General features: G+C 37.1%; 2 protein-coding genes across 2 annotated transcripts in view; both read right to left on the reverse strand.

The window, feature by feature from the left end:
* Positions 1-5,530, reverse strand: part of arid3c (AT rich interactive domain 3C (BRIGHT-like)) — a 125,214-nt gene extending 119,684 nt beyond the window's left edge. Inside the window, exons 1-2 of the mRNA XM_030143221.1 lie at positions 5,293-5,530; positions 4,348-4,968 (exon numbers count right to left, since the gene is read on the reverse strand). Coding sequence (XP_029999081.1) covers positions 4,348-4,968; positions 5,293-5,331 — 660 coding nt within the window. The 5' untranslated portion in view covers positions 5,332-5,530. The remainder of the gene's footprint in view (positions 1-4,347; positions 4,969-5,292) is intronic.
* A 29,256-nt stretch (positions 5,531-34,786) lies between these two features.
* mamdc2a (MAM domain containing 2a) lies at positions 34,787-101,752 on the reverse strand. The gene is made up of 14 exons (XM_030142518.1): positions 101,617-101,752; positions 101,355-101,495; positions 68,913-69,163; positions 67,104-67,188; positions 66,882-67,013; positions 60,705-60,961; positions 56,841-56,934; positions 49,110-49,256; positions 45,138-45,403; positions 43,944-44,040; positions 40,846-40,989; positions 39,448-39,707; positions 36,429-36,513; positions 34,787-35,549 (listed from the first exon to the last, which is right to left on the reverse strand). Exons 1-14 carry the CDS (start codon positions 101,642-101,644, stop codon positions 35,488-35,490), a joined length of 2,049 nt encoding a protein of 682 aa, XP_029998378.1. The 5' UTR covers positions 101,645-101,752; the 3' UTR covers positions 34,787-35,487.
* Positions 101,753-112,500: the final 10,748 nt, after the last annotated feature.

Here is a 112,500-nt window from a genome sequence, read left to right on the forward strand (position 1 = left end):
TAAGTATTAAGGTGTAAATATTTAAATATTTTCAAAGACACATGAAATGAATTTGCAATTTTTTTAATGTAAATCTCTTCATCCTTGGTAATTTTTTAAGCTGTTGAACTTTTTTAACCTTTAAAACCTTCAAAAACACTGCTTTTCCTTTAATATAACGACTCAAACATCCACCACCAACCTAAACCATCTACTGATCTAAACTGTTTAATACCTGTTGAGCCACTAATCCTATCAATCCATGTAAATAATTGGTGTAAAATACAGTTTGTCATCTTTTCATGGTCATCAGATATGACCCATTTGGACGTTCAGAGGCTCTGTAGTTACCGTGGAAACACTGTCATCTTCTACAACATTGATTCACCAGTGAAACCCATGGAGTTGGATCAGTGACAGTGGATGGAAACACTTGGTTTATGTTCAGTTAATGATATATTTTAATGAAAAAGTCACTTTTCTGCAGTTTCTTCCGTTTTTGATGTAATAACCGTCAACTTTAATCAGAGCTTTAATGAAAATCTACATGATCAGCGAATTAAATACAGGAAAATATGTGATTTTACTGAAAAAACACAGAATATAATATTATAATAAATGGTGATTAATAAATTGTAATAAATCCCATTCCCATTACACAAGTTCACATTCAACTATTTTTTCACCTCTCCCATGAGTAAAGATTTAATGTTTCAGACAGTATATGGAGACACTTGGTTTATGTTAAGTTAATGATATATTTTGTTGAAAAAGTCATTTTTTCCAATTTTCTGTCTAATAACCTTTGAATTTACTCTGAGTTTTTATGAACATGTACATTTCCAGTGAATTAAATATAAGAAAATACTTGATTTTCACTTAAAAATGTAAAATACAGAGGATAATATTATTTTTTAAAAAATGGCGATAAATCACATTGGAAAGATTATTTGGAAGCTGTGACAAAAACAGTCGTGGGTCTTTAAGTATTAAACAAAGAAAACACCTTTAAATGTGCAAAATAAAGACGAAGAAATCAAAATATCTGCTATAAAACCATGTTACTTTGTGATTTTCAACAGTTTCAGTCTATTATTTTAAACATCATGAAACATCATCGTCTCCTTCACTTTAGTCACATGCTCTGATGCAGGCTCGTGTACGTACACTTGTAAATAATGTGTGTTTCACAGAGGAAACACGGCCAAGTGAGTAACAGCACGCAATTTTGTTTCTGTTTCGTAATAGCTTGGCACCAAGCCGACTCCCAGCAACAGCTACACACACATACGCACACATGTACACACATATACACACTGCCAGACAGGGAGATCCCAGCATTTTTGGGTGTGAGCCAGGCTGGAATACCACCACATCCAGTTTCCTGCTTTTCCTGATCCGCTGCCAAAATGACACGTAACACTCTCTCACCCTCTCTCTCTCACCCTCTCTCTCTCTCACTGTGTGTCAATGTCTCTCTGCCTCAGGTCTTTTGTTGTTTCTGCTCAGCATCTTTTTCTGTCACTGAAAAGAATTTCTTTCATGTTTTTATGATCTCGTTCTATTCAGCTGCACGTTAGCTCCAGCTGGGAAAAAAAATATGGGAAAAGCTAAAAAAAGACTTACCAGCTGCCGGTCACCATCCTTTGTGCTAAATATGTTGGGCTGTGGTTATGTTTTAATTCAATATGACTTTAAAAGGAGACGAAGCAGAATGCAAACAGAAGTGATGCTTATGACTCTATTGTTACATAAATAATCGGTTTGGAGTTCAGGTTAACTTGAAAACAAAAATTTGCATGTCCTTCAGCTACACAAAAAACATTAAAAATAAGACAAAACAAGTAATTGGTAAATTATGAACAGAATAATCAGTCTGTATTTGATGCATATACTGATGTTTTAAAAAGAACAAAAGAAAATGTCTGATTAAAGCTTCTTAAATGTGCATATTTTCTGGTTTCTTTCCTCATCTTTGACAGTAATCTGAATATTTCTGCATTGACAAACCTTTTTTTTTTATAACATTTCATGGATTAAACAATTAACAGATAAAATTAAACCAAATAAATGTCCAATTAACATGCATCTATAATGCAAAAATGAAGAACTGAAAGCCCCAGCTCCTTGTTCTTACTTGTTAAAAATGCGTTTCATGTTGTTACACAGCTGTTGGCCAATGTTGTCCTGACATCCCCAGGAGTGATTTAGGAGCTACTGTAAACAGCGGCTGCTCCCCTTTTGGTTCAGATCAGATTAAAACTTCTCCGCCTCAGTGGGGCCTTTTTTATATTTAGCCCACATCTTGTTCCTATTACCAAAGATGCATTTACTGCCTTCAAATGTGGTTTTGTTTTGCAGCTTTGAGCATGCTTAGTATGCTGGCTCCACTCTGTCTGCCTAGCAGCCATAAGCATCCTTTTATTGTCCCATGACCATTACACTGAATGACTACATACAAATGACCCCCACAATAACAATGCACATCCTGAGGAATCTTTTGAAGCATATAGGCTTGATTTTACACGGAGCATGCATGCACGGCTCTGGGAAACTTGTCTCAGTAAAAATAAAAGAAGCACAGGCAGTGGTAGTTGGAATCCATCAGCTGTAGAATGTGATGCTACATGTTCAAGCAGGCTCACACTCCAAATGTGACAACAATCATACAGATAAAGTGCAACAAGAATCCGTCTACATACACTATTAATAAGTCATGCACGCAGGAGAAAAAAACATGACGGACTAGCATTCTTTGCACCGACTCATCTCACCATCCTCCACATATAATTGTCTCTAAATTGAGCCTATTGGTTTCTGGCCCTATTTAAATTGCATTTCCATGCATTGGGTTGCTTTAGTGTGCAGCACTAATGCAGTCACTAATGCACACATCACATTTAGGGAAGTCTGTAAATGATCTGTCATAAATAAGAGATGACAAGGAGCGTCCACAATTGCTCCAACGTCGTACATGTGCATAAGGACTAATGACTATATGCATCAAATGACTGTTCTGTATAATAAACCCTCCACAGCTGTATTTTCTGATAAACCATCCTTCATGTATATGCTTTACAATACTTTATCAGTAGTTAATGTGATTTAAGCTCAGTTATCAATCATTACTAAAAACAGATTAGAGTTTGCAAATCACCTTTTACTGATTACACTGTGTGACAAAATAGAATCTATATATAATCTATGAAGTATATTGAAAAATGACTCATTTAAATGGATTTAATGACAATCTGGAAACCTTTTGTTCTTCTAAACTAACTTTTAAAACAATAGTAAATGTTCAGTGTTTTGCCAGTTACTAAAAGACACTTAAATTATTATTAACCCTTTCATGCATAGTGGTCACCACAGTGGACAGCTGTTCAAAGGTGTTCTCTTGTATATTCATGGATTTTGTTGTTTTAGTTCCAGATCAGCCAACACAGTGGACACTTATCCATCATTTCATACACTGCAATTCATACCCTTACTGCAACATTTCTGTTCTTGATAAACCTGATCTGCAGTACCATGTTAATTGTTATTAGACTGCAATTAACAGGTTTGGGTTGTTTTTTTTTTTTTTTTGCTTTGCTTTTTTAAACAAAAACTTGTTTGTTTGGTTTTTTTTGCATATTATCTCCATGAAGTGAGTAATAACTAGTATTAGAGTATGTTAAAATGTGAGAAAACATCAGATTGGCAGCATTAAGCATGTTTTTATTTCATAGTTTTCACACAGTATATCAGTAAATGCATGTTTTGTTTTTTTTGCTTCTAAAATTTAATGCATGGTGTCCAGGTGAGTGGACATTTTTGTAACTCCATGAAAAGTAGGTTCATAAAAAAATTCAGTTGCATTGTTTTTTTGTTTTTTTTTTAATGCCCAAAGAGGAATAAGAATTACTGGGGGGGGGTGTGTGTCTTGATTAAGGTTCTCATAATTCATGCATGAAAGGGTTAATACTACTAATAATTTAATTTTGGTTTAGTTCCTCAGTAGATATTCTGGTGTGTATCCAAACAATATGACAATAAAGCAACCTCAAACAATGTGTTCAGGTTTCTACTTGTTCTAAAGCTTTTAATTAACCTTTAATGAACACAAACCAGTTGAGCAGGTTTTACATATTTGCATTAGATGGACGGAAATGTCCCAAAGCGCATAAAGAATAAACATTCAGGTCCCCAGAAGAAAATGTGTCATTTGTAGTAAATTAAAAATGTGACACCAACAGAGCACTGACACATCCATTCCAGCCTCATTCCTCTCAGAAAATAAGTGAAAATCCCAACTAATGCACAGCTCTGTGCAGTGTGTGTGTGTGTGTGTGTGTGTGCGTAAAGCGGGTTCGGGTTCGGTCCTACCTGTTTGAACTGCTCCTCATAGGTCCACTCGTGGTGCTGGGACTGTGGGTTTCCCCCTGGGGATTCCGGGCGGCGGGCCGGGCCGAAGGACGGAGGGAGCCGGGACATGAGGTGCACCGGTGGCGCTGCGCCCTGGAGCTCCGTCCGCCGGTGCTGGTAGTGGTTTAACCCGTCTTCATCGTCCTCCTCTTCCTCTTCATCCATGATTTCCTGCTCCTCCATGTCATCCGCATCCTCGTCCTTGTCGTCGCTGCTCCGCCGGGAGAAAGTCTCGTCCTCCCCCCCTCTGCGGAGCGTCACCTCTGGGGGCGAGTGAGCGGCGACTCCGGCGGCCAGAGCACCGCGCACCGCCGCTTGGTAGTGCCGGAAAGCCAGCGCCTGTTGGTGGATCTGGGATTCGACCATGGAGCGGAGGTCCTTCTCCTTCTCCGCCTGTCGGAGCTTCTCCTCCAGGGCGAGCCGCGCCGCCTGTTGCCGCTGCAGGTTCTCCATGACCGCCTCCAGCTTCATGCCGCCGCCGCCGCCGGGCTGGTGCGTCTGGGAACCGGGGAACGAGCTGTGGGAGGAGGCGGAGGAGGGAGCCGGGAGGGAGAGGCTGCTGGCGGACGAGAAAGAGCCCGGCTGCGAGGGGACGAGAGCAGGACTGTGTAACGATTATCACTGGCACTTCATGAGATTAAAAGCCTCACACAAACAGCTTTTACGCACACACACCAGGATGTCTTATTGAAATGTATCCGAAAATAAAGAGGTTAAACTGTCAGATGAGGGAAAAAACAGAGAGAAAACTTAGTCAAAGTGGTGAAATCAGTGTTAAAGTGTGCCAAAGTTTCAAAGTAGCTCCATTTTTACGCATGGAGTGCATGCGTATGAGCTGACCCAGTCCGAAGTGGAGTGGTTTAGTTCAGTTTCAAATGCGATAGAAAATCAAGGCTGGACTCTTACCAAAGCAGATTTCGTTGCTATACTGGTGTTATCAACCATGCTTTCCTCCGTCAGATGCGCTGTTATCAAACCGGATCAGAGTCTTCCTTCAGTCCTGGTGATCTGCATTCAACATCCACACATGTAGCAGTGGATCAGCCGATCAGCTCAATCAATGTGCCTCAGATATGTGTGTGTGTGTATGTGTGTGTATGTGTGTGTGTTTGTGTTGAATGGCGGAGTCCGAGCTGCTTTTGGCAACAAGTGGCAACTGTAGTGAGAATGACCTCTGGAGGCAGAGATCAGCCCTCCTGCTCCATCTGCGAACAACACGTCAATACTGAGAGAAGAAATATGAAGAAGAGACAGACGCACAGCGGCGCAACCTGGAGCCAGTGCGCACATCTCCCACGGACACGGAGGACCAGGACATGTTCGCATCAAATGTCAGATTTACACAAGGGCATTCATTATTTTACCTGTATTTGAGTGAAAAAGTTGTAAATTGTGATAGAAAGTACCTGTGTTTTCTGCTTATGTTGTTACTTTAGTTTTAACCATAAATGGACTTAACCTTTTCTAATTTAATCACCATTTATTCTAATATTATCCTCTGCATTTTTTAGATTTTTCTATATTAGGAAATTAGAGCTGTTCATTAAACTCAGATTGATTTGTATTTTCCTCTTTTAAATCATGTATTTTTTCTATATTTCATTCACTGATCATGTTCATAAAAGCTCAGAGTGAATTCAGAGGTTATTGTATCAAATCAGAAAAAAAGAGGAAAAAAGTGACTTTTTCAACAAAATATGTCGTTAACTGAACATCAACCACCACTGTCATTTCACCTTTCTTCAGTGATTTATCACCATTTACTATATTATCCTTTGAATTATCCATTTTTTCCAGTGATAATTATGTATTTTCCTCTTTTCAATCATGTATTTTTTCTATTTTTTATTCACTGATCATGTAGATGTTCATAAAAGCTCAGAGTGAAATCAAAGGTTATTGTAGCAAATCAGAAAAAAGTGACTTTTTCAACAAAATATATCATTAATTGAATATAAACCAAGTGTCTCCATCCGCTGTCATTTCACTTTTCTTCACCATTTACTATATGATCTTTTGAATTATGCATTTTTTTCAGCGATAATTATGTATTTTTCTATATTAAATCATGTACCTGTTCATATAAACTCAGATTAAAGTTGATTTGTATTTTTCTGTTTAAATCATGTATTTTCCTGTATTTCATTCACTGATCATGTAAATGTTCATAAAGGTCAGAGTAAATTCAAAGGTTATTGTAGCAAATCAGAAAAAAAAGAGAAAAAAAGGAACTTTTTCAACATAATATATCATTAATTGAAAAAAAAAAAAAAAGTGTCTCCATCCACTGTCATTTCACTTTTCTTTAGTGATTGATCACCATTTACTATATTATCCTTTGAATTATCCGTGTTTTTCAGTGATAATCATGTATTTTCCTATTTTAAATCATGTATTTTCGTGTATTTCATTCACTGATCATGTAGATGTTCATAAAAGCTCAGAGTAAATTCAAAGGTTATTGTAGCAAATCAGAAGAAAATGAGAAAAAAGTGAGTTTTTCAACAAAATCTATCATTAACTGAATATAAACCACATATCTCCATCCACTGTCATTTCAGTTTTCTTCAGTGATTTATCACCATTTTCTATATTATCCTTTGAATTAAGCATGTTTTTCAGTGATAATTATGTATTTTTCTATTTAAATCCTGTATTTTTTTCTATATTTCATTCACTGATCATGTACAGGGTGGGGAAGCAAAAGTTACAATATTTTGAGGCAGGGATTGAAAGACAGTGTATGACCAATTAGTTTATTGAAAGTCATGAGAATTTATTTGCCACAAGAAAATTGACATAATAGAAAATGTTTTTATTCTATGTGTCCTCCTTCTTTCTCAATAACTGCCTTCACACGCTTCCTGAAACTTGCGCAAGTGTTCCTCAAATATTCAGGTGACAACTTCTCCCATTCTTCTTTAATAGTATCTTCCAGACTTTCTCGTAATAGTTTTGCTCATAGTCATTCTCTTCTTTCCATTATAAACAGTCTTTATGGACACTCCAACTATTTTTGAAATCTCCTTTGGTGTGACGAGTGCATTCAGCAAATCACACACTCTTTGACGTTTGCTTTCCTGATTACTCATATGGGCAAAAGTTTCTGAAAAGGTATGGATAATAGTGTTAGGTATGATTATGACATCAATATATGTTTGGTTTCAAAACAATTAACATAGTGCCTGCTGAGAAAAAACAACTAAATGTTCATTGTAAATTTTGCTTCCCCACCCTGTAGATGTTCATAAAAGTTCAGAGTAAATTCAAAGGTTATTGTAGCAAATCAGAAAAAAAGTGACTTTTTCAGCAAAATATATCATTAATTGAATATAAACCAAGTGTCTCCATCCACTATCATTTCAGTTTTCTTCACCATTTATTATATTATACTTTGAATTATGGATTTTTTTTCAGTGATAAGTATGTATTTTCCTGTATTTCATTCACTAATCATGTAGATGTTCATAAAAGCTCAGAGTGAATTCAAAAGTTATCAAATCAGGAAAAAAAGAGGAAAAAAAATGAGTTTTTCAACAAAATATATCATAAATTGGAAAAAAAAAAAACAACAAATGTCTCCATCCACTCATTTCACTTTTCTTCAGTGATTTATCACCATTTACTATATTATCCTTTGAATTATGCATTTTTTTCCCAGCGATAATCATGTATTTTCCTATATTAAATCATGTATTTCCCTGTATTTCATTCACTGATCATGTAGATGTTCATAAAAGCTCAGCGTAAATTCAAAAGTTATTGTATCAAATCAGAAGAAAATTAGAAAAGTGAGTTTTTCAACAAAATATATCATTAACTAATTGTAAACCAAGTGTCTTCATCCACTATCATTTCAGTTTTCTTCACCATTTATATTATCCTTTGAATTATGCGTTTTTTTCAGCGATAATTATGTATTTTTCTATATTAAATCATGTAACTGTTCATATAAACTCAGATTAAAGTTGATTTGTATTTTTCTGTTTAAATCATGTATTTTCCTGTATTTCATTCACTGATCATGTAGACGTTCATAAAAGCTCAGAGTAAATTCAAAGGTTATTGTAGCAAATCAGAAAAAAAGAGAAAAAAGTGACTTTTTCACCCCCCCCCCCCCCCCCAAAAAAAAAAAAAAAAAAATATATATATATATATATATATATATATATATATATATATATATACATATACATATACATATACATATACATATATACTGCTTATCATTAACTGAATATAAACCAAGTGTCTCCGTCCACTGTCATTTCAGTTTTCTTCAGTGATTTATCACCATTTACTATATTATCCTTTGAATTGTGCATTTTTTTTTCAGTGATAATCATGTATTTTCCTATATTTAATCATGTAGATGTTCTTATAAACTCAGATTAAAGTTGATTTGTATTTGCCATTTAAATCATGTTTTTTCTGTATTTCATTCACTGATCATGTAAATGTTCATAAAAACTTAGAGTAAATTCAAAGGTTATTGTATCAAATCAGAAAAAAAAGAGAAAAAAGTGACTTTTTCCAACAAACTATATCATTAACTGAATATAAAGCAACTATCTCCATCCACTGTCATTTCACTTTTCTTAATTGATTTATCACCATTTACTATATTATCCTTTGAATTTTGCATTTTCTCAGTGAAAATTACGTATTTTCCAATATTTAGTTCACTGATCACGTAGATGTTCATAAATTCCTCTCAAAAGCATTAACCCATAAAGACCCAGTGCTACTTTTTTCTGTTTTTTTTTTTTTTTTTAACCTTTCTTAAGTGATTTATCACCATTTACTCTAATATTATCCTCTGTATTCTGCATTTATAAGTGAAAATCAGATATTTCCTCTATTTAATTCATTGATCATGTAGATGCTCATTAAAACTAAGATTAAAGTTGAGGATTATTATTAAGAAAAAGTGACTTTTTCCTGCAAAATCTATCATTAACTGAACATAAACCCAGTGTCTCCATTCACTGTCATTGATCCAACCTCATGGGTTTTACTGGTGAATCAGTGCTGTAGAAGATGACAGCGTTTCCATAGCAACTACAGAGCCTCTGAACGTCCAAATGGGTCATATCTGATGAGCATGAAAAGATGACAAACTGTATTTTACACCAATTATTTACATGTATTGATAGGATTAGTGGTTCAGAAGTTATTAAACATTTCAGATCAGTAGATAGTTTTGGTCACCGATGGCTCTCTGGGTCTTTATGGGTTAAAGTTAAACTGAATTGTATGTATATAAGTATGTAGGGGTGTATATAGATAGTTACAATCTTACATTGTATATCATGTGATTCGGCACAAACAGTCTGAGGACTGGAAACAGGGGGTTGGACTGGACAAGCAGTGGCTTCTTCCTACTCCCTTTCTGTCACAACAACTGTTGCATTTTCTGTTTGTTTTTTTTTTCTTGTTTTTTATAATAATTTTTTTATTGGGAAGCAGGTGCAAATCAATATGTCTGTCACTGCAGACATGAAATTTAAATATAGACGCATACATGTGCCAAGCCATTAATGCCACCAATGCGGTTTTCTCACATTTGAACATGCTCTAATACTAGTTGTTACTCAATTCATGGAGATAATATGCAAAAAAAAAAAAAAAAAAAAAAAAAAACTTTTTGATTGAAAAACTGTTAATTACAGTATAATAACAATTAGCAATTGATTTACACTAAAACATATTACTGCAGATCTGGTTTTATCTGGAAAAGCAAAGTTCTAATAATGGTAAAAATGTAAGTGTATGGGATGGTGCATAAGCGTCCACTGTGTTGGCTGATATGAAACTAAAACAACAAAACCCATGAATATACAAGAGAACAGCTGCAGAATAACTGTCCACTGTGGTGACCAGTATGCATGAAAGGGTTAATCAAGATATAACTCACAAAAATAAATAATAATGGATATACGTATAACCACATGTACACATGTATACACATACATAAGTGCAATCATTACAACTGACAGTCATGCTTTAAACCAGGGGTGTCAAACTCATTTTAGTTCAGGGGCCACATTCAGCTAAATTTGATCTGAAGTGGGCTGGACCAGTAAAGTAATAACATAATTTATAAATAATGTCATCTCCAAACTTTTCTCTATGTTTTACAGTGAAAAAAGTAAAATTACATTATGAAAATGTTTATATCTACAAATTATCCCTTCAAACAATGTGAATAACATGAACAAACTGAAAAAAAATAATAATTTTAACACTATTATGCTTTACTTTATCATTTCCACATGTACATTATAACTTACAAATCACAGTGGATCTACAGATACACAAGCTATTTAGTAACAGGTGGAATACTGTTAAAATTGCACTTCTCTTAAGACATTTCAGGTTGTTCATATTTGTTCAGGTAATTCAGATTTTTTGCAAAATTATACTTTGTTTTAGTCTAAATACATGAAAACATTTATATTTACATGGAGAAAAATTTGGAGTTGATCTGTATGTGGAAACTGAATTAAAATAATTTGGACACCATTGATTGTTAAAATCTTCAGTGTTCAGGGGTCGGACTGGACCCTTTGGTGGGCCAGATTTGGCCCCCGGGCCGCATGTTTGACACCTGTGCTTTAAACAATAAATGATAAAAGAAAATTTACACAACAGTTGTTCCATTTTTAAAAATTTTTTTTTTGCTGTTGTTTTTTTGTCCCTATGTTTTGTATTACATTTGTGTCTGAAATATACAAAACTAAACTAAGAAATCGGAGTCTTAACTGATGTACTTGACAGGGACTGAAACAGAAAACAGAGCTAAAGGCACACATCTGTGCTCTGTGATGAACACAAACGCTCAGATCTCTGCCCTCGCTGGTATTTTCAGTATTACTGTTACAGGTAGGCTTACTGTTAATTGTATAATTACAGCTGAAGAAAGAAAAACACACCTGTGGTCACATACACACTGCTGTATGGCTGATCTCTGACAGGTCTGTACACACCCACTGCAGCTGCTTTAACACTTTACACCCACTCTTCTCATGGAAACTGTCAAGTTTATAACAGATCGAGTTAAAGCCAATATGCACGGATTAGAGTTCATTAGAAAGGAAACACCGCCAGGTTACTGTATTTAACATGAGAGCAGAGGAGGAAACACTGCACTAACACTTCAGTAGACACTCAGGCACAGTTCTCAGGCAGTGTTGGGGTTTTAGATCCACACTTTCTATTCTGTTCATTTCCAAAACAGGCTTTTTTTTTTTTTTTAATTCAAATTTTTATGCAGAACAGTCTCACAAGATACCACACAGGACATCAATGAAACACAGCACACTGTTGTCTTTTTTTTTGTTTGTTTGCAAAGACAAAAGGGAAGAAAAAAAGTAATATAAATAAATTAAATAAGTTGGGGAAAAAAAAAAAAAGATAATAACTCTCCGGTATCCCATCCAGCAAGGCCCTTACTAAGCAACAAGTGTGCCTTCTTGGCAAGCTTGTGGAATAATGTCAAAAAAAAAAATAAAAAAATGTTCATACAGTTTGTTTTTAATTCCATTACATTTTTTTCCATTTCATCAACTTGAACTGTAAATAAAAATACCAAATACTCAATAATTGTCACATTTTTTAACCCTTTAAATGCCATATTTGTAATGCAAACAAATTTTTTTTGGGGATGGAAAAACACAAAAAATATTTTTCTTCAATATAGTACATAAAAAGTGGATCACATATTATTTGATTTTTTCATCCTGGCATATGTCAATGATTAACTCCAACATTGGTTAATTTGCATTATTATTTTTGACGCTAGGTCAAATGTTCAAAAACACTAGCATCCGTCACCAAGTGTGTGTAAAATGCACACCTATAAATCAAACTATTAAATATTATATATTAATTATTTTTCTGCTCTAATTTGATTTTATTTTTGTAAATCCAGGTCAGCCCTAATCATACATATCAAATGGAAGAAATAGTGCATTTTAGGCACACCTGGGAGACAGATGCTATTCTTGTAATTTTCTTTTGTTTACAATGTGCAAATTTTAGTTGGTGGCCAGAATTTTAAAGATTGTGCAAAAATGAACAACTTTTGAATTCTAACCTTATTTAAATTGTGAAAAATAATATGAAGTTTTTTAAAATGACGTGCAAAGTGTGCCTAAAAGGCACGTCCGGATACCGGAGGGATAATAATAATAATAACAATAATAATAATAATAATAATAATAATAATAATAATAATAATAATGATGATGATGATAATAATAATAATAATAATAATAATAATAATAATGAGCTGGTACACATAGCCAATCACACCTCTGGGAAATAACACAAAAAAAACTATGCGCAAATACACATATGTATACACACAAAATAGTACTTGTAATCACAGTACAAAGGAAGAAAAAAAAAAAAAAAAAAAAAGAAGGTGCCTAACAGTGCACATGTACATTTAGTATTTGGATGTTCAAGTATAAAAGGTAACTATGAACATAAGAGTAGCACATAAAAAAACAGGCTTCTTAAGGTAGTTTTAACCCATAAAGAGTCAAACATCCACTGACAGCCATAACCATTCACTGATATAAACTGTTTAATACCTGTCAATCCACTAATCCTATCAATACATGTAAATAATTGGTGTAAAATGCAGTTTGTCGTCTTTTCATGGTCATCAATTATGACCCATTTGGACGTTCAGAGCTCCGTAGTTACCATGGAAACACCATCATCTTCTACAACATTGATTCACCAGTGAAACCAATGACTCATGACAAATGACAGTGGATGGAGACACATGGTTTATGGTCAGTTAATGATAGATTTTGCAGAAAAATAATCTTTTTCTTCAGTTTTCTCTGTTTTGGATATAATAACCCTCAACTATAATGAACATCTACATAATCAGTACATTAAATATAGGAAAATACCTGATTTTCACTTATAAATGAACCCATCTACCTTATATCCGCTGTTTAACCCTCTAGTTCTTCTCTATATGACGTACTGCATCGAGGTGTGGAGGAATACTTACAAAACTAATACAAATCCAATTACCATTATTCAGAAAAGGACAATAGGAATGATCAATAAACTGTCCTATAGAGAACCCACAAATCAGGGTTTTTTTTATCAAGTTAAAAGCTTTAAACTTTAGTGACTTAGTCCCCTTTAAAACAGCAAAACTTATGTTCAAAATAAAAAGTAATTTGTTGCCTGTTCATATTCAGTTTGTTTAAAATGTGGGAAAGTGTTTATAATTTCAGAGGAAGTCATGTGTTCAAAAAACCTCATGTTAGAACAAATATGAAGACATTTAGTCTGTGTGTTGTTGGAATAAATGTGTGGAACAAGTTCAATCCTGAGTTAAAAGACTGTACGTTATTTATGTTTAACCCTGTAAAGCCTGAACCATTCAATCATTGACAGAAAATTCCAGTTTTTTGAAGCTGGAGCCTTTATTGGTCCTTCTAAACCATTTCCATGTATGAGTTTCAATTTTGTAACATACCTTGGGCAGTAATGACATCACATTACCATTTGAGCGCTTATGTCTTTGTTTATTAATCCAATCCATTTGTCCCATTTTCTATCAAACTCTTTTTTTTTTTTTATCTTAATGTATAAGTCATTTTTTTCCATCACCCATATTTCTTGTACTATATCTAACCATTGTTTGTATAGTTAATGATATGTTTTGCAGAAAAAATAATCTTTTTCTTTAGTTTTTCTGTTTTGGATATAATAACCCTCAACTTTAATCTTAGTTTTAATGAACATCTACATCAGGGGTGTCAAGTTCATTTTAGTTCAGGGGCCAAATCCTCCCAATATGATCTGAAGTGGGCCGGACCAGTGAATTAATAACATAATAATATATAAATAATGCCAACTCCAAACATTTCAATGTGTTTTATAGTGAAAAAAGTAAAAGTACATTATGGGAACGTTTACATCTATAAACAGTCCTTTTAAAAATGTGAATAACATAAACAACCATGAAAAAACTGAAACTGATTAAGAAAAATTAGTGCAATTTTAACTCTATTCTGCCTCTGCTTATCATTTGTAAAAACAGATCACAATGGATCTGCAAATACACAAAATAATTTAGTAATTGGCAGAAAACTAGTACAATTGCATTTACTTCTCTTAACACATTTCTAGTTTTTCATATTTTTTGTGAGAGGCTAGCTTTTAAATTTACATATTTTCATGTAATTACACTTTTTTTACACTAAAACAGAGGAAAAATTTGGAATTGTCCTTATTTTTAGGTTTTTATGATAGTATTTTACTGATCTGACCTACTTCAGACTAAAGTAGGGCTTTATATGGGCCCTAAAGTAAAACGACCGACTGTTAATATCTTGAGTGTAATACTGCTCTACAATTTCTTAGAAAATATCTGCTTCAGACATTAAATGTGCAAAATCTTACATACTTTAATAAGATGAATCAGAAAACAAATTACAAAAGTGGTGGTTAGCTCATGTTTTCAGTATATATGATGGTGTGTTATTACACATATATGTTGGTTTATGTACATTTATACAATGGATTTAAAAATGTTCCACTACAAAGAACCAGAAAAGTGACTGTATTGTAATGTGCAGATGCTGTTTTGAGGTGGATGTGCTAACTCTGAGACAAACACTCCTTTTGAATAAAACCCATTCTCTCATTAATTCTCAGAATTTCACATTTTGGCCAAAGACTGTATCTTAGAAACTACAACCAACTAGTGCTTTTGATTTAATTTTTCTTTATTAGTGACTCAAATTTGGTAAAGTTTAACTACTTTTATTCTGGAAGCATTTTACTTGTAGACCAGTGTAATTTTTGGATTTCACAAATTCATCCTATGGGCCAGATTGGACCCTTTGGTGGGCCGGATGTTTGACACCTGTGATCTACATGATAAGTAGGGGTGTTAGAAAATATCGGCGCAATATATCACGATATTTCATTCCACAATACTGTATCAACATTAAAAAGTACTGTATCGATATTTTTAGGTATTTGTTCATATACAGCTATGGAGGTTCATTTTTGTTTTTTGTTTTTCTTTATAGTTTATATCTTATTTATTATTATTTAACACTGTTTCATTAAATAATGGTTATTTGAATCATTGTAAAAGCACTTTTTACTGTCTGAGAGGCAGATGGTAGTTCCTTTGTTGGGACTGAACTAAAATAATGTTCTGATGTTAGTTCCAAACTAATAGAATATGAACATTTGAACAGGATCTTAAACTGTCATGTCTGTAAAACAGAATTTCAGTTTGAACACAGGAACATTTTGTGATATAGCATTAGATCCTGTTCTGATCAAATAAAAATGTGTTTAGTATTTGTGCATATTTCTGGTGTAATTCAGTTCTTCCAAGAAATAATCATTTTAAAAAAAGAAACAAACAAAAAAATTCCCTTTTTAACAGTATCACGATATATCGTGATATATGGTATCGTGATCCAAGTATTGAGATTTGTATCGTATCGCCAGATTCTTGCCCTAATGACAAGTAAGTGAAATATAAGAATATACCTGATTTTCACTTATAAATGCTAAATACAGAGAATAATATTAGAATAAATGGTCATAAATCAGTTAAGAAAGGTTAAAATTAGAGAAAAATGTATTTGGGAACAGCCACAAAAGTAGCGTTGGGTCTTTATGAGTTAATACTTTTGAGAGGAATTATCCTTTTTCACAATATAAGGCAAAAACAATGAAAGACGTTACATGACAAGTATAATATAAAATATAAAACAAGATGAAAATGAAAATGATATGAAAGGTGATACACAACTACAACATTAAAGACAGAAAAAAAGGAGATTTTTTTTTTACAGGAATACTTTGATCACTTTTAAGATCCTGGAACTTTTCACGATTGAGTTGTAACATAGTCAATATTTAACTTTTTTTTTTTTTTTTACAGAATCATCCATATATACACCTTAGTAGTTATTCCAAATGTTATATCAGACTTCTGTGGCTGAAACAATATATAAATATAAATACATCAGCTTAAACAAACTGATAGATGAGTTCTTATTTTCTTTGTATTTTATTTTCTCTACGTGCTATGACTTTTAAACACTATATCACTAAATGTATTGAACAGTGATAAAGTCGTAGAACAAACTCATGCGTTCTTGTGCTTAAATGTCTGTGTGCGTCTGCATGTGCTGGAGGGTAAACATCATCTGTGTAAAACCCTGTAATCGGCCACAGTTTACCGCACTGACCCTGGTAATTAACACCAACGATGAAGGGGTGGATATGATTTGGATGAAAAAATCCATGATCATCGTCTGGGTCAGAATGGATTGAGTTGTATTTGCTTTAAAAAGACAATAAATGAGAAAAACATCAGAAGGAGCAGGTGTGACTCCAGCTCCAGTTCAAGTCTATAAACCAGGGGTGTCATTTTAGTTCATGAAGTGAGCCGGGTCAGTCAAATAATAACAGAATAATATAGAAATAATGGCATCTCTAAAGTTTTCTCTATGTTTTAGGTGAAAAAAAGTTAAATTACATGATGAAAATGTTAACATCTACAAATTATCCTTTAAAAAAATGCGAATAACATGAACGACTATGAAGAAACTTAACTTTATTAGAAAAAAATAAGTGCAATTTTAACAATAAACAAAACTTTTCCTCTATGTTTTAGGTGAAAAAAACTTAAATTGCATAACGAAAATGTTTACATCTACAAATGGTCCTTTAAAAAATGTGAATAACATGAACAAACATAACTTTATTAGAAACAATAAGTGTAATTTTAACAATATCAACAAATTTGTACAATATCAACAAAACTTTTCTCTTTGTTTTGGGTGAAAAAAATTTAAATTACACGATGAAAATGTTTACATCTACAAATTATCCTTTAAAAAAATGCGAATAACATGAACAACTATGAACAAACTTAACTTCATTAGAAAAAATAAGTGTAATTTTAACAATATCAACAAAACTTTTCTCTACGTTTTAGGTGAAAAAAAATTTAATTACATTATGTAAATGTTTACATCTACAAATGATCCTTTAAAAAAATGTGAATAACATTAACAACTATGAACAAACTTAACTTCATTAGAAAAAATAAGTGTAATTTTAACAATATCAACAAATTTTTTACAATATCAACAAATTTCAACAATGTCAACAAAACTTTTCTCTATGTTTTAAGTGAAAAAAAAAATTAAATTACACGATGAAAATGTTTACATCTACAAAATACCCTTTAAACAAATGTGAATAACATGAACAACTATGAACAAACTTAACTTTATTATTTACATAAAATAAGTGCAATTTTAACAATATGAAATTTTTTTTACAATATCGACAAAACTTTTCTCTATGTTTTAGGTGAAAAAAAATGAAATTACATGATGAAAATGTTAACATCTACAAAATATCATTTTAAAAAATGTGAATAACACGAACAACTATGAAGAAACTTAACTTTATTAGAAATTATAAGTGTAATTTTAACAATATTAACAAATTTTAAAAAATATCAACTAAACTTCTCTGTGTTTTAGGTGAAAAAAGTGAAATTACATGATGAAAATATTTACATCTACAAATTATCCTTTTAAAAATATGAATAACACAAACAACTATGAACAAACTTAACTTTATTATTTAGATAGAATAAGTGCAATTTTAACAATATGAAATTTTTTTTTAACAATATCGACAAAACTTTTCTTTATGTTTTAGGTGAAAAAAAGTGAAATTACATGATGAAAATGTTAACATCTACAAATTATCATTTTAAAAATGTGAATAACATGAACAACTATGAAGAAACTTAACTTTATTAGAAATTATAAGTGTAATTTTAACAATATCAACAAATTTTAAAAATATCAACTAAACTTTTCTCTGTGTTTAGGTGAAAAAAAGTGAAATTACATGATGAAAATATTTACATCTACAAATTAACCCTTTAAAATGTGAATAACACAAACAACTATGAACAAACTTAACTTTATTATTCAGATAAAATAAGTGCAATTTTAACAATATGAAATTTTTTTTTACAATATCAGCAAAACTTTACTCTGTTTTAGGTGAAAAAAAGTTAAATTACATGATGAAAATGTTAACATCTACAAATTACCCTTTTAAAAATGTGAATAACATGAACAACTACGAAGAAATGTAACTTTATTAGAAAAAATAAGTGTAATTTTAACAATATCAACAAATTTTAAAAAATATCAACTAAACTTTTCTCTGTGTTTTAGGTGAAAAAAGTGAAATTACATGATGAAAATATTTACATCTACAAATTATCCTTTTAAAAATGTGAATAACACAAACAACTATGAACAAACAAAGTTTGTTAGGAAAAAAAATAAGTGCAACTTTAACAATAATAACAAATGTTAATATCAACAAAACTTTTCTCTATGTTTTAGAGTGAAAGAAGTAAAATTATATGATGAAAATGTTTATATCTACAAATTATCCTTTAAAAAACTTGAATAACATGAACAACTATGAACAAACTGAACTTTATTAGAAAAAATAAGTGCAATTTTAGCACTTTCATGCCTCAGTGTCTCATTTACACATGTGTATTATAACTTACAGATCACAGTGGATCTACAAATACACAAAACATTTAGTAACAGGCAGAATATTGGTCAACAATACTAACAATAACAATATTAACAATTTTCTGCCTATTATCAAATGTTTTGTGTATTTGTAGATCCACTGTGATCTGTAAGTTGTGATGCACATGTATAAATGATAAAGTGAGACATAATATTGCTAAAATTGCACTTATTTTTCTTAAGAATTTTCAGGTTGTTCATATTTGTTCACGTTACGTTCCAGTACAGTTCGTAGATGTAAACATTTTCATTACAGAATCTTACTTTTTTCACTCAAAAACACAGAGAAAACTTTGGAGTTGACATTATTCATAAGTTCTTATCCTATTATTTATATTATTTTACCGGTCCGGCCCAGTTTAGATCAGATTAGGCTGAATGTGGCCCCTGAACTAAGATGAGTTTGACACCCCTGCCATAGATATTGATGGAAGAACTGAAGTGGTTTTGGTTATGATCAAGAAAGCCATGGAAAACTGATATATATTAGGTCTGAAATTAAACTATTATGAGCTATTTTTGTTGTTATCATTGTTTGTGTCCAAACAAATGTACCTTTAGTTGAACCAGGCATTAAAATGAACAAGAAATCAAAGAAAACAAGGGGTGGTCTAAATTTTTTCCAAGAGGAACAAAACAGAAACACTTAAAAATCCAAATAAAATCTACTTGCACAGATCTTGAGTGTACATTGGCCTTATAATGGAACAGAAAACCCTGTCCTGTGACTTCATTTACTTACCTACTTTTTATTTAAGTTGTTTTGTGCAGCCATGCAGCATTAGAGGTGTGAATGGAGAAGTACAGTATCCTGTGGCACAGCGCCCCCTGATGGTAGAGGAGTGGAACAGCTACAGTTCTCCTAATCCAGCATGAAACACCCAACTGTTCATGAGCCTCGGAGCATAAAGAACTAAGTCAGGGGTGTCCAAACCTGGTCCTGGAGAGCTACTTTTCTGCACGTTTTAGATCAGGGGTGTCCAAACCTGGTCCTGGAGAGCTACTATTCTGCACGTTTTAGATCAGGGGTGTCCAAACCTGGTCCTGGAGAGCTACTATTCTGCACGTTTTAGATCAGGGGTGTCCAAACCTAGTCCTGGAGAGCTACTATTCTGCACGTTTTATGTCAGGGGTGTCCAAACCTGGTCCTGGAGAGCCACTATACTGCACGTTTTAGATCAGGGGTGTCCAAACCTGGTCCTGGAGAGCTACTATTCTGCACGTTTTAGATCAGGGGTGTCCAAACCTGGTCCTGGAGAGCCACTATACTGCACGTTTTAGATCAGGGGTGTCCAAACCTGGTCCTGGAGAGCTACTATACTGCACGTTTTAGATCAGGGGTGTCCAAACCTGGTCCTGGAGAGCTACTATCCTGCACGTTTTATGTCTGGGGTGTCCAAACCTGGTCCTGGAGAGCTACTATCCTGCACGTTTTAGATCAGGGGTGTCCAAACCTGGTCCTGGAGAGCCACTATACTGCACGTTTTAGATCAGGGGTGTCCAAACCTGGTCCTGGAGAGCTACTATTCTGCACGTTTTATGTCTGGGGTGTCCAAACCTGGTCCTGGAGAGCCACTATACTGCACATTTTAGATCAGGGGTGTCCAAACCTGGTCCTGGAGAGCTACTATTCTGCACGTTTTAGATCAGGGGTGTCCAAACCTGGTCCTGGAGAGCTACTATTCTGCACGTTTTAGATCAGGGGTGTCCAAACCTGGTCCTGGAGAGCCACTATACTGCACGTTTTAGATCAGGGGTGTCCAAACCTGGTCCTGGAGAGCTACTATACTGCACGTTTTAGATCAGGGGTGTCCAAACCTGGTCCTGGAGAGCTACTATCCTGCACGTTTTATGTCTGGGGTGTCCAAACCTGGTCCTGGAGAGCTACTATCCTGCACGTTTTAGATCAGGGGTGTCCAAACCTGGTCCTGGAGAGCCACTATACTGCACGTTTTAGATCAGGGGTGTCCAAACCTGGTCCTGGAGAGCTACTATTCTGCACGTTTTATGTCAGGGGTGTCCAAACCTGGTCCTGGAGAGCTACTTTTCTGCACGTTTTAGATCAGGGGTGTCCAAACCTGGTCCTGGAGAGCTACTTTTCTGCACGCTTTAGATCAGGGGTGTCCAAACCTGGTCCTGGAGAGCTACTTTTCTGCACGTTTTAGATCAGGGGTGTCCAAACCTGGTCCTGGAGAGCTACTATTCTGCACGTTTTATGTCAGGGGTGTCCAAACCTGGTCCTGGAGAGCCACTATACTGCACGTTTTAGATCAGGGGTGTCCAAACCTGGTCCTGGAGAGCTACTTTTCTGCACGTTTTAGATCAGGGGTGTCCAAACCTGGTCCTGGAGAGCTACTATTCTGCACGTTTTAGATCAGGGGTGTCCAAACCTGGTCCTGGAGAGCTACTATTCTGCACGTTTTATGTCAGGGGTGTCCAAACCTGGTCCTGGAGAGCTACTTTTCTGCACGTTTTAGATCAGGGGTGTCCAAACCTGGTCCTGGAGAGCTACTTTTCTGCACGTTTTAGATCAGGGGTGTCCAAACCTGGTCCTGGAGAGCTACTTTTCTGCACGTTTTAGATCAGGGGTGTCCAAACCTGGTCCTGGAGAGCTACTATTCTGCACGTTTTATGTCAGGGGTGTCCAAACCTGGTCCTGGAGAGCCACTATCCTGCACGTTTTAGATCAGGGGTGTCCAAACCTGGTCCTGGAGAGCTACTTTTCTGCACGTTTTATGTCAGGGGTGTCCAAACCTGGTCCTGGAGAGCTACTTTTCTGCACGTTTTAGATCAGGGGTGTCTAAACCTGGTCCTGGTGTGTTACTATCCTGCATGTTTTAGATCAGGGGTGTCCACACCTGGTCCTGGAGAGCCACTATACTGCACGTTTTATGTCAGGGGTGTCCAAACCTGGTCCTGGAGAGCTACTATCCTGCACGTTTTATGTCTGGGGTGTCCAAACCTGGTCCTGGAGAGCCACTATCCTGCACGTTTTAGATCAGGGGTGTCCAAACCTGGTCCTGGTGTGTTACTATCCTGCATGTTTTAGATCAGGGGTGTCCACACCTGGTCCTGGAGAGCCACTATACTGCACGTTTTATGTCAGGGGTGTCCAAACCTGGTCCTGGAGAGCTACTATTCTGCACGTTTTATGTCAGGGGTGTCCAAACCTGGTCCTGGAGAGCTACTATTCTGCACGTTTTATGTCAGGGGTGTCCAAACCTGGTCCTGGAGAGCTACTATTCTGCACGTTTTATGTCAGGGGTGTCCAAACCTGGTCCTGGAGAGCCACTATCCTGCACGTTTTAGATCAGGGGTGTCCAAACCTGGTCCTGGAGAGCTACTTTTCTGCACGTTTTAGATCAGGGGTGTCCAAACCTGGTCCTGGAGAGCTACTTTTCTGCACGTTTTAGATCAGGGGTGTCTAAACCTGGTCCTGGAGAGCTACTATCCTGCACGTTTTATGTCTGGGGTGTCCAAACCTGGTCCTGGAGAGCCACTATCCTGCACGTTTTAGATCAGGGGTGTCCAAACCTGGTCCTGGTGTGTTACTATCCTGCATGTTTTAGATCAGGGGTGTCCAAACCTGGTCCTGGTGTGTTACTATCCTGCATGTTTTAGATCAGGGGTGTCCAAACCTGGTCCTGGAGAGCCACTATCCTGCACGTTTAATGTCAGGGGTGTCCAAACCTGGTCCTGGAGAGCTACTATTCTGCACGTTTTAGATCAGTTTAGTAGATCAGTCCTGTTTTAGATGTGTCCCCCGCCACCTGTGTAATGGGGGCAAAACAGAACCTAATGCACATAATGCACTAAACTACACACTCCATATGAAAATCACTCTCTGCTTGTTGCTCTTTTGAATCCATTAATGAATAAGATCTTGTATTTTCAGAACCCTTGTGAGGTGACAGTGGTGATGTTTTTCCATGTCAGTCCTCATATCAGAACCTCCTTAAGACAACGGAGAGGAGCCATGAAGCGTGGGGGCCCGGCACATGGCTTTCACTGGATGGATTTATTGAGGTGGGGGAGAAAGAAGACAAGGGACAGAGAAAGAACAGCAGATGTAGAAGTCAATAATGATCAGTGATATTGACCAGAGAGCAAATGGAAACATACAAGTGCACTCCCATGGTCATGTACTGTGATAGATAGATAGATAGATAGATAGATAGATAGATAGATAGATAGATAGATAGATAGATAGATAGATAGATAGATAGATAGATAGATAGATAGATAGATAGATAGATAGATAGATAGATAGATAGATAGATAGATAGATAGATAGATAGATAGATAGATAGATAGACAGACAGACAGACAGACAGACAGACAGACAGACAGATAGATAGATAGATAGATAGATAGATAGATAGATAGATAGATAGATAGATAGATAGAATTTTAGGCTTTTGTTTTTATCTGTGATTAGTCTGAAAGTACAAACTCTCCAAAATCTGTTTTCTCACAGTTTATGAACTGAATCAAGGTTCAGTCTGATTTGGATTCAGACCATTTCGATTCCACATATTGGTTCCATTTCATGGACTGAGGGAGGTTTCATACCTGCATATTTGATTTGTATCAAACCGAAAAGAACAAAAGTCTGCATGAGTGCCTTTAGTCTGGGACTTTTCAGAGATGTGCACGATCTACAGAGGAACAGATGTAGATGATATATATACGATAAACATCTTATCTATATAAGATAAGATCCCACATTTATCCCACAAATTTCACAGTTAACAGCAGCAACATACAACAAACATGCATAGAGAAAGAGACAGGTAGAAAAACCACAAATGAGTAAAAAATTAAAATATAACTAGACAAATAAAAAAAAAATTATATAAATATTTACATGAATAATTAGAATTAAAATTAAATATTGTTTACATATTTACATCATGGATGCACATGTACATGGTTTGATATGGGGGGTGGGGGGGTACTGGGACCTGTTATAGAGTCTGATGGCTGTGGGGAGGAATGACCTGCACAAACACTCCTTCATACACAGAGGATGTAAAAGTCTATATAGTATGTATGTATGTATGTATGTATGTATTTATTTATTTATTATACTTTATATTTGCATGAAGCAGCACAGAATAATTTCCCCTCAGATTAATAAAGTATTGTGATTCTGACTCTACTTCACCAAAGGGAATACAGACTTCCTGAAACCTGAAAAAAGGTGAAACTAATTTAATCTCACAGGTCAGTTCATGTGATTCTGTGTATTTTACATTAAACCACACATGTACATTATGTCTGGGCCTCCAGTGTTAGTATTCTGTTCTATGGACACCAGGAAAACACATGCTCTGCTGCATGCCTGTTGTGCGTCTGCTGTGTGTCTGCTGTGTGTCTGTTGTGTGTCTGCTGTGTGTCTGTTGTGTGTCTGCTGTGTGTCTGTTGTGTGTCTGCAGTGTGTCTGTTGTGTGTCTGCTGTGTGTCTGCTGTGTGTCTGTTGTGTGTCTGTTGTGTGTCTGCTGTGTGTCTGCTGTGTGTCTGTTGTGTGTCTGTTGTGTGTCTGCAGTGTGTCTGTTGTGTGTCTGCTGTGTGTCTGCTGTGTGTCTGTTGTGTGTCTGTGCAGGTGGACGCTCAGACGGACCTGACACCTCCTCATCCTCCCAGTCCATCCAGGCTAATCTCCTCATGAAGTGGTGAAGCTTTGGCGTGGAGCGCCGTCTCTCCAGACAGAGTCTTGGTGAGTTCCAGATGAAGGGTTATCGAACGACCCCTGGACACCCTGAGCCGTGGAAGAAGCCCACCCCTCCATCCTGTCAATGATTAACCTGCAGGGATTGTTGACCACATCTCCAGGTGCAATCAATGTCCTCACTACTGTCACAGTGACCACTCCAACTAATGACCACAAGCTAATTAGGAGCTTCTCACCGAGAGGGAATCAGCTTTTCAATCATTTATTTCATTTTATCTTTATTTTCAGAAATGTGTAATGACTGCTTCCTGTAGATTACTGGTATATGTTTATCTCTAACTTTATAAATAAAAACGCATATGTTTCCTTTAACCTCCTAAGACCCAGGAAATGTCAGCAAAGTACAAGCTTTTTTTTGTTTTTTATTAAATAAGTGCCTATATTGGAAACATCATGATGCAACTGTTTTTTTCAGATGCAGTTTTTAAAATTTTTATGGAATGTCCTTTTGGTGGACAGTGTTTTCTTTTTTTTTTTTTTTTTTTTTGTATAAAGTTGTGAAACTCTTGCCCAAAAAAGTGGACAGAAAACCCATAGCTGGGTCTTAGGAGGTTAATACAAATCACAGCTTTTACAATCCACATTAAAAGTTTTTTTAAATTTATTTATTTATTTATTTATTTATTTAACCATTGTATGAGTCTGGTATGATTTCGTTTTTGCTAATTTCAATAAATGGAAATTTCTATTAAATTCATATAATTTAGCAAAAATTCTACTGAAAACATATTTTCCTTAGGTACTTTATTTAATTAATTAATTCATTAATTTTGCTGGACTGGAACTTTTATGGGTTATGTAAATATTTCCCCAACAAAGACATTTTTCAATTGTTAAAAGCTTAAAAACAGTCAATATTTAGTTTTTTTGTAATTATTTTCCTTAATCCTCATAATTATGTTCATATTTAAACATATAATAGCAGCTAATAATTAAACTATCCCACTGTTTAAACCTTGTACACATTCAATACAAGAGCAGATCATGCCTTCTGTTGGGTTTGTTAGATTTTCTTACACATAACACTGGGATGTTCGCTGATAATAAGTCTAGTCTTTGCTTCCATCTAGTGGCTGCCTGTTAATACAGCTGTACAGAGGCGGAATTTGACTGTTGCTCATTTTCATATTCGATTAATTCTGTAAAGTCCTGTGTGGCAACCTTGGGATATAGGGCTCTACAAATAAAATTGAATTGATCTGACCTGTGTGAAACTGGGAGATGACACGAAACTATTTAGCATTTCACTTCATAGGGAAATATGCTCCATAAGGTGCTGGACATTAAATATAATTTCAACCAAAAATATCACATTGAATGAAAAGCTAATTTGAGTGATAAACAAATATAAAGAAACAGTTCATCCAAAGAAGTCTAAACAAAGTGTTGTAGTTCTGGCCACATTTTTTAAGGTTTTGGACTTAACACAGGGCACAGGTCAAAGGTCACCTTAACTTTTTCTCTTTATACAAATTAGTGCCAATGAAGTCATGTATAAGTTGTTTTTTTTGTTTGTTTGTTTTGTTTTCTTCCATGACTTCTTACTACCTGTTTTTTTTCTAAGGACTAAGTAAGATTACTTTGTCTTGTTGCATATTATACTGTTCACTTATACTTCCTTGTATGTCATATTGTGTGGGAGTGTGGGGCTGGACGTATAAAACAACTGTAAATACGATAGTCCTCCTACAAAAATGAGCCATACGTATTATTAATAAGAATAATGAATAATAATAATAATAATAATAATGAATTGTTTATGAAATCCCATATTATGAAATTTAAAGATTTGGTTTACTATAAAATAATGCAAATAATGTATAAAGCAAAATTAACCCTTTGGTATCCTGTCCAGCAAGGCCCTTACTAAGCACCAAGTATGCTATTTTGGCACACTTGTGGAATAATGTAAAAAAAAATTTGTACAGTTTGTTTTTAATTCTTTTACACTTTTTTTCTATTTCATCAACTTGAGCCATAAATAAAAATACCAAATACTCAATAACTGTCACATTTTTTAAATGCCGTGTTTGTAATGTAAACAAACTATTTTTTGCAACCTGGCATATGTTAATGATTAACTCCAACATCGGTTAATTTGCATTATTATTTTTGACGCTAGGTCAAATGTTCAAAAACTCTAGCATCTGTCACCAAGTGTGCATAAAATGCACACCTATAAATCAAACTATTAAATATTATATATTGATTATCTTTCTGCTCTAATTTGATTTTATTTTTGTAAATCAAGGTCCGCCCTAATCATACATATCAAATGGAAGAAATAGTGCATTTTAGGCACACCTGGGAGACAGATGCTATTCTTGTAATTTTCTTTTGTTTACAATGTGCAAATTTTAGTTGGTGGCCCGAATTTTAAAGATCATGCAAAAATGAACAACTTTTGAATTCTAACCTTATTTAAATTGTGAAAAATAATATGAAGTTTTTTAACACAAAGTGCAAAGTGTGCCTAAAAGGCGCACGCGCATACCGGAGGGTTAAAGTTACTCCCTGTCTGTGTACAAAGGTTCTTCTCAACATGAGTCTAAATATGATTTGCAAGATGTTTGTAAATTTGTTGTACAAAAAGCTAGAAAAGAGACTAAAAGAAGATGTTTATCTGTTGTTGGAGTTAAACTATGGAATGAGGCCAGCATGGATTTATGAACGTGTAGCTCATTTTTGATATTTAAAAAAATGGTACGTAACGCAATTTTTGGCGGATACAATTGTTAAGATCTAATAAGTAATAAGTTAATAATTTATTTTCAACTCTACATTAAATTACCATTAATTTGGTTGGTTATGTTTTCTATTTTTCTGGTTTAGTTTCACTTTTTATGTTTTTGCTTGTTTGTTTGGTTGTATGCATTGTTGTTTTCTTTTTCCTATATTGAACGCTGGGTAGCTTAATTTGTTCTGTAGAACAGGCATTAGCATAAGCATTCTGCTTCTGCCTGGGGCTTTTCAGTCACTAACCTGTTGGTAATGTTTGTAGTGTTGACACTGGTTGTATGTGATGACTGAAAGAATTTCATCATCACCATCATCATCATCTTTGAAATAAACTAAACTAAAAAAAAAAATAAACCTTTCTCTTTTTTTGTTTAATAGACTTCTGTTTAACTGAAGGAGATTTCAACTTTTTCCATCCATTCCCTGGTTTCTTGTGACTATACACTACGTCCACACCTCGGAAACAGCCAGGAGTTGAAGAACACATCTTTAAAAGTTTCATGATGGTTTATTCAAAATAACACCAATGTAGGGAATAAGAACAGGGTTGGTAAGAGCTGCATGAATCTAATGAGGGAGTGTAGACAAAAACCCAGGGAAAGGTTTCCAGCACCTTCTCTGCAGCGGAGTCCATCTGGGTACGATATGGACGAACTGAGGCCTTTTAATCTATGTCTGTACAATGAAAATGACAACTGAAGCAGGACTGGGGTCCTTTGTCACATCCTAACTGATAATACCTGCATGTGATGAGATAGTTCCAAAATCTGCAAATAGGGCTGGGTGATAGCAGGATCATACTCGTTTTACGTACGTCAAGGCTCATTTATTCTCGACGTTAAAGCAGCGTATAATGTTCATCACCAATTTTTCTTCAAATTTGTAAAACCCCAGTGCTAACCTAATTATCACTAATCCATTATTCTTTCTGTGCTTACATGCCTAAATCACTTCACTCATGATGAACAACTTCAAAGCGAAACTGACTTGGGCCTTTTTGGAAATTTTGTCACGAAGTGCATTGTGGGAACGGGAATTCCACGCAGCCGCAGCGGCAACAAACATGGAAGCAACAAGCAATGAACCCGTGTCCAATATCGGGTCAGAAGAAATGGATGGAATCACCGTCAGTCAACTGTCATCTTATAATACGAGCAGAGGTGATTTCTCACAGACTGCAAGGGAAGCTCGGCTTCCCCTAAAATTCTGAAAATTAAATGGTTAAATATGTTCGGTTGTGTTGACATTTCATTGACTACAAATGTGTTAGAACACGTTCATCTCACAGACGAGTTCGTTCAGAATCAGTTTTATCACAAATCAGTGGACTCGATGTTGTTCACTTCTCATACGTTCCCGTTGCGCTGTTTTCTCATTCGATCTCTGCTCAGTGCATTTGTCCGTAGACGCTCAGCGTCCATGCACTTCAATGGGACTGAGTGGAACAGTTTTTTTCACTGCTTCAAAACTGGATGGTAATTGGATAAATGCCACGATGTTGTCCCGCCCCCGGACGCCCGGCGTCTCTGGGGGTTAATGGAGCTGTGGGCGGAGCTTGGCCGGGCTGGACGCCAGGCTTCCATGTGCTGATTGGAGGATCAGTCGAAAGGCTGAATCCCGTTTGATTGACAGCTGTTTTGAGATCTACTCCTTCACTGACACAGTTCAGTTTAATACCGTCGCACATTCTGCTGTGAAATCAGAGAGAAACCACTACGAAATTACTTGTTCATTTCTTGCACTGTAAATAAAACACACTCATCGTACTTCCTTGTTTCAATTTAACATAATTTCAACGTTTTCTTGTTTAGTTGGTACGGTAAGGCCACTGACCATTTTCTTAAAAAGGAATGGAGGGACGAATTTATGTTTAAATAACTTGACCATTTTTTTTATGTAAGCTGACAATGAGCTTCCCCTCTCTGAAAGACGAGCAGCCGCCACTGAATACGAGATGTGTGATTGTGAATAACAATACTTAGACATCAGTTTGATGGCATTTTCAGAATATGGTCCAGAGATCCAGGAAAGTGGAAGTTTCATAGTTCAGTAGCTTTTTTACATCAAACAACTGTCTTGATTGGAAACTGCATAATGCAACAGTTTTTTCAGATACAGATTTTAAAAATTATTTTTATCGGCTCATCATACACGCCTCACCAGCATACAGGGTATGGCTGGGCCCTCACCCCTCACTCACTCCTTACATTATGTGTATGATAACTCAAAAGTAAAACAGGAGTCATGTAACACATTACAATTCTGAGACAGTAATATTGTAAGGTAAGGAATTACTTTTAAATAACAGTAACAAATAATCTGTAATGGATTACAGTTTGGAAGTAACTTGCACAACACTGATCATCACCAAAGGTCATAAGAGGAGCGTCTGAGGCAGAATCATGAGCTGCAGTTTTATCACCATTTATAAAATGTAGTCCAACTGCAACCAAATTAAGGCTACTTATATGACCTGTACCCGATCTGTTAAAGACAGTTTGAACAGCACAAATCTGACCCAGACCACTTTCATTTGTGGTCCTAAATCCGATACGTATCAGATGTTTTGCAATGTGACTTCAGTCTGAATGACCAGGTCGCATTTATCCGACCTTTATATCATTGAAATGCAACAAACGTAACAATTCTGCATAATTCTGTAAACACAGTGCGTGCCTGTGTGGTCACTTCAGGGTCACATTCCGTTCATACTCAAAACTGATAGAGGTCGCATTTAATGTGTAATACGAACGAGCATACAAAAAAATCGGATTTCACTCAAAAATCTGAATTATGTATTAAGACCTGCTGTAGGCTGCAGGCAAACGTGGCCCAAATCCCATTTTTTCCCCCATATGTGACCTGTACCCGATCTGTTAAAGACAGTTTGAACAGCACAAATCCAACCCAGACCACTTTCATATGTGGTCCTAAATCTGATACATATCTGATATTTTACAATGCAACTTCAGTCTGAACGGCCAGGTCGCATTTATCCAACTTTTACGTCATTGAAATGCGACAGACGTCACAATTCTGCATAATTCTGTAAACACAGTGCGTGCCTGCATGGTCACATATAACATCAGGACCTCTTTTGCAAATGCGGGTCACATTCAGTTCATACTCAAAAGTGATCGAAGTCGCATTTAATGTGTAATACGAACGAGCATACAAAAAAATCGTATTTCACCAAAAAATTCGAATTGTGCATTAAGACCTGCTGGCAAACATGGCCCAAATCCGATTTTTTTGTCCATATGTGACCTGTATCCGATCTGTTAAAGACAGTTTGAACAGCAGAAATCCAACCCAGACCACTTTCATATGTGGTCCTAAATCCGATACATATCTGAGTTTTACAATGTGACTTCAGTCTGAATGGCGAGGTCACATTTATCCGACCTTTACATCATTGAAATGCGACAAACATCATAATTCTGCATAATTCTGTAAATACAGTGTGTGCCTGTGTGGTCACATATTACGTCAGGACCTTTTTTGCGCATGCGGGTCACTTCAGGGTCGCATTCAGTTCATTCTTATAACTGATAGATGTCACATTTAATGTGTAACATGAACAAACACACAAAAAAAATCGAATTTCACCAAAAAATCCCAATTGTGCATTAAGACCTACTGGCAAATGTGGCCTAAATCTGATTTTTCCCCCATAAGTGACCTGTATCCGATCTGTTAAAGACAGTTTGAACAGCTCAAGTCCAACCCAAACCACTTTCATATGTGGTCCTAAATCCGAAACGTATCTGAGTTTTACAATGCGACTTCAGTCTGAATGGCTAGGTCACATTTAGCCAACCTTTACGTCATTGAAATGCGACAAATGTCACAATTCTGCGTCCCAGGAGGAGGAGTGGCGGGAAAAACATATTTACATCCATAAACACAGTGCGTGTCTGCGTGGTCACATACTACGTCAGGACCTCTTTTGCGTATGCGGGTCACTTCAGGGTCACATTCAGTTCATACTCAAAACTGATAGAAGTCGAATTTAATGTGTAATACGAACGAGCGCACGAAAAAAATCGGATTTCACCAAAAAAAATCCCAATTGTGCATTAAGACCTACTGTGTGAACGTAGCCTCGTGTTTTTCTGGTACATGGAGGTTGAGGCTGTGTTTGTATCTAACTGCATCATCTTGGACTCTATTATTGTCGTATTTTGACAGCAGCTAATGATGTAAACTGTGTGAACATCTGTGTTGCTACACGGCCTCATTTGCCCTGCCAGTGATTTATAATGAACCGAAAACATTCTAGCATCTGTGTACATGACACTGGCTGCACGTCAGACTTTAGAACCAGACCAGACGCTCACACATTTACAATAATTCATCGCTGTTTGAAGTTTTGTATCATCAGCAGCAGAAAAATAGTACATATACATTAACGGATCTCTTAATATTAACACTTCTGTCAACTGTGGGGAATTTAAAATGAATTTGATAGACAGTTTGGACGCTCCTTGTTATTTTGATCTCTCTAAAAAGGAGAATATATTACAAAATAAGCCTGATCATGATCACCCAGCCCTAAAAGCCATGTGTTAATGTTGACACACTCTGTTTAACCTTCCAGACAATTTCACTATATTAGCAATAAGGGCTAAAATACGTCTGAAAGCCAATTTACTTTACAACCTCCAACCCTAACCTTCTTAACCCATAAAGACCCAGTGCTACTTTTGTGACAGTTATCAAATATTTTTTTCTCTATATTTAACCTGTCTTAAGTGATTTATCACTGTTTATACCAGGGGTCTCAAACATGCGGCCCGAGGGCCAAATGCATCCCGCCAAAGGTTCCAAACCAGCCCATGGGATGAATTTGCAAAGGGCAAAAATTCCACAGTCAAGGCTGTTGAACTCATTTTAGTTCAGGTTCCACATATAGACCAATATGATCTACAGTCAAATAATAGCATAAAAACCTACAAAAAAATAATGACTTCATATTTTCTTCTTGGTTTGATGTGAAAAAAAATAACACTATGCCTATAAATAATGACAACTTCAAATATATGCAAAAAATAAATTAAATTATGAAAATATTTACATTTACTAACTATCCTGTAACAACAAAATGTGAATAACCTGAACAAATATGAACAACCTGAAATGTCTAAAGAAAATTAAGCACAATTTTAACAATTTTCTGCCTGTTACTAAGTGTTTAGTGTCTTTGCAGATCTGATCCATAATGCACATGTGTAAATGATAAGTCGAGGCAGAATATTTTTAAACTTGCACTTATTTTTCCTTAAGAAATTTCAGTTTTTTCAGGTTATTCACATCTTTTTTGTTTGTTTATAAAAGTAAGTATTTTCATAATTTAATGGAGGGTTTTACACTAAATCAAAGACAAAAAAATTTGGAGTTGTCATTATTTATTGGTTATTATGCTATTATTTTACTGGTCTGGCCCACTGGAGATGAAATCGGGCTGAATGCAGCCCCTGAAAGAAAATGAGTTTGAGACCCCTGGTTGATACTGAGCACAAATATAAACGCACCATGTACAGTGATTGTGTAACTCGAGACGCACGCCCCACAATGAGCTCATGATGTCTTATAAGTGTAAAACATGGTTAATTCTCTTGACTTATAAACAAACTTTGTGCCCATCTCTTGCTCAGTGGTTTAGTGATTCCACCCACAACACAGGTGTCTCATGTCCAGACGCTGCTAAAACAGCGTTAACAGTATACAGGCCCTCCTTATACAGGGGACAATAAAAGGACACCTTAAAATATCACATTTCCTCAGATGTCACCATGCCACAGATGTCGCAAATCATGCCAGAAAGGTTCCAGATAATATCCCATAGCTTCGTGTAGCCCTCAAAGAGGAGTGGAAGAACATTCCACAGGCCACAATTGACAATATTGTCAACTCGACGAGAAGACGATGTGTTGCTCTACAGCAGGGGTCTCAAACTCATTTTCTTTTAGGGCCCACATTCAGCCCAATTTGATCTCATGTGGACCGGACCAGTAAAATAATAGCACAATAGTCTATAAATAATGACAACTCCATGAAAATACTTACTTTCATAAACTATCCCAAAAAAATGTGAATAACCTGAAAAAACTGACATTTAAATGAAAAAATTAAGAACATTTAGTGCAATTTTAACAATATTCTGCCTCAACTTATCATTTACACATGTGCATTATGAATCAGATCTGCAAAGACACTAAACACTTAGTAACAGGCAGAAAATTGTTAAAATTGTGCTTAATTTTCTTTAGACATTTCAGGTTGTTCATATTTGTTCAGGTTATTCACACTTTATTGTTACAGGATAGTTTGTAAATGTAAATATTTCCATAATTTAATGTTATTTTTGCACTAAAACAAAGACAAATATTTGAAGTTTGTATTATTTATAGGCATAATGTCATATTATTTTTCTCACATCAAAGCAAGAAGAGAATAAGAAGTCATTTTTTTTTTGTAGGTTATTCTGCTATTATTATACTTAAGGTCATATTGGTCTGTATGTGGAACCTGAATTAAAATGAGTTCCACAACCTTGACTGTGGAATTTTTGCACTTTGCAAATTCATCTCACAGGCCGGACTGGAACCTTTGGCGGGCTGCATTTGGCCCCCGGGCCGCATGTTTGAAACCCCTGCTCTACAGGAAGCCAGTGGAGCTATATGGAGCTGTGATTTCTTTCATCCGACCCCTACTGTGTCCACATGAATGTCCCTGAATGCCAGACGCCACTATCATGTTCTAACGGACACTAATCTGTACCACACTGATCAACAGAATAAACTGTGTGCGATTTAATATATTGTGCAACACCTACTGCTATTAAAAAGTTAAAATGCCACATGGTGCGTTTATATTTTTGCTCAGTGTCCTTATTTAGTATCCTTTTTATTTTGAGTTTTTTCAGTCTAACTCATGTATTTTTCTATATTTAATTCACTGACCATGTAGATGTTCATAAAAGCTCAGATTAAAGTTGAGGGTTATTTTAACAGAAACAGAGAAAACTGAGGAAAATGTGACTTTTTCAGTAAAATCTATCATTAACTGAACATAAAACAAGTGTGTCCATCCACTGTCATTGATCCAACTCCACGGGTTTTACTGGTGAATCAATGTTGTAGAAGATGACAGTGTTTCCATGGTAACTACAGAGCCTCTGAACGTCCAAATAGGTCATATCTGATGACCATGAAAAGATGACAAACTGTATTTTACACTAAATATTTACATGTATTGATAGGATTAGTGGATCAACAGGTAATAAACATTGACATAAGTAAATGGTTTTGGTCACCAGTTTGGGTCTTTATGGGTTAAGAGAGTAAAAAATGAACACTGATTTTTAATATGTGCATATATTAAATGAAAAAAAATAAATTGTGGAACCACTGATCCACTGCCCTACAGTATGATTAGTGTTTGTGTACATCTTCAAACTCCCTGTTGAAGCTTGCATCGATACCTGTCATTTTATGTACATTTTCATTTCCCTAAATTATTAACCAAAGTGGCAGAAAACAGTGCAAAGTTCGACACAAAAGCCACACTAATAGGAAATACAAAAGGGTAAAAAAGAATGGGTTTCCTGTGTCTGAAACTCTGGGCTCTAACTGAACTAGTTTAATTACAGACTTACTGTATTTTACTCACCCTGGTTTAAAAGTTAATGTATGTTTGACCAAACGTCAGTGCATCCTTATTGTTCGGGCCTTATTGGAAATGATCCTACAGGACGATAATACTGACTTTTTCCCACTGCGTACATGCACATGGAGAAACACTGAGAGGGAAGCACTAGTATTAAACATGACGGCGGTGGATGGGGAACAGCAGCAGTGCAGTGTGGTGAAGATTCTGCAACATTAACATCACTCTACAACTGTGTGAATCCTCATAAACACTTGTGAAAAAGGCCTCAGAAGAACATTTATGGAAGAAGACAAGGTGCCGGTCTCACTTCTCTATCTCATTGAAATACTCCGAGAAGCCTGAGTATGGAGCTGCATCACCAGGATCTGAGGAGGAAGACGAGGAAACACAGACGTAAATCAGAAACAGAATATTTTATAAGTCCCAGGCGGAAATTATCTGTGTTACAGTCAAGTAGAATAAAAAGTAGCAGGAAATTTGATACGTGTGTGTTTATGTGGATGTATTTGTGGGGATGCCACCTGGATTGGGGGGGGCAAGTTCACAAATTTTGTAAGAAATGCCTTAGTGATGTCAATGTTGTTATGGAGAAATGATAAATAAAGTTGTTAAAAAAAGTAGCAGGAAAGAAATTATCAATATGACAGAAAAATATAGCAATTATCTAAAGCTCCAAATATAGAAACATATGTATATAGCTCTGAATATATGTATATATACCAAATATACATAATAAAACACGGTATTAACTCATAAAGACCCAGTCCTATATTTGTGTCAGCTCCCAAATTCATATTTCACTATTTTTAGCTTTTCTTACACTGCAAAAATCTAAATCTTACCAAGTGTATTTTTGTCATTTCTAGTCCAAATATCTCATCACACTCAAACTAAGACATAATCACCTAAAGAGTAACTTTTCAGTGAGATATAAGAACTTTTTTGTACAATAGATCTTTAAAATCTTATGTAAAGAAATCTTACCAAGATAATTTTCACTTGTTCTATTGGCAGATTTTTTTGCTTAACTCAAGATTTTTTTTGCTTAATTCCAGTTCAAATTCTGAGTTTTGAAAAATATTTAAATGAAATAAGGTCAGGAGTGTCAATGTATTTATTGTGTTTTATATTTCAGCATTAATTCTCATTATGTACTTTGTATTCAGTGCATGATGACATATTCAATGTATTTTTCCAAAAACATTTCAATAACTCCCTGGGTAAAACAGCAGTGGTCGACTCACCTTCACATGGTCCCTTTTTAAAATAGACGTCGTCAACAGCGATATCACTGCGTAGTGACGGGCCTCGGATAGCTTCAAATACAATCTACAACACAAGTTACACAGAAAATAGTTACTTTTCACAGTCAAAACATATCTATTATTGTTGGTTTATTATTTATTACTGTATGACATATTGCAACTGTACGTCTTATCTAAATATGTAAAAAGCCTCCAGAGTTTTATTATCTACTACTAGGATTATTATTTTTGTATCGTTTGTTTTTTTTGCACTATTTTTATGCTGCACATTTTCTTGCACATTATTCTGTTGCTGCCTTGGCCTGTGAATTTAGACATGGTTGGATCCAATCTAATCCAATCCAATCCAATCTAATCTAATCCAATGTAATGTATTGCAATTCAATGATCCAATGTAATCTAATGTAATCTAATCTAATCCAGTGTAATGTAATGTAATTCAATGATCCAGTGTAATCTAATGTAACCTAATCTAATCTAATCTAATTATCACCTCCTCCTCCTGAACCACAGGTTTTCATCTGGGTTTAAACTGTTCCAAAAACACAGAAGGACTAATATTTTCATACCTGTTCTGCTTACATACTGTATTATTTATTACTATCATTATTTTTTCCAACCTAAAATAAAAGACAGAGTTTGGACAGAATGGAAAATGTACTTCATTGTAGACAGTATAAACAAAACATATTTCATATTTTGTCTAGTTGACTTTTTTTTCTTCATTTTTTGGAAACATGCACAACTTCCTCATATTCTGGTAAAATACTACTTTTTTATTTTTTTTTAAAAAGGGCGGGTTTTGGGCCATGGGCCATATTTTTGACACCCCTGCTACAGACGATTCATGGACCCCTAAGACCAGGCACACATGTTTAACATTACCAACAGTAATCGCATCATTTAACTCCCACAGACACTTAGATCATGGAACGTCTAAGTGTATAATGAGCTGATGACTGTTACTGCTTCACAGAGTTTGTGTTTATGACTAACAGACAAGGTTGTTGGACTAAATGTGATCACTGACACATAAAACTGCCAAATAATGCAAATAATATAATTTCATGTAAAAAAAAACCTAACATCATAGATCATGGATTTGCCTCAATAGGCTTTACAACATGTGACCCTCGGTTTGTATAAGAAAAAACTCCCACCAAAAAAAATGGGCACAAACCTTCTAAACATTATGTAACATTATGCACCATAATGTGTACCAAGATCATGTAACTGGTACCACTTACAGTGAAAATTCAGACTCTTATCTTTCGAAAGAGGCCTTAAACAACGTCTGTACTCTAAATGGTTCAGAAAAGCTCAGAATTTAATTTAGTTTTGTATTTTTATAGACATTTTAGGTGAAAATTAATTTGAAGATCTTCTTGATAGTTGTTCTCGGTTCAACTGGACTGGTTTAGGTCTTCTGAAAACATTTCGTCTCTCATCCAAGAGACTTTTTCAGTTCTAATAACTAGTGGGGGAAACTGGACTTATAAACCTGAAGGGGGAGTGGTCTGTGTAGGCTAATGATTGTAAGATGTTTTAATCACTGCAGTAATTATCCAGTGGAAGGAAGTATTTAGTTAAAACCAGGTGGGGGCAGGTAGTGCAATACTGTGAAAGCCAGTGAACGAAACATTACAAACATGTGATTCCAGGCACAACAAACCCCGCCCCTCACATGTATTGAAGCTCATCTTGGCATCGATCCAGCTGATGTCATCATGTCTATGCATGTGCTGATGTCATATCAGTTGCCTATATATATGTGTCAAGTTTGAAGTAAATTGAAACAAAATTTATGTTTTTATAGACATGGGAAATTTCGCCCATTATTAGTAAATGGGAAAAAAAACACGTAAAAAAAAGGAATAAAAAATTTTAACTTTGACCTACTTTTCCCAAAATGTAATCACATCTATTATGGGTCACTGGCATTCTATAAACTAAATTTGGTATGAATTCAACAAACAGTTTTGCTGCCACAGACATGTGAAATTTCGCCCATTATAAGTAAATGGGGGGAAAAAAACAATTAAAAAATTCATAAAAAATTGAAACTTTGACGTATGTTTTCCAAAATTTAATGAGATCTATTTTGGGGTCCTAGCAGTCTATAAACCAAATTTGTTATGAATTCAACCAATAGTTTTGCTGCTATGGACATTTGAACTTTTGCCCATTATAAGTTAATGGGAAACAAAAAGATTCTAAAAATTAATAAAAACATTGAACTTTGACCTGCTGTTTCCAAAGTGTAATGAGATCTATTCTGGATCACTGGCAATCTATAAACCCAATTTGGTATGATTTCAAACAATAGTTTTGCTGCTACAGACACGTGAAATTTCGCCCATTATAAGTAAATGGGGAAAAAAAAAACATTTAAAATATTCATAAAAAATTGAGTTCAGCCCTGCGATGAACTGGCGACTTGTCCAGGGTGTACCCCGCCTTCGCCCCTATGTAGCTGGGATAGGCTCCAAGCGACCCCCGTGACCCTAGTGAGGATAAAGCGGGCTCAGATAATGAATGAATGAATAAAAAATTGAAACTTTGACGTATTTTTTCACAAATTGAAATAAGATCTATTTTGGGGTACTGGCAGTCTCTAAACCAAATTCGTTATGAATCCAACCAATAGTTTTGCTGCTACGGACATTTGAACTTTGACCCATTATAAGTTAATGGGAAATAAAAAGATTTTAAAAATTCATAAAAACTTTGAACTTTGACCTACTGTTCCCAAAATGTAAGGAGATCTATTCTGGATCACTGGTAATCTACTAACTAAATTTGGTGTGAATTCAACCAGTAGTTTTGCTGCTAGAGTGTTAACAAGTAACCAAACAAACCGAACCAAAAACTTTTTATCCACATACACTGGAAAAAAATAAGTAAATTTTACAAAATATCCCTTTAAGTGTTAATGTGAACCTGGAACCCGTTTTCTAATTTAAAACTTATCGTATTGAGCGAAGGACTGAACATGTACCTGGTGTCGGTCGTTACAGTGGTAGTCCACCATCGCCCTCATCCAGCTGACGCTCTGCTCGCCACGCCGTCTCCATAGCAACGTGTCCCGTTCTAATCTGCCGTGATGCAGCAGAACGCTCAGTATGCCACTACCGGTCCCATACATGTGGTAGTAGAAGATCAGACACTGAGGGGAGGAGGAGCCACGGAGGTCAGAGGTCAACAGCCGAGCTTTGTGACCAGGCCTCATGAGCGAAGCCTCGATGTATATGAAGTACCCTGAGGAAGCGCACAAAAGGCAGATTCAAGCATAACACACTGGAGAGTGGAAGAATACACTGATCCCTGTGGAAACACGGTCGAGCAGCTGAGAAAATACAACTGACAAAGAAGAGAGAAGAGAATCCAGGATGAGTGAGTGCAGATACAACGGAGGGTGAAAGGGATAAGTACAGGACAGAGGAGAGGTACTTACAACATTTCAACATTATTACAAGTATAAGTCAGTGTAGGCAGCTGTCTAAGAAAAATCATCAGGGTCCAGAAGTTTGCTGTGTGAATTCAAGACAAATATGGTTACCCTCATAGCATAGCACCACTGAAAACATGCGGTTCGACGTAAACATCCGTTTGACACATTGTTACCAAATTTTCTACAGCCAGGGAGCATACCAAAGTCTGTCTAGTTGTGCATATTTAGTCATAATAATACTGAAATAACAGGTTCCCATTCTATTATTACAATTAAAGGGCTGTAAAAGAAGGGTTTTCAGAACAAAATGGTTGATTGTCTTAATACTGAAAATAAGAATTGATAATCAAACAGCTGTTCAACAAAAATGATCAATAAATGAAAAGCAATGTGATGTGTGTATTTTGTAATAAAAAAGACACAACAGTTGAGTAGTAATTATTTATTGTGTTACAAAACATTATGTACAATAATTTTGCTCTCTTATAACAATAAAATTGCGCACGTTTTCACACTCATTGGGTCGCCATTTTATCAGTTTTTATCCGATTTTTTTCAAATTTGCAGGACTGCAAGATCTAGTAATAAGACGGCCAAAGAAACATTTTGGGAATGGTTTTGGGGGGATCTTTTTGCAATACTGATTAATAACTGATGCAAATATAGTTGTACACCTTGACTGTGATCAGGCCAATATACACTTCATATTCTATTATAGTTTATTCTTTATACCACCTATTTATTCTTATTCTATTTTTACATCTTTTTTGGGGAAAGGCTTTTTTTACTTACAAGGTGAGAGAGAAACTATATCTCAGTTTTCTGTATGTCCTGTAAATCTAGTGAAATGACAAAATAAAAATCTTTGAATCTTTGGTATGATGTGGAGGCACATCCTCCAACAAAAGAACAAATGAAGCAGTGAAAACTGAGGAAATGACTCACCCACCCCTGTAGTGTGGTCTCCTCGGGGTCCTGTATAGGAGGTGGGGGTGTGTCCTCGGACTCGCAGCCAGTCGGCCTTGTCCTCTTCGTCTTGGATGTAGCCGCAGAATCCACTCTCAAAGTTACACTGTCCAGGGAGGGAACCTGTGGTACAAACACAGACGACCTCAACAAGCAGAATGAATAAAAGTCACAGCACAGATGTATGAAGAACATGGAAGAGTCTGTGATTTGGCTGGAATTTGTGTGGATCACAGGGTAACAGAAGGTTCATATCAAAGTTCAAAGTCAGCTTTCATTGTCAGTTTTGCCATATGTACATCGCAAAAAGAAAACTGAAATGACAAAACTCTATGGGCCCATGGTAGCAAATGAATATAGTAGAAAAAATACAAAAAAATAGAAAAAAAGAATAGAATTGAAAGGTAAATCAGGGGGAAAAAACTACACATCTTTCTGCTGCAGTTCTCTCTACAACGGCGTATTAGGGCCACATAGGAAAATAAAAATGCTCGTCACTACCGGAATAAAGTTGTTACATTTCAAGAAAAAAGTAATTAATTAACGAGAATAAAGTTGTAGTTTTAAAAAAACTCATTATTTAATGAGAATAAAGTCATTATATTTCGAGAATAAAGTCATTATTTAATGAGAATAAAGTTGTAGTTTTAAAAAACTCATTATTTAACGCGAGTAAAGTTGTAATATTTCGAGAATAAAATCATAATATAATGAGAATAAAGCCGTACCTACTCAGCGAATAATGTAGAACTTGGTATATTTTGTGAAGTTCTACTTTCATTTGGGGTTTACGCACAAAGACCAAATACTGAGTGTATCCCCTCATCAACACATTATCATTAGTCTAAGGACTTTGAAGCGAGTTTGCACAAGTTTGGGTTTGTTGTAAGAACTGAACTGATTTGTAGTAAACTGCCTCTTTTGTGGAGGAGAAACTGATGAAGTGTTCAGCTGCAGGGCTGTTGGTGGTTACACTAGAGAACTACAGGGTTTGTTGTTTTTCAAGAAACTGAGAGGATTCTACTCTAAGTTTTGGAGTCCAACAGAAGTGAAAGTTGCTGCTTCGCTTGTTGCCTTCGCTGTAAAACCGGAAACTCAAAATATTATGACTTTCATCTCACAAAAGTACGACTTTATTCTTGTTAAATAATGACTTTATTCTTGAAATATAACAACTTTATTCTCATTAAATAATGAGTTTTTTAAAACTCCGACTTTATTCTCATTAAATAATGACTTTATTCTCAAAATATAACGACTTTATTGTTGTTAAATAATGAGTTTTTTTTAAACTCCGACTTTATTCTCGTTAATTAATGACTTTATTCTCGAAATCTAACAACTTATTTTCGTAGTGACAAGTGTTTTTATTTTATGTGGCCCTAATACGCTGTCATATCTCTCCTCCAAAAGATTAGATGATCTGATGGTTTTTCAAGTTTCATGCTGTGGAAACAAGTAACAGCTTCTGTAATGAATCAGTTAAGTGGATCAGTAGAGTTGAATGTGGCTCAATGGGAACAGTGATGTGCAATCACAGCTGTCATTCACATCTGGATCAGGGCTCAGAACAGGAGATGGAATTCTGCTTGTTCTCAGAAACCACTTCAATCACCATTTGCTGAAAGGTAAGTATGGATTTTTTCTCACCCATTGATACCAAACAACTACTAAGCACCGCAGCTTTAAATGGTTGTTATTTCATAATGTCCCTCACTGAGAACAGATTCCAGTAAATCATCTGTGCCTCCAGTTTGTACCAGCTCTGCTTTCATGAGGTTTCTCTCTGTGAGATACTTTTTACATTCCACCAGAGCATGTTTCCTGGTTTGAGTCGATCTGTGTGCTTATCGACCACTGCCAGCCCTTGATTCAGTGCACGTTGTCCCAGTCTCAGTCTACTTTTGTCCACATTGTCCCTATTTTCTTGTATTTAATGAGCTTCAGGTTTGGCTGCACCAAAAATACAATCTGCCTTCTGTTCCTTCATCCCATTTTAATTATACTCATTCTGTTGTCTGAAGCATCTTATACTTTCAAATCTGTAAGAGTTAATATGTGGTTAATTGGATGGATGGATGGATGGATGGATGGATGGATGGATGGATGGATGGATGGATGGATGGATGGATGGATGGATGGATGGATGGATGGATGGATGGATGGATGGATAGATGGATAGATAGATAGATAGATAGATAGATAGATAGATAGATAGATAGATAGATAGATAGATAGATAGATAGATAGATAGATAGATAGATAGATAGATAGACTGCGAAAAAATCAAAATCATACCAAGTGTATTTTTCTCATTTCTAGTCAAAATATCTCATCACACTTAAAATGAGACATAATCACCTAAAGAGTAACTTTTCAGTGAGATATAAGAACTTACTTTTAGACAATAGATCTGGAAAATCTTATTTGAAGAAATCTTACCAAGATCATTTTCAATTGTTCCATTGGCAGATTGTTTTTTTTTTTTGCTTAATTCAATATTTTTCTGCTTAATTCAATGAATTCTACTTTATTTATCCCATATGGGCAATTCATTTGCAGCTTACCACAGACATCAGCCCACATCCAAAGTGCAATGTGACAAACATAAATAAATCAGTGTAGAAATACAAGATCAGTGAAAGCAACTGCGAATAAATACATTTAAATAATCAACAATCTATTGATTGATGTATTTATTTCAAACATGAATGTCAAACAGAAGAAAATAAATACATAATAAATAAATACCAATGCAAACTAAAAGACCCTATTGGTTCTGCTAACATAAAAAAATCTCATAAAATCACTAAAATGACTGCTGTCTGAGTTTAAAAGTGTGATAGCTGAATGAATAAAAGAAGCATGAGCTGGATGGATGGATGGATGGATGGATAGATGGATAGATAGATAGATGGATAGATGGATAGATGGATGGATAGATAGATAGATAGATAGATAGATAGATAGATAGATAGATAGATAGATAGATAGATAGATAGATAGATAGATAGATAGATAGATAGATAGATAGATAGATAGATAGATAGATGTGGATGTGTCATGGAGTCTTGTACCTGATGTCATCTGACAGTCGCCCAGATTCACAGTGATGTCGTCAATGGCAACAAGGCCACATTCCCAGAAGTTCTTGCATATACTGACAAATACGACCTGTAGCCAAAGAAAAGCAACAATTACTAAAGTACATACATTTGTAATCCATCATTTCCATTCATCGCTGATGACGTTTTCAGTCATAAGCTGAGTTGTTTCATTGACCCCTTGTATGTCTAAATGTCATGTTACATTCATACTTATATATTTTGATATCATGATAATTTAACCCTTAAAGATCCAATCAGCTGCTGCCAACCAAATTCATCTACTGATCTAAACTGTTTAATATTTGTTGATCCATAAATCCTATCAATACATGCAAATAAATGGTGTAAAATACAATTTGTCGTATTTTCATGGTCATCAGATATGACTCATTTGGACATTCAGAGCCTCCGTAGTTACCATGGAAACATTGTCATCTTCTATAACATTGATTCAGTAAAACCCATGGAGTTTGATCAAACACAGTGGATAGAAACACTTGGTTTATGTTCAGTTAATGATAGATTTTGCCGAAACAGTCACTTTTTCTTCAATTTTTCTCTGTTTAAATGCAATAACCTTTGAATTGTAATAACCTTCACCAGTGGATGTTTGGGTCTTTAACCTGTTTAACCCTGACCATATTTTCAGGGGAAAACGCCTAAAAAGACATACCCAAAGTAAATGAAGAATTGCTTCACAATAATAAGGTTCATATGGATGTTCTTGGTGTCTATGGACATTTAGAGACCTCACAGAATTTATTCCCATTGTCTAAAATATTGTATCTATTACTATGCCTGAGTAAACTGTAACAAACTAAAAGAGAAATTAGAATTTTTTATCCTCGCCTGTTTTGTTTTGTTTTCGGCTGGATTGACAATGATATGCATAAATTAATTATTCGTGTCGGAGATTTTTAATAGCGTATATTTCACCCCACAAACATTAAAAATCATGTTTGAACATTAAAGTTTGCACTAAAATACACTGTTGATGTACTTTTATTAACATTAGGGTCTAAACTTTGAGCAAAAGTTGAAAAAAAACATCAATTGTCCTGATTTATTATATTTTTATAGCAGATGAATATTAATATAATTTTTAGGGCTGGTTAACACCTTCCTAACTGTTTGAACTCTGTTAACCTTTGAGCTGTGCCATACCTTGGATGTCATAGGCTTCATGTAGGTGATCTCCACCTCATGCCACACCCCTTTGGACGTGTCCACCAGGCTCCACACCTTCTCCTGGGCCACGTTGTTTTCATCGTAAATGTACACGGCCAGAGCGTTGTCCACCGTCCTGAAGCCGTGCAGCAGGTAGTAGAACCTCAGGCAGTATTTGTGGTTTCCCGGTAGAAACGGGCCGTGAAGCCGACCCATGTAACCAGCCTGCGAAGTGAAACGAGTGTTTGCAAGAAGGAAACAACCTAAAAGAAACGACAAACAGCAGGTTTACATGGAATTATTGGTGTAATTTGGCTGGGTTTCAAGGACCCTGCAGAAAGAGAGAACATGTGCTGGTGTCGTTGTGGTTCTATCAGATCGACTGAAGTATTGTCCCCCAATAATTTACCTTAAAAAAATTCATAGGGATCATGACACAGACGTTTATGTCCACATCAGTAAGACAACTCTAAATTTTTCTATTTGTTTTAGCATAAAAAAGTTATATATGAAGGATAAATATGACAGAACCCGGTCACAGTTCATAACTCATATCAAGAGCCTGCCTTTTGCCTTTAATGAATTTATTTTTCTTTCTTTCTCGCTCTTTAACTGCCATTCTACTCTTCTCAACGCCCACACTCTGACTGCTGGGACTTTTTTTCTTATGCCGGAGGTCCGCAATGTTGGTGGTATGACTAGAATGATCAACACAGAATGGTTTGAGTCTTTTTTTTTTTCCTTTGGTCTGTTTCTTGTACTTGTGTATATTTCTTTTGGTGTTCTGTTTGCTCAATTGATATGTGTGTGTTTATGTGGATGCATTTGTGGGGATGTGGGGATGGGGGGGGGGGCAATGTGGCAATGTCACAAATTTTGTAAGAAATGCCTTAATGATGTCAATGTTGTTATGGAAAAATGATAAAGTTGTTTAAAAAAAAAAAGTGAAATTACAAGAAAATGTTTACACTTCAAACTATCCTTTCACAAAAAAATGTGAATAACCTGAACAAATATGTACTACATGAAACATCATCAGAGAGATAACTGTTACTAAACCAGTCCCTCCAGGATTTTGCAGGGTTTTTTTTTTTTTGATGATTGTGGCCTAAAATGCCTGATTTTGTGACAGCTTTTCCAAAAAATTGCGATGACTTGAGGCTTCTTTTATTAAAGTCACAGGAACATAGGCATTTGCAAATTACCTAGAACAGTCTTCTTTGAGTTCTCAGCCTTAAAAAGCACCAAGAAGCAATGATTTTAAACAAAAAAGGCTTTTTTTATTCATTCATTTATTTGTTTTGAGCAGCCAATCAGAGCAGAGCGTCAATGAACACCAGCGAATGAGAGCACAGCACCACAGAACACCAGCCAATGAGAGCGCAGCATCACAGAACATCAGCCAATGAGAGCGCAGCGTCACGGAACGCCAGCCAATCAGAGCAGAGTGTCACAGAACGTCAGCCAATCAGAGCGCAGTGTCACGGAACGCCAGCCAATCAGAGCAGAGTGTCACAGAACGTCAGCCAATCAGAGCGCAGCGTCACAGAACGCCACCCAATCAGAGCAGATCGTCACAGAACGTCAGCCAATCAGAGCGCAGCATCACAGAACGTCAACCAGTCAGAGCGCAGCGTCACAGAACGCCAGCCAATCAGAGCGCAGCGTCACAGAATGCCAGCCAATCAGAGCGCAGTCTCACAGAACATCAACCAATCAGAGCGCAGTGTCACAGAACACCAGCCAATCAGAGCAGAGCGTCACAGAACGTCAGCCAATGAGAGCGCAGCGTCACAGAACGCCAGCCAATCAGAGCGGAGCATCACAGAACGTCAACCAATCAGAGCAGAGCGTCACAGAACGTCAGCCAATGACAGCGCAGCGTCACAGAACGTCAACCAATCAGAGCACAGCGTCACAGAACGTCAACCAATCAGAGCGCAGCGTCACAGAACGTCAGCCAATCAGAGCACAGCGTCACAGAACGTCAGCCAATGACAGCGCAGCGTGACAGAATGTCAACCAATCAGAGCGCAGCGTCACAGAACGCCAGCCAATCAGAGCAGAGCGTCATAGAACGTCAGCCAATCAGAGCGCAGCATCACAGAACGTCAACCAATCAGAGCGCAGCGCGACAGAATGTCAACCAATCAGAGCGCAGCGTCACAGAACGCCAGCCAATCAGAGCGCAGCATCACAGAACGCCAGCCAATCAGAGCGCAGCGTCAAAGAACTTCAACCAATCAGAGCGCAGCGTCACAGAACGCCGGCCAATGAGAGCGCAGCGTCACAGAACACCAGCCAATCAGAGCGGAGTGTCACAGAACGTCAGCCAATGAGAGCACAGCGTCACAGAACGCCAGCCAATCAGAGCGGAGTGTCACAGAACGTCAGCCAATGAGAGCAGAGCATCACAGAACGCCAGCCAATCAGAGCGCAGCGTCACAGAACGCCGGCCAATGAGAGCGCAGCGTCACAAAACGTCAGCCAATCAGAGCGCAGCGTCACAGAACACTGGCCAATCAGAGCGCAGCATCACAGAACACTGGCCAATCAGAGCGCAGCATCACAGAACGTCAACCAATGAGAGTGCAGCGTCACAGAACATCAACCAATCAGAGCGCAGCGTCACAGAACACCAGCCAATCAGAGCAGAGCGTCACAGAACATCAACCACTCAGAGCGCAGCGTCACAGAACGCCAGCCAATCAGAGCAGAGCGTCACAGAACACCAGCCAATCAGAGTGCAGCATCACAGAACGCCAACCAATCAGAGCGCAGCGTCACAGAACGCCAGCCAACAGAGCAGAGCATCACAAAACGTTAGCCAATGAGACCGCAGCGTCACAGAACGCCAGCCAATCAGAGCGGAGCGTCACAGAACGTCAGCCAATCAGAGCGCAGCGTCACAGAATGTCAGCCAATGAGAGTGCAGCGTCACAGAAAGCCAGCCAATGAGAGTGCAGCGTCACAGAAAGCCAGCCAATGAGAGCAGAGCGTTGGAGAATGTCAGCCAATCAGAGCGCAGCGTCACAGAACGTCAGCCAATCAGAGCGCAGCGTCACAGAACGTCAGCCAATCAGAGCGCAGCGTCACAGAACATCAGCTAAGCCTAGGCTTGCGCTAGCCTATCGCCACATCGCCATTGGGGATGCATTTTCCTGGTTGGCGCAGTTTTTTTCAACCCGTGTAGCCACAGTGGTGAAGGTATTTTTTAGTAAAATCAACCAGCCTACATCTTATGACAACTTGCTTAATCTGCCCTACGCATACACACACACACACCCCCGAAGCAGACCTGACAGCTGCCGTATCCACCCCGGAAATAGTCGTTACGTCATCGTCACCTGATTCGCCCGCAGTTGGCGGCAGTTTTTAAATACCTCCCACATCCGCATTCCACGGTCGGACGAAGTCGATACGGCACGAGAGTGTCTGAGCCACCGCACATAGACTAGACACAGCAGGGCAGTTTAACCGTGGTACTGCGTCCGTTTGGCTAGCTCACTCACCCATACCGCATTCATGTCCGTTCCCGCCAGTTGTATTTGCTCTGTCAACATTAAATAAAAAGTGGGAGAGTGTTTTCGAGTCCGCACTTTCTAATGCAGTTGTTCCCAGTGGTCCACGTGACCGACTTCCGACGCTATGACGTGTTGCAAATGTCATGTGATTCAGTCCCAGAGCCATGACCCTGGACCCCTAAGGGTTAAACAGCTTCAGGCTGTTCATGGGTGCTCTTGTTATTCACATTTTTTAAAGGACAGTTTGTACATGTAAACATTTTCATAATGTAATGTAACTTTTTCACATATTATTTTACTGGTCTGGCCCAGTTCAGATCACACTGGGCTGAATGTGGCCCCTGAACTGACATGACTTTGACCCCCCCCCCGGTCTAAATCCTCCTGTTAGGGGTTGGCAGACAGTGACGTAATGCATCGTGTTCAGCATCAAGGACCGACTCACCTGTTCCTGTGGTGTGGTCTCCGATCCTGTACGCATTGGGCTTCACTGTAACTCTGCTCCACACTTTCCCCTCCCCCCTCTCCTGATAATACAGACACAGGCCATCCTCAAAGTCACAGTTGGCGATGGAGGGGTCAAAGTTCGGCTCTGAAATGACAAAAGACCCCATCTGAGGAAGAGTATCCACACATGTCCCAAACACACATTTAATGATGTAATATATCAACATCTGTGGATGGAAAAATGCATTTACTACAGCAGAATGATTATTCTACTCAGATCTTTGTATAGTTGTATTTTATAATGTGTAGTGTTTGATCTGTGTTGTATTTTTTTAGTTGTGTTTAGTGTGGTGATGGATGGATGGATGGATGGATGGATGGATGGATGGATGGATGGATGGATGGATGGATGGATGGATGGATGGATGGATGGATGGATGGATGGATGGATGGATGGATGGATAGATAGATAGATAGATAGATAGATAGATAGATAGATAGATAGATAGATAGATAGATAGATAGATAGATAGATAGATAGATAGATAGATAGATAGATAGATAGATAGATAGACTGCAAAAATCAAACTCTTACCAAGTGTATTTTTCTCATTTCTAGTCAAAATTTCTCATCACACTTAAAATAAGACAATCACCTAAAGAGTGACTTTTCAGTAAGTTATAAGAACCTATTTTTAGACAATAGATCTGGAAATCTTATTTCAAGAAATTTCGAATTGGTAGATTTTTTTTGCTAAATTCAAGATTTTTTTTGCTTAATTCAAGGAAAAAATCTGCCAACGGAACAAGTGAAAATTATCATGGCAAGATTTCTTGAAAAAAGATTTTCAAGATCTATTGTCTAAAAATAAGTTCTTATATCTCACTGAAAAGTTACACTTAAGATGATTATGTCTTATTTTAAGTGTGATGAGATGTTTGGACTAGAAATGAGAAAAATACTATTGGTATGATTTTGATTTTTGCAGGACAGATATTGGTTCTGGTAACATAAAAAAAATCTCACATAAAATGACTGCTGTCAGAGTTTAAAAGTGTGATAGCTGAAGGAATAAAAGAAGCATGAGATAGATAGATAGATAGATAGATAGATAGATAGATAGATAGATAGATAGATAGATAGATAGATAGATAGATAGATAGATAGATAGATAGATAGATAGATAGATAGATAGATAGATAGATAGATAGATAGATAGATAGATAGATAGATAGATAGATAGATAGATATCTATCAAAAAAATTTTAAAAAATTGGGTCTTTTGGTATCTGTCTTGTTGTGCCTTTAACATTATCCTTGTTTTTGTCCTGTTTTAATAATAATAATAATAATAATAATAATAATAATGATGATGATGATGATGATGATGATGATAATAATAATAATAATAATAATAAAAACTGCATTCATAAAGCACTTTTCATCCAGCAGAATCTCAAAGTGCTACAGAGAAAAGACAGTCCAATAAAAAAATCAAATACTGTATCAGGAATAAAAGACTAAGCAAATTTGTCTCATATTGTCATCTATACAAAACCAAATAGAGAAAAACACTAACCTGACTTTATCTACATCACCCAGCTCTGCACATAATGACCAATAAATGAAATTTTCATTTTCATCACATGTATAAAATACTGATAAAATTAAAAAAAATAAATGAATTAATTAAAGCTGACAAATGGAATATAGACATGCTCATTCATTCTACACCGCTTCAGTAATTTCAGATATTTTAAGATACTGAAAATCAAAGGCTTAATGTTAGGTATTTTAATGCTTTTTAAGGATCTACAGAGGTCGAGGTCCATTATAAGAATAATGACACTTATATTAAACCACTAAAAGAAACTGATGGGAATATGATGTTATCTTTTCATACATACAGCAATATGCACAAGTCAGATTTATTGAATGTAAAAGAAATATAAATATGTATGTGAAATGTAATGCAACATACTTTACTCTAGTATGTACAGTAATAGGAATAAAAGGTTTTAGTGAAATAAACAGCTTCTATAAAGCAAAGTGGTCGTATTTAGTGTGACCTTAACATGTCTTTAATCCTTTTGTTCAGACAATATGACATTTTTGCTGTTCACTTTCTGATTTTTTATTCCAGGTTTCATTCAATACATGCCGGATCTGCTTCTTGTCATGGGGTCTGAGGTCACACTAAATACTGACTTTAACCTTTTTAACCCATTTACTTCTGTTTTTGTGTGTGTGTGTGTGTGTGTGTGTTTTAAGGCTGTGCACATATTTCCTGTATTTTCTTGTTGTATCTGATGAAAAGAGACTGAGAAATAAATATGCATGTTCATTTTAACGCTGGAAAAACAACTAATCTAAAGGTCGCCTAAAATTTTAGCACAGTACTGTATAAATGTAGCTTTATATATGCATTTATATATTTTATTGTCTTTTCTGTTGTATTGATAATTTCTTTCTTGCTACTTTTTATTATACTTGAAAAGAGTAACTGGAATACCCAATAATTTCCCCCTGGGACTAATAAAGGATTCAGATTTTTTCGGATGTAGACGTGCATTAGGATCAGATGGTCCGACTCTACTGAAGTGATGTTCTGGAGTAAATCTGGGGAAGCTGGAAACAGATGCTCCCTTAGCTCAAAATCTCCCCAGCAGAGGCAAATGTTTTCAAAGCACCAGCATGAAGAGGCCGAAATGACAAAGTAAAATAGTGTTAGCAATGATAAAGGTATCAGGGAGTCATGAGTATAGGATCAATTGACCCTTTCATGCACGAATTATGAGAACCTTAATCACAATTTTTTCTGAGTGTTTTTATTCCTCTTTAGGCATGAAAAAAAACAACGTGACTGAAAACTTTCTTCTGAAAAATAAATGTAAAAAATAATAATAAAATAAAAATAATTTTTTAAAAATTAAAAAATACATTAAAAAAAATAATAATGAAAAAAAAAATTTTTATGAACCTATTTTTCATGAAGTTGCAAAAATGTCCACTCAACTGGACACCATGCGGTTAATTTTTGACGCACAGAAACATGTATTTACTGATAAACTGTGTGAAAACTACAGGTAACGCTTGTGATTCTGAGGGTTTATGCTCAGGAGAGATCTACAGGGGTTGGACAAAATAATGGAAACACCTTAAAAAATCAACAAAATATAATTTAATATGGTGTAGGTCCGCCTTTTGCGGCAATTACAGCCTCAATTCTCCGAGGTATTGATTCATACAACTTGTGAATTGTTTCCAAAGGAATTTTAAGTCATTCTTCAGTTAGAATACCCTCCAACTCTTTTAGAGATGATGGCGGTGGAAATTGACGTCTTACTTGAATCTCTAAAACTGACCATAAATGCTCAATAATGTTGAGGTCTGGGGACTGTGCCGGCCATACGAGATGCTCAACTTCATTAGAATGTTCCTCATGCCATTCTTTAACAATTCTAGCTGTATGGATTGGGGCATTATCATCTTGAGGTGAAGGTGTTTCCATTATTTTGTCCAACCCCTGTACATAATGTTACCAGTTCATGTCAGAAAAGATATGTAGTGTCTTAAAACTTTGATAAACATATGTGTAAAAAAAAAAAAAAACAAACAAACAAAAAAAAAAAACGAAAAGAACAACAAAACCCATGAATATACGAGAAAACAGCTGTGGAATAGCTGTCCACTGTAGTGACCAGTATGCATGAAAGGGTTAAATGAGCAATTAAATTATATGTAAAAACAATTAAAAATGATAAAATTACTTGAGGAACATGTGAGTGTAAAGTAACACTCAGGCACCGTTTTAGTTCTTGTGGCTCTAAAGCTGCTGGTGGTCATTAATTACCTCCTCAAAGAAAACTGTGTTGTCATCACAGTTTGTTCTGTTTGTCCTGTTAGCAGAATTATGTAAAATCTACTGTAGCAAGGGAGGGATGAAGCTCTTCTCTGTGTTTTCCACCAGGAGCAGCTATGAAGCATCATAACGTGGTTCATTCTCTGCAGGACATCGATGCACAACAGGAGCATTTCAGAACCGCTGTGGCATCGGCCATTTCTACAGAATTTTTGGGATTCAACCACAAATAAAATAGGCCACGTAGTTGGTTTAGAGCTGAATGACTGATCGATTAATGGATATGAATCGATTAAAATGTTTAATGTTTAAAAGGATCCCCATTAGCTGCCACCAAGGTGACAAGCTAATTTTCCTGGGGTCCACACGTAGCGACAACATCGAACTAAAAAAAACTATTTAATTACAATTTTTGCTGAATCGAAGCTTTGTTTCTCTTATACTTTGGTTCCATTGTTGTTTCACTCTTATTGTGATGCACATGACGCCAGGATCAAAACACAGCTGTATGTTAGTTCCATCTTAAGTTGTTAGTAAGATGGATCCAAATGTGTTGAAGACTGCAGTTTTTGGGTTTTTTTTTTCAACTTTATTAACAACATTTGGGTATACAGTACAAAATTTTAAACAAGCAAGATGTCAAAAGGGAAAAAGCATTTGAATATAGAAAATAATGCATAGATTTAAAAATACAAAGCATAATATATAAATAATAGTTTAAAAAAAAAAAAAGTGTAAATAAATAAATAAATAAATAAAAAATCTGACAAATATAAATAAATAAATGCAACAGAGAGTTCAGTCAGTATTAAAAAATCGTTTATAAATAGCCAAGGTGTTAGCGCTTTTTTTTAAATTATAAATGAATTCTAAAGATTTAATATAATTTTCAAATTCTAATAGGAAGATTTGAAAATTTGGGAGTGTTTTAGTATATTTGTTTTTATGTATATGAAATTTTCCAAATAATATGAACAAATTTACAATAAATTCTAGATTGTTGAAGACTGCAGGACTTGTTTGTTGTTGTTTATATCTACAGATACTTTTAGATCCCTTTCATGCATGAATTATGAGAACATTAATCAAGATTTTTTTTCTTTATTCGTCTTGGGCATTAAAATAAAAAAGTGATTATTATTATTATTTTTTTTTTTTTATGCAACTATTTTTCATGGAATTGCAAAAATGTCCACTCAGCTGGACACCATGTGTTTAATTTTTGAAGCAAAGAAACATGTATTTACTGATCTTCTGTGTGAAAACTATGAAATAAAAACAAATGCTGCTAATTTGATGTTTTCTCACATTTTAACATACACTACAAACTAAAAGTTATGGATATTTTTAATTTTTGGGCTTTTTTTTTTTCAGTTAGGATTTTTGCACAAAGCTTTTTACTTTTTTGTGTGAATTGAATTGAAACACATTTTTTTTAATGACCAGACAGAGTTTTATATACAAATGGCAAAAATGACAAAAAAAAAGACAAACAAAAATAGAAATATCCTTCACTTTTTGTTTGTAGTGTACTCTAATACTAGTCGTTACTCACTTCATGGACATAATATGCCAAAAAAAAACAAAAAACACTTTTGTTGTTAATTACAGTCTAATAACAATAACAAGGAATTGATTAACACTCGAACATGTTAGATCAGGTTTATCAAGAACAGCAAAGTAACAGTAATGTTTTCAATGTCAGTGTATGTGATGGTGCATAAGTGTCCACTGTGTTTTCTGATATGGAACTAAAACAACAAAATCCATGAATATACAAGAGAAAAGCTGGAGAATAGCTGTCCACTGGAGTGACCACTATACATGAAAGGGATATATACTTTCACTTTTATACTTTTGGTTGTTGTTTCAGTTGGTTCATACCACCACATAGTTAAAAAAATTACTATGAAGACTTGAAACAAGTATATTCTGCTTAAAATAATTTTATCCTTCTATAATCCTTAGATAATTGACTTTTTTTTAAAAAAGAAAACTTGATAAGTGCAATTTTCTTACTGCACTGGCAGATAATTTTACTTGAAATAAGACATTTGAACCCAATGATGAGTTTAATTTTCTTATTTTTGCACAGGCCTTTTTTGCAGTGAGCACACAGAACTACACTGTAAAAAAGGGGCGTCCACAAAACAAGATAAAAGCACTAAATCGGAAGAAAAAGGTACTCGAAACAAGTGAAATATCTGTCCATGTAGCAAGGTAATTTCACTTGACAAGATCACTTGAATTAAGATTGGTAAATCTAGAAATAAGCATGTCTACAGATGTATGAACATTTTAGATAATTATGCCGTCTGGGTTTTTCTTTTACATTTTAGTTTTTATACTCTTACATACATTATTTATACTTTTTTATGGTACCTAGGATGATTGCATTTTTTTTTAACCCTTTCATGTATAGTGCTCACTACAGCAGACAGTTATTCTACAGCTGTTTTCTTGTATATTCATGGATTTTGTTGTTTTCGTTTTATATCAACCAACACAGTGGACGCCTATGCATCATCCCATACATTGCAATTCATACTATTACTGTAACTTTCCTGTTCTTGATAAATCTGATCTGCACTAACATATTTGAGAGTAAATCAATTAGACTGTAATGAACAGTTTCTTTTAAAATAAAAAGTTTTTGTTGTTTTTTTTGTTGTTGTTTTTTTTTGCATATTATCTGAGTAATAGCCAGTATTATAATATGTTAAAATGTGAGAAAACATCAGATTAGCAGCATTTAAAAAACAAATATTTCATAGTTTTCACACAGTATGACAGTAAATACATGTTTCTTTGCTTCAAAAATTAAATGAATGGTGTTCAGCCTAATGGACATTTTTGTAACTCCATGATAAATAGGTTCATAAAAGCATTTCAATCACTTTTTTTTCACGCCTAAAGAGGAATAAAAACACTCAGGAAAAAAAAAACTTGATTAAGGCTCTCATAATTCATGCATGGAAGGGTTAATTTCATTGTTCCTGTATAAAGACATTCTATTCTATTCTATTCTATTCTATTCTATTCATTTAACCCTTTCATGCATGAATTACGAGAACCTTAATCAAGATTTTTTTTTTCCTGAGTGCTTTTATTCCTCTTTAGGCATGAAAAAAACAATGCGATTGAAAATTTTCTTATGAACCTATTTTTCATGGAGTTGCAAAAACGTACACTCAACTCGACACCATGTGCTTAATATTTGAAGCTTTTTTTTTTTTTTTTTACTGATATTCAGAGTCGCACGTACTTGAAGATACATTCTGTTAATTTAAAAGTTATTTTGTTTTTGTCTTAATTTGCTTTGTTTTGTTTTATTTTGTTTCTTTGCATGTTTGAAATAAATAAATTAATTAATTAATTTAATTAAATAAATATATTGTGTGAAAACTGAAATAAAAACTTTTTTAAAGCTGCTAATCTGTTGTTTTCTCACATTTTATTATACTCTATATACTATATTATACTAGTCACTACTCAATTCACAAAGACAAAAAAAAAAATCTGTTAATTACAGTCTAATAACAATAACAAGCAATTGATTTACATTCAAACATGTTACTGCAGATCAGGTTTATCAAGAACAGCAAAGTTACAGTAATGGTATGAATTGCAGTGTATGGGATGATGCATAAGCGTCCACAAAATCCATGAATATACAAGTGAACATCTTTGAACAGCTGTCCACTGTAGTGACCCCTATGCATGAAAGGGTTAAAATAAGAAATCAACTGTTAAAACAAGATACATATCTAACACTTCTAAATCTAAGTTGTTGCTTTTTTTTCTTGGTAAAAAACAAATAATTTGCAATGTATGTGTTAATCCTGAGTCCAGCTGTGAATTCTCACCTGTGTCAGTGTGGCAGAACTCAGGGGAAAAGGAGATGTCGTCTATGGCTACATATCCACCTCTGGCACTGTTAAAAGCTGCCTCAAACACCACCTAGTAGAACACACACACACATTTATATACACACTGTGATAATGAGTAATGGAAGACTTAAGACAGTCATTACTCCTGAGAAAGGGTTTCTGGTAATTGTTGCAGAGAAACATATGACATATAGTGATATAAGACATGGCTGCAGACGCCAGACGGTGACATCAGGATAAACTGTGGAACATGGAGAGAAGTGCAAGTTGATGAAAAAGCTCTGTACTTCTGCTGGCTGGACCGGACAGAGGATCTGACCTAGTTAGTAACGTTATGCAAGCTTCTTTCCACAGCGGTGTGGATCAGGCTGTGGGAGGCGTTCTGGCCGACAGCACGGCGAAAGGAAACGATGGCGTCAGAGGGAAGAACACACAACTGAAAACAGTGGAAACTCACAGAGGCCGAGTATGAGTCTGCTCTCAACTACAGACAGAAGAACTGCGACAGGAGGAAGAAGTAGAGGATTTGATATGATGATGTGTGGAAAAAGCTCTGTCTGCAGAATGAGTTGAAAAATGATGATGTGCCTCAGCTCAGCTTATGTTCATGTTATGACAGAAACAGCTGCAGCGTTCTCATGCAATGTTCTCCTGTGCAATATCCTCCAGTAAAGTATTCATTTTTAGATATTTATTACAAATCACTGTTCTATTGTTTTTACACTGGTTTAATATTTTTGATATACTTTTATACTGCTTATATCTTTGACTTTTATTTGATCGTATCTTTTAACGCTTATGCTTGTACTCTAAAAGACCTCTGAATACACTGTAACAATCTAAATCTTACCAAGATCATTTTTGCTTGTTCCACTGGAAAAAAATTTTTTATCTTGAATTAAGCAAAAAAAATATTGAATGAAGCTAAAACAATCTGCCAATGGAACAAGTGAAAATTATCTTGGTAAGATTTCTTGAAATAAGATTTTCAAGATCTATTGTCTAAAAATAAGTTCTTATATCTCCCTGAAAAGTTACTCTTTAGGTGATTATGTCTTATTTTAAGACTAGCAATGAGAAAAATACACTTGATAACATTTACATTTTTGCAGTGTAAGAAAAGCTAAAAAGAGTGAAATATGCATTTGGGAACTGACACAAAAATAGTGCTAAGTCTTTATGGGGTAGTAGCATGTTTTAAAATGTATATTTGGTGTGTGTGTGTGTATGTATATATATATATATATATATATATATATATATATATATATATATATATATATATATATATATTTATATATATTTTCAGAGCTATATACATGTTTGTATATTTAGAGCTTTATACATGTTTATATATTTTTCTTTTTTCATTGTATTGATAATTTCTTTCCTGCTACTTTTTATTCTGCTTGAATGGAGCGACTGTAACACATAATTTTAGGAGTTTAGCAGGGTTAGGGTTAGGGTTCTATACAGGTAGGATGCTGTTACGAAATGTTTGATGACTTGTTAAGAGACAGACAGACCAGCGATCCTGCGAGTAGGTTCTGTTCACAGTGTTGTATGAAAACTTTGGTAGATTACCCTTAGTATTTTAATCTGTCAAAATGACGGATGGCCTTCAGAACTTTCTGTCATTTTGTTAAAAAATCCATCAATGACAGAATATTTTTTGTTTAACGCAACCTCTGTATGGTAGATCTCAAGTACTTACCAGATATGAAGTGTGCACTGCACAGACCAGCATTCTTAATTTCCTCCTCAGATCAGTTCTCATGTCTGCAACCATAACTTTCACCGATTTTTGTAGAAGGGATGTTTACCAGCAGGAATTCTATAGACCACAGGTGTCAAACATGCGGCCCGGGGCCAAATTTGGCCCGCCAAAGGTTTCATTCCGGCCCACTGGATGAAAGAGCAAAAATGAACCTGAACAGTCCAGGTTGTCCAAATCATTTTGGTTCAGGTTTCACATACAGACCAATGTGATCTCAAGTAAAAATAACACAATAACCCATAAATAATGACAGCTGCAAATTTTCTTTGTGAAAAATTATGTGGAAAAAATTTTAGTGAAAAAAATAACATTGCACTGTGAAAATATTTACATTTACAAAACTATTCTTTCACAGTAAAATGCAAATAAATGCATAAATAAAAACAAAGATGAACAACCCGAAATGTGCAATTTTAACAATATTCTGCCTGTTACTAAATGTTTTGTGCATTTATGGATCCACTGTGATCTGTAGTTGTTAATAAGAGATGTAATATTGTAGAAATTGTTCAAATTTTAGTTCCAAAATCCAAAATTATAACAATATTATGCCTGTTACCAAATGTTTATGGAACATTGTGTGTAATGTATATGAATAAATAATAAGTAATATTGTTAAAATTGCACTAATTTTTTAAATGAAATTTCTGTTTTTTTCAGGTTATTCACATCTTTTTTGTAAAATGTAAATATTTTCATAATTTAATTGGAATTTTTTTGTACTAAAACAAAAAGAAAAACTTGGATTTGTCATTATTTATAGGTTATTAAGTCATTATTTTACTGGTCTGGCCCGCTTGAGATCAAATTGGGCTAAATATGGTCCCTGAACCAAAATGAGTTTGACAGCCCTGCTATAGAAGATTAAATTTTTCTGTGTGCTCTGTCTATTCGGACAACCCACAGCACAGCAGGACGACGGCATTATTGACACTGGCAGTCACTGCTTTGCTACGAACTCGGCGTGCCTTCTGCCTCCAAGGTGCACGTGCAGCATATGTCATATGTCACATGAAACTGATCTATGGGGTGAGTTCAGCTTCTGGAGGTTTAGATACTTGTAGAATTTCAATATATGGCATCATAAGATGGATACTTCTTGGAATCAAAAATTCAACTATTTTTGAGTAAGTCTATGAAAGTGGGCCAGGTAGGTACAGAAAGGAGACAAAGCCTTTCCCTTGTGGATCAGTAAAGTTTGTCTAAGTCTAAGACATAATGATTTGTACTGACTCATGGAAAAAGGATAGAAGAAGATCATAAAAGGAACAATAAAAGTGATGGAAATTAAATGAAAATGCTATAAAAGATGCAACATAATAATAAAATACATCACGATAAAAATGATTTTCATCTGTTTTTCAGTATCTAAAAGCATCTTGAGCGAATAAGGAGCATGAAGCGTCATATACACTGTGTTTGTAGTGATTATACTTGGAGCTGCCAGTCCCTATGGAAATAAATCAGGGTTGTGGAACAGAAGCTCAGTAGGATTGTACAGTAGAGTGTTCCAGTAAACATGCAAACCTCAACTCACGGTTTAAAAGAGGCCACAGAGGAACACACAGTGGCTTTACAACAGTAGTGTTTAGGTCAGAGCAAAGCCTGAAAAATACTCCCAAAGTATGCAGAGTATTTTAATTCAGAGGTTCTATTCACCTACTCTACCTCTGCAACCTCTGGATCCAGACCGTCCACAACGTCAGTCTGAAGAAAACCACTCAGGGTTGAAAAGTACAATGTTAAAACAACATGATATAGAGGAGGGCATAAGGGTTAAAGGACATTTGCCCATTAATACCAAAAAGAAAAGACCACTAAAGCTTGTGTCATTGTACAGCTGTATTATCATTATTTTCTATTACAAAGAACCTCAAAGGAGTGAAAACATTAAGGCTTTTTTCAGTAACAAAAAAAAAAAAAGTTTTCTTTCAAGTACAAAGCCTCTGTTTTGCTGTATGTTTTCACTTTTAGCAGCAGGAGGGTTGATTATGAATTAATCAGAGGACTTTTTTGCTGATAACATTTCGTGGCTCAGGCCTAATGATGCGTTCAGGACTGACCTCAACAGGATGTGGGGCCTTGATGTCTACGCTGACCAGAGTCCAGTCCATGGTGGCGTACACATCTGGTCTCCAGATCTCCTCAAAATGGCCCAGCTTGTCCCTGGTGAACACAGAGAAGATGTTTCCCCTTTCCTGGTCTCTGTCGTAATAGAAGGAAAGGCATCCGGCCATAGGCACCGTGGTCATGGGGGAGGTCAGCTTGGCCACCTCCTGGAAGTGTTTGGCATAAACCGAGTCCACGTACATGTAGTGTCCTGGAACAGCAGATCACATGATCATCAGACTGTGCATTAAATGATCAGACTGTTGAAGATGACACAGTCGTACACACCTCTAGATGAGTGTTTTGGCAGATCTACAGGCTGTTATGGAAGCCAGATGTTTCTTGTCAGTGATATTTACAATTCAAAGGTCCAGTGTATTAGATTTAGGCAGCTTTAAGATCTAACACTACACAATGACACACACACAAACCAGTGGTGGTGGTGGTGGTGGTGTTCAGTGCATTCTTCAGATAATGCGATTATGTCATTGAATGAACAGACAGACGACAAAACGATCACAATACCCCTCGGCTGAGCAGTAAAAGTAACAATAATAATAATAAATAATAATGTAAAGCTGGACCACCAGATCAGTTATTAAACAGCTCTTGTAAAACAAGAGTCCTTGAAAAATTATTGATGTAATACTTTTAAACGAGAGATGTAACGATTACCAGTATAACGATAAACCGCGGTAAAATTGCAGATGGTTAGCATTACCGTTTAAATTCTAATTATCATGATAACTGTGTTTGATTACCACACTTTTAATGGAAAAAAACCCTGTGTATAGATCTGCTTTTATGTCAAATATTCGAGTATAGTTTTAATTTATTACAATTTTGATTTTCTATACCTAACATTTGGAACCAGTATTTACTTTTAAAGTCTTTGAAAAGGTTCGTTAAGCATCTGTGTGTTATTTATGCAATAAAGCATATACATTTTTTAAATTGGATTTTATATATTTTTTGTGTTTTCTGGCCTTTTATGTTTTTATAGTAGGTTAAATTGAAAAAAATAATAGGCAGATGATATAGATGAAGTTGTGCTGAAAGTAAAGATCACAAACATGGGTATAGTAAACATTTGTTTATATAGTATATAAAGGCAAAATCAAAAGGACTGAAAAACAGACTAAATAGGCTCAGACCACTAAGGGTTAATATTTGAATGTTTCTGCAACAGAAGGTACATTGCACCAATTATTTTATTTATTTATTTTTTTAAATACAACTTGGTTAAATTATTTCAGTGTGTGTATAAGTATTTTTTGAACATTTTGAGCACAATTTCAACAATACCATGATAATAATGATAACTGTGATAATTTTGGTCACAATAACTGTGATATGAAATTTTCATTTCGTTACATCCCTATTTTTAACAGGAGTTCATTCTAGGTCTTTGGGAGCCAAGGTTTTCTGGAGTCAATTAGAGCCACTCCTAGTGTCCATTAGCAGTATTACAACTCTGTGTTAGTGTCCCCTCATCTACAAACACAACCAAGGGTCCTGTAGTCCAACGACATATTGAAAGACATTAATAGACATTCATTTGACCTTTCAAGGTCAGTCAAGGTCAAAGGTCATGGCACCAAAGCCCATATGTGACTTCCTATCTATTGCCAATAGTAATTATATCAATATTTTTAACTGTTTGGAAGTTATAGCACTTTGAAAATGTTCCAATTATAAACCAATGGGGATTTTTAAAATGTCAAAAATTTATAAAGATTTCAAAAATCAATATTTCTCAATTCTTTGAAAAACTTGGTAGACCTTGGCCCAAGGAACCTCTGCATGAATTTCAATTGATTCTGGTTGACCATTTTGGAGAAGTTTCGTGAAAAATTGTTTACAGACCAACGGACAACAACTGATACCAAGAGTCCATCGGACTTTCAGGCCGTTGGATTAAAAAGGCCCAAACACATTTAAATTACCAGTTCTAAAGGGCACCACAGGAACGATAGGGTGGGATGAGTACTGACACCTGGTAGTAAATGGGCCCTAGGGTGAAATAATTAAACTGGAGTATCAATAAACTCAAAAGCTATCTGTGTTCCTGACAGTACTGGAGGAAAAAATAGATTGGATCATGATGTTTACTGGTCTACATTATCTATCTGACCACAAATGTAATATCATCTAGGAAGAAAGGGAGAGAACGATGCCCTGGAAGAACACTACATGTAAACAAGAAAGTGAGTGGGAGAGCAAGAGACTGAAATCAGTAATGATTATGAAATAAGTTACGAGGAAGCAACAGGAGCTCAAAGTCAGACCTGGACCTGAAAGGATCAGTGTCTGTGAGTATAAGTACTCTGAGAAAGTGCAGATCATTAGGCAGGATTTGGAGTTGGGCTCATCACAGCGTGTGTTCTGGATTCAGATCAGTCAGAACAACAACTGCCAGCCTGTTAACCTGGACGAACAAAAAGAAACACGCATGCCTTGATGAAAACAATGTCTGAATCTGGACACGAGTCAACGATGACACCATCCTCTTTGTTGGTGAATCAGCCTGTGCAGTTTTAGGACGTAACACATCTGTGTCATCTCACCACAACTCTATCATCACAAACACAACATCAACCAAAGTCTCATCTGTCTCATTCAGACCTCTGTGGAGTCCTGGGTAAAATTCTACTAGGAGCCCTCGTACACGAACTTCAAAATAGAACTTTTTTTCTTTATACCCCCCCCCCCCAACCCCCCTGCCACCTTGAATGGATTGCTCCACCATTGGACTAACCAAGAATAAACAAACTTGTATAGACCCAGCAACAAAAGTCAGTTTTTAGTCTATATGTCTTTATCACTTCCCATTTGGTATAAGCTCAACTGCACCAAAAAATTGTAAAATTGTAGAAAAGGAGTAGAGCTGCACAATATATCGTTTGAGCACCATCATCGCAATGTACATGTGTGCAATAGTCACATCGCAGGTCCAGCAATGTAGGAGGTAAATGAACTCAATGTGTTCTCATCTAATTTCAACCTGGGTACCTGACACACACAGCAATCCACCAATCACAATCCTTCTTAATCAGTTTCCTGAAGCAGACCATGCCCCTGCACATGGAGTGAGTCGCTGGTAACAACATTGAAAAATGAGAAACAAACAAGAGAAAAAACACTGAAAACGAAGACTTGGTGCCAAAAACAAGTAAAATAATAACAGTGAAAAAACAGTAAAATTACATCATGATAACGTTATCTTAAAAATCTGAATAACATGAACAACCTGAAATGTCTTAAGAGATGTACACGCAATTTTATCTGTATTCTGCCTCAGTTTATCAAGTTATCATTTACACATGCGCATTACAAGTTACATTACAATTACAAATACACAAAACATTTAGTAACAGGCAGAATATTGGTACAATTGCATGTACTTCTCTTAAGACATTTCAGGTTGTTCATATTTGTTCAGGTTATTCACATTTTTTGTAGACGGATGGTTTGTTAATTTAAACATTTTAATGTAATTTTACTTTTTTACACTAAAACCAAGATAAAATCTGCAGTTTTCATTATTTATAGGTTATTATGATAGTACTTTACTGGTCTGATCCACTTTAGATCACATGTGTCTCTATGTGGAACCTGAATTAAAATGATTTTTACACCATTGATTGTTAATATATTTAGTGTAATTCATCCTACAGGCCATATTGGACTCTTTGGGGGGTTGGATTTGGCCCCAGGCCGCGTGTTTGACACCTGTGAACTAGATAATTTTACATGCTTAGACAGGCGAGGGAGGGGAGCCCCTGTTACTTTGTGTGACCCTACCCAACATGTGTAGTGTTCATACGGGGAGAACCAGTACTGCTCATCCCACTCATACAAGCAGGGAATGAGGCTTATTTCTTCAGTCTTAATCCACAAACATCCATCTTTGCAGAACGCAGATGAGTCAAATATTGGAACTAAAATACAGCGAGTTCATTTCAACTATGATCAAGGGAAACAACAAAGAGGAGCTTTAATTAGAGCAGAACCACTCTGTGCACATGTATACTTTATGAGGATGCAGGCGTTATTATACTGTTACAACACAGGTGCATCTGGTTTCTATGATCGCAGCCATGTGAGGCCCAGCCAAGTTTATGAAATATTGGATGACTCTATTAAGTAATGGTGCAACTGGCAGTAAATCAACAACTGTGAACCTCAGTAAATCACGGTGTGTCATTGAGTTTAATACTTCCTCCCTATAACAGATATAGCTGTGGGTCATCAAGTTGGTATGGCAACGCAGTAATTTGGTAAATCTCACCATAATGTTTTAGATTTTTTTTGGGTTAATTTTATTTTGCACATCAGAATCTAAATATTTAATTTGTTGTAACTTAAAGGAGTGATATTGTGCTTTTTTTTAAATGGAATTACATATTTTCAAATATTTCCCTGTGGTCTACATAAACTGTAAATGCTCCGCTTGGGTCTGAATTCTTCATTCATTCAACTCCACAGGTCCATCTTCAACCCTGTTTCTGACTAATGACACCAGAAAGGTGGTTTTGAGCGCTGGCCCTTTAAATGCAAATGAGCCACTTCACACCCCACCCCCTCCAGGCTGTTCGTTGTCCTGTTCAGCCACTTGTGTTCGTTAATACAACCAACAACTGAACATTTTAAGTAATCAGCTTGAAGTTTAGACATATTTTCAGTATGGACTACAACCGCTGCTGCTGACAAACAATGAGCAATGTTATTCAGAGGTCTTGACCTTATATGAGCAAATGTCATGGTGAAATTAATTATAAGACATAACAAACTAAGCAGGAGTGAAAATGGGCTGTAGAAATCCACTCGATTTTTGCTAAAATTAATATAAAGATAGTTTTGCAGTGAAATGAAATGAAAGTGAAACTTTACATACTTTCAACGTCCAACTCCTGGATTCTATGCCTCTATTATACAGCGGATCTTATGCAACATTTTCACAACTTCTAACCTGTATCCACTGGACCCCCTCCATTGCTTTATGGCCCCCCCACAAACGCTGGGCCCCATGAATTTGTCACATTTACCTCCTCCTTTTACGGCAACCCAGTGCATGGGGACGTTCATGAATTCTGAGACTGCTGACAGTTTGGTTCAGGTGAACGTTAGTGCCAGTGATGTAGGATATAGGTGGAAGAAAGGTTAGGTGCCCCCCCCCGAGGATGAAATTCATTGAGCAGAAGTAGGGGATGTAATAACTAGAGGGAGGATTGACCCCCCCATCCCCCTCAACAAATTGCACCCTGGTTATTCTCCCTGTACATATTCTGACAGGGTATGAATCAGTGGTGATTTCTCATAGACTGCAAGGGAAGCTCGGCTTCCCCTAAAATTATGAAAATTAAATGGTCAAATATGTTCGGTTGTGTTGACATTTCATCGACTACAAATGTGTTAGAACACGTTCATCTCACAGACGAGTTTGTTCAGAATCAGTTTTATCACAAATCAGACTCGATGTTCACTTCTCATACATTCCCGTTGCGCTGTTTTCTCATTCGATCTCTGTCCAGTACATTTGTCCGTAGATGCTTAGCGTCCATGCACTTCAATGGGACTGAGTGGAACAGTTTTTTTCATTGCCTCAAAACTGGACGGTAATTGGATAAATGTCACGATGTTGTCCCGCCCCTGGATGCTTGGCATCTCTGGGGGTGAATGGAGCTGTGGGCGGACCACATAAATATATATATATATATATATATATATATATATATATATATGAGGTACATAAATGCAGTAAAGCCAAATGTAAACCTAACTGTCCATGTATACGTATTTTACCATTTATCTAAATCCCAGGTTGCAGGGTAAGTAACCTCTCCCTGTACACTTCTTCTAGATCAGGATTATCAGACATACGGCCCATGGGCCAAAACAAGCCAACTATAAAATCCAATCCGGCCCCTGGGATGAATTTGTGTGGTTCAAAAATGACACTGAAGATTCTAACAGGTGTCAAAATCATTTTAGTTCTACAAACTCCCAAGCAGTAAATTCACAAATTCATACGTTTACATCAGCAGTCCATGATAAACTGATGGGACCAGGCTATAGTTTGTCAGTGTGTCTGAACTGAGTATAGGTGTGTACATGTACATTAACTGTACCTCTCTGGCTGTTGGTGGAGTGATTCTCCAGTAGGTTCGTCTCTGTGGCCAGGTTCCCACCTACGTACCAGTTGACATTTGGGTTCCAGCTGTTACTGTATCCACACAGGTGATGCTCTTCGAAGTTACACTCTGGACAAGACCACACACATAAGCTCAGTTCACACATATACTGTACAGGTATAGCATTTTACATCCAACCATACACAGTCTATCACTGACCTATGCAGTAACCAGGAACTATGTGGATTTCAAAGATGGCCACACTGTTGCCTGGACCAGGTTCAGGTCTGCCTTCCAACAAAATCTGTGGATGATAATAATATTACATTAACATTACATTACACAATATCGAGGCCAACATGCACAATGAGGCATGGGAATAAAGAAATATACCTAATTAAATATGCATTCGGTGATGCAACAAACCCAACATGCACAGGATTATACAGTTAAAGTCAGGAGTTTGTACATAGACTTTGGTCAAATACATTCATAGGCAGTTTTTCACGATGTTGAACACTTTGTTTCAACATATGTAGGAGACATATTGTCAGGTGGTGTAACCAATTTGTGTCAAATAGTGAAACAAGTACTATAAAAAAAACAAACTTCACACCAAGCCTTAACCTCCTAAAACTCAGCTATGGTTTATTTGTCCATGTTTGTGGACAAAAGTTCCACAGCTTTATCTTAAACAAACAAAAAAAAAGACACTGCAAAGGACATTCAGAGAATTTTTTTTTAAAAATGTATCTGAAAAAAAAAAATGTGATAGTGTCATGCTGTTCTCAGCCTAGACAATTTTTTTTTCATAAAAAATTCAGAATTTTGTGTTCTCCTGGGTCTCAGAAGGTTAAAAGAAATATTTTAACAGCATCAGATGGAAAAATTTTCATTCTCAGGTTAGTTCAGATACAAAAGTATCTAACACAAAGAGGTGATGTTTTATGTTTTTGATGATGTTAATAATGGTTATTATTTTTAGATTTGCATTGTTAATAATGTGAATTGTGATTGTCATGCATATCATGTATTATTACCTCTGCCAAGGAGGTTATGTTTTTGTCAGCCTTGGTTTGTCTGTCTGTCTGTCTGTCTGTCTGTGTGCAAGATAACTCAAAAAGTTATGGATGGATTTGGATGAAAATTTCAGGAAATGCTGATACTGGCACAAGGAACAAATGATTCAATTTTGGTGGTGATCAGGAGTGGGGGGGCCACGGGGGCGGAGGTCTGTGCTCTCTTTTCTAGAAAAGCACTCAGAGCGCAGACAAGGCAGATCAGTGGGCCCCCCCACCCCCATCACCACCAAAATTTAATCATTTGTTCCTTGTGCCAGTATCAACATTTCCTGAAATTTTCATCCAAATCTGTCCATAACTTTTTGAGTTATCTTGCACACAGACAGACAGACAAACAGACAGACAAACACTGGGGGGGGCACTGATCTGCCTTGGCAGAGGTCTGCGCTCTCCGAGTGCTTTTCTAGTTATAGATATTTTTATATATACTTTTATACTGTTGTTATTGTTGTTGTCATTTCTATATAGATTTTTTTTTATATATCCTTTTACTTTTATACTTTTTATGGCTGTTGTTTCAGCTGGTTCTGGAATAAAGGACAAGTTGTCCTTTTCAGACATGTCTGTTTCACATTTTTACTATTTTTTTCCTATTCAAATAATCATTTAATTTAATCAAAGAAAATAATAGATAGATGAATCGATTACAAAAAAATCAATAGCTGCAGCTCTGGTCTAATGCATGCAGTAATCACCTGACATGGAAACCTTTGTGTACAAACGTGTCTTCCTTTTGGACAGTGGACAGGTTTGTCTTCAGTTGCTGTGTGAACTCTGATCACAAATAAGGCCTTGAAATAAACAAAGCATGTCTTCTTCCAACACCTCGTCTCAGAGTGGTGATTATCGGTCTGAAAACCTCAGTTCTATCTTGCCCCATTATTTACAAATGTGTTTGTTTTGTTGCTGGGTGAGCGTGGACCCAGAGGATGTGGATCCTGTTTACCTGGTAGGGGGTGGTGGTGTTGGCCAGGTCCACGCTGGCGATCAACCAGCTGTCAGACGATCTGTTAGCGGTCCACAGCATGTAGTCGAAGTTATCATGGTGCGGTCTGAGGTGGAGCTGCAGGGAGCTCCGCCCTGTGATCTGGTACACCAGCCTCACACAGCTCCAGTCCTGCTGGTCCAGAACCGGACTGATGAGGACCGCCTGCTCCGGGTCCTGCATCAGGGCCCGGTCCACTGTGATCAGATGTCCTGCAGAAACAGAATCAGATCAAGTACATGTGGAACATTATCAGCTGGGGTAAAACCAGTTACATTAAACAACATCAAATACTTGGAAAAGCCATAACAAGACATACGATATTTCATTTTTTGTTTATTTTGTTCATTCTTTCTGAGCATTTGTAACCATTTTCTCCAACTTTACTTAATAAAATCACTTTGAGAGTAAGAATGTGTATTGGTAAGATTTTCTTGATACTTCTATTTTTATCGATACTGCTTATATGGTATGGTACTTACTTGATAGGTTTTATTTTTTCATTTGTTTTACCCCAGCCCTTCTATTTTGTGGAATTATTAATATATGATCTATATTTTTAGACAACAATGCAACAGCGTTTGTTTTTGGACTAATCACTATCATATATTTTGACATGACAAGAGAAGAAGAAAACGAAGAAGAAGTCGTCACATAATTTTTAACAATGAAACTAAATGCAAAACTTTTACTTCATTCATACTTTGCCTTCAGCCTCCAGATCTGTAAAGCCACCTGATGTGATTTCTGAAACTATGAACAGATCAGATGATAAACGATTCAGATTAAATATAAGAACAGATACATAGCAGGGAAAACAATGCTATCTGCAGCAAGGTTATTATCGTTAATGAAAATTAACGAAATGACGAAAACTAGAATTGTAAAAACATTTTCATTAACTGAAATAAATAAAAACTATAATTAAAAGCAAAAAACGATAACTAACTGAAACTGTATTGTGTGCTTACAAAACTAACTAAAACATATAAAAATTATGGATAAAATTCCCTTCGTTTTCGTTTTCGTCTTTGTCAACGTCGGATTGATACGAAAGCGATTTATTTCACTCCAGCAATTTTATCTAGCGGCACCATACGACACTTCATGGTCCATCACTTGTGGTTTCCAGTCGTCTTCTGGTCCCCACTCTACCTGGAAACATGGAGACTAAAGTTGGGAGAAAGCAGCAGAGTCCTGTCTGGGATTTATTTGAATACGACGGAGAAGAAGAGAAAAGATATAAAACTATACTAAAACTAAACATTTAGAAAATAACGAAAACTAATAAAAACTAGCAACCCTGCTCTAAAAACTAATTAAAACTAACTGAATAAGAGAAAAAAAGTCAAACTAAATAAAACTAAACTATAAATAAAAATCCAAAACTATTATAACCTTGGTCTGCAGGTCACTTTTAATCTAAATTGTCTTTAGCAGCCTTTTAAACATACTACAGTAGATCAAGCATTATGTTCTTAACAGTAAAACTGCGCATTTCAACCTGTACTTGACTGTGACAAGAAATGTGCACAGAACTTGAAAGCACCACTACAAACGCTCTCAAACAACGATGACAAATTTAGTCCAGAAGGAACACAGGGAGGCAGGACTCTTAAAAAAAAAAAAAAAAAACACTATCACAAAATAACAAAGCTAGAAATCTACAGTCAGAAGAAAACTGGCTATAGCGCTTGAGAGATAAACTAAGACAAACTGGCACAAGGACAGAAGGGCAGGAAGGCAGACAAACTAAACACACAAAGAAGGTCAGACTGACTGGAACACAGGTGAAACACATTAGGACGAGGCAGACAACCACAGAGGCAGGAACACATAAGAAGGAAGGGTAAACTGACACAAGGAACAGGGTAAGTAACACAAAATAAAACAGGAAGTGAACCTAAGAATGTAGAAACACCACAATAAAAGACTTATGATTCTGAAGGAGACATGACAGACAGGTCAAAAGGATCGCTTGTTTTTCAAATATGTAAAAGCCTTGTTGCTCCATGTCCATGTCTACTTTCCCAAGCTGTCAGTCAACACCGCTGCCTCTATATGACAGTGGTTCCCAGCCTTTTTTGGCTCGTGACCCCATTTTAACATCACAAATTTCTGGCGACCCCAGACATTCAAAACAGAGACATTTTCTTTTTTGCTAAAATTAATTTGTTTTTGATCATGTAATAGTTTGCTATAATATGTTGCAAATAAACGTCAATTTTAGATGACATTTAGGCTATATAATGTATATTATTCTGGACGGAGGCAGAAAAGTCAGGTGTAGATTGCTGCACAAAGTGAGAATTTGATTTTCCTTGGTCAGGATATGTACAGTCAGTCCAGCTTGGATTTACAAGGCTGACAATTAATAGTGAACAAACAAGAACTCAAACTATGAATTATGAAAGAGCTGCAGCATCTGAAACTGACCACAGTGAACATTTAACAGATAAACAGAACCACAGTGCTTCAGTTTCAGCTTCAGTTTGTCATGTCTTTTATGGATTGGGATTGTCTTTCTTAACTCATCATATATTTGTTATTAGTAAGTTTTTATTTTTATCAATTACTAGAAATTTCAGGCGACTCCATTTGAATTCCAGGCGACACCACGTGGGGTCCCGACCCCAAGGTTGAAAAACACCACACTGGGATGTATCTGTGTTTTCGTATCCATCCCTAATTGAGACAAACACTTGGGAGTTCCTGTTCCAACAAAGCAGTGGGATTCAAACCATTTATCGAACTGTGTGAGATATAAATTCATAAACTCACTCCATATATGCTGAAAAGAATGAGCTGTGAGTAGACATGAAAAGACTGTTCTGATGCCAAATTTTGAACAGATTTCACATTGTGTCCCACACTTGTCCTACTACAGAGTAAGACCTATGAATAAAGCTCATGATCAATTCATCAACTTATCAATTTGAAAATTGCCTGTTTTATTCAATACTGTTTTCTTTTATAAAATTATTCTTTTGCATTTTTCTTCTAGTTATACTTTTCTTTTTTTCGTTTGTTCAGACAAGGGATATTTTTTAGATGTTACCTGCTTGACAGTTTCGACTGTGACTCCATTCTTCCTCAGAAGCATCATCTAACATGCTGCTGATGTGTCATTTATCAGCTGGTTGGTTCGACGGACCAATCAGAGCCCGTCGAGCCGACCGTGCGTGTGGTCGGATGACGCTTCTGAGGAAGGCTGGAGGCACAGTCGAAACTGTCAAGCAGGTAACATCTAAAAACTATACCTTGTCTGAGCAAAAGAAAAAAAAGAAAAGTATAATCACATTAACAGAAGACAAAATGAATGTCATTAGCCTTTTTCTTGTAGTATTTCTTGTGTATATATTTGGTGTTGTGCTGCTATTGGAACCTCAATTTCCTGAGGGCTTTGTGCAAAGGATCAATAAAGTTCTACCTAATCTAATCTAAATGCCGCTACATAAGAAATTTGGGTTCAACTGAGAGTTTTCACATAACAACACGACTTAACGGTGGGTTATGAGATGCATGTGTTCAAAGTGCCTAAAGTACAACCACTTTATCAACCGGACAGGTCCTCTTCCAGCTCGATCTCCCACACAGTCCTTCCTCTAATGATACACAAATGTCACAGCTGTACTGTCATACAGAAACCATGTGCTAAACAATGTTCCAATGAATTTAATAACTTCAAATAATAATAATTAAACAAAAACAAAACTGCAGAAACCATCCCATTACTAAAGCCACAACATCAAAAAGGGTTCAAAAGGAAAAATCATCCTTTGACTTTATTTTCTGAAGCAAACTCCTCCTGACTAGAGTTTCCATCACATTACATAAGACTCCTGACCCATCCATCCAGGTCTGAGAGAGCACAAAAGCAATTTACTCCATAAAACAGTGTTTACGCAGAGGTGCTTTAAGTGCCCTGAGTTCTAAATCAGGTTGGGGACGGAGCCAGGAGGTGGAGCACTTAGTTGTATCTGTGATCCCATATTTGGTAAAATGAACTTCGTACAGAATCTCAGTAACAGCAGATGTCTGAGCAGTGATTTTCAGTGTAAATATGTGGAGGAACAGGTTAAAGAGGCTGAAATGTATGAAAGTGAGAACAAATGTGAAATCCAGATGTATTTGGGTTGTGGGTGTGAAATTATGGAATGGACTTGATGATGTTCACTTCACTAAAAAATGCCTGAAGTATAAGATCATTCAGGAATATTAAGTGGAGACAGTAGGTGTGTTTTTGTTGTTGTTATTGATTCTTTTGTTATAATGACAATGCAGGGACAATATTCGTCCCAGTTTGATCTCAGCTGGGCCAGACCAGTAAAATAATAGCGTAATAGCCAATATATAACGACAACTACAACATTTTCAATAACTCCAAATATTTTCATAATTAAATTTTTTTGTTGTTATCATAATTTATATTATTATTTACATTCATTATTTTTCACATTAAACCAAGAGGAATATTTGGAGTCATTATTTATAGGTTATTATGCTATTATTTTACTTGCAAATTCATCCCGCGGGCCAGGTCGGAACCTTTGGTGGGCTGGTTTTGACCCATGGGCTGCATGTTAGACACCTGTGATTTAGAATGAGTATTTGTAATTTGTAACTTTAATTGTAATAATAGAATGGGAACCTGTTATTTAAGTATTATTATGACTAAATATGAGCAACTAGACAGATTTTGGTATGCTCCTTGGCTGCAGAAAATTTAGTAACAATGTGTCAAACAGATGTTTACGTCGAACCGCATGTTTTCAATGGCGCGTTGCTCACCAAAATTCATGTAGTGTCCGTACACCAATATACTTCCATCAATAATATGGCGTATATGCCTTATAGATATGTTGTTATAACTTGTTCACAAATGTTTATTTCCTCCTGTACCAGGAAGACTTAGTTACAGATCAAACACAGATGCGACCATGTGGTAAGCCAGATTTCCATTCCAATCTTGTCGAGTCCGTACACCAAGTAGTGTCCGTACACCATATTCAAAATATGTGGGTCTAAATTTATTGTTTCTGTCAATATATGGAATTTTTCAGCACGCATGCTTTGGACATGACATCTATGCAATAAACAATGCATGATTATCCTGAGTGCTGAAACATTTGTATATCTTTGTAGGCATTAAATATGGAGGCGATTAGGCTGGAGTGTCCGTACACCCAATAATTTCTGATTTGACAGGGGCAAGCCTGCAAAATTTTTAGCAGACACCATAATACAAAAATATTTTGGTCTTTAAAAGAGAATATATCAGACAAATAAAATGGCCTGTCTGATTTTTTGATAGAGCATAATTATTTTTTATCTATATGTGCACCCTTTCTGGTGCCAATGCCGTTAATGTACAACGGCTAAGATGTTGACTCACTGGGTCTGAGGTGGATATACTATTATAATGATCTATTTTTATGCTTTCCATTCTATAATAATTACTTCCACTGAAAACAAATACAGCCACATGAACATGAGGAAACCCAGGTCAGAGACAGTACATCCTGGGCTTGTACAGTCTGCATTTATTTGACTTTTGTGGACACTGTGACCCATATTACAGTTCTAAAAATGAAAAGACTGTGGTGGTAATTTTCTTCTCTGACACAGGAGTCCAAGTATGATGAGTGGAGGAGAAAAGGAGGGGGTTAAGTCAGATTAATAGAACTTTTCACCTCAACTTGTCGACATGTTTTAAATCAGAACTTGGCCTCATTAGTGTAAACAGTCCATTCATAGATAAGAGCCGTCATGGTGGTGGTCTGCACCCCCCCCACCCTCACACACACACACACACACTTAATCCATCCATGTCGTCGTGTTTATGGTATCTCAGCGTAGCCTGAAGTCTTTGTCTCTGATGTCTCTGTTTAGTGAGTATAATCACCTTGGATATCCATTTTGGTTTCAACCACTAACGTCTTTTTTGGGTGCAGCTTCCTTAGTTCGAGCCCACATCACCATGGCAACCAAACAGTACACACTACTACAGGCCTGTCTTGGTTTTTACGGGCCTATTTATTGCCACAGTTGGTGCCGTCTATAACCATCTCCAAGGTTGGGCCGTGGTTGGAGCTCTTTCCATTTCAGTCTGGTTGGTGGTTTAGTTCCTCTCTGCTCCAGCTCCTGTGTAGGGGGGGGTGGGGGTGGGACGGGGTTCGGTTCTGGGACTCACATGGAATATCCGACAAAGAGAAAGAGAGTTTGGCTGGAGGGAAGATGGCACACACAATTTACAGCAGCGCCACTTCTCCTAACAGAGGGAACATAAACTGTGCTGACAGTCGATCATAAACAGACTGAGCTGCTTCAGGCCGTTCAGGAAAACAATAGAAACGTGGGAGTCACTCACTGAAACTGGGGGTTGGACATGTGGAATATGGGAGCCACAGAAAACCACACAGCACATCACAACTTCAGGAGTTTGTCAAAGTTATTTAAATCAACTCTTCTTTCATCGGTGGAAGTAAATGTGTCAAAGCTGCAACGGGCGACATCAGAGTTCTCCGTCCTTCTGCAGGTCTCTGTCCTCAGTCCATTTCACAACACCGAATAAAACAGAAGACACAAAATAATAATAAAAATAGGACCAATGGCCCTGTAGCTTACCGGCCAAATTCAAAGCTTTGGGAAATGTATCCAGATGCCATTTATTATCACCAGTTCTGTGTATTTATTCTATTACAGAAATAGCCCAAGCTGAAAGCATGGATGGTCGGGATTTATTCTTTCATAGACCTGGCTTTGTTGAAACAACTGTTTCACACATATTATTCTGAAAACAATGTGCATACAATAATGGCTTGATTGACATACAGTAGGTCAACTTTGGTCATAAATTGTAGTGAAATAAGTTGGCATTATATATCTCAAAGTATGTAGCCATCAAATAACAATGGAAGGACTTTAAGGATCTATATGCAGCAAAGGGTGCCTGAATGCCTTTGGAATGAAAATATGGTATTTCAAGACGGGTCATCTGTCATGGTATTTGGGGGGGCTGTGTGGTCCAGAGGGTTAGGTGATGGACAGACGTACCAGAGGCTATTATTGCATCCATCCACTTCCTATCTCTTATAATGGGGAAATTTTTCAAAGTCACACCAAATCCAGAATCAGATCCGGATCCAAAAAATTTCATAAAATTTTGTTGCCATCATCATAAAGAACCCGTATGCCAAGTTTGAAGTCGATCGGAATTGTAGTTTCGGAGAATAAGACGACTGAAATTTTTGTAATGGACGACAGACGATGCCGCCCCCGCCGCTGGACACCACATGATGACAATAGCTTACGGCCTATCGACCAGTAAGCTAATAAAAACAAAAACCTCAACTGTTGTTTTTTTAATTGTAATTAGAGCTGAAAATACTAATCAATTGATTGACTTGGATCTGTTAAAGAAATTATTTGGTTACAATTTTCCTGAATCAGAGCTTTGTTTCATGACCTTTACATTTGTTTGTTTGTCTGTTAGGAAGATAACTCAAAAAGGTAAGGACGGATTTGAATGAAATTTTCAGGAAATGTTGATACTGGCACTGGCACAAGGAACAAACAATTATATTTTGGTGGTGATGGGGGGCGGGGGGGGGGGCTGATCTGCCTTGGCGGAGGTCAGCGCTGTCTGAGTGCTTTTCTAGTTAAAAATGGGTTCCACTGTTGTGTTTCACAGGGATGCTTATTGTGATGCACATGACGCCAGGATCAACACACAAGGTGTATGTCAGTTCCACCTTAATGTGTTGGAGACTGCAGTGCACATATTGTTTGTAATTGTCACTGGACATGTTTGTTGGTTTTTATATCAAAAGATGTTTTTATACATACTTTTATTTTTCTACATTTTGTGGTTGTTTCAGTTGGTTCTGGAATAAAGGATGAGTTGTTTGTCATTGTCAGACATGTCTGTTTCACATTTTATTTTTTTGTCGCTTTTTCAAATAATCGTATAATTGAATGAAAGAAAATAATCAAAAGATTACACAGTTACAAAACTAATCAATAGCTGCAGCTCTCACTGTAATCATAAGTGCATAAATGCACACATTATTTTAATGGAAATGCATGGGTAATGAACTAAATTATTAAATAACACCACAGAGTTGTCAGCCCATGGATTGCTTTTTTTCTACAGTTCCAAATAGATTCTCTTTTTGGTATGTAAAAAAAAGAAAAAAGATTCTAAATTGTAAAGGTTGCTGATGACATCTGAACATTAATTAGCAACTCCAGCAGTCAGTCACATATAAACCAAATATATACCATATATATATACACCAAAAAGAAAATCAGTTACTTTTGTATTTGATTAATTTTTTGATTATTTTCTTCAATTTGAATATACCAGAGGTGGCCAAACCTGGTCCTGGAGAGCTACTATCCTGCATGTTTTAGATGTTTCCCTCTTCCAGCACACCTGTCAGGCTTCTGCAGAGCTGGATGATAGGCTTATCATTTGAATCAGGTGTGTTGGAAGAGGGATACATCTAAAACCTGCAGGATAGAGGCTTTACAGGACCAGGGTTGGCCACTCCTGGATTATACAATTGTTTAAATAAGTGACAAAAAATACTGAAAAGGGTGAAACAGACATGTCTGAAAATGACAAACAACTTGCACTGCAATCTTCAACAAATTTGGATCCAACTTACTAACAACTTAAGATGAAATTAATGCTGCATTCCAGGCCGTTTTTTGAGCCCGTAAGTCACGACTTCAAACCACGACTCACAACTTTGTAACGTTCCAGGCAAGTCACGCCAAAATGCCTGAACACAAGGAATTGTGGTAGTTAGATATAAACAAACCAGCATGGTGGACCGTACGTTATGCTCATTTACAATCATTTCTATCGCCAGAGGTGTTCGTTCTTTGCTTATTTGAGGGAAACAGTTAAAACAGCGTATAAGGCAAGAGAAGCTGTTCTACCTTTTATGTTATGTTATTTGTATATTTGGATACATATTTGGTATTAATTTATTCTTGTCCTAATGCTAGAGCAGCTGCTGATTATGCAGAACATTTGCAGATAAATAATGTCAGAGCAATACCTTGTTTTAATAAACAGTTTGCATAAACACCGCATCCATGGGCGCCGCCATTGTTGTTTCACGGGCTATGTGATGTCAGAGCTCAGAACTGGGAATATATTGATCTAGTACGAGTTCACGGGTGGGAAGTCACAGGTTTGACTGCCATTCCAGTGTATTTTCACCAGTAGAAGGTTGGAAAAACACAAGTTACGAGTGGCCTGGAACGCAGCATAACATAACTTTGTGCTGAAAACACCACCAGCCCCTCCTCAGGTACAGGTTTACTACAGCCCAAAACAGGGGCAAGACCAGGGGGTAGAATTCTGTGACATCTTTGCGACCAAACAAAAGATTTAGAAACACCATTTCACCTTTTTCTCAGATTTTTGAGGCCAATCCCTTTATCAGTTAATTACAAAGATAATACACAATGAAAGGAATTATTAGTTGCAGCCACTTTATATAAAGTTGAAACAGTTTGAAGCCAACCAAGGGCATTTGGACCAGACTCTCCTTTTCCTCCCTAGCATTCCCTTTTTTTTTTCTGTCATTTGACCCAAAAATGTAAAAACTAGGGCAAAGCACACCTGAAAACTGGAGGCAGTTCTGGCACGGCCTCATCCCAACTGGCAGCTCTGATCACGGTCACACAACTGCACAGTTTACGGTTTGGATTGACGTTCCAGTTTGGTTGACCTACTTAAAACATCCACACACCAACAGCTGTATCCATTAACTCATAAACCCATCAGCTGCCCACAATTAACTCACTGCCAACTACCGTGAAAGACAAGTCAGTTAAGAGCAGTATTTAAACAGAAAAAAAAAAAAGCCAAAATGTTCAGATTCCAGTTTCTAATATGAATATTTTCTGGTTTCTTTTCTTGAACTAGACATTGGTATCTTGGTCCTTTGGGAAACACTGATCAACACTTTTCACTAGTCGCTTTTCCATTGGACATCTGCGCAAAACTTTACCGATATTTACTAAATGTCGAAAAAACAGAAGTGCGTAATGTCGGTTTTTCCATTAAATCACAAATGCGATGATTTGTTTATTTATTATAAACATGGCGATGAATGTAATTATTGTGTTGATTTACAGATATATTCATTATTATTATTATATGTTACCCCTCTATCTCGTACTAAATTAAAAAATGATTGGGTTTCCTGGTGTGTCCTCACATACCACGACATGTTTCTTCTTCTTCCTCGCTTGTCGTAACATAAGTCAACATCTGTTTTTTTAAATTCACCAGACTCTAGTTGTGAAAAAAGGCCTTTCCATTGCAGTTTTGTGTGATATACCATTTGTGCTATGCCCGAAAAACCACCTCTTGAAAGCACAAAAACTTTTAATCGAAAAATTTGACTTTTGGCGAAATTATTAAATTAAAGCCACATTATTAAAAGTCAGCATACCAGCAATACATACATATTCCATGTCAGATTGTCAGATACACTACAAACAAAAAGTTATGGATATTTTGAATTTTTGGGCTATTTTTTTCAGTTCTTGCACAGCGCTTTTTTACTCTTTTATGTGTGAATTGAATTGAAACATATTTTTTAAATAATGACCAGACATAGTTTTATTTACAAATGGCAAAAATGACAAAAAACATGACCAAAAAAAAAAAAAGAAATATCCTTAACTTTTTATTTGTAGTGTATGTTCATGATTGAATTTCCCTCGGGATTAAAAAAATTATCTATCTATCTATCTATCTATCTATCTATCTATGTAAATAATTAGTGTAAAATACAGTTTGTCATCTTTTCATGGTCATCAGATATGACCAATTTGGATGTTTATCTATCTATCTATCTATCTATCTATCTATCTATCTATCTATCTATCTATCTATCTATCTATCTATCTATCTATCTATCTATCTATCTATCTATCTATCTATCTATCTGTCTATCTATCTATCTATCTATCTATCTATCTATCTATCTGATTTTTTCACCTTCATTGGACCACATATTTGGTTGTTAGAATATAAAATGGAGTTTTTAATGTGAAACATATCCAGACCATTGCACTGGTATCTGCGTAAACACATAAATGAAAACAGTATTTCATGAGAAGCATCGTACAGAGCTGACGTCATTGTGATGATTTGCCAATTGAATTAGTAATGTGGAAATCATCAAGTAACACACTACTGATTATAGGTCATTCCACCCCCTGCGGACGACTCCCAGCCAGTTTTCATGTTCCACTGTTTTATTATAAACAATGATATCTGGCATGTTTGCATGATCTGATGAAGTTGGAAGTGTTCTGTGTTAACCTGATTTAACAGTTTTAGTTCTGAACCTGGTCTGACTCAGATGGAATGGGTCACTGATCGACTGTTTCAAAGACCTGCAGCTACAGCATCAACTTCCGAACTCACAGCTCAGCTACTTTTCATTTACATTTACATCAACAGATGTACCTGATTGGTTCTTTGTGGCATTTTCTTTATGAATTTAGTTCTGTTATGTTTAGTTATGTGATACCAGACTGGCCTCCTCATAAGAAAATGTACCTTTGATTGAGTATAATAACCAAAAAATCATCATAATTTACATGAATAATTATAGCAATAAAAATCAAGTCATTATTTCTCTCCAATTGAAAGGTCGATTTTTGCAATTTTCAATGCAAATGCGAGGTCTTGGGTCTGTTTCTTTTTTTTTTTTTTTTGGGGGGGGGGTGGAGGGGCAGATCATAGAAGCAAGACATGGCCACAGTCTATCAAGTCCAGACAGAGAAATGAGCAGTTTGACGTTAAGCTTGTGGTTAATTTGTCTGTTATTTATTATTATTATTATTATTATTATTATTATTATTATTATTATTATTATTATTATTATTATTAATAATAATAATAATAATAATAATGGATTAGATTTCTATAGCACTTTTCAAGGCACCTAAAGCACTTTACATTATTGATCCATTATTATTCATTTGTTTTCACACTGAAGTGTCTTGCCCAAGGACACAATGCCACATGACTGGGACAGAGCAGGATTCGAACCACCAACCCTTCGGTTATTGGACCTTCTGAGCCATGGCTGCCCGTTACGTCCTGTTATAATGGCAGACTGGAGCCCTGAGACCAAGATGACTCAGTGATTAAAAGTCAAATGTGTCCTGATTTATTTTATTTTCATAAATTTGATGTGAAATGGTCAAAAGCCTGAAAAAAGATCCAACTAGAAGCACTCGGAGAGCGCAGACCTCCGCCAAGGCTGATCAGTGGCCCCCCCCCGTGGGCCCCCCCACCCCCGATCACCACCAAAATTTAATCATTTCTTCCTTATCCCATTTCCAACAAACCCTGAAAATTTCATCCAAATCTGTCCATAACTTTTTGAGTTATGTTGCACACTAACGGACAGACAAACAAACAAACAGACAAACAAACAAACAAACCTTGGCAAAAACATAACCTCCTTGGCGGAGGTAATTAAAAAACTATTACCTGTAAAGACCCAAACATCCATGGGCGACCATCTACTGGTCTAAAATCTTTAATAATGTTGATCCCTGAACCCTACCACTACATGTAAATAATTCTTTTAAAATGCAGTTTCTCAGCTTTTCAACAGTGTCACATGTGTCTTTTTTGGTTGTTCAGATGCTCCGTAGTGAACATGGAAACACCGTCATCTTCTACAACATTGATTACCTCCGCCAAGGAGGTTATGTTTTTGCCAGGGTTTGTTTGTTTGTTTGTCTGTTTGTTTGTCTGTTTGTTTGTCTGTTTGTTCGTCTGTCCATTAGTGTGCAACATAACTCAAAAAGTTATGGACAGATTTGGATGAAATTTTCAGGGTTTGTTGGAAATGGGATAAGGAAGAAATGATTAAATTTTGGTGGTGATTGGGGGTGGGGGGGCCCATGGGAGGGCCCATTTCCAACAAACCCTGAAAATTTCATCAAAATCTGTCCATAACTTTTTGAGTTATGTTGCACACTAACGGACAGAAAAACAGACAGACAGACAAACAAACAAACCCTGGCAAAAACATAACCCCCTTGGTGTGGGGGGGGCCACAGGGGGGGGCCACTGATCAGCCTTGGCGGAGGTCTGCGCTCTCCGAGTGCTTCTAGTTCCCCAATAAAACCCATGGATTTGGATCAATGACAGTGGATGGAGACACTTGGTTTGTGTTCAGTTTTACTGAAAAAGTCACTTTTTCTTTAGTTTTCTCTGTTTCTAATATAATAACCTTTAACTTTAATCTGAGCTTTTATGAACGTATACATAATCAGTAAATTCAATATAGGAAAATACAAAATTTTCACTGAAAAAATGCTAAATACAGAGGATAATATTATAATAAATAATTATAGATCACATAAGAAAGGTTCAATCTACAGAAAAATTTGTTTGGGAACAGTCGCAAAAGTAGCACTGGGTCTTTATGGGTTAAAGTACTGGATCAATAAGCGGTATGGATAGTATCAGTAGAGTTTTAATGCTATCTATCCCTAATTTCAGGCAGAATCTTGGCCCTATAAACCACACCTGAGCCTTGTAGGGTTCCAAATCACAGATCAAGAAGAATGAAATGAAAGAGACTGAGAAAAAAAAAGAATGTCAGATCTGAGGGTTCATTATCAATGTTAAAGATAATTAATTTTAAGATTTATTAAGGATCTGTGGACAGTCTAGGAAAAGAAGAAACATACAAAAAACAATAGAGGAAAGCTACTGAAGCAAGATGGTTAGCGCGGATATACTCCAGGGAAACACCAAATCCCACTTGGAAACCCTCCGACCAGACGACAGCCTACGGAAATTACTCTTTTAATTCTGACAGCTGAGTTTGATTTAGTCCCAGTTTGAGCTCCCTCATATTCTCTACTTTGTAGTTGTGATGAGGATGTTTTGGTTGTTGCTTGTCTCAAAAATGTCAACAATTGTATCACAATCCTCTATAAGGTCTTCACTAAATGTCACCCAGGGGACAAATAAAAACAGAACCAGTGACCCCATATGTTCTATCTATGTTCTATCAAGAATCAATAACAAGTTGACTTTGTGACGTTGTCAGGTTCTGTCTCTGTGTTAGAGTCCTGTGGTCCTGATGCAGGAGATCAACCTCCCAATAGAAGTGGGTGGTACTTTCACTGGAGGAGAACTCATCTAATCATCTAATTAATTTAAAGTCCATATATGACTTCTAGGGATGTAATGATTACCGGTATAACGATAAACCGTGGTAAAATTGCCAACGGTTAGTATTACTGTTTAAATTCTAATTATCATGATAACCGTGTTTGATTACCGCACTTTTCCGGAGAAAACGCCTATGTAAAGATCTGCTTTTATGTCAAATATTTGAGTATAGTTTTAATTTACAACAGTTTTAATTTGATATACCTAATATTTGGAACCAATATTCACTTTTAAAGTCTTTGAAAAGGTTCGTTAAGCATCTGTGTGTTATTTATGCAATAAATTATATACATTTTTCAAATCGGATTTTATATTTTTGTGTGTTTTTTGTCCTTTTGTGTTGATATAGTAGGTTAAAGTGAAAAAAAAATAGACAGATGAGATAGAAAATCAGATATCAAACATGGGTATAGTACACATTTCTTTATATAGTATATAAAGGCAAAATCAAAAGTACTAAAAAATGGCCAAAATAGGCTCAGACCACTATAGGTTAATATTTGAATGTTTCTGCAACAGAAGGTACATTGTGCCAATTATTTTATTTGATTTTTTTGTTTGTTTGTTTTTTTCCAAAATACAACTTGGTTAAATTATTTCAGTGTGTTTTAGTACTTTTTGAACATTTTGAGCACAATTTCAACAATACCGTGATAATAATGGTAACTGTGATAATTTTGGTCAAAATAACTGTGATATGAAATTTTCATATCGTTACATCCCTAATGACTTCCTATCAGTGCTCAGTAGTAAGTATACTGGTATCTCACACCGTTTACATGTTATAAGCCTTTAAAATATGAACCATTATATGAAAAGGCAAATTTTTTATGTTTCAAAAATCCAAAAATCATGTTGAATGTAATGTCCTTGTGATTTCAGGTTGCCAATTTTGTACCTTTTGAAGGATTTAATGAACATAACATGCATAAAAAAATAAAAAAAAATCCAAAAGTCTAAATTTCTCAAAACTATGAACAAACTTTGTAGAGATTGTCCCAAGGAATGTACATATAAAGTCTGAAGTGAATCCGAGTAGATATTTGAAGAAACTGCTAACGAAGACGACAAAGACTCCAGAAACTGCGCAGTAATTTAGCACAATTCATTTCAGAAGCGTGACTAGTACAAGTGCATTTTAATGTGTACAAGTACTGGTCATGTTAATGAAATTAAATGTGCTTTGTGCATCACTTATAAGCAAGAGAGGCGCAAATTGAATAAAAAAGAAACAAAAAAAAATCAACATAAACGCACCACACTGGACCTTTTTATTATTACCGGCAAGGACTGAACCTATGGGGAGCAGCCCCTAGGAGCTGGCCATAAGTGACGTACCTGTAGTTGATCACGATCAATCAAGGTTTAACGCTGAAGTAAATCCAATCCAATCCAATTTTATTTATAAAACACATTTTTAAAAGTCAGAGTTTACCAAAGTGCTGCATGAAAACCAATAAAATAGATGAAAATACAATAAAACAGTTTGGGAGCTACCACCAAGAAAGCCTGTAATGAAAATTATAGGCTAAATATAAATGATTTAATTAGAATTCTTACAGTGGATTGCATCCAGAGTTAAGTTACTTTACTTGGGCTGAAATTAACGAGTATTTCAACAGTCGACTAGTCATCATCTACTGTGTGACTAGTCCACTAGTCAGGTTATGAACTGCAAAAAAAAAAATCCAAAAAACCCCACTTCTTATTTCTATTTATAGCAGCAATTTTCTTTCCTTTAACTTTTGGTGTATAACAATTAGAATACATAACAAAGTTTATTACACAAACATTCAATTCAATATTCAACAAATATTTCAGCAGCAATAAAATACGTCTCTCAACAAATCTAAAACCTCTTAAACAAAAGTGCTTTTTGTGCAGAACAATCGCACCACCTAACAAAATTTGTTAAACAAACAACTAAATACTCAAGAGTTGCAATCAGCAATAAAATAAACATTTTTCCTTAAATAAAAGTGTATGAGGTCATTAACGACCTGTTGATGAATACATTAGATTAGATACATTACACTAATTTTGTCGTCAACTATTTGTCAACTAGTCGACCAGTGGTTTCATCCCTGTCTGAATCCCATCATGTCTGAATGTGGACCAGAGTTATTACCCCTGAACTGAAAAGCAGGGAGCAATTTGTCAAAAAAACACAGAGGGGGAGATTTTGTTTTTGTCGGAGTGCGCAGGGGGGCGCAGTTATATACGTGGGGGTGTGGTCCATACTAAGGTAACTAACGATCGTGTGAAACGTGAGTGAAACTTTACATACTTTCAGCGTCCAACTCCTGGGTTCTATTCCTCTCTTGTACAGCAGATCTTACACGAAAATTTCACAACTTCTAACCTGTATCCACTGGACCCCCTCCACTGCTCTATGGGCCCCCCACAAATGCTGGGCCCCATGAATTTGTCACGTTCACCCCCCCTTGACGATGACCCAGTGCATGGGGACGTTCACGAATTCTGAGACTAGTTCGGTTCAGGTGAACGTTAGTGCCAGTAATGTGGGATATAGGTGGAAGAAAACTGTCACAGCCTGCCTGTTATTTACATTGGTTGGTTGTCCCCCCCCCCCCCGAGGATGAAATTCATTGAGCAGAAGTAGGGATGTAAAAACCAGAGTGGCCGTTGATCCCCCCCAACAAATCGCACCCTGCTGAAAAGGACCTGGGCTCTAATGGGTGTGTCCTGTGAAGGGGACACTGAAGTCCAACCTCAGTATCTGTGACTGTCTTTGTTTTAATGTCTGAGTCAAACTGGTTCAAGTGAAAGTCGTTCGAGGTGAAAACTTTCTATTCACTGAAATGTTTTAACTTTCTCTACTTTTTTGTTGCAATAAACCTGAACTTAATTTTTTTTTTTTTTCTTTTCTAATAAAAGCAACATGAGAGATCAGGATATTTCTTCTTTTTAAATTTGTGAAAGCAGAAATGACTGAATCAGCATCTGGGGGAACATCTGGGAAGAACAATGATGACAACGGGCACAATAAAAGCACCAACGCAGCCAACATTCCATGCGGCAGTCAGCCAGATGACCAGATGGATGGCACTTCTTCAAAGTGGAAGGGAGTTGGAAATCCATAATGCAGTCAGAGAGCGTCGTCGCCCACAGGACTCATGGGGGTTCTAAGTTACACTATACAACTGTCCTGATGTTCTCCGCTTCCTGTGAGGACTGTGAGGAAAGAATCCAACGTTTAGAGTAGTTCTCAGTCCGCACTTTTCTCAACATGATCCAACAGATGTCTGACACGACCCACAGTTAGACTTGCACTGATTAATCAGCCATGCTCGGAACTTGGCTGACGTTCACATGATCAGCCAGGACCTGCGACTGGTCGGTCGGTCTGAAATTGAACGGTTTTGAGCGCAGGTCAAATTCCTGCCATGCTGCATAGCCAAACCCAGGACTGGTTCCAGATAGTCGTATATGAGGCGACAATCAGGACTGTGAAGGGGGTACATGTCGCTGACGAAGGCGGCAACTGGGGGGGGGGGTGTTCCGTGCCAATATGCACCTCACACTGAGTATGCTCACACCGTACAACTGTGCAAAGTGAAAGTGAAACTTAAGACGCTTTAGGGTGAAAACACAGTAATGTCCCATCAGAGAGCGAATTTTAATGGATTGCCATTCCAACATTTATTTCAATATAAAGTAGCTCCTTGTTTTGCATAATCCCTTATGCTCCAACTAAAGCAAAAATGAATTTAAAAGTAAAAATGTGGGTCATTTATAAACACTAATCTGTCATACTGTCTCTCAAATGTCCCGTCAGAGAGATTTCGAATGTTGTGTTTTGACCCTTTACTAATTCCTCTCAGGCTATGTTCAGACTGCAGGCAAATCCGATTTTTTTACCCATATGTGACCTGTATGCAATCTGTTAAAGGACAGTTGGAACACCACAAATCCGACCCAGGACACTTTCATATGTGGTCCTAAATCCAGTACATATATTCGATATTTTGCAATGTGGCTTCAGTCTGAACGGCCAGGTCACAGTTATCTGACCTTTACGTCATTGAAATGCAACGAACATCAGAATTCTGCGTCTTAGGAGGAGGAGCGACAGGAAAAACATACTTACTTCTGTAAACACAGTGCGTGTCTGCGTGGTCACGTATTACGTCAGGACCTCTTTTGGGCATGCGGGTCACTTCAGGGTCGCATTCAGTTCATACTTAAAACTGATAGAAGTCGCATTTAATGTGTAATACGAACGAGCACACGAAAAAAAATCTGATTTAACCAAAACCTCCTCAGACCCAGCTATGGGTTTTCTGTCCACATTTGTGAACAAGAGCTTCAAAACTTAATACAAAAAAAAAGAAAACTGTCCACCACAAAGGACATTCCATAAAAATTAAAAAAAAAACTGCATCTGAAAAAACTGTTGCATCATGATGTTTCCAATATAGGCACTTATTTAATAAAAAACAAAAAAGGTTTGTACTTTGCTGACATTTCCTGGGTCTCAGGAGGATAAGAACTGCTGTCTGAACGTAGCCTAAATCTCCTGCTGTTGCGCACCTCATTTTCCTTTTCTCTACCTTCAGAAACTTTCATTTGAGGGGGCAGGATGTTTGTTTAAGGGGGCATTGCCCACTCTTGCCTACCTAGAACCTGGCCCAGTCATTAAATCTAATCTAATCTAATCTAATCTAATCTAATCTAATCTAATCTTTTTTATGTATTTATTTATTTATTTATTTATTTTTATTAAATTAAATTATACATTTACATAAACATGTACTTAGACATAAGGAACCACACGGACAAAAAAAAAAAATACAACAAACCTACAGACCTATTAAACACAAAAAAGAGGGAAAAAAAACCCCAACATCAAAAAAACAACAAGATAAATAATATTATCAACTCCTCTTTACAAGGCTCAGGGCTGACTAAGAGTTAATATAATGTATACTAAAAACAAATGTCTCCGTCAAAAGGACACAGGAGACAGCAGGACACTCTTGTTGACAGTAGAGGAAAAAGGATTCCAGAATACTTAATCTTTTCTAACTTTAAAAAGAAAAGTAAATCATGCACCCATCGCACAAAGGTGGGTGGCAGAGGTTCCTTCCACTTAAAGAGAATCATACGACGGGTCAATAGTGTACAAAAGGTTATCGAGTCACTTTGGGTTAGGGTTAGGTTAATCTAATCTAATCTAATCTAATCTAATCAGATGAGATGCGAGCATATGAAAAAACGGAGGATCAGTCAAAGACAACACCCCGTGGTTTACTGTGGATCCGTCCACAGCAGCTCCACTCTGAAATGAGCTTCTCCGTACAATAATAAACCTGGAGACACAAACAAGTGTTCAAAAACCTGGCAGCAAAACTGGAAACCAACAACAGCAGACATCAACCCAGCCCAGATCAAAGACGGGAAGGACGGACCCACAGATCCCACTAGAGAACAGAAGTGGACCAGGCTGGTGGACCAGGCTGGTGGACCAGGCTGGTGGACACAGCCTCCTCCACATGTGACAGCTGTATATATACCAGGGAGAGGCTGATTCTTATTGCTTGTAAACACCAGATATTCATAGAAAGGAATGTGTTTCACTGAGATGACTCAGATCTCATGAGTCCAGAAATAAGAAGTCAGACTGACTCCACAGATATCTGGATACCTGGACCTGCTGCCGTCACATGTAACTGCTGATGAACTACATCCCACTGGTATTAAGTACATGTTCCTTTACCACAGTTACGAACGACTGAGACGAACGCAAAGATGTGAGGGGGTTGAAACTAGGGATGTAAACAATGAATCGACTATCAATTAATTGTTGATAAGAATTATTAATTGTTCTAAAAAAAATACAAAATTATATCATCGCTTTACAAACATTTAATGGGGAAGAGAGGTTGGAACACTTTGGATGTGAAACAGAAATGGGAAAAAGAACTAGGAATATGTGTCTCAGAGGAGGAACGGATCAATATCTGGAGAACTCAACAGTCGACCACTTCTTCAAGAACATGGAGGGAACATTGCTGGAAAAATATAATTCGATTTTTCATAACTCCTAAAATTACAGCTAAATATATGTGCAGAGTTCAACCTTGTTGGAGAGAATGTGGCGATATCAGTGTAAATCATGCATGTCTTTTGTTTATGTCCTAAACTTGCATCATTCTGGGATAATGTATATTCAACAATTGTTAAGATATTGGGTTATGCAATTCCTAAAACATGTTTGGTGATGCATTTTGGATGTATTATTGGTAATAATGTAAGAAAAAATGATAGATATTTGTTTAAAATACTATTAGCAGCCTGTAAAAAGGCTATTACCAAAAAATGGTGCAGATTAGAACCACCGACAACTAACGACTGGATACAAACTGTGAATGGAATATTTGAGATGGAGATTCTGACCCATAGACTGAAGACTGAAGAAGAACAGTGTCAGGATAAATGGAAGAAACGAACAATTTTCACTTCAACGTCACACTACTAAAAACAATTGTTAGTCACAAGATTTATTTTAGTCAATGTATCTCATATGTCCCCTATGTTTGTCTTGTTTTGTAATGTACATAAAATAAACAATACAAATAAAGTTTAAAAAAAATAATTATTATTATTAATTGTCAGTTAATTGCCCTTTTCCAAGGATTTGTGGTGTCGACAGTAGGGGGCGGCACTGCACAAACTAGGCTTCATTGCTGAAGTTGAATAACGCCATGGCTGGGATGGCCGGTCATCGAACCGGATCATGGCGTTGGTGAGTTAGAATCACTTTAGGGACATAGTGGAGCAAAACACAGACCTTCTGTTTGTGGGAGCGGTGCACCCCCGCCTAAATATGCGCACAAACGTGGGATCGGTATTGGAGCGTTTTCCCTAGAGGTTGGTGTAGTCCACGGTCATCTGAATTATCTGGTCAGTGAGACAGAAGTTGAAGACATCCTCCAGGCTCCTGATCCAGGCCACAGGTATGTCCCATATTATGTCTCGCGATGGCCATGGGAATATAGCCTGGGGGGTGGGGGTGTGTGTGTGTGGGGGGGGGGGGGGGCGGGATCTACTATATTCTCACTTCATCATACCAGGTAGTGATGCAAAGTAAGAAATGCCCATTTCTGAACTACAAGGGTTGGACAAAATAATAGAAACACCTTCACCTCAAGATGATAATGCCCCAGTCCATACAGCTAGAATTGTTAAAGAATGGCATGAGGAACATTCTAATGAAGTTGAGCATCTCGTATGGCCGGCACAGTCCCCAGACCTCAACATTATTGAGCATTTATGGTCAGTTTTAGAGATTCAAGTAAGACGTCGATTTCCACCGCCATCGTCTCTAAAAGAGTTGGAGGGTATTCTAACTGAAGAATGGCTTAAAATTCCTTTGGAAACAATTCACAAGTTGTATGAATCAATACCTCGGAGAATTGAGGCTGTAATTGCCGCAAAAGGCGGACCTACACCATATTAAATTATATTTTGTTGATTTTTTAAGGTGTTTCCATTATTTTGTCCAACCCCTGTACTTCCTCTAGTATTTATTTATTTATCTATTTATTTATCTATCTTATTTAATTTTATTTTTTCTTCTTGGGAACTTCCATGCTTTGTAACATTTTTGATACTTTTCATGTATGTATAGAAGCCCTGTTTGTTAACATTAAGCAACATTGTATGATTGTCGTGTACCAAGTGAAAACTCCAATGAAAACTTTATATGATATTATAAAAAAGAAATGCCCATTTCTTCTAAACTGCCCCTCTTCAGATCCATTTATTTTATTTAATTCTGCAGAATTAATTTATTTCTACTACATAAATGTCATTGCCTGTACTGTATCCAATGGTTCAATAAATCAATCATTAAGGAATATGACACGCTGTTTTTATGAAGTATATGAACAGTATTTAGCTTTTGTTCTTATAGACCCTATCAAAAGAGAAATTCAGGTTCTCAGGAAAATCACCGCTTATCAATTAATCATTAATCGATCAATAAGGTCAACCAACTAATGATTAATGGATTAATCAATAATTTGCATCCCCAGTTGAAACAAAGAACCAGATATTAAGTCCGATTTTTTCCCAATCCTTATATCAGGAATGTCAAACAAACATTCCAAGAGCCTAAAAACAGATGGATTTCTATAATTTCTTTATCTGAGTTTGCCTAAATTAAACCTCAGTGATTTTTATATAAGAAAAAAAAACTGGTGTCCCTGCTTAACTGTTGTTAATGCAAGTTCAGTGTCAAAATAAACTATGATTCATGTTTTCTTCAACAAAATAAGTGCATAAATAGGTAAGACACAGAATATCATAGGTTGATGTGATCAAATTACCAACTCTTCATTGGAAAATAAATAATTAACAATAATATTTGGTCTAAACTGGATTTAAAGCTGCAGGAGCCAGAATCAAAAGGAAAAAAAACCCAACAAACCTAAATGTTAAAACACCCTCCTAATGCAGCTTTCTCTTCTGAGTCCAAATCAAAAGACTATACACAAAAAGAAAGATGAGGTGACAATGGTTCACCTTGTCCCATACAGGAAAGTGAAGCCGTTATTCAGAGTGTCTGGTGGAATCTAAGTAGAGATCAGCGGTTCCAGCTGTCAATCACACACAGTAGGTCACCGCCCACCTGTCTGAAAACACCTGTGAGCAGACAAAACCTTCTGTCATAAGGCAGATTTTACCAGAGGGATGGTTAGAATTCTTGTTTCCTCTCAGACCAGTTAAACTGCAATGTCCTAAAAGGGAATTTTTGCTCAATTATGCCAAAAACACTATCAATCACTGCAGATTTTAGACACTTTTAGTTTAGCAACAATGAAGACGACCCATACAACAAGCCCAATCTGTGGAAAATATGAACATGGATTTAACCCATAAAGACCCAAACATCCACCACTGACCAAAACCTTTAGTGATTTAAAATATTTAATACCTGTTGATCCACTAATCCTATCAATACATGTAAATAATTGATGTAAAATACAGTTTGTCATCTTTTCATGGTCATCAGATATGACCCATTTGGACGTTCTGAGGCTCTGTAGTTACCATGGAAACACCATCATCTTCTACAATATTGATTCACCAGTAAAACCCATGGAGTTGGATCAATGACAGTGGATGGCGACATTTGGTTTACGATCAGTTAATGACAGATTTAGCTAAAAAAAAAAAAAAATTAAAAAAAGTCACTTTTTCTTCAGGTTTCTCTGTTTCTGATATAATAACCCTCAACTTTAATCTGAGCTTTAATGAACATCTACATGTGGTTTATGTTCAGTTAATGATAGATTTTGCTGAAAAGGTCAGTTTTTTCTCAAGTTTTCTCTGTTTTTGGTATGATAGCCCTCAAATGTAATCTCAGCATGATGTTTAAAGTATATCATCAGTAAATTAAATATAAGAAAATACCTGATTTTCACTGAAATAAATGAAAAATAGCGAAAACAATTTTGTGATAAATAGTGAAAAATCCGTTAAGAAAGGTTAAATAGAAAGAAAAACTGCCTTATATGACCATCTATATCAGAGGTGTCAAACTCATTTTAGTTCAGGGGCCACATTCAGCTAAATTTGATCTGAAGTGGGCCGGACCAGTAAAATGATAGCATAATAATTTATAAACTAGACAATTTCCACACGCGGAAATCGTGAGAGGGGCTCGGGGGTCGGGGGTGGTGGTGGGGGGGGGCATGCCAGTTTGAGTCCATGTTCAGGCTGAAGCAGCATGTAGCTGGACAATGACACTGAGAAATGTTGGAGAAACACAGCAGACATGACAGGAGACTGTATTCATTAGATATTGTCATGTGTGACCTGATTGGCTAATGCTGATCACCTGACACCTGAGCTTCAACTGTCGGTGTTCTATACTCTGTCTGCAGCTGAGAACTGAAGAGCTGTGTGTGTGTGTGTGTGTGTGTGTGAGAGAGAGAGAGAGAATCAGTTTGAATCAGTTCTATCAGTAATAGGAGGAGAAGGAGAAGTAGTAGAATTAACAGTAATAGTACTATATGTAGTAGTAGTAATAGTAGTAGTGGTATTTTTAGTAGTAGTAGTAGTAGTTGCCACAGCAACGGCGCTGCACTGACACACACAGAGAATGAAACTGACACACAGAGCAGCAGGAATATACTGAGACTGGAGCAGAACAGGTCCCGAGAAACTGCTAATTACAGGAAAACTGTAAAAGATAGGTGAAAACCGAAATGACCGTGAGTGTCAGAGAGACCTGTGGAACACAAAGATAAAGTTTTTTTTTCCGTACTGTGAAAAATGATCGTGTTAGGGCAGTTTAAAAGCAGTCAACTGACCAAGACAACAAATAATCCGCTACAATGGAGAGTTAATGGAGGAAAGAAGGGATGAGCCTCCAAAGTAGTGCCTGTCATTTCACTTTAAAAAGAGCTAGGTCTTCAAACACGGGTTCATATAAAGCCCAGGAACCATGGCTATGTTTTTGGAAAATATCATTTGCCTGCGATGTATCGTTTGGCCGGGAGGGCAATTTATTCAGAGAATTTTCAGTTGAATTTTCTCTGCTCTTCCACTCTAGCGTGATGACATCACACACTCTAACTCAGGAAATTTGGACAATTTTCACTCAACCCAGGGGTTTTTGAAGACTCACCTATTGAAAACCGTAAACCCCATCCTCATACCAAGTACATTCATGCGGAGAGGACAAAAAAGCCTGCGTTTTAAAGTTTAAATGAAGTCTGTAGGTCAAAGTATGGCGAAGTAGTAGCGTCTGGAAAAAAGTGGACTTTTCTGGCTGATTTTTTCCTCTCCCCATTAGTTGTAGTCATGTGTGACCTGATTGGCTGATGCTGATCACCTGACACCTGAGCTTCAACTGTCTGTGTTCTATACTCTGTGTGTGTGTGTGTGTGTGTGTGTGTGTGTGTGTGTGTGTGTGTGTGTGTGTGAGAAAGAATCAGTTTGAATCAGTTTATTCTATCAGTAAAAGGAGGAGAAGTAGAAGGAGAAGTAGTAATAGAAGTAGTATTTTTAGTAGTAGTGGTAGTAGTAGTTGTAGTAGTAGTAGTATTTTTAGTAATACTAGTAGTAGTATTTTTAGTAGTAGTAGTAGTAAAAGTAGTTTTCATAGTAGTAGTAGTATTTGTAGTAGTAGTAGTAGTATTTTTATGAGTAGTAGTAGTAATAGTAGTCATATTTTTAGTAATAGTAGTAGTACTTTCAGTAGTAGTGGTTGTATTTTTAGTAGTAGTAGTAGTTATCATAGTAGTAAAAGTAATAGTAGTGGTATCAGTACTGTCTCACACACCCAGCGTTGCTATGGATTCTCCAGGGTTGCTATGGGAGGAGAAACATGTCAGACTGATTCAGTTTATTGGACACACCTGGGACACAGAGCAGAGGGGCTGTTGCCGCAGCAACGGCGCTGCACTGACACACACAGAGAGAGAGAGACACACAGAGCAGCAGGAATAGACTGAGTGAGGCACTCAGAATAGGTCCCGGAAAACTGCTAATTATGGGAAAACCGTAAAAGATAGGTGAAAACCGAAATGACCGTGAGCGTCAGAAGGACCTGGGGAACACACAGATGTAGGTTTTTTTCACGTACTATGAGAAATGACTGAGTTAGAGCAGTGTAAAAACAGTCAACTGACCAAGACAAGAAGGAATCCGCTACAATGGAGAGTTAATGGGAGAAAGAAGGGATGAGCCTCCAAACTAGTGCCTGCCATTTCACTTTAAAAAGAGCTAGGTCTTCAAACATGGGTTCATATGAAGCCCAGGAACCATGGCTACGTTTTTGGAAAATGTCATTCACCTGCGATGTATGGGTTGGCCGGGAGGGCGATTTATTCAGAGAATTTTCAGGTGAATTTTCACTGCTCTCACACTCTAGTGTGATGACATCACCCACTCTAACTCAGGAAATTTTGAGAATTTTCACTCAACCCAGGGGTTTTTGAAGACTCACCTATTGAAAACCGTAAACCCCATCCTCATACAAAGTACATTCGTGCGGAGAGGACAAAAATGCCTGCGTTTTAAAGTTTAAATGAAGTCTGTAGGTGAAAGTATGGTGAAGTAGTAGTGTCTGGAAAAAAGTGGACTTTTCTGGCTGATTTTTTCATCTCCCCATTCATTTCTATGGGACTTTTTTCGCGTGTTTTTCGCGAATAACTCTGCGAAACATTCACGAATCTCTATGAAAATAACATAGCACACTATTCCCGATGAAACCGCACGTTTTAATGTATAATTTGTAGGGGTCTTTCCAGTGGTTCGGGCCGCATTAACGGACAAAATTTTGTCCGGAAGATGAAGATGAAGAAAAATAATAAACGCGCGGAAGAACAATAGGTGCTCGTGGCTTCGCCACGAGCACCTCTCTCCCATTGCTTTGCAATGGGGGAGAGGTGCTCGTGTCGATGCCCGAGCCCCTAATAATGTCAACTGCAAACTTTTCTCTATTGTTTACAGTGAAAAAAGTAAAATTACATTATGAAAATGTTTACATCTACAATTTATCCTTTCAAACAATGTGAATAACATGAACAAACTGAAAAAAAATGTAATTTTAACACTATTATGGTTTAGTTCAGGGGTGTCAAACCTGCGGCCCAGGGGCCAAAACCAGCCCGCCATAGGGTCCAGTCTGGCCCGCGGGATGGATTAGTGAAACACAAAAATTACACTCAAGATATTAACAATCAAGGATGTCAAAATAATTTTGGGTCAGTTCCATCTAAAGTGGGTCAGACCAGTAAAATACTATCATAATAAACTATAAATAATGAAAACCACACATTTTTACCTCCGCCAAGGAGGTTATGTTTTTGCCAGGGTTTGTTTGTTTGTTTGTCTGTCCGTTAGTGTGCAACATAACTCAAAAAGTTATGGACAGATTTGGATGAAATTTTCAGGATTTGTTGGAAATGGGATAAGGAAGAAATGATTAAATTTTGGTGGTGATCGGGGGTGGGGGGGCCCACGGGGGGGGCCACTGATCAGCCTTGGCGGAGGTCAGCGCTCTCCGAGTGCTTCTAGTTCTCATTGTTTTAGTGTAAAAAAAAAGTTAAACTACACAAAAATGTTAACATTTACAGACTAGCCTTTTACAAAAACTGTGAAAAACCTGAACAAATATGAACAACCTGAAATGTCTTAAGAGAATTAAGAGCAATTGTACCAATATTCTGTCTGTTATTAAATGTTTTTTGAATTTGTAGATCCACTGTGATCTGTAAGTTGTAATGAACATGTGAAAATGAGAAGCTGAGGCCAAATAATGGCATAACTTGTTAAAATTGCACTTTTTTTCTTGATAAATTTCATTTTGGTCATGATTGTTCATGTTTTTACACATTTTTTTAAAGGATGTAATAATTTTGATAATATAATTTTACTTTTTTCACTCTAAAACATAGAAATTAGACATACAAACTTTGGGATTGATATTATTTATGTATTATTGTGTTATTATTTTAATCATCCGGCCCACTGCAGGTCATATTGGGTTGTACGTGGCCCCTGAACTAACATGAGTTTGACACCCCCGCTTTAGTTCATCATTTCCACATGTACATTATAACTTACAGATCAGAGTGGATCTACAGATACACAAGATATTTAGTAACAGGTGGAATATTATGAAAATTGCACTTCTCTTAAGACATTTCAGGTTGTTCATATTTGTTCAGGTTATTCAGATTTTTTGCAAAATTATACTTTGTTTTAGTCTAAATACATGAAAACATTTATATTTACACAGAGAAAAATTTGTAGTTGTCAGTATTTATAGGTTATTATGACACTGAATTGGTCTGAATGTGGAACCTGAACTAAAATAATTGTTAACATCTTAGTGTAATTTTTGCATTTCACAAATTCATCCCAGGGGCCGGACTGGACCCTTTGGCGGGCCAGATTTAACACCTGTGATCTATGTGACTCAGTACATTCAGAATTGGAAAATACCTGATTCACACTGGAAAAATGCAAAATACAGAGGATTATTTCATATTAAATGGTGATAAATCACTTAGGAAATGTTAAATATAGAGAAAAAATAATTTGGGAACTTCCACAACAGAATCACTGGGTCTTTATGGGTTAACATTTATTATAGCAGTCATCAGCAAGTGGGAGATGTGAAGTCATATTTGGGGCTGTTGACAATGGATGTCAATGTCTAACAGTGTTTCTAAAGACAGGAAATCCCCAAAACTTGTTTTATAACAGGAAAAACCATAGTCATATTTTATTAGCCAATCTGTCTGAGTCTCAAATGAGTCACACAACAGCAACAGCCTTCCATCTGGAGCCACAAACTACGTACAATGAGCTGCCTTTATTAATTAGTCTGACGGAAAAACGTCTCATAATGGATCAGAGAGTAAAAGCAGCTGCACAGGGAACATGAAGATGCCTCCTGATTTCACTGTTTTACTGACATTAATCAGTACCAGCCTCTTCCTGCTGATTCGGGGTCTCGGGCTGTGGTCTACACCCCCAACAAGGGTTTACAAAATGATGACTGGGTTGGAAAATTAAACTCTGCGACACAAAATGCTCTTTTCTGCTTGTTTTTCACTGTGTCAGTTTGTAGACTCATAACCTTTATCATTACACGTTGGGTGTGTATAGTGCATATGCATGAATTCATTTGTCTTACGCAGCAAAACAGGAAAATGTCATGTGCTAAAAGAACAGCATGATGCTCAGAAAAACAAGAGCACAGGTCAGGAGTTAAATCACACCAACATGGTCAACTATACAGGCTCATTTCTAGAACCACAACACAGGATTTTCCTTAACCCATAAAAACCCAAATATCCACCAGCGGCCAAATGCATCTACTGATCTAAACTGTTTAATACCTGTTGATCCACTAATCCTATCAATACATGTAAATAATTGGCGTAAAATGCAGTTTGTCATTTTTTCATGGTCATCAGATATGACCCATTTGGACGTTCAGAGGCTCCGTAGTTACCATGGAAACACCGTCATCTTCTGTAAGATTGATTCACCAGCAAAACCCATGGAGTTGGATAAAAAAAAAAAAAAAAAAAAAACAGACCGAGATCTATTAAAAAACATGTATTGTTACATGACAAACCCATCATTGTTAAAAGAAGAGAAAAAAACCTGCAACTGTAAACACTGTAAATGTCAAGTAATGCTGTTACATTGATGTGTTGTGTGTTTGTGTTTGTGTGTGGCAAAATTCACCATGTGTAATATGTGAAATTAGTAGAAGAAGCTTTTTTCCACAAATTTCCAAGATTTCATGGTCTAAATTCACATTGCATGGTAATAATTCATCAAGACTTGTCTAAAATGTTATATATATATGTATAAATGTCAATTTGTGAGAGATTTTGTGTTGCTAAAATGAATGTTGCTAAATAAAACAAGTGAATCTAGCATCACAGAATTTTCGTTTTTTAATTTTATATTCATATAGATTTATGGCTTGTGACAAAAAACTGCAGGATATATTGCGGAGAATTTTTAACCCAAAGTCCATGACTGTACAGTCTAAACAAAAATGCATTTAAAAAGTAGTGCCCAGACATGGGAACGAAAATCATTTTCTAGCCACTTTTCATGGTTCATCTTATGGCCTATAAAACCCATGGAGTCAGATTAATGACAGTGGATGGAGACACTGGGTTTATGTTCGGTTTTTGATCGATTTGACTGAAAAAGTCACTTTATCTCAAGTTTTCTCTGTTTTCAGTATGATAACCCTCAAATGTAATCTCAGCATGATGATTAAAGTACATGATCAGTAAAATAAATACAGGAAAATACCTGATTTTCACTGGAAAAATTAAAAATGGTGAAGACATACAGTATTTTGGGATAAATCCCTTAAGAAAGGTTAAATAGAAAGACAAATTCCTTTGGTAACTGCCACAGAAGTAAAACTGGGTCTTTATGGGTTAAATAAAAGCTGCTACCTGGCACTACACAGAAGCAGAGCAGGGAAATATTCCCAAAAATATGTATGATAAACAAACATTTCAATCAGTAAATGTCAATAATTACTGCGATAAATTAGATCTGTTTGAGTGTCTGTTGAAAATTGAATAACGTCAAAAAGCATAAACTATAAAAAAGCCCAAAGTGAAAAATGAAAATTGAAAGAGGAGCTGAAATGGGAGAGCTGAAAGTTTACTGTAATACAACTGAACCACTGGTGAACCATGGCTGAATGTAATAATAAAGCTTCAATTAGAACATATTATTAAAATGGAGGAATAAAGTCGAAGAGGATGTAATAGTCTAATAGTAGAAGTAGTGAAGTCTGAGAAAGTAAAAAAAGATTAAGAAGCTGAAAAAGTGTAAAATACAACAATGTAAGAAGGGTTAGAGTACTGAAAATGTAAAATGTTTAAAGATATGAATTATTTTAAACATGGAAAACTGCATTATATAGAAAATGTGAAAATGGATTATCTCCAAAAAACAGTAAAAGTATAAAAAAAAAAAAAGGAAATGTATATTACTTGTTTTCATTTTCTAATTTTTACTGGTTCCATAGACATCTCTAAAGTTTTTCAGCTGGCTTTTATTTTGAAAGTCAGACTGGTACAGAAATATCTCTCAGCTTCCTATGGGCTTTTATTTTGGCATCCAGGTACATCCTGTGGCCGTAAATACACTCATACAAACTACAGCTCCATACAGTAGGCTTTTATTTTGGCAGTCAGTTGCAGTCAGTGTAGAATGTGTGTGTTTGTGTTAATGTGTGTTTTTTGTGTGTGTCGGACACAGATGGATGTGATTTGTAGCATTACAGCTGCAGGATTCCACCTATAAACAGGATAAACTGCATTAAACTGCTGAATACATGAATCAGACGTGAAACACTTCATTATAATGTCCTGTGTTCTGACGGTGGAGTTAGTCTAAATGTACAGTTTTGACTGAAAACCACTGAGATTAGTGTCAGTGCAAAAAGTCAAAGATGCTTTCAGTGAAGTATTGTGTAAATATAAGACATAAAGTCAGAAATGTACTTAACCCACAGGTGTCAAACATGCAGCCCAGGGGCCAAATTCGGCCCACCAAAGGGTCCAATCCGGCCAATAGGATAAATTTGTGAAATCCAAAAATTAAGTGGCAATTTCTCACAGACTGCAAGGGAAGCTCGGCTTCCCCTAAATTATGAAAATTAAATGGTCAAATATGTTCGGTTGTGTTGACATTTCATTAACTACAAATGTGTTAGAACACGTTCATCTCACAGATGAGTTCGTTCAGAATCAGCTTTATCACAAATTATCAGACTCCATGTTGTTCACTTCTCATACATTCCCGTTGCGCTGTTTTCTCATTCGATCTCTGCTCAGTGCATTTGTCCGTAGACGCTCAGCGTCCATGCACTTCAATGGGACTGAGTGGAACAGTTTTTTTCATTGGCTCAAAACTGGACGGTAATTGGATAAATGCCACGATGTTGTCCCACCCCTGGACGCTCAGCGTCTCTGGGGGTGAATGGAGCTGTGGGCAGAGCTCGGCCGGGCTGGACGCCAAGCTTCCATGTGCTGATTGGAGGATCAATTGAAAGGCTGAATCCCGTTTGATTGACAGCTATTTTGAGATCTCCTCCTTCACTGACACAGTTCAGTTTAATACCGTCACACATTCTGCTGTAAAATTGAGAGAGAAACCACTACGAAATTACTTGTTCATTTCTTGCACTGTAAATAAAACACACTCATTGTACTTCCTTGTTTCAATTTAACATAATTTCAACGTTTTCTTGTTTAGTTGGTACGATAAGGTCACTGACCATTTTCTTAAAAAGGAACAGAGGGCCGAATTTATGTTTAAATAACTTGACATTTTTTTATGTAAGCTGACAATGAGCTTCACCTGTCTGAAAGATGAGCAGCCGCCACTGGGGTGGGGGGTGGGGGGGTATTTAAATGTATTTAAAAGTAGATATTTAGATGTATTTGAGATATTTAAATGTATTTGTCTTATTTTATACTGTACGTGCAAATAAATAAATAAATAAATGAGTAGTCCCCTGAAGCCTTTCCTTTTTCTTTCTGTCTTCTGCACTGTCTTCTCTTCTACTGGAGGATCTGTGCCTCCTCTGTCTTTAGTTTTGTGTCTTTTCTTTGTGACTGTACCTTCCTCGTTGATGCTCCATCGGCCGTACCCCGGGTCGGATGTGTACCCACAGGTGCCCGCTTCAAAGCTGCAGGACCCAGGCAGCAGCTGCGCCTGCGCCTGCGCCCGGTGGAGCCCGCACAGCACGAGCAGCAGCAGCACTGCACGGACACACAACACACAAAACACACACATCTGACACACACATGGCATATGGAGCTGTACACAGACAAACAGCAGAGGTACACAAAGACCTGCAGGTCAGAGGGGATGGAGGTATACCGAGCAGACGGAGGCAGACCCACACCATCCTGTCCAGTTCCTTCTGTCCGGTTTCACCGAGTGGGTCCCGTTAAAGTCCACCTAAGAAGTGAAGTCCTGCAGCACACACTCACACACTGCCTTCACTGGGTCTGTCACAGACTGGATGAATGGAGGAGGAGGAGGAGGAGGAGGAGGAGGAGGGAGAGGGGGAGGGGGAGGAGGAGGGAAGCAGCGGTGCAGGTCTGGATCCAGACCCAAATCCAGATCCAGGTCCAGATCCTAGTCCCGCCTCCTCCGACTGTCTCAGCCAATGAGGATGAAGCAGACAGAGTCCTGAAATAACTGCAATAAACAGAGTCTGTGATTAAAAGTGTATTTGTGCCCATGAGGACAAAAAAAAAAGTATATAAAGAAAGAACAATGATACGGCAGCGTATTAGGGCCACATAAGAAAACAAAACCGCTCGGCACTACGAGAATAAAGTCGTTAATTAATGAGAATAAAGTCGTAGTTTAAAAAAAAAAAAAAAAAAAGTCATTATTTAACGAGAATAAAGTCGTTAATTAACGAAAATAAAGTCGTTCATTAACGAGAATAAAGTCGTTAATTAATTAGAATAAAGTCGTAGTTTAAAAAAAAAAAAAGTCATTATTTAACGAGAATAAAGTCGTTAATTAACGAAAATAAAGTCGTTCATTAACGAGAATAAAGTCGTTAATTAATTAGAATAAAGTCGTTATTTAACAAGAATAAAGTCATTATTTAACAAGAATAAAGTCGTTAATTAATGAGAATAAAGTCGTGGTTTTAAAAAACTCATTATTTAACGAGAACAAAGTCGTTAATTAACAAGAATAAAGTCGTTGACTAACGAGAATAAAGTCATTATTTAATGAGAATAAAGTCGTTATTTAACGAGAAAAAACAATTTTGTGTTGTTTCAGTTATATATGCCTTATTTTACGTCAGAGTGATGAATAACAATTGCCTCTATGTATATGCCAAGTTTGAAGCAAATTGAAACAAAATTTATCTTTTTATAGACATTTGAAATTTTGGTCAATATAAGTAATTACAGAAAAAAAAAAAAAAAAAGATTTTAAAAATTCATAAAAATTTTTAACTTTGACCTACTTTTCCAAAAATGTAATCACATCTATTCTGGGTCACTGGCAATCTATAAACCCAATTTGATATGAATTCAACCAATGGTTTTGCTGCTCAAGTGTAAACAAACCGAATTAAAAACAACACCCCTTGCCTCCCCTTCAGAAGTAATAAAAAGGAAATAGGATAAATGTGGAAATAAATAAAGGGGAAGATGAATAAATGTTATTATAAATAAATGGAGGAATAAATGTTAACAGACAAATATACACTAGGAAGTAATAAAATGTGAACTTTCTGGACTAATTTACATTTTGACCAGATGCTGAGTCCACGTTCCAGTCTGGACTCTGTGGTCACATGTAACACTGAACCCAATCACAAAGCATTATGGGTAATCATTTCATCCAATTTCCACTGTTAAACATAAATGAGAATTCTAATTCAGAATTTGAGTTTTAATTTTCTGACTTTCAAGTGACAAAGATGAATTAAAAACAGAGAAGTCTACTTCAAAACAGGAGCAGCTGGAGGTAAAATAAGATGGAATTATGGATTTAAAGCAAAATATTTGAAACATACATACTGTATCAGAGGTACCAAAAAGTAAAAGTGATAAAGATGAACTAAAAACAGACATCTACTCAAAAACAGGAGCAGCTGGAGGTAAAATTAGATGGAATTATGGATTTAAAACAAAATATTTGAAACATACATACCATATTAGAAAGTAACAGTGATAAAGATGAGCTAAAAACAGCTAAAAACATGTACTCAAAAACAGGAACAGCTGGAGGTAAAATAAGAAGTGATTAAGCAATAAATAACCTAAGTAACTCCTCTGAAGTGTTTGTTTTAGGTCACTTCAGCCGGTCTCCAAGCCCAGATAAAGGAGGAGGGTTGTTGGAATTGGGATATAAAAAAGTATGTATATATATGAATTAACAGAGTATAGTTCATTTGTAGTTCTGTTTTTATTCTCACTTTTTGTCTCTAACACAATGACATTCTTCTCTCCTACATCATTTATTACAATTACAAGCACATTTACAATTATGCAAATTAGGTGATGACATCATTTAACAACTTTTAGGACACACAACAGATACTTTTATTACTGAGGAGCCGGAAATACTAGTTAGAGTTAAAGAAGCTGTTGCATCTAGACATATGAATGACTGCAGTAATTATCCAATAGGAGGATCTAAAGCAGGGGTGTCAAACTCATGTTCGTTCAGGGGCCACATACAACCCACTATGACCTGCAGCGGGCCGGGTTATTAAAATAATAACACAATAATACATAAATAATATCAATTCCAAAATTTGTATGTCTAATTTCTATGGTTTAGAGTGAAAAAAGTAAAATTATATTATCAAATTTATTACATCCTTTTTAAAAAAAATGTGTAAAAACATGAACAACGATGACCAAAATGAAATTTATTAAGGAAAAAAAAGTGCAATTTTAACAAGTTATGCCATTATTTGACCTCAGCTTCTCATTTTCACATGTTCATTACAATGTACAGATCACAGTGGATCTACAAATACACAAAACATTTAATAACAGACAGAATATTGGTACAGTTACTCTTAATTCTCTTAAGACATTTCAGGTTGTTCATATTTGTTCAGGTTTTTCACAGTTTTTGTAAAAGGCTAGTCTGTAGATGTTAACATTTTTGTGTAATTTTACTTTTTTTACACTAAAACAATGAGAAAATTTTGTGGTTTTCATTATTTATAGTTTATTATGATAGCATTTTACTGGTCTGACCCACTTCAGATGGAACTGACCTAAAATTATTTTGACATCCTTAATTGTTAATATCTTGAGTGTAATTTTTGTGTTTCACCAATCCATCCCGCGGACGGACTGGACCCTATGGCAGGCCAGTTTTGGCCCCCGGGCTGCATGTTTGACACCCCTGATCAAAACTATTAGTTGAGTTAAACCCATTTGTGGACTTGCAGTGTAGGTTTTACAACTCTTCCCGTCGCTATTATAAAAGTGAAGTGGACTCTGTGTGTGTGTCTTGCACATCACACAAAAACCATAAAGAGCTCACTGCTGCAGCTTGGCACACTTATGTAATTTGGGTCAAGGAAGAGACTAGCGAAAACGGCAAGTTGATAGGAGCAATATTTTGGGAGATACTAGTAATTTTGTAGTACAATAGCCTTACAATCATGTCGCTATGCCCAGAAGCATAGAATCCTCATTGAAGTGGGTTACCTAGGAACAGATAAACAATAGAGCCACAGTGCCATGGTGTCAGATTTCGTGTGCAGAAACAGACATGCCAGCTGAGAGGTGATTCAACTGAAAATACCAGTGGAATTTACCGAGAAAGTAAAGGAAACTAGACAATTTCCACACGCGGAAATCGTGAGAGGGGCTCGGGGGTCGGGGGTGGTGGTGGGGGGGGGGCATGCCAGTTTGAGTCCATGTTCAGGCTGAAGCAGCATGTAGCTGGACAATGACACTGAGAAATGTTGGAGAAACACAGCAGACATGACAGGAGACTGTATTCATTAGATATTGTCATGTGTGACCTGATTGGCTAATGCTGATCACCTGACACCTGAGCTTCAACTGTCGGTGTTCTATACTCTGTCTGCAGCTGAGAACTGAAGAGCTGTGTGTGTGTGTGTGTGTGTGTGTGAGAGAGAGAGAGAGAATCAGTTTGAATCAGTTCTATCAGTAATAGGAGGAGAAGGAGAAGTAGTAGAATTAACAGTAATAGTACTATATGTAGTAGTAGTAATAGTAGTAGTGGTATTTTTAGTAGTAGTAGTAGTAGTTGCCACAGCAACGGCGCTGCACTGACACACACAGAGAATGAAACTGACACACAGAGCAGCAGGAATATACTGAGACTGGAGCAGAACAGGTCCCGAGAAACTGCTAATTACAGGAAAACTGTAAAAGATAGGTGAAAACCGAAATGACCGTGAGTGTCAGAGAGACCTGTGGAACACAAAGATAAAGTTTTTTTTCCGTACTGTGAAAAATGATCGTGTTAGGGCAGTTTAAAAGCAGTCAACTGACCAAGACAACAAATAATCCGCTACAATGGAGAGTTAATGGAGGAAAGAAGGGATGAGCCTCCAAAGTAGTGCCTGTCATTTCACTTTAAAAAGAGCTAGGTCTTCAAACACGGGTTCATATAAAGCCCAGGAACCATGGCTATGTTTTTGGAAAATATCATTTGCCTGCGATGTATCGTTTGGCCGGGAGGGCAATTTATTCAGAGAATTTTCAGTTGAATTTTCTCTGCTCTTCCACTCTAGCGTGATGACATCACACACTCTAACTCAGGAAATTTGGACAATTTTCACTCAACCCAGGGGTTTTTGAAGACTCACCTATTGAAAACCGTAAACCCCATCCTCATACCAAGTACATTCATGCGGAGAGGACAAAAAAAGCCTGCGTTTTAAAGTTTAAATGAAGTCTGTAGGTCAAAGTATGGCGAAGTAGTAGCGTCTGGAAAAAAGTGGACTTTTCTGGCTGATTTTTTCCTCTCCCCATTAGTTGTAGTCATGTGTGACCTGATTGGCTGATGCTGATCACCTGACACCTGAGCTTCAACTGTCTGTGTTCTATACTCTGTGTGTGTGTGTGTGTGTGTGTGTGTGTGTGTGTGTGTGTGTGTGTGTGTGTGTGTGTGAGAAAGAATCAGTTTGAATCAGTTTATTCTATCAGTAAAAGGAGGAGAAGTAGAAGGAGAAGTAGTAATAGAAGTAGTATTTTTAGTAGTAGTGGTAGTAGTAGTTGTAGTAGTAGTAGTATTTTTAGTAATACTAGTAGTAGTATTTTTAGTAGTAGTAGTAGTAAAAGTAGTTTTCATAGTAGTAGTAGTATTTGTAGTAGTAGTAGTAGTATTTTTATGAGTAGTAGTAGTAATAGTAGTCATATTTTTAGTAATAGTAGTAGTACTTTCAGTAGTAGTGGTTGTATTTTTAGTAGTAGTAGTAGTTATCATAGTAGTAAAAGTAATAGTAGTGGTATCAGTACTGTCTCACACACCCAGCGTTGCTATGGATTCTCCAGGGTTGCTATGGGAGGAGAAACATGTCAGACTGATTCAGTTTATTGGACACACCTGGGACACAGAGCAGAGGGGCTGTTGCCGCAGCAACGGCGCTGCACTGACACACACAGAGAGAGAGAGACACACAGAGCAGCAGGAATAGACTGAGTGAGGCACTCAGAATAGGTCCCGGAAAACTGCTAATTATGGGAAAACCGTAAAAGATAGGTGAAAACCGAAATGACCGTGAGCGTCAGAAGGACCTGGGGAACACACAGATGTAGGTTTTTTTCACGTACTATGAGAAATGACTGAGTTAGAGCAGTGTAAAAACAGTCAACTGACCAAGACAAGAAGGAATCCGCTACAATGGAGAGTTAATGGGAGAAAGAAGGGATGAGCCTCCAAACTAGTGCCTGCCATTTCACTTTAAAAAGAGCTAGGTCTTCAAACATGGGTTCATATGAAGCCCAGGAACCATGGCTACGTTTTTGGAAAATGTCATTCACCTGCGATGTATGGGTTGGCCGGGAGGGCGATTTATTCAGAGAATTTTCAGGTGAATTTTCACTGCTCTCACACTCTAGTGTGATGACATCACCCACTCTAACTCAGGAAATTTTGAGAATTTTCACTCAACCCAGGGGTTTTTGAAGACTCACCTATTGAAAACCGTAAACCCCATCCTCATACAAAGTACATTCGTGCGGAGAGGACAAAAATGCCTGCGTTTTAAAGTTTAAATGAAGTCTGTAGGTGAAAGTATGGTGAAGTAGTAGTGTCTGGAAAAAAGTGGACTTTTCTGGCTGATTTTTTCATCTCCCCATTCATTTCTATGGGACTTTTTTCGCGTGTTTTTCGCGAATAACTCTGCGAAACATTCACGAATCTCTATGAAAATAACATAGCACACTATTCCCGATGAAACCGCACGTTTTAATGTATAATTTGTAGGGGTCTTTCCAGTGGTTCGGGCCGCATTAACGGACAAAATTTTGTCCGGAAGATGAAGATGAAGAAAAATAATAAACGCGCGGAAGAACAATAGGTGCTCGTGGCTTCGCCACGAGCACCTCTCTCCCATTGCTTTGCAATGGGGGAGAGGTGCTCGTGTCGATGCCCGAGCCCCTAATAAAGGAATGAAGTGGATAGAACCTGTGGGGAAGTACGGGTCAACACTGGTCTGTACCTGTCTGTCTGTAATGAACTGCCACACAGGGTCAGCAAGTGGAAACCTGGGATGTCTGTGTATTCCATTTAACTATCCTCCAGTAGATGATCTATCTATCTATCTATCTATCTATCTATCTATCTATCTATCTATCTATCTATCTATCTATCTATCTATCTATCTATCTATCTATCTATCTGTCTGTCTATCTGTCTGTCTGTCTGTCTGTCTGTCTATCTATCTATCTATCTATCTATCTATCTATCTGTCTATGAGATGAACAACCAATGAGGCTTATCTTAAAGCAAAAATAAATCTACACATCGCCCTCTGGTGGAAGTTAGTTGAATAAGATACCAGACATACTGTAGTTGTTTTGTTTTAATTTCTTTTTTGCGTCATTTTGTCTTCAGGAAACTAACAAATAAATGGTGAAAAAAACTTATTTTATCAGCTCTTTTTTTGTGCGTGTCTTAGTTTCCATTACATGAAATGACAGTCAGGAAACACATGTTTACCTAAAACCGTACATGTAGATGTCTATTACATGCCTTTACATGCTTTAGTGATAAATATCCTGACAACTCTTCAACCATGTACATTATACATCATATGATTTGAGATATCCTTTGCCCTAAAGCAGTCGATGTAAATAAAGTGAAGGATGGAGTGTATTCATGTGGGTTCATACTCCCTGTCATGTCTGCTCCCAGACTGTGTCTGTCTTTTCTGTTTTCTCTGTCATTTCCTGTTTTATTTTGTTAAGTTTCCCTCTTGTGTCATGTCTGGTGTTTTTACTTCCCCTCCTTGATTGTTTCACCTGCTCCTGATTACCTGACTCCTCCCTGATTATCTCCACCTGTGTCCTATTGTCTTCCCTCCCTCTTGTGTATTTAAACCCTGTGTCTTCCCCTGTTCCTTTGCCAGTTTGTGTTCTACCTTTGTGTGCTCACTTACCAGCGTTTTTGGATACCTGTCAGTCTGTCTGCCCGTTCTTGACCCGTTTTGCCTTCCGACCACCGATCCTGCCTGTTCCTTGTCTGCCTGCTCGTCTGGTTCTGACCTGGTTCGTACTTCGACTCCTGATTCTGCCTATTCCCTGATTACCTCAGCCTCCAACGTGTTACCCTGTGTTTCGACCCTCGCCTGGACCCTGACCGTGAGTAGCCTTTCCCTCATGTCCCGTTGCCTCCTGAATTGCCCTCCTGTGTATGACCTGGCTTGTTTTTTGACTATCCTCTGTTTTGCCCTAGTCGGGGTGTTGACGGGAATCCTCCGGCTCGGCCGTGCTGACCATCCATATTCCCCGTTCACAGCCCGGACGAAGAGTCCAGAATCACACGCCTTCACAGACGTGTTAACTATTTTGTGCTGTGTTTTTACTACTGTGATTGTGTTTAATAAACACTCTCAATTGGTCATCTGCATTCTGGTCTTGCATTTGGGTTCAGCCTTCGTACTAGTCCCATTACAGTACAAACTGGCCAATAAGATGAACCCAGCAGACCTAGACCAGGTCCGGGAGGCAGTTCGGTCCCAGGGGCAACGCTTAGGGGGACATGAACAGATTTTGCACTCCCTAATGGATAAGATGACTCAGCTGTCCGTTCAGTTTTCCCAGTATTCTGGTAACCAGGCTTCTGCTCCGGTCCCGCCAGTCGAGAATATTAACTCTGTCTCACCCGTTAAAACCTTGGAGGAACCCAACATCCCACCTCCATCTAAGTACACAGGTAACCCTGATACTTGCCGTAATTTTTGTACACAACTCCAGCTCATTTTTGATTCCCAGCCCCGCCGTTTTGCTAATGAGTTAGCTAAGGTTGCATATATTGCTAGTCTGTTGGAAGGCCCTCCTTTAAGCCTGTTCAACGCAGCCTATGAACAAGGGTCTCCCATCACTCAGTCAGCCTCGGGTTTGATGGCTGAGCTAAAAAGGATATATGACCATCCTATCCGTGGACCACAGGCCGGTCAAAGACTCATGAGGCTGAGGCAGGGAGATCGCCCCATTAGGCAGTATGTCAGTGAGTTTCGTTCTCTAGCAGCAGAATCTGAATGGAACGAGAAGTCTTTGATCTCTGCGTTCCAGAGCGGTCTTAACCGCACCGTTGGTCGTGAGATGGCGCTCCGGCAGGAACTCCATTCACTGGATGATGTCATCGAGGCTGCTATTTGGGTTACTGACCAGTCGGTGTTTTGGCAGCCAGAACCATCATGGAACCGCCAGCCCTCCGTGAGTAAGCCCCACTCAGAACCCCCTCACCCAGTACCTGAGTCCAGCGGGGGTTCGAAAGTGGAACCGATGCAAGTGGGTCGGACTCGTCTGTCGGCAGAGGAACGTCAACGCCGTCTGGTGGCTGGTCTGTGCCTATACTGTGGTCAGGAGGGGCACCGAGTCAGCAACTGCCCAGTGAAACCCAGAACGATGGCAGGTGAGGACTCTCTTTTGAGCAGAACGTTCTGTGTGTCCAGCGCCTCTCGTGTTCAGCCCTTGGTCTGTGTATGCTCTAGTTCTGTGTCTCTGCAGCTTCCAGTCCTGATAGACTCCGGGTCAGACGCTAATCTGATGGATGAAGAATTAGCTAAGCAGCTCCACCTCAGTCTGCTCCCGGTTCTGAAGCCCCTGGAGGCGAGGGCTTTAGACAATCACATTATCTGTAGAGTTACTCAACGGACTCAACCAGTTACTGTCCGGTTCAAAGATGGTCACTCTGAGGAAATCAGTTTTCATGTTTATCGTTCTGACTCTCACCCTCTTATATTAGGTCACCCCTGGCTATCTTTCCATAACCCCTGTATTAACTGGCAAACGGGGGAGGTCCAAGCTTGGGGAGAGGGGTGTGGTTCCTGTTGTGAGGGGGTCCGGAATCCTGATCCTCCGTCCAAGCCAGTTCAGGTCACTGTGGCACCTGTCATCTCTCCAGAGGAGCAGGAGACGGTGTTCCCTGCTCTTAGTAAGGTACCTGAGTGTTATCACGACCTTAAGGAGGTATTTAATAAGTCACGCGCTACTGCGCTACCCCCTCACAGACCGTATGACTGTGCTATTGATTTGCGTCCTGGTACCTGCCCCCCTAAGGGGAGGCTGTATTCTCTGTCTGGCCCAGAGACGGCCGCAATGAAAAAGTATATTGATGAGTCCCTGGCGGCCGGCCTGATTCGACCATCCTCATCTCCAGCTGGGGCAGGGTTTTTCTTCGTCGACAAGAAGGATAAGACGCTACGCCCCTGTATTGACTATCGTGGCCTTAATGACATTACCATCCGTAATAGATATCCATTACCCCTCATGTCTTCAGCATTCGAACTATTACACGGGGCCAAAGTATTCACCAAGTTAGACCTCCGTAACGCATATCACTTGGTGAGAATCAGAGAAGGGGACGAGTGGAAGACTGCCTTTAACACCCCAAGTGGACACTATGAGTACTTAGTGATGCCGTTTGGTCTCACTAACGCCCCCGCTGTTTTCCAAGCTTTAGTCAATGACGTGTTACGTGACATGCTCAATGTTTTTGTATTTGTGTATCTGGATGATATTCTTATTTTTTCCCCGGATGAGGAGTCACATGTCCAGCATGTCCGCCAGGTGCTCCAAAGACTTCTCCAAAACCAACTGTTTGTAAAAGCTGAGAAGTGTGAGTTTCACCGCCCATCTGTTTCCTTTCTGGGTTTTATCATCGCAGAGGGGAGTGTCCAGATGGACCCAGACAAGGTCAGTGCTGTCAGGGATTGGCCCACGCCCACCAGTCGTAAGGATGTCCAGAGATTCCTTGGATTCGCTAACTTCTACAGGAAGTTCATTAGGGGGTTCAGCAGTGTGGCTGCCCCTTTGCATGTTCTAACCTCTCCCAAGTCCGTTTTCAGATGGAACCCCGAAGCAGACGCAGCGTTTGTGAAGCTGAAAAGGGCGTTCACCTCGGCCCCCATTCTGTCGGTTCCGGATCCAGCTCGTCAGTTCGTCGTGGAGGTGGACGCCTCTGATCTGGGGGTCGGGGCAGTCATTTCCCAACGCTCTCCAAAGGACAACAGGCTTCACCCGTGCGCTTTCCTCTCCAGGAGACTGTCCAAAGCGGAAAGTAACTATGACATCGGCAACAGGGAGTTGCTAGCCATCAAGGTGGCCCTGGAGGAATGGCGCCACTGGCTGGAGGGAACCGAAATACCATTCATGATCTGGACGGATCACAAGAACCTAGAGTATCTGCGGTCTGCAAAGAGACTCAACTCCCGTCAGGCCAGGTGGGCTCTGTTCTTCACACGATTCAATTTTTCACTGTCATATCGGCCTGGTTCCAAAAATGTGAAACCTGACGCTCTGTCCAGACTCTTTATGCCCGTCAATTCAGATTCTGAACCAGGACCTATCCTCCCTGAGAACTGTGTGGTGGGGGCGGTACAGTGGGAGATTGAGAAATCTGTTATTAATGCATTACGTGATTGTGACATCCCGGCTGGCGTTCCGCCAGACCGCCTGTTTGTTCCTGATCACCTCCGCCCACAGGTCATCCACTGGGCTCACACATCCAGGCTGACATGTCACCCGGGAGTCCAGCGGACTGCATTCGTTATTAAACAGC

Source organism: Sphaeramia orbicularis, chromosome 9 (assembly GCF_902148855.1).
Source record: "Sphaeramia orbicularis chromosome 9, fSphaOr1.1, whole genome shotgun sequence".
Lineage (NCBI taxonomy): Eukaryota > Metazoa > Chordata > Actinopteri > Kurtiformes > Apogonidae > Sphaeramia > Sphaeramia orbicularis.

Excerpts from the sequence above, each read along its gene's own strand:
- mamdc2a (XM_030142518.1), bottom strand. The coding sequence starts at position 101,644 with ATGGTGTGGGTCTGCCTCCGTCTGCTCG. Across the intron at positions 69,164-101,354 it reads ATGGAGCATCAACGAGGAAG|GACATCTGATCACAGTGGAC; the intron begins GTACAGTCACAA and ends CTGTTTCTGCAG. Across the intron at positions 36,514-39,447 it reads ACTGTAACGACCGACACCAG|ATTGTATTTGAAGCTATCCG; the intron begins GTACATGTTCAG and ends CTTGTGTTGTAG.